General features: G+C 38.8%; 2 protein-coding genes and 1 long non-coding RNA gene across 6 annotated transcripts; 2 read left to right on the forward strand and 1 right to left on the reverse strand.

Moving 5' to 3' along the window:
- Window positions 1-3317: 3317 nt before the first annotated feature.
- Window positions 3318-29787, reverse strand: ugt8 (UDP glycosyltransferase 8). Its single transcript, XM_082164679.1, has 6 exons — window positions 29613-29787; window positions 20432-21258; window positions 12986-13128; window positions 10338-10414; window positions 6767-6986; window positions 3318-6128 (listed from the first exon to the last, which is right to left on the reverse strand). Exons 2-6 carry the CDS (start codon window positions 21254-21256, stop codon window positions 5768-5770), a joined length of 1626 nt encoding a protein of 541 aa, XP_082020805.1. The 5' UTR covers window positions 21257-21258; window positions 29613-29787; the 3' UTR covers window positions 3318-5767.
- A 3875-nt stretch (window positions 29788-33662) lies between these two features.
- LOC309495848 lies at window positions 33663-35561 on the forward strand. 2 transcript variants are annotated; one of them, XR_014204845.1, is made up of 4 exons: window positions 33663-33753; window positions 34482-34576; window positions 34660-34708; window positions 34829-35561. It is a non-coding gene; the product is annotated as an uncharacterized lncRNA (long non-coding RNA). The 2 variants fall into 2 exon arrangements; XR_014204846.1 differs by lacking the exon at window positions 33663-33753 and having other exon boundaries at window positions 34444-34576.
- A 26979-nt stretch (window positions 35562-62540) lies between these two features.
- On the forward strand, window positions 62541-96185 carry spock3 (SPARC (osteonectin), cwcv and kazal like domains proteoglycan 3; the record flags this gene model as incomplete). 3 transcript variants are annotated; one of them, XM_082164684.1, is made up of 12 exons in its annotated part: window positions 62541-62672; window positions 62772-62888; window positions 74151-74190; window positions 74299-74352; window positions 79306-79414; window positions 81682-81787; window positions 81975-82074; window positions 89748-89861; window positions 89988-90209; window positions 90812-90874; window positions 92061-92198; window positions 94705-96185. In XM_082164684.1, the coding sequence occupies 11 exons, from the start codon at window positions 62772-62774 to the stop codon at window positions 94839-94841; spliced, it is 1200 nt and encodes a 399-aa protein (XP_082020810.1). In that variant the 3' UTR covers window positions 94842-96185. The 3 variants fall into 3 exon arrangements, with proteins under 3 accessions (XP_082020810.1, XP_082020809.1, XP_082020811.1); XM_082164683.1 differs by lacking the exon at window positions 62541-62672 and having other exon boundaries at window positions 62766-62888; XM_082164685.1 differs by lacking the exons at window positions 62541-62672; window positions 74299-74352 and having other exon boundaries at window positions 62766-62888.
- Between the last annotated feature and the right edge of the window lie 29630 nt (window positions 96186-125815).

Here is a 125815-nt window from a genome sequence, read left to right on the forward strand (position 1 = left end):
AGGGAACTATGTGCTTATCTTTTGCCCTGCCTGCTGCCTTTTAGGCTTGTCAAGGTCAGTAATGAAGGATTTGGGATTGCATGCTCTTGTTGTGCCATCAGCCAGGCAGTGTTGTCATGATATAATTTCCCCTTGACTCTTAAGTGGTTAGTCTCATGACATTTACTGCCCAGTAACTGGCTCAAAAGCATTCAAGGTGCCCTGCTTTGTGCCTGACCGACTGATCAGGTCAGGTTAGGGTTGGGGCCTCATTAGCCTGTCAGGTTAGAATCGAGGCACTTTTCTACAATGAAGGAGTGTTTCTCAGAACTCTAATTGAAGCTTGTGTCCTTGCTCCCCCTTTTTCGGCCTCTGACCTGTAAATCGATTGAAGTCTGCCACCATGAAGGACATATCAATTCTCTGAACATACTGAGGAGGCAACAAGAGAAAGGAAGCTTCCAAAAGAGCTAAGAGGATCACATCTGAATCTTCTACTCATGCTCCATGTTGCCAGAAGCACACTCCTCTAATTGCATTTTAGACTGTACATTTTTGCAAACCTCCATACAATACACTGCAGTTTCCAGCTGAAATGAACACTAGTGGCCGTAAAACACCAACAAATGTTATCCCTGTTCACATGATCCATTCTGTTTCATTGTGATTATAGGGGCAGATTATTGATTAATAAAAACGTTTCTTGCAAAATAATATATTATGATCTCAAAACTAGGCACAATATAATGGCCACCATATCGGTATTGGCTGATATATATTCATTTTTAATGTTAAGAAGATTTAACTGATACACAGTATTAAAGATGATAAATCATGGATTTTTTCCTTCAGCTAATGCTGGGTACACACCAAAAGATAATCGGGCTGATTATGGGCCGATTTCTCCCCTTCCGACAATCCTAGCTATGTCCCGATTATCTTGATGGTTTAACAGGTTATTTTATCAGATTTTCCCTTGGTGTGAGGTGTGTTAAGAGTGTCCGAACCTGCTCGGAAGAACGTCGGAGCCGCTCCGAACGCGAATCGTAAATATTAAACATGTTTAATATTTACGATCAGAAATCCTGATGTGTGGGGGGAACTCCGAGGACAAACACGCGCACACTCTGGAGATTATCGCGTGAAACGAAACAATATCCAATCAGAAAGCGAGATGATGGAAGACACGGTCATTCTCTCTCACACACACACACACACACACACACACACACTTGCAGGAAGCTTAATGTTAAGATTTAGTATTCATATTGTGTAAATTTCGAGGAAACAAGCCTTTGTTTTTCATTTTAAGAGCAGAACTTTTACAATACCTAAACACAATATTGGGTTTGAAAAATAAGAAAGCTGCAAAGTGTTTTTTCAATCTGTAAACATTTTCAAATTTTTGTTTAACTTTTAAGTTTGTCACTGTTTATGTATATGTCTTTTTATGTTTGTTTATCGGCTTTACTCTTTGTACCCCCCTGACTGTAATTGTATAATTCTTAAAATCAATAAAAAAAAAGATAAAAAAAAAAAAAGCTGAGTGTTAAGGGTTCAGTGAGGTTCTATTGACTAGAGGGATTAAATAACTTTTTCTAAAGAGACAATAAATCCAATAAAGAATAAATAAAGACAATAAAGAATGAATATATTTCTGTATAAAAGGTTATAGCCTATATAATGGTAGGTACAATGTTTTTTTCACGTGAAATTTTCTGTGAAAATCATTCCAAACACTATCGCAATTTCTTCCTGCATATTGTCCGTCATGCTTATTCTGAAGTCTCACGATATTTTGCGAGATTTCCTGTGTTCATAGTCGAGACTCTGGTTGAAAAGCTGTTTGTGTGTGGTGTGCTGTCTTTGTCACATCATGGCACACCACACACTATAGGAGCAAAACGCTTAAATCTAGGATTTTTTGTCCTCATGTTTGTGGTCTGTCACATTTTGAAAATCTTATAAGATGTAAAAAATCTTTTGGTGTGTACCCAGCATTAGACTCTTCAGATTCACACTGTTAGTCATGGTGGTTTTGAATTTGAAACATGATTGGAACCACTTAAAAAAGGAAAATACAGTTAAGTGCAACATGTGCAGTCTGTCATAGAGGCTACAATAAATTATAATGAGAACATTATAATTGTGTGCTTGGGACATGGCTTTTAATGGTGAGACTTTAGTTTTTTTTAATCAGGCTCTTAAAAATTTGAATAAGAATTTGGATTTAGAATTCAAACTAATTAACTAATTCAAATATAAAGAATTATCGGTTATCGGTATCGGCTAAAATGTTCATATCGATGCACCCCTACTCAAAACACTTTTACCGTAGTGCATGGTATGTAAACTAGAACTAACGTGTACATGCACATAACCAGCTCCATATGTATAGCTTTTCTGATGTAGTAAACTTGGGGTAGCTCACCTGTATGAGTCTCGCAAAACACAGGTCACAAAAAAAGAGCTCAAAGACATGTAGAAGCAAGCTAAAATGGCATGTTATCACTAAACGTGATAGCATTTCATTTCTGAAATGCCGAGATTTGTACAACAACCAAAGTAATACACCGTTCACAATAACTTTTAAAATAAAACTGGACATGCTTTTAGCACCACTCATTGGACATTTCACTTTGAAAGTGTTGCGAAATGTGCAAGAAGCAATGTAATATCATTTTGCAGAAATGTCGCCACAGGCAAGTTTTTTCAATGAGAATGTGTTGTCTAATTGTGAAACCAGAAAGACTGTTCAATTAGCACTAAACAGTCTTAATACACAAACATGCACACATTATCTGCTAAACTCTCAGTGAATAATTAAGAGAAAGATGGGATAATGTGTCAGTTTATCTCTTAATCAACACACAAGTATTTTCTGGATACACACCCATCTAGTGTGACAGCGCTGAAAACATAAGGACAACACCTGATACCTGCTGTCCAACAGGCGTGTAGTTTTATACTCCCACCGCAGTCATCTGTTATCTAAGAAATAAGAAAAACATCCTGCTGTCTTTTTTATTGCAAAACGTATTGTAAAAAAAACAATGAAAAAACAACAATGGTTTGATAAATGTTTCTAAGCGCTTTCACAGGATAACAATAGTGATTTAGCAAAGCGTATCAACCTGATAGCACCAAACATTTTGCAGAATAAGGATTAGACAAAACTATCAAAGAGGTCATGGGAAAAAACCGAGACTTCAGGACAGTGGAACTTGACACCACGCATGTGCCCTGTGACTTTCAGACTAGCTCACTGAATTTCCATTGGTGTTACAGGCGGCAACATCTTCTTACACAGTCAAGAGAGAATCATCAGATGACAAGAATAAGCAAACAAAATGTTTAATGTTTATTTAGCATTAGTACTTTTGTTTGTCTTTTTATGTACATGATAACACAGACACACGTGAAATCATTATGAATAAAAAGAAAGAAGAAAAGACTAAACTCCTGCGAGCAGCTTTTAACATACGTCTAAGGACTTGATCAGGAAACAGACTACAAGAGACAAAGAAAGGCATTGATGTACTGTGAACTGGAGCATTGGTTTTAAATCATCAGTATATAAAGTGAAAGCTGGGCACAAGTAGGCTCAAGCAACCCCATTCAAATGTGCACGCATACATTTTCACAATCTATAACCACTCACAAACACACAGCCTTTAATGTCAGAGCCCATCTGCAGCTTTTTTCTTTGTTGTTAACCATCTAATATTAATACTGAAAATCATACAAAACAAACTACAAAAATAATTATAATGTTCAAAGTGTTCACTGTTTCACCAGTCATAGCTCTAATGCATTTGCAGCCAGTGTATTTTCAAGTATGGACAGTCTAAAACAGTGCTTGGCTCAAGAAATGCTTTAAACCTCATGGTAAAAACAGTTTCCAATTTTTATGACTTCAATAATTCTTCAGTTCGGTTATTTTGGTTTTATGTTCTTAGGTGATGGTGTTTTGGTGATATGGGAAAAATATGGTTTACAGTATATGAACAGTGCTAGAACATGACGGTGCTGTATTATACAACACTTTTCAAGAACTGATAACCTTTATAATCTCCACTTAATGCAAATAACTATGCCTACTGGCTTAAATATGTCCACAATTTCATAGTCATTCATAAAAACTTAAATGTAACGTACCACTTTGTATTTTGATAAATCAAGTGCATTTCAAATGTTGTGGTGCAATTGAAACAATTATACACTTCCAAATTGAGACCATTACTGGTAACAGTTCAGTCTGACATTGAGTTGTAAAACCAGCATGTGATTTTAACAGGTTGTCCAGTGGCATTTAAAAAATAAAATAAAAACTCTGAGGGTGAGAATGCACTTTAACGCACAAATAATTTGCAGAAGTTCTGTTTATTGCCACTTCAAAACATATTTTGAAAAGTTGCAGAACTAAATGTTAGATTGAAATGTTACCAAAAATCGCCTTTCACAGAACCTCCGTTGATGAAAATGGCTGAAAGTTAGAAGGAGCAGTAGAGCACCATGGGATATGTTAATTACAGTACAAAAATCCTCCAGGTCACTCTAGGCCTATTGATTTGTGGGAACATGTTAGTAAACAGACTTTTTCTTTGATAGCAACACTAGTCTGATACACGTTATAATAAAAATGTAGTTTGTTTGGGACATTTTGAGACACACAGGCACTCTTCTGTATACCCCTCCCACATTTGAAAAAAAATTACTGTTCCTCCTATGATTTGCTCAATGAAAGAAACCATACAGTAAAGATGAACGGAGGACTTTAAAACCTAAACATCCATGAAGCAACAGAATAGGGTAAATGGCTTAATTCAAATAAAATGTATAATTTTGCTCATTTGAACCCATATCTGCCAACAAGTGGACTGTGTGAAGGGATGTTACACGTGATCTGCACCCTTCTGAAGAGAAACTAAAGTTGTGCTATCAACTCATTAAATGACGCTAGCTGAGAATAGCAAAACAAAAGGGGAAAAGTGGTAAAGATGCTCTAAGAATGTTAGTAGGCCTATACTGGCTCCAGGAATACCAAATTATTGTAAATGGAAGCAAGATTTGAAGTTTAACTGTTCTCAACAAAGGCTCTAGCCTTTTGCATAGATAACTAGCAATATAGCAACTAGCAGCATTAGCTTGTGCAGATTTTTCTCTAAAAGAAATGAAGTTGTAAGTTAGCAAAACATGCTATAGGCCTACATATTTAAAGATTAAGGCAAGGCTGGCAGCATAAACATTAGCAAATATGCTAGTTTGCTAATATCCAAGAATTAATTTTGCTTAAGAAATGAAAATGAAGGGATGGAGTGCGTGAGAAATAAATATAGAACATAAATTAAATTCAGTGCACAACAGTCAACAGGGCTCTGTGCACAAAACAGTCTGAAATTTATATAAATAGATAGAGATCTTTATTGTATTTGGATGTAGTGAAACCTGATGCCCCATGATAACTTCTTGTTAAAACCACTAACTTCTAAACTTCAAAACCGTTGCTTTTTCCACAAGTATAAACTCAACATTCAGGACCATTGAACAACTGAACATTAACTCCACTCAACAAGGGGAAAAACGTCCTCAGGAGTTTTCCATTTATGTTTTCAGGTTTCCTTCCATTCTTCCTTACTTTGGCTTCCTACTTACAGTTCATTGTTTTAATGGTTGGTTTGTTTCTTTATTGACCCATGTATTTATTTCCTGGATAGGCCCTGCTCTGAGTGAAGAGTAGTTAATTCCTCTCTTTAGTAAAGCGTTAGTGTTGATTTCTCCTAGTGCTTTACTTTAGTTTCTTATCTGTACTTCTAACATGGCCATTTCTTTTGTGCTTGCCATTTGGAATTCCATTATGACAGTGTCCATTCACCTTTTCCCCTGGAGATGAACCGCGCCCCACTCGTGATTGAATGCACTTGCCTATTCGGTATAGGCAGTAGCCAACAAGAAGCAGACACACTCCTATCACAATGGCGACGTCCAATAAGAAGTACTGGTAGGTGGGGATCTCGTAGACTGCAGTGCGGAGGTGATCGGCGCCGTGGTGACGGAGTATATAGCTAATCCAGTAAACTGCCCGATTCACTGGATGACCAGGCTGATCTTTATGAATCTGAGACAGCAACTGTGCTCGCTCACGATACCTTAATAGAAAGAGAGATGGAAAGGTTTCAGAACATCCAAGACAGCAAAAGCACATCACCAACATGATGTTGATCTTGGCCACAAGATGGCACTGTACCATAGTTTCTCTTCCTAAACACTAGTTTTCATTTTGGGGTGAACTGTCTCTTTAATATAACTAAAAGCTCTAGAAACTATTTTTTAGACTACGTTGCTCTTTGGCTCCATTGGATTTGTTGAAACACTATGGATCTGCAAATATTGACACCATTACAGGGTCTTCAACAGTTCTTGTTTATCGTTAAACTTGAGTAACCCCAATTCCACAGTCATTAAAATTTAACCTGGCTGTGTGTGTGGGTTTGGATTTGTATTACCTGTTTTTTTTGACAAACATTTTACAATGGCTGCAGTCAGATAGTGTGTGTGTGTGTGTGTGTGTGTGTGTGTGTGTGTGTGTGTGTGTGTGTGTGTGTGTGTGTGTGTGTGTGTGTGTGTGTGTGTGTGTGTGTGTGTGTGTGTGTGTGTGTGTGTGTGTGTGTGTGTGTGTGTGTGTGTGTGTGTGTGTGTGTGTGCGTGTGTGTGTGTGTGTGTGTGTGTGTGCTTAACAATGCACTTTATTCATTTTATACAGGCATTTTATACACATATGATTTACCTTTTGTCTGTAATGACATTAACCATGGCAGTATAAAGGTCTTCCTCACTCATCCTTTTCCACTCAAGCATTATGCCCATGCCTTTGGCCTGAACTCGTGTCATGGTGTCATAGTGATCTCCAAACAGCGGGACACCCACCACGGGCACACCGTGATACATGGCCTCATAGATGCTGTTCAAGCCCCCGTGGCTCAAGAAGGCCCGTGTGTTTGTCTGTCCTGTAGGTGAACAAGAGGTCCAATGTGAGAGAAAAAGTACAATTATATTGAAAAATGTGCAATTTACAAACAAATACCATGAATCCCTGAACATTTACCATAGCTTCTGCATTGTAATCATCATTTAACTGTGGCATTTTGAGTGAGACCATAGTAACTACAGGGTTACTGGATGGATGGCTCCTCTTTACCATGGTAACATTAATAACACATTTTTTTTTGAGTTGTTGTAATGTTCTGGGTGGTTGCCAGGCCATTGCTGTGCAGATGCCAATGTGGTTTTTTTTGTATATATATACTGTGGTTTTCTGGGTAGTTGCAAAGACATTGCTAGGATGTTCTGGCTGGTTGCCAGTGCATTGCTATGTAGCTGCTAAGGTGTTGTTCTAGGTGGTTGCAAATATGTTACTAAGGCCTTGTCCACACTAATGTGTTTTTATTTGAAAACACATATTTTTCTCTCCGTTTTGGCCTTCTGTCTACACTGAGATGATGTTTTTATGAACTTTCTGAAAACGCTCTCCAAAGTGAATACATTTGAAAATGCTGTTTTCGCGTTGTAGTGTGGACTGTGAAAATGGAGGCATTTGAAAATGATGACACGTTTAGTCATGTGATGCATATTGAACCGATGGATATTCATGTTTATACCGGTATTGTGCCTGTTTTGTGCTATTTACTTTCACACAGTTGTTAAAGTATGTTACTTTGCCCACTCTTGATATCACAGTCCTGCAAATATGACAAATAATTAATTCACATTTACGGCAAAACATAAGAGCAGTAGCGTTTTAGATCAAACATATAATGGTGAGTGAGTGCGACCTGGATGCATCAGTGAATGGTGAGATATTGTGCTAAATAAAATGATCCTGACAGAAGAATTGCGTGACAAATTTTTTATTTTGTCTGTTCCATCTATGTAATGAAGGTTTACGCATGTGCAGTTGGGTGAATTTAGCGTTTTCCAACGTTTCAGTGAGGACGAGAAACTTTTGGAAAATGCTTAAAAACGCTAATGTGGATGGAGAGCGTTTTGAAATGAAAATGCATGGTTTCAAATGTATCTGGATTAATGTAGACGTAGCCTAAGGTGTTCTGGATGGTTATTGGCCCTATAATGAGCCCACCCTATAATATTCTGTCTCCTTCATTTTAACTCTCCAAATAAGTGATTTGCCCATTTTATCATCTGTGAGTCTGATTGCTTGGAAAAGTAATGGCACACCTGTCATTGATAAGTGATTAGATGCATAATTCATGTACATGGCATAAACAGTGTCAGATGCGTTACACACCAATGATCAATATTGAGGGTTTTGTATTCAGGAGACAGTAATAGTGATGTGTGCCTCACAAAATTCCAAAAGGAGACAGTAATAGTGATGTGTGCCTCACAAAATTCCAAAAACTATAAAGTAAAACTGCCATAATTCTAATAAAATTTAAGTTGACAACTTGATCAAATAATAAGCAGTTTTTTTTTTATTCAGTTGCTTCTGTCTGTACTCGTTCCTCCCTGTGCCTGCTATCACTTCTTCCTCTGTATGAGTTACAATGAACAAAGAGTTTTATTCAGAATCACTAGTTGTACATTAGCTATCAAGCACTCTCCTATCTCTTTAAAAATACATTTAAAAGACACATAGGAAAATCAAAGGAACATTTGCATACTTTTTTGTAAATTTGCCCGAGGCTTCTCACGGATAGAGTGGAGTGTGTATCACTGTCTCACTGGTACTAACATGAAGCAGGACTGTTTCATTTCATGCATAAAGCTCAGTTGCATTACAGTGTGTTTAAGTGCATTTCAGGCTCCGACTAAAATGGAAGTTAAATCATTGTTGTTTACTGTGACAGTTTTGACCATGGGTCACTGATCTTGAAGTTTAGTCCAGCTGAACCTCAAACAAATAGGTGTTTGTGTTAAACAGCTGAGGGTCCTCAGAGAAGAAATCCCTTGGGTTCACCCTGTCTATCGACTTTGTGTATCAGACTTTTTTCTAGTCGTTACTTATGGTTGAATGAGAAGACCAAACTAATGGAAGACCAAAGCACAGGATGCATCAACTAGGTCATTCAGAGAACAGGAAGTGTGGCGGACAGCAGAAAGACAGTGAGAGAAAGAGAGAAAAGACAGAATGATGGAGACATAAAGGTCCTCTGTGACCTCAAGCCCATGGTGTACAATGAGACAGAAACTCATTCACACAAACAAACACACACGCAGGCTTTGTGTCCTCTAAGACAACAGAGACATTATCCTAAGAGATGCAGAAAAGAGCAGTGAGGAGGATGTGCTCTCTCTCTTCCTTACACTAATACAAATAAAAAGAAAACATCTTTTTCTAAATCGGTTTTCTATCTAAACAGCCTTAAAACAAGGTATAATTTACTTGAGAGGAAAAACTGCCTAAAAGTTAAAGACAAATGTTTGTGTTTTTAAACTTATCATACTGTGAATGCTAAGTAAAAATAGAAAGTAAAAAAAAAAAAGATTAGACAACAGGGTAAGTTTGGAATTGGTAAGATTTGTTTTGTTGTGAATTCCCCATAGCTCATAAAGGTTACATTTATTTGATCATAAAACAGCAATATTGTGAAATATTATTATAATTTGAAATTTGTTAATGAAAAAAATATATATTTATCCCTGCCATGGCAAAGCTAAATTTTCAGCAGCATTTTGCATTACTCTAGTCTTCAGTGTCACATGGTCCTTCAGAAATCAATCTAATGATGATTTGGTGGTCAAGAAACATTTCTTAATTAATATTTTAATACTTAATGTTAAAATGTTTGTGGATATTTTTTGTGGAGGATTCTTTAATGAAGAACACAAATTTCTAAAGCACAGCCTTTATTTGAAATACAATATTTTGTAACAATGAAAAAGTCTTTGTCACTGTTGATCGCTTTAATGTATCCTTGCTGAATTTATTTAAAGTAGTAATTTCTTCTTCTTTTTTTAAATAGTAAGGAGGACTGGAACAAAAATTCAGTCACACTTGAGATTAGGGTCCAATTCTCACTATTAACTAACTTTTAATTAAGACTTTTGCCTCAAATAACTCCTAATTACTGCTTATTAATATAGTTGTTAAGTTTTGGTATTGGGTAGAATTAAGGGATGTAGAATATGGTCATGCAGAACAAGGCATTAATATGTGCTTTATAAGTACTAATAAACAGCCAATATCTGAGTAAAATGCATGCTAATAAGCAATATAGTTAATTGTGAGAATTGGACCCTAAACTAGTGTTGCCAAAAAATCCAGAGGGAACATTCAAACTTCATATGACTTTCTAAAAATGTACTTTTATTTAGTGAGAGATAGGATGTATACTTACCCAACAGGTCGTTCTGAGGCATCCAGTCCACTAGTTTAGTATTGTTGCCAAGATTTGGGGGAGGAACTCCAGAAAACCTACAGAGAGATTGAATTCAGTAAGATACAGGCAGCTCTTTCTATAGGCTCTTTAAAAAAAATTAGGCCATAGGGCTAGTGAATGAGACAATTGTCAGCTGATAAATATGAATAATTTGTAAGTTAGTCAAAGCATCAAAGATACATTGTGAGATCAGAGGAGTGGGGCATACTGGGGAAAAAAGTACATTAGAGTAGAGAGACAGAGACCAATTATTTTGCATGCATAGATTGGTTTAGTAACAAAGCTTACATTCAGAAGGCAAATAAAAAGCAAAAGATGAAAAACAATCCACCAGCATCAATCAAACATGTGGATTCCTTCAGAGCTTATAAAGGCTACAAAGTAGTCATGTATGCCGTATTTAAACATTATTTTTGAAAAATAAAGAGCAATAACCATTATACTTTTCAGCATGTAATTGAAAGGAACATGAAACTATATTCATTTGACTATGTAAAGTGACAGATTTACAAATAAAACAAAAACAATGTAGGATGGGACCTGGAAGTCAAATTACTGTGGTAACTAACTAAAGGCTGCTCTTCCTCCAAAATCCTTCCTCCTCTTTCACCAAAAGCAATGCCAAAATAGCTAATGTATAATGCTATTTGTTAACATTTTGTGCTGACAACATGGCCTAGGCGACATCAGAAGAAAAGGGAATTAATTTTAGATTATGAAGATTTAGAATATGGAAGTATGTTGCACAAATGATCACAATGATTTCTGAAAGATCATGTGACACTGAAGACTGGAGTTATGATGCTAAAAATTGCATGACTTTGCCATCACATTCAAAAGTTACATGATAACATGATAAAAACTGTTATTTTAAAATTGTGATTATATTTTACAATATTACTGTATTTTTGAATAAATAAATGCAGCCTTGGTCAGCATAAGAGACTTCTTTCAAAACCATTTAAAAAACAAACCCCAAATTAACTTCTGAAAAGTACGTATATTGATCAATTAAAGGGTCAACTGTAATTTGATGTTGGCTTTAAGAAATAAATACTGTGAGTCTTTGGATATCTGCTAAATGACTAATTAAACCAACAGCAATAGTTCTTTAGTGGAGATTATATGAAGCCTTTGCTTTGAAGTCTGGCTCAAGACTTAGTAAAGATCCGGGATTAATGTATGTCTTCTCTGTCCCTGGTGGGCAAATGCACACAGCCTACAGGCAAGTATGTGCCAAACCTAATGACAAACATTCAACAGTTACTAAGAAACCTGACAGCAGTCAGTGACTCTAATAACCATTACTAAAATGTATGCTCATGTCAGAAAGAAAGAGTTCAGACCATATGTTCATCACGTAACAACAGTGGTATATTTTGTGGATCACTGGAGTGTGTCTGTCTATCTGTACATTCTATTTATCTGGTATGTGTGTGTTCCCTGGGCATTTCCCCTCCCAACAGTGTCCTCATTAGTAAAGTCTTGCCATGGCACATTTGCATGAACACAAGAAAGCAACTGAGATTATATGGCATGACTACGGGAGTCATGACAATATGAATGCCCATGACAAAAAAAAAGGTGCTGCTATTTATAAGCATTTTTTTTTTTATTATTATTTTTTTTATAAAGAAACAAAATTCCTTCAATGAGAGATTTAAAGTTTACATGCACTTGTGACACATTGTCCATTAACTGATAAGAGCATCACATCTCAAATTCCCTAAATTCTTTTATACATTTTATAAAATATTTTAAAGTAAATAAATAATTCCCTTATGTGGTTCCAGACCTGCTGGTTGATCTTTTCCATGGCATTATTACTCATGGGACTGAGGCTTTCAAGCTTCAAAAAGGAAAATTATCATGATTACAGTATCATTAAAGTGGTTCTATATTAATAGCAGAGTTAAATTTTGGTCTATTTTTCATATAAAGCTCATATGGCTTTAGATGACTTGGAATATAGCACACAATATTAACTACTTTTAGATAGTCCCCATTTATTGTAATTAAAAAAGTAATCTGTAAAAATCTTTAAAAATGTCAAGTCATATGGGTTTATGATGAGTATATAATGACAGAAGTTTAGATTTTTGGGTGAACTACTCCTATTATGCACAATTCCTATATAATTTAATGTGAGGGTTTGAGAGGCAATTTGTATACCATTTTAGAGACCATTTTGTTGTGTATTGTAATGAATTGTAAAGCCCATTGTAATGAATGTGTATTTCTGAAAGTTTTAAACACAACATACCACAGTATTAAATGATGATCAGAGTAATGATTACATAATCTTTTGCAGATTGTCTTTTTAAGAGACCTGTGACCACATCTCATGTATTCATGAAGTTTTGCATTTAGAAACCATTGGAAAGTCTAACAAACCATCAGATCATTTTCAATGAGGGTTTACTGGTTTGGAAAAGGAAAACAAAAAAGTAAGTTGTAGCCACAGGCTTATCAGTGGCCTGCCACCATATCAGTTGCCAATGGATACTTTGTGATAGAAAAAACTTTAACGGAATGATACGCAGGGGACTTGATCTGTTGGTAAAATGGTTCACCGATCACTTGAATGAAGGAATGAATGGCAGTACCTCCAGATGACTCTCTGGGGTAGACGGCTCAAGGCTCCAGCAAGTTTCTGAGCAATGTCATCTGACAGATACTTCACTCCTGCACCAAACGACACCACCACGAAACCATGTTCATCTGTATTCTTCACCCAGGTTTCAAACTCCTGTACACACACAGATCAAATACAACACAGTTCAACAGTCCATCTATGAAATTTGTGATGACTGTATTCACAAGACAAAGCAATTCAACATTACATGGAAATCAAAAGCCAGACCAAACATTTCAAAGGATTGTATATAAATCAAAAAGGTTTATTTAAAGCATCATTTTATATGACTAAATAAACCTAACATTGTTACATCAACAACGTTTTACAGTCTGATGAAGTAGAAATGCAGTATGAGGGATCACCAGCATGTTGCAACCTTGTCCAAAGGGACAATGCTAACTTTCAACTTTCAATTCTAAACAAGTGAAAACATTTTGATCATACTATGAAATTGTTTTAAGGTGTGGACATGTCTTAAGCTACTTTACCTTTGCCACAGAACCCCTCAACCTGAACTATTCATATAAGATTTCTCAAAACCTGTTTCTCATTTTGTCTTTTTTAAGCCATGTAGACTTTAGACCAGGTGTGTCAAACTCATTTTAGCTCAAGGACCAGATTTATTCAACCTTTGCACATCCACAGAGAGCAATCTGGAGAATATAATGTGCAGAATGGTTCTTTTCTGCTTTAATAACCAACACTGGGTAAATCAAAAAGGAAGCATATGAAATTTACTAAAATAACTTAGATTACATTTACATATAGTAAAAGCGTTAGTTTACCCAAAAATGAAAATCCCATAATTTACTCACCCTCAAGCCATCCTAGGTGCATATGACTTCTTTTAGCCAAATACAATCGGAGTAATATTAAAAAATATCCTGGCTCTTCCAAGCTTTATAATGGGAGTGAAGGGTACCTTACATTTTGAAGCCCAAAAAGTGCATCCATCCATCATAAAAGTTATCCATAAGGGTGTTAATAAAGGCCTTCTGAAGTGAAGCGATGCGTTTTTATAAAAAAAAAAATCCATATTTATAACCTAATAAACTATATTCACTGGCTTCCGGTAATGGCCATATGCGAGTCGAGTTCCGGCGGAAGAGTGATGGCTGAAAGAAGAAAGTCATATACACCTAGGATGGCTTGAGGGTGAGTAAATTATGGGAAAATTTTCATTTTTGGATGAACTTACCCTTTAACATACACATAAAAAAGAAATATCACAGAATATTGACCAAACAACACTTCTCTTGTATTAAAGATAACCGTAAAATAAGCCACCTAAACCAGAACACCACAAAGTAAAGCCTAAAACAAAACACTGTATGGCTAATATTCAGCTCCAAAGTGGAAAAATTAACAGGACTTTTTTGTGACAGTTGTGTCACACAAAGATATTTTGTTAAATAAAAATGTGTTCTGTCATAAAAAAAAAAAAACCTTCATATGACTAATGCTTAAGAGATATAACAATGACGATGATGGTGATTTTGGGGTTAACTGTTTTTTATGGAATAATATTTAAATTCATTTCACAAACTGAATGCTTGAATTACTAATGAAAATGTAAATTATATATATATATATACACACACAGTGATAAACATTGAAGCACACACTGTTTTAAAATTATAGCCATAAGACTTTACATGTCATGTGACTAATGTCAAATCAAGTCACCTTTATTTACTAATTTACACAGTGGCGTAACTTTGTTTTAAAAAGTGGGTGAGATGGGGGGGGGGGGGGGGGGGGGCGTTGCTGACACAATGCTAAATCATAAATCAGATGTATGTACAATAACATTACGATTTCCAGCAATTGATTTAAATAGTACATTGGGTTTAATTTGTTGTTTAATGAGGTCTAATGTATGTTGTTAGTGGCGAGAATTTTCACGTGAATAAAAACATAAATCCAACTATTTTAATCGCGGATTTGGTCGGTCCAGTGGCAGAACTTTTGCCAAGTGTGTCTGAGGTTCTGGGTTCTAATCCGCACTCATATAGGTTTTTTTTTATTTTTTTTATCAAAACCGATTATGTTTATCAGTGGTTGTATATCAGGCAGGGACACGTTTGTGTGCATTTTGTTTTATAATTTCACCGGAACGAATAGAGAGCCGCCACAACGGATTGAAGCGCGCGTCCGAGTGAAGACTGTGCGCGAGCCACAAGAGAACACAGTATCCGTTCAAAAACAACACATTTCAGCGCTAGATCGCCTCTTATTTAACAAACGAACGAAATGAATGCTCTGCTAGTTAACTGGAGATGTTTTATTTATTTGTATTGGTACATTCGTGCCGCGAGATGTTTCAAAAGTGGTGGGGACAATATCGACCTTAGCAAAAAGTGGTGGAGTCCCACCCGCCCCACCCGCAAATTACGCCTATGAATTTACAACATTGTCATGTGCTAATGAATATTTACTGAGACTGTTTATGTACAGATGTATTCAATCTTTTAACTTTGTGAACCTGATGACGACATCATGTTAGTAACCTAGTAACTTGGACACAATATGTGCCAGAAGTTACCAGAAAAGGGACAGGGAGTTACTGTCTGTAAAGCACTGTTTACATGGAGCAAACATAACCAGAAGTTCATCCACCTAGAAAAGTATACACATGACTAAGGCGTATTACAATATTAGTAATAGCAACTCAAACTGATTATGCTAAGTAAAAAGTGCATTGTTGGTACTATAGTGCAATTGTAAGCACAAAAAATTATAGTACTAATGAGACTTAGCCTTTTGTGTTAGCAGTTAGCATAGCCTCAGAATGAGCATGTTTTTGTGTAAGAACTGTTTTCTTGCTGTCTGAAGCAGTCCAGCTGCAGCTGAACAGCCTGCATTGGCCTGGCACTAACTGTCCGCCCCTCACACTGGTCTCAGTGTCCTTCATACACACCCGACAATGGGCACATTTACACACACACACTGCACTGACAAACACTATTTGCATTATGGCTCCACAGCATACAATGATGCCATTTGGGCGCTTGGTATTCCAACAGTGCAAGCTTAGGTTCAGAACCCCCACTCCTATTCAATGGACAACTCCACGCAATCACCCGCATTGATAAGAACGACCTTTGTGAGCATAACGCCCTGGTGGCAAAATCAAAACTTTATATAATTACGGGTGAAATGAGACTGAACATAATAATGACTTACATACACTAGATTTATATAAAAAAAAATGTTTATACAGAACTTGCATTTTGCAAATTTTTACCACATCAGGCCTAATGAATTTGAATAAGTGGAAGGTGGACCAAGGTCACTGTTAGAGAGAGTGGGTTGTGGCATTTGTTAGGCTGAAGATCTTAAAATGAAAATGAGGTTCCTGCGTCAGTCGATCCCCATATCATGACGTAATTTTCTTGGCATTCATGAACTCAAGCGCCAAAAGCACTGCATGTGCACATAATGCACTGAAAGAACAAGGAAACTTTGGAATGTATACTAACAGTCGATTGTGGAGCAGACAAACACATGTTGGTATTTAAATTGATCCAAAAATACTGTTTATAAGCCTGCCTATTGTGAACTAGTATAGACAACAAAAAGAGTGATTAGGAACGCACAATATTAAAATGATATACTATTTTGACGAAAATAATAAAAAAATTAAAATAAAACACTAAAATCTAAAATCATTCATTGTAAATGCTGAATTTAGACATCACTTTATAATGTACAGTATGACAATTATTAAATTATTAAAAAAACACTCTCAGTAAAGTGTATCATTCACCAGCTGATATTAAAGTTTGGGGCAGTACCCTAGGCCCGCTCATTTATATGCCTACCCCCTCCCATATTTCTGATTGTTTAAAATAAAATCAGTAGGGATTAAAGGGTTACTTCATCCAAAAATGATCACCCAAATCATTGACTCACCCTCATGTCTTTCCAAACCCATAAGTCTTTCATTCATCTTCGGAACACAAATGGAGATATTTTTAATGAAATCTGACCGATTTCTGTCCCTCCATTGACAGCTACGGAACTAGCCTACACCTTTGACGCTTCAAAAAGAGATTGTAAAACTAATGAGAGACGTATTCTGAAGAGACGTAATGTTTTATATGATGAACAGATTTAATTTAGGCTTTTATTCACATTTTAACATTGATCAGCGAACATACTGTAAATAGAAGCTCAACCGAACCTGCTTGGTGTGCGAGAACAAAACTCATTGCACATCAAGTGAACATGCTTGAACTTCCGTTTACCACCAATGATGTGTGCGTTGATGAATGTTTATGTGAATAAAAGCCTGAATTGAATCTGTTCATCATATAAAGCGATTGTGTCTCTTTAAAAAATTTGGACAAACCACTCAATTCATATGGATTAGTTTTACAATCTCTTTATGAACATGAAGTGGTAGTTGCGTAGGCTGTCACTGGAAGGACAGAAATCGCTTAGATTTCATTAAAAATATCTTCATTTGTGTTCTGAAGATGAAAGACAGTCTTACGGGTTTGGAACGTCATGAGGATGATTTCAATTTTTTTGTGAACTAATCCATTAATGTGTGCATTCACAGCATGTTTACCTGGTGTATTTTCTTTTTCTTTTTTCAAAAGCTGAGCTACTGAGGATGCCATGTGAACACTAGGTTTTTCATTTGAAGAAGCAAGAACAACACATTTTCTTTTTACTTCTGCGTAGGAAAATTGAAGATGGTCACTGTTCTGTCTTTTCCCTCATAGAAGTTTTGGACACCTGGGGCCCTATTTGAACAATCTAGGCGCATGGTCTAAAGCAAGTGCAGTTAGGGCGTGTCCAAATCCTATTTTGCTAGTTTAACGACAGGAAAAATGTTGGCGTGCTCAGCGCGTGGTCTAAAGGGTTATCCCTATTCTCTTAATGAGTAATGGGTGTGTTTTGGGCATAACGTGCAAAAAACCAATCAGAGTGTAATTTCCCATTTCCTTTAAAAGCCAGTTGCGCTCGCGCCATGGCGGATTCGCTATTTACATGGCACAATTTGCAAAAGGAAAGACTGAACGCATCTCCAGAGAGCAAACGGATCTGCTTGTGCGTGAGGTTAAAGAGGTTACACAATATTCATATTTTACATTGTAATCCTTTTATTTTTATTTGACATTTTTGTGTGCTGCTGCGCGTCCCTGTGTGTGTAATAAGCAGAGTGTAAGCACTTTGTGGACCCGCCTATAGGCGCACATTAATAAAACATATATATATATTGCGCCATTGACTTTAGACCAGGTTTCAGTTGCCTCAAACTAGCAACGTGCCAATACATGTGCCTGAACACACCTCGTTTTCAGACCAGAAATGGGCGCAAATGCATTTGCTATTTAAACAACGTGGCACAGGACGTGAAAATGATAACTGCGTCGGACTGAAACTAGCAAAAAACACTTGCGTCGCGCTTGGCGCTGCATTGCACCGGGTGTATAATAGGGCCCCTGATGTCTTCCCAAACATGAGTCTCTACTCTAAACTGTAAAAGATAATGATCACACTGCCTGATTTCTTGATGTGTCGAAAGAATTTTTCTCAAGAATCAAATCAAGTTTGAGATCATTCATAACAACGTTGCATTCAAATAATCTTTCCCTGTTGCCTTTTGAACAGGAATTGGTGGATTCTCTGGACTATGCTTGCATCAACATTTTTAATAATCATCCTCAAAGACTTATGTAAAAGGTATAGTCGCCGAGCTATATGCTGTAGTTTAGGTGTATCATTTGTATTAATTAAATTATTTATTATTAATATTTGTATGTTATTGTTTACAGTGTTTTTGACCCATGTAACTCTAATAAATAAGTTATTCTAATAAATAAGCTTACGACACCAAAATTTTAAATACCAGTGAAATGTCACAAAAACTAGCGGCCTCATATAAAGTTCAACCTTATTAAAGACAAGTGAACATTCAGTAATACAATAAGAACAAATAAACAAATTGCAAGCAATAACAAATAAACAATAGAACAAAAACACAAATTAATTCAACAGGTTTTTCAGGAAGGTCTAGTTCAGGTACAGAAATTGAATTATCCAATATAAACTAACACTGCAAAGTCTTCACTGTATAAATTAAATATAGATTATTAACCATATTAAAGACTTTACAATAGTTATTCAGTTGAGAGCAGTGAGTGATATTTCTTTTTCTTTTGTTGTTTGATTAAAATTAAAAACAGAAAGCAGCAGGAATATTAGCCTGCTTTCACTTTAAGACTAAATGCATAGATCCAATATATATAAGTGAAAATACAATTCTAGCTATGTCACTGCCTTAGAGTAATAATATATACCCTTAAGGTACGACTACAGACCTTTTATGGGTAAACAAGATACATAGATGACCCTTTAAGAGTACAGCCTCAATAACAAGCTGTTGTAGCCCTATAGGTAGAATCTTTGCACCTTTTCTCTGACAGTAAATGCTATGGTGGCTCAGCAGTGCATAACACAATGAAGAAGAAAAAAACAAAGCGAAAATAAGCCACAACATAGCAAAATCAAGCCATGACACAATGGAATCAAGCCATGGCACAACGTTCCTTTCTCAGCCAGGTACTGGTATAGTAAAACCATTTCATTAGATCATTACCTCTAGTATAAAGCCAGAATGTTAGCATTAATGCACCCTCTATGGTGGCCAAGAAATATCACTATGAAATGGGCTGATATCGCAATAGTACACAAGAAGTGCGTGTGAATGTTTCTGTGTGAATTGGCCCATATGGGAAGTTCAGTATTCTGGCTTGGCTCATTCAACTCTAACGCAGAACCTGATTTCACCAAGTGCAACATGTTCCTGAATCAAAATCTTTGTTGATTTTGGAACAACATTCCAATCAACCAATCAGGTTGAGGGACAAGTTTACAGTTTATGTAAAGTTTAGGTTTACAATCAGGGTTTGGTGCTTCTACATCAGTGTTATTCACCTATCATTTGCCTCTGATTTAAGGGATAACTTATGGTTAGGGTTAGGGTTTACCGGATATGGATAAGAATACATTTTCAGACAGGAATGTTGTTCCTGGATCAACAAAATCTGTTGACCCAGGAACATGTCTAACATAGCCATAGATATGGACGACTTAGGGAAGAGCCACGTTAAAAGGGAGGTTCACACATCAATAAATAACTAACAAATAAGTAGCTGAATTTAGCCTTGTGATAGTACACTAGTGCGTCGAAGCATTTTTATTCTGTTGTGACTTAGACTTGGTTCCACTGGATGTTAACTTATGTTTGCTTTTAAATTTTGTTGTGCTGTGCACTGCTGGGCCACCCTATTATGGTACCAATATCTTGTGCATCCCTAAAAGTCATGACACTAAAATAGTCGGAATAACATAGCAATGTTTAGAGAAGGTTTTAAATATAATAGCATTGGTTTCTTACCTGTGGCAAGGGGCTGGGGGGTTTGGTAAGGATGCCCCCAACATAGACAACATGTGGCAAAGTGGGTCGTGGGAACTCCAGTGCCAGGTCAGTACACAGCATCCAGAGTCGACTGTTCTGAACCAGATCATGCATGGATACCGATGGCTGGATGTTGTACTTCCTCATGATGCGATCATACTTGGGTAGAACCAGGAACTGAACACCAAACCTGGAAACCAGGTACACTGCTGTGTTAGCTACCCGTTGAAACAATGACATACGGTCCGTTAGCAGAGAGTTAAATTCTGGGACGTAAGACAGAGGTGCTGGTGCCCCAACTTCCGCAGGGTACCACAATCCTGTGCTGAATACGGCGTACTGGACACCCAGGATGTGAGCAATGACAAATCCACACATCTCATTGGGATCAACGAGCAGGAGATCAAAACGTTCACGTTTTAGCTGCTCCATGACAGAAGCACTCCCAACAGCGGCATCACAGTTTTGAGAATAGTGGTCTAGGATGTCAAACAGCTCCAGTGCTGTGAGACGCCCCGAAAAGATGTTGCGAACTTTTGATTGGAGGAAGTCGTCAGCTGAGGTGCTGTTAAAGATTCCAGGGTAGCGCTGGAGACGATAATGGTTGGAAGGTGGGATCTCCCGACCTTCAGAGACCAGGAAAACTGTTTCATGGCCCTCGGCGTGGAGAGCAGAGGCCAGGGTCTTAAAGATATACAGGTGGCTCTCAAACATAATTGGAGGAACTACCACTATCTTAGCTGCCCAGGATAAATTTGCAGCTAAACACCACAATAATGTGGCAAGCAGGAAAAAAGGCTTCATGTCTGCAGAAAGAAAGAAAGAAAACATTATTAGTGACTCTTTTGTCTATCATTAACCCCTGTACTGAGCAATAACATAAATCAATCATTTGTGTTAGCATCCATGAAAGCATAACTGAGCCTGTTGCAATATTAGCAATGCTAACTAATTCTATTTCCAAACAGAAAGTGCATTATGGTCTTCTGTTAACATTGTAGTGGAATTGTTATCACAAAACAATAAATGGGATTAATTGTACAGTATTTAGAGTTAGTAACTCAATGTTTAATTTTGAAAGAACATGTTTCAATCAAGTAGGTCAAAAATAAATGTAGCTGCTTGTTCAATTTACTTAAATAAAAAAAGTTAATCCAACATAATTCTTTCAAGATGTTCTCACAACTTAATTTCATCAAGTTTAACCACTTCACTTAATCCATTTGAGTTAAGACTACATGAATGACTTTAGTTGTGTCAAAGTACTGTAGCATTATTGAAAATAACAGGATTTCCGCTTCCCATCATGTTTTGCACAGTGCTGGATAGGGAGAGTAAACGATGAAATAAAGTGATATTTATGCATTTTTAATCAAGATAATAAAATGGGGAGACTTGTTTTAAAAGAGTTTCTGTTTTAGGGAGACACCATTGTGGTGAAGTGTAGAACATGTGTGTTGGGACCCGCTAACAAGAATTTAAGTTGTTTTAATAAAATAAGCCACTGCTATGAGAATGCCATGGATGTAACCATGATGCAAAACCCAACAAGGAAATCTATGTTAAGCTTGTTATGTGTTATCTTACTTTAAATTAATCATGGACAGTGGTTCCATGTGATTGAAACATGCTATTTCTACTCAAATACTTTAGGTAGGATGAACTTGATTGAAAAATGTTATTTAGACACATTACTCAGCTCATAAAAAAGAAGTATTTGAGTAGAGAAAACATGCTTCCATTATGTGAAACCACAATCCATAATTGAGTTGAGTTCATTTAAAGTATCATATTTTTAGTGTAGCCTCAGAATGACCAGGATATTGTTTACATAATTAATTGCATCAAAATAGCAACATCTTTATCATTGCATGAGCCAAAGCTGAAGTGCTGTAAAAATAATTATCAACTGTTATTGTTCATGATTGTTGCTAATTTTACTGTGTTTGTAAATTTTATGAGCTCTGACCATTTGTCTGAATCACAGCTTCAAAACAAAGACTTTGCATAGTTGTAAAAGTGCAAATTTTCTAAATTCTAAATCATCAAAGGGATAGCATTTAGAGTCAGTGGCTGATTCAACCAGCACAAACAAGACACACACTGTGTACTCTTTGTCAGAGCAAATGTGCATCATGACTGAGGTTGTATGTGTGGGTGACACTGTAGATTGTTTCCTGTGACCAAAGTTCATTGTGTAATCTGCAAACATACACACACAGAAGTCAATTTACCATCACATACATATTTCACACAAAATAGCCTCCTTGTGCTCCCAACTATATTCAAATTTATGGGTTGTTCACACTGCATTTGTTTTTCAGATTTGATCCTTAGAACTGTTAACAATCAAGGCAAATTTCCCTACACTCTTCTCAAGCAAATTAACACAAGGAAGAATTACATTTCAGAATTTGTATCTACATGCAGAACAATATGCAATAATTAACAACATTATTTACATACATATGGGGTCAATACGATTTTTATTTTTATTTTTTAAGAAATACTCGAAAAAGCTGAAATACTTTTATTCAGTCGTTCACATTAAAGGTAGGGTAGGTAGGATTTTTCAAAAAAAAAAAAAAAAAAAATTGTTTAAACTGTCTTTATATACCAATACATAATTAAAATGTAAGTGCTCTGAAAAAGAGAGTATAAAAATCGAGTGACTGTAGACCTTTTAATCTGCAATAAACACAGCTCATTATTTCCATCCGGGACGAAACAATTGATTGGTTTGGCCGACTGTCACTCACTCTCGCAACCATGGCTACCACCACTGTTGCTACAAGATCTGCCCATATGCGCGCGCACCCGTTTGATTTGAGGAGTGCAAGAGAGGCGCGAAACCTACGAAGAGTAAAATTATGGCAGAGAAAGAGCATTAAAAATTCAAAGCACCTGCATATGCAGTCAGCGAAGGCAAACAAGGCAAAAACTACTTCCTCGGACCCTGGTTGCCCGCACTCTTGAACGACCTCCTCTGCTTCGCCCTCGACCCCGGACCTGTCCTCGAACCGACGATGCGGTAGGCTTGTCTCCGGAGTGTAACGTTAGTCCTCATCAGTCAACAATGTTTTCATCATGGAAACTCTTACATGCAAAACACCGTAGCCTATTATGAATCTTACACGAAATTCACCTTCATCACAGTGTAACTGATGGTAATGGAAAAACGTGTATCAATGCAAACTGTTTTTAGCTTTGCCTTATAAATATAGCTCGTTACCTATAAATATAGCTCGTTACCGAATCAAACAAAATATATTTTAAACTTTACCAGTATCGATATGCTAGCTTGATAGTGAGTAGCCTACTAAAAGCCATCTTATTTGTTTATATTTATAGTGATAAAGTTAGGTATTTTATTACATGTGATTCTGACATGATGTCACTGCATGCACTGCACTCCTTCCTCTCCACTCGTCTCAGGTAAATAAATAAGTAAGTAAATAAATGCGTCTTCCAGCTAAGCCTGAGCGTTTGGCGTCGCGCGTTCATGTGTTTTGGGGGCGTGGCTTTGGAAGGAGCTCAGAAGGGAGGGGTGGAGTGAATGGAAATAATGAGCTGTGTTTATTGCATATTAAGAGGTCTACAGAGACTCGATTTTTATACTCTCTTTTTCAGAGCACTTACATTTTAATTATGTATTGGTATATAAAGACAGTTTAAACAAATTTGGAATGTTTTTTTTTGGAAAATCCTACCTACCCTGCCTTTAAATCGATTGTCCGGGTTGTGTTCAGTATTCCTGTGTTAGGAACATGTTTCCTTTGTTCTAGTTTGTCCCGCCTGTGTTAATTTCTGTGTTTGTTGCCTTGGTTACTGATTCAGTTACACCTGTTGTTTAATTCATTAATTAGTTTGTTCTATTTCAGCCCTATGTTTTGTTCTTGTCCATTATTGTTGCGAAATGCTTGGTTGTTCTGTTAATGTCGAAGAATTTGTTCCTGAGTGTTTTGTTTCTTTTAAGTTATTGTAAATAAAGTTAAGTTGCTGCAATTAGATGCATTCTCCTCATCTTTGCAACCCAGATGTGACATCGATGGTCTCTTGCTGTCCTCTTGACCTTACAATTCATCAAAAAACCCTGAGAAAAATGTATCACAAGCAACACAAGTGTTTTCAACATTGATAATAATAAGAAATATTTCTTGAGCACCAAATCAGCATATTAGTTTTCTGAAGAATCATGTGACACTGAAAACTGGAGTAATGGTGCTGAAAATTCAGCTTTACCATCACAGGAATAGATTCAATTTTAAATATATTAAAATATAAAAGTTATTTTAAATTGTAATATTTCACAATATTACTTTTTATTTTTATTTTTTATTTTTTATTTTTTATTTTTATTTTTTTTATTTTTTTACTGTTTTGATTAAATAAATGCAGCATTGGTGAGCATAAGAGACCTTTCAAAAACATTTTAAAAAATCTGATGCCAAACTTTTGAACAGTAGTGTATTTTTAATATATATATATAAATGTCACACAGGAACATTTTGGAATGATGATAAATTAATAATTGGATCATAAAGAGACAGTTTGAACTGATTCACGGAAGTCACATTGTTTTTGTTATTAAAGTTTAAATCAGAGACATTGAAACATCTCTGCTTTAAAGGAATAGTTCGCCCAAAAATGAAAATCATCCCATAATTTTCTCACCCTCAAGACATTTTAGGTGTATATGACTTTCTTCTTTCAGCCCAACATAATCGGAGTTAAATTAAATAATATCCAGGCTCTTCCCAGCTTTGTAATGGCATTGAATAGAGCCTAGGTTTTCAAAGCTCCAAAAAGCACATCCATTCATCATAAAAGTAATGACTCTAATGGGTCAATAAATGCCTTCTGAAGCGAAGGGTTTTTGTAAGAAAAAAATATAAAATATATATAAAACAAATGTTTAAAATATAATCACTGGCTTCTGGCAACGGCTGTGCGCGCGTTCACAAGACAGTTGAGTTCTGACCACTGATCTATATAAATTTATATATATAATTTATATAGATCAGTGGTTCCGGCGGAAGGGACGTATGACCCGACGTATGACGTAGCTCCTCTTCTATTATACTGATATCCTCCAACATTTTTCTTTAAAACTTCTCGTTTTAGACTTCTAATTCATGACCGCCATTTTGTTTTGCTCTATCCTCTGCGCTTCCGCGAAGTTCAATTCTCACCTAAGCTTACGCTACGCCTAAGTCATACTTCATACGTCAGGTCAGAGGTCACCCTTCCGCCTGGATCTCAACTCTCTCGTGAACGCGAAAGAAGAATGTCATACACCTAGGATGGCTTGAGGGTGAGAAAATATTCATTTTTGGGTGAACTATTCCTTTAAAACTTTCATACCAGTAAGTCATAAGACTATTCTAATTACATGTCAGAATAAAGTCATTTGAGCCTTAGAAATACAATAAATCAATAAAAAATTACCAATTTAGCACATGGTTCTCAGAAAATGTCTGCATGACTTAACGTTAACAGCCCCAGACTTTAATAATAGGTTTAAACATTCCCTAAGGCTTTGATGTTCTCATCTGCATCTTTAGCCTCGCTTTAGTCTCACACCTTAATTAAAGAACAACCTACGGCAGGTCATGAGTCTGGAGATCCAATAAACAAGTGTATGTGATAGTGTGAAGGGAGAAAGACAAAGATGCACACAAAGGTAAATCAAGAGGCAAGAACAAAAAGGTATTGAGAAAGAGGGCTTTTTATTCCGTTAATGAAGTCCACGTTGTTTCTAAGGTGGACATGTCCCTGTGTAATCTGGGCAACTTTCAAACTATAGTACCTTTATTAAGGTGTTCATTCAAATGAGGTTTGCCACATTTCTCTTTCCTCAGATAGCTAAATCAACAGTGTGCTGCACGGAAAAATCCACTCCAAGAACAAGAGCAAGGTCCCTGTCAGTAAAAGTGGAAGCTATGAATATTGCAGTTGTGTTTAAGATTTACAAACCGCTCTGTTCCCAAAAATACAGAAAGATTGTCCTTAAATAATAAAACATGTTCAAGTCAAGTGTGATGAAAGCCCTACCTGTAAGCAACAAACAGGTGTTTAGTGGTGTTCAGACACAGTAAAGCTTCAATTGTGAGAACAAGGAGACTTCAGAAGGTATGTTTCCCCGACCATATAAGCCAGCTGGTGGGGTAAATTTCCCATTTCTCTTGCCTTTAAATGACGGCTGTTGTTTCTACTGTGACCCTTCCACCATTTGGCTCTCTCAGTTTCAGGTGGGCTATCACTATTACAACTTTTTTATACCAGACTGTTTACGGTTGCCATGGCAACCATGCCAGAGTCAAGCTGTACCCTAGCAACGTCATAGCTTGTGTTACTAATGGACGGTTCAGGTTTCCTGCCGATCAGAAAGGAGAATCATTCGCTATTAAACACATGGAAATGTTGAGATGAACGATAAAACCCGATAATGTGATTACATTGTTGTCTATGCTGCCACATAAAAAAGCCTGATGGAAATGTATTCTCTTGATCACTACCACTTATTTCCCATACTATAATTAAGTAATGCATTAAACTGCATTTAAAATCAACGATACGAAGGATACGAATACGATACTGCTTTTTGACATAATAATAACTACATGATCATTAGACTACAACAATAAAAGTATAATATGCACTAATACTTATACTGGTGATTATTGTTGTTATTACATTATAATTATTGTGATTTACATGGTCAAAAAAAGTTAATGAGAATAAAAATGTGTTATCGGTATATCTCAAAACTGCCTTCCAAAGTCCTTAATAACAAGTGAAAAAACACCCAGGTTTTTAAGTCAAAGCCAAAATTTGGACTAATATGAATTTGTTTGTCATGTAGAGCAGGATAACACCTTCATACTTTTATGAAAACATTATTATACTGAAGGGCATTTGTGATTTAGCACAAACCATTACCAACTCTTTCTTCATCTATTCGTTAAACAGAAACAGTAAACATTTTGAGAGAAACACTGCATATTGCATTAAAATAGTGCATGTGTCAGATTAAAGCATTTAAACAAACTTTCTAGGAGTCAGGGAAAGGTTATCTACACAAGCAAGCACAGCTTGATGATATCATCATGCCGTTTTACATGCCTTCAAGACCTGAAGTCACATTAACACACGTGCATTGCAGTCAGGTGACACATTATGATCATGCTATCTGATAAGGGCTAATGAATACCTAGACAATCAATCAAAGAACAAATCCATGGTGTGATCAGAGTGAGTTCTTGTTAGGGGTTATCTGGATTTCTTTAACCACAATGGGGGATTTCCCTGCTCATGCAAAAAGCTTTTTATATTCATCAAACAAGGCTAAATAAAATGTAGACATCATATTTTACGTGCTTTTTATTTTGTTTTATTTTTGATACAATAAGCATGGACAAAAGGTACCATGACAAGGCCATTTTCTGCTAAATTAGGTAACAAATGAGCTTGATCTAAATCTCTAATGTTTCACTAAGGTCACACAACTGACATACCAATCTCATTCCAGGACCTGGAGCTTTGTAAAAAAGACCTTCCAACTTAACAACAAGTTCAGGGCTTAATGTTGACAACAAACCCCCGCCAAAGACCCCACTAAAGGCACTACATGCATACATTGAGAATAAGCGATTGGCTAATGGATGAGTTGCGTGTGGTCGGCGAGTATGTGCAATATGCAAAGAAATGCAAAACCCGCCAGGCCACATCCTTTTCAAGGAAAAGAGGTCCTCTTTTCAAAAGAGGACAAAACAACTGATTGCATCTTACAGTAAATCTTAATGTCTTGGAAAACAGATAAGATTGATTTCATTGAAGTATTAAAATAATATCTTGAAGGATTGAAAAGATTGAAAGAAAAATGATATACACAATACTTTTTTTATTTAAACAGCCACATTAGACTTCTACCATCACACCATTTCTGATCAATACTAGTGGTTTTCACTAGAATGAACAAGATATACACAGGTATCACAACAGAAGGCTGTAAGGTAAAGTCCAAAACACAGGCACTTATGACAACATTAAACTGGCCAAACAGGATCTTCCCTCCCCCCACTGCACACGTGCACATGCTTACTATATGCCCTTTAAATGATACTGCTCTGACAAGATGGAAAAAAATGAATGAAAATGCTGTAGAAGTGGTGAGTTTTTCATATTATTATTTTGAATTACATTACATCATGGGACACTCTTTTACATACATCAAATTGGACACTCACTCAGCACTGAAGTGGGGACTGAAAGATGGAATTCACATATGATATCGGTTTAGAGAGAAACTGTAAACTGTGCAAGGCAGAATATTAACACATTTATGCTTGCATTCACCAAGCTGGCCATGCTGGGGGGTTTATTGGTCTGGATATATCTTAAATATTCTAAAACTGCATTATTTGAATACACACGTTCTATAATGAATCTATGTTGTGTACACTTGTGCTTATCCAGAGTGCAAGGAAAGTGTTTTAGTTCTTTTTATTGTTTGTCCGATTTGTCGTCTTTAGTACGCCTATCAATTATTTTGTGTGTAGGCTATATCTCACCTTGGACATCCTTATATGTCATTGACCCCTGTGTAAATTTAGGCTATCCTTAGTTTCTTTCTCTTTATACCCAGAAAATAGCCTATTTGAACAATTATCCAGAAAGTCTCCCCCTCCAGATTTATCTTATAATAACTGACATTATCTCTTTATTTTAGTTTAGATTATAAAAAAAAAATTTGATCGATGATAAGCAGGAGTTGAATGTCAGTCTTACTGCAAGATGCCCCCTGCTAAACTAACCTATCGCTGGCCAGTTAAATATTAATGAAGTGGGCCGGTAAAAGTGAGCAGGTAAATCTTTAGATCATGTCCCAAACGCTCACTAGTTTCTCAATCCTCATGAAACTATTTTAAAGACATCATGTGACGGGTACTCGATCATATCACGATACAGTATTATTAAAAGAAAATTAAAATAAAAAAAACACAGAGACTTCAAAATGTGTCACATGCAGGAGCAGCGCGAGCACAAAACAACCCGAAGGACACACCTTAGTTTAATCTTCCTGTAAGTAGCGACGGCTAATAACACTGTTTCTAAAAACACCTGTTTCTAAAAGGAAACGCCGCCCTTCGCCGCTTACCTGTACAGGTGAACCCGGTAAACTCGGTGTCCTAATGTATGTGAAATTCACGTCCCCTCAATCTCCTGAGCCTCTGACACTTTTACATAAATCCACAAACGGTGTTGGCCGGTTAAAACTGCGCGTTTGCCACAACAGGCGAGGTGGTTTTCCCAATGGCTATGAGATGAGGCGTTGTGTATTAGAACTCCGGGGAGGGCGGGTTATGCGAAACCTCAATTCACAGTCACTGCAAGGGAGTGGTCGAACCATGGCAGTGTAAACGCTATAACAATAGAGCCCTCGGCCTTCCAGATCCCCTGGGCAGCGTCAGGTGCTCTTTCGACACAGGTATATTTGCGTTTGAGGAGCGTAGGCACAGCGCTTCCGTTTAGGCAGAGCTGTTATATGATAAAGACTCACAGAGTCATTGACCACTCCTGAAGATAACATCTTCATTCTACCTTTGACGTTATAACTCTAATAACATGCTAATACGCCTGTTGACTGCGTAATAGTAAAAAAAAAAAAAAAAAAAAAAACATTTCGAGGATTAATTAAGTGTTCGGTTATAAGGATGAGGTTTACAAGACTTCTTAAAAGTTAATTGGTCACACTTTACAATAAGGACTCATTAGTTAATGCATTAACTAACACGAACTAACAATGAGCAATGCATTTTTACAGCATTTATTATCCTTTTTTAACATTAGTTAATAAAAATGTTTATGTTGTTGTTCACAGTGTATTAACTATTGTTACCAGATATCATTTTTTATCTTAAAATTAAAATTTTGAGATGAACTAAGAATAAATGTTGTAAAAGTAATTTTTTATTGTAAGTTCATGTAAACTAATGTAGTTAACCAATGTAACAAATGAAACCTTATTGTAGCCCATAGTGTTAACAGTTACAATAATTAAATATCACTATAGTTCATAACAACTGAAGTAACTATCTAAATGGAATCTCATAATAACAGTTTATGTGCTTATAACATAAACACATAACGCACAAAAATACAACTTTTGAAGAAAAATTCCACCAAAACTTCACAGTTAGTACAATGTCGTCTTTGTGTTTGCATGTGTAAGTGAGAGAGAAAGAGAGAGAGAGAAATAGAACAGGCATGATGATTGTGTTTGAATCATTGATGATTCTCTTCAGTTGGTGCCGCTCATGTTTCTGTGAGTGCTTCTGTGGGTGTTATACAGCTTAGAACCCCAACCCATCAGACATGCATAAAGTTTAACTGAAAGTAAAAAAAAAAAAAAAAAAAAACGGCAGCCAGGTATTTCAAATTTGCAATAGATTCTTAAGGCACTAGCTGACAAATGTTGTTGTGCAAGGAGTTGTTGATTATTTTGACAGCCTGCTTCTTGAATATTGATTCAATTGGGCAGACAGTAGGCTACCCAATGATTTTCATTTTTCATTAAAAAAATAAATAAATCCTGTTGTTTTTACAAAAAAATCCATGTCAGATGTGAATAATTCTAAAAAAATAAAATAAAATAAAAAAACTGGAAAAAAATGTAAACATATTTACAGAACAGCCTGTAAATTTGTAAATTGAAGTTTACAGTATAAAACTGAAATTTACACACAAAAAAAAAGCCATTTAAACCGGTAAATCCAACAACGCACACAGCTACTAAAATCTGTTAGGTATTAGGTAAAAGAGGAAGCCACATCTCACAATCTCACAGAAGTAGCCTTTACACAAGTTCAGTTTTACAAAAGTTGCACAGTCACAAACACAAAACAGAAGATGTAACATAAATCCCAAATGTGCATAACTGATAAAAACAGTTTTTTTTAAATGAAAAACTTTCAAATGTGAAGTGTCCCACTGGGATTTCTAGGAATGTTAGTTTTTTATTGTAAATTATAATTTGATGAAATCACCAGTTCGATCTTTTACAGTTTTTCCCTGTATATAGTATGGGAACATATTACCAGGGTTTTTTCCATAGCGTTTTTACAATATTGTACAGTTAAAATTACACTCTTTTTTTTTTTTACAGTGCAAGTACAATTTGCTGCAGTCTCATGCTGTGACTAACCCATACCAGACATTTACGTTATTTTACATTGTGCATATCAGTTATGCACAATGAAGACAATATCCTCCCATCTGAGCTTCTGAGAAATGTTGATTCCTAGAAAGCTAAGTGACTCAGCTGTGGTGACAGTTGAGCCCAGAAGTTCTTCTCCTAATTATGGTTGTATGCCTCTGCACTGTAAAAAAAAAAAAAAAAAGTTGAGAAAACATAAACGTTTAAGGCAACCAGCTGCAGGACATTTTTGAGTTTTCTCAACTTACGTGTTTGAGTTATCTCAACTTTTCTCAACTTTTTTCATGTTAAATAGTTGAATAAACTTTAAAAACTGAATTTGTCATACAAAACGTAAGTTGGATTTTTTACAGTGTGTAGATACTGCAATGACCTGTGATATCTCCATTCACTTCCATAAGGCAGTTGTTGTTGAATGTGTAGCTAATATAAAGTTGTTTTTGGTGATACAAATAATTAATAAAGTAATGTAAATTATATTATAATTAAAATAATAATAATTTAGGTATTTGACAGAACTGAAAGCTCCCACCATGCCCCAAATCCAAACATTTGTTCTTCCTTCTCACTTCCTCCCCCCGCCCATGCATATGCAGTGAAATATACATTCCTACAACCTGACATGTGAACAATAATTAACTAAATTTAAAAACTAATAAATACAAAAAATAAATACAAAGATAAATATGCAACAAACGGTTAGACAAATGGCTACAACAATTTATTTTAAATTAACTGAAGCAAAAAGGTTTAAACTGCTTTCCTGGCTGTTACAACCTATTAATACACCCTGACAATTTAGTATTTAACCCAGAACGAACTCCCGTAAAATAGATCCAGACTGGAATTTCCAGTGTTCTTTCTTTGTATTAATTAGAGGGTGTGTAATTCAATGAAATCTATACTACCAAAAGACTGTAAGCATTTCCATTCATTTCAGTGTCATCATAATGTCATGAGTTGAAAAAAATTGCATGGCTATTGAATGCTCAAGTTACCACTAGAATGATTTAGTTACAGCATCTGCCAGCAGGGGCTAACTGGTTAATGCTAACCAGACAAATTCTTTGAGTTCAGCGTCTTTTTCCTAATTGCCTTGCATGCCATTACTCACTCAGTGTCATAATTCATTGATTGGTCCAAACCCTTTGTGCCCTACAGTATTCACAATGTTGTTGTTGTTGTTTTAATCAAAGTTATAGCAAGATGAGTCAGATATATAGTAGGTGTTTAACATTTTTAACTTTTTAGAATTAGACAATAACATTCCCTTGGTTGAAATGTAACTACTAGGAACAGTCTTTCTCAGATAGTTACATTCAGTGTTACTCAAGGTTTCCTGGGATTGTCTAGCCAACACCTTCAAAGCAAAGCATCATAATCTCTACTAGTCGTTCCAAAGATAATTACAGGTTGGCTTAGTCATGCTGATCCACTTTTATCTGCTTGTAAATCTGTCCAAACACAAATTTCCTGAAACAAACATCTTTTCTTTAACACTGCCTATAAGAAAGAAAGAGAAGAAGACAAGACAGAGAGAAATGAACAGAAACCAGCTTGACATACAGAGAGAGTGAGATAGAAAGAGAATGAGAGACAGAAAGACAGACTTTCAGTGCCATGACTGCCAAGTGGGCAGTTGAAGATGAAAATCAAGTGGTATTTAAGATTTAGAATGAGCAAATGAGAACTGAAACAAACAATTTCATATGTATGGTAGAATATGTCATATGTGTATTGTAGTATGCACTCAAAAAACTCAACTAGCCACTTGCTTGATTTACTAAATAAAAATATGTCTGATTAATAAGAATATAACGAGTTTACTTGTGTTAAATGATTCATTCTTGTTAGTTGGAACTAAATTAAGAAATAATTGAATGAATTAGATCTGTACTTGTTGATTCAATGAGATTGAGGCGCTTCATATCAACAATTCTCTCTGGTGAGTCACACTGCGCATGCTCAGTACTGCGGCGGGAAGTTCGGGGACACGCGGCCGGACTCAAATGTACTGTGGAGAAGGCTGAAATTCCTGACGTTTTGTGAGCGGTCTAATCGTTCTGCATCCTTGATATTGAGGGTAAGTACCTGATATATGTACCTATTTGTAATTATTACTGTGTGATAAAACTAAGTTATTAGACACTGTTGCGATGTTTCTAAGCAGGCTTATTTTCCCAGACGTGAAGCACATGTGTTGGGTTCAATTCTGTGTCTTTGTCGATACGAGTTTCACCTTAACGTTAAAGTGGAATATGGCAACTCTAGCAATTTTTTCGCTGATTTTCAGCAAATATAACTCTACCCCAACAATGGGAGGGTAAAACAGGAGATAAATTGAATGCAGACGTCAGAGTCGAAAACATCATACACCCGTTTTTTTCCCGGTTTTTTTCTGTTTGTACGTTAAGTTAATGCAACGTTAGCTAACGTTAACGTTAGCGTAATGTGCCATTTTTATGTTGGCCTGGCCTTCATGTATGTATATCAGCAAAATATTAATTTAAACGTTCTGTATCTAGCCATTTCTGTCTTTTCAAACATGTTACTTAATGCTACCCTGCTTATTGATTACAGTGTGCAAAAATTGTCAAGTAAAATCTATGATGCAGTCGACCATATTTGAAGTGTCCTAATAAATGGCAGTTAAAGTTATGATTGAATAGGTATACATGTTTTATTTATGGAATATACTTATTAATATAAGTAAAACTTTATATTTAGTAACAGCAGCCAGTAGTGGTATTTTCTTTGGCCCATTTTTTTGAAGTCAGTCTTATACACTTTTTTTCTTTACTTTTTTTACAGCGAAAATGATTCTTTTCTTCATACAAAAGATGAAATACATCACAATATAAAGCTGTCCCCATGCTCTTCTGGTGTGAACCTCACCTTAATTACATGTAAGTAGTTTTTCTTAACACTCACATATAATGTATAACTAACTATCCTTGATTACTGACCTTTCCTTTTCTTTCTCTTTCAGTGACGTGTATGTGGCAGTGCAGGCAGTGTGTTACAAAGGAGAGTTGTAGGTACAAATTGCTTAAGCATTATAAACTACACCATTGTTTTGGAAACGACAATCATTATGTTTGTGTATATTTAAATTGTGTATATTTAATAGTCATTCTCAATGCATTTTCTTCCCACAGAAGCTGTGGGAAGCTGTGCCGCCACTGAAGTTTGAGTTAATCTTGTCCCCACCCCACAGAATGACACTATACATACCCGAAGAGCCTGTGTCATCAAGTCTCTGTGCACCTACTTGAATGAAGACCCTGAAAAACTAGTGAAGGCATATTTGGTGAGTTGATAAGAAAATACAGTTTTAAAAGCCCATTGAATCTGTACTTGGGCCGTGTTTTCCCCTATTTGCTACAACAAACATGTGACTTGAGAGAACACATAACTTTGTCAAATAACTGAGCTGGACAAATTGTTTATTTATAGGAAACTGATGGTACACAGTTCTTATGTGAATTGGTTGATGCACGAAAACAAATATTTTTTTATTCAAATCGGTTGAGCTCTCAAGGGGCCTAATTTGCATTTAAAAAAAATGGCATCAGAAACTGTACATGTATGCTTTTGTTTTATTGCAGTGCATTATATTCCAAAGTGGTTCTAATGTTTTAGCCACCTAATTTATTTTAAATATGGTGGCCAAATAAATTATTACAATCTTATAATATAATGCACCACATTATACTCCAGCACCCACTGTGACCTCAATAATAAACAGTAGAATTATCACCTTTCTGACAGTTTCATCTTAAAAACTGAATAATTATAACCTTGTAAATGTAGGATTCACAGCAGAGCTCCTGTATTGGATTGAAGTTTACTTTACAGGTTTACCTAATAAAGTGGCCAGTGAGTGTTTAAGTGTGCATTTCTTGTAATAAATATTTGAGCTAATTTTTGCTTGTGCTCTTATCCCACAGGATTCAGAATTTGAGTCCCATAGTACCATGGAGCAAACTGTGATAGGAGTGTATGTCATACTGAAGGAGGGAGCGCTGCCTAACGATGACCCAGCAGACATTGGTGTCCTTGAAGGTGTGGAAGTGCTCAGTGACTTGAATAGTCAGGCTTGTGCTCTGTTATTTGGACTGATATACTGTTTGAACCTGAGCTACCCACCAGAGCTCAAATGCACTTTTGAAGTCTTGCAGAAGATCTTTCTAAATCTAAATGGACAGATGTTGTCATCCAAGGCACAGTTCCTCAAAAACAAGCTTTTGGAGTAAGTGAGCTTGAAAAAGATGGACTGAGACTACAACAGTGTTTTACCAAAGGGACAACTGACTGGAGCAGTTGTTACACACTTGCTATAAATTCATGTTTGTTCAAATTTTACTTTTTTTGTGTGTGTGTGTCAAGGCCAAGGTTTACACTTACAAATTCCCAAAATGGGTATTATTAAAATGGCTTAATTTTTAAGATGTGAAGGAACATAAGCTACACTGGTAATTTATAATTATCAAAATAATTTTCATGTGATTTCATCACAGCAAGCTGCTGTAAGGTTTTTATTTATTTAAGGTATGTATTTATTTATTTTTATGTTTTATATATACACCAGTATTTCATCAGACAATCTTTTTTTATTATTATTTTACAGCTCAAATTGTTACTCACAATTGTTTGTTAAATTCATGTTTATTTTCAAATGTAACATTTTTCTGTATCAGGCCATGGTTTACCTTACAAATTCCCAAAAAGGAAAGTGTTAAAATTGCTTAATTTTTAGAAGTGTTAAGAAAAAAGGGGCGTTAAAGTCTTGCAAGCGTTGCTTGGGGATCAGTTTTCTCAAGAGCCAAGATTTTGTTAGCTAAATGTTTCTTATATGTCATGTTACAAACACTCAGATGAATGGGATACTTAAAGTGAAGAAAGCAGTTCAGACTTAACTGGTGCATGTTAAAGCCCAATTAAAAAAAATAAAATTTTAAATTGTTTGCATGTTTTCTGTGTGTTTTTTGTACACTCAAAGTAATCTCACTAAATTAACTAAGAATGAACATGTAACTCAAAAAAGATTAAAATTAGTTTAATGGAAATGTTAATATCATGTTTAACCAACACATCTATTTTGTGTTCAAATAATATGATAAAGGTTGGTTGACTTAACTTGGTTTGTTTAGATGGAATATAGGTGGCATGATAAAATCATGTTCATCCAATGAATTTTTTTTTTGAGTGTGGTAGTAATATAGTATGTAGTATGTACAGTATCTAGGCTATGTATACACACACATATATATATACTCACTGGGCACTTTATTAGGTACACCTTGCTAGTAACAAGTTGGACCCCTTTTTGCCTTTTAGAACTGCCTTAATTCTTTGTGGCAGAGATTCAACAAGGTAATGGAAACATTCCTATTTATTATATTTTGGTCCATAGTGAGTTGCTGCAGATTTGTTGGCTGCACATCCATGATGCAAATCTCCTGTTCCACTATGATGCTCTATTGGATTGATATCTGGTCACTATGGAGTGGAGGCCATTTGAGGATAATGAAGTCAGTGTCATGTTCAAGAAACAAATTTTGAGATGATTTGAGCTTTGTGAAATGGTGCATTATCTTGCTGGAAGTAAGTTAGCCATCACTGTACGTTCACACCGCCGCCGACTTGAGCTGCAAAGAAGCTCTGGCCGCCCTGTCAAGGACGCTTGTCAAAAACGTACGGGGAAGCTTGTTGACGCTTTGGCCGCTCTGAAGTCATGTGTCACACCATGAAATGTAAACAGAAAAAAAAAACAAGCAATACATTGACACTAGGAACCTTTTATAATGACAGCATTTTTATAACCATTTTGGTCACATTTGGTCGGGAAAAAAATATTTGATTAATATGCGCGAGGGAGAGAGAGCAAGACATATTGTTTGAAGACGTTGAAGGTGAGTGCGCGCGCGCGGCCGGGGCTCTCTCTCTTTTGTAACTGGTCCCTATATGAAAATAACGTCATATCATAAATGATAGGAAACCCAGCAACAGCGATTATCAGTTTCTCCTCCCTTTTCTCGGAACTAATGTTTTGGTAGGAACGAAAGTTTACATCGTATGTTTCTCCGGAATCAGCCAGCGCGAAGGACGTCTATATTCCGATTGGTTGCTGGCGTTTGCCGCTGAACCGCGTCATAGCTCATTACCATAAAGTTGAGATACTTTCAACTTTCTGATTGACGCTCAAAACGCTCAAAACGCCCAAAACGCCCAAAACGCGACGCCGATGGATTTGACGCTCCTTGCAGCTGAGAGAAGCCAGCTTCCATTGAAAATGAATGACTTCCGGTAACTTTGGAAGCTCAAGTCGGCGGCGGTGTGAACGTACAGTCAGAATATGGGTACACTGTGGTCATAAATGGATGGACATGGTCAGCAACAATACTCAGGGAGGCTGTGGCGTTTAAACCATGCTTACTTAGTAGTAAGGTGCCCAAAGTGTGCCAAGAAAATATCCCTCACACCATTACACCACCAGCATGAACCATTGTTAAAGGCAGGATGGATCCATGCTTTAATGTTGTTTACGCCAAATTCTGACCCTACAATCTGAATGTTGCTTCTGAAATCAAGACTTATCTGACCTGGAACATTTTTCCAATCTTCTATTGTCCAATTTTGGTGAGCCCGTGTGAGCTATAGCCTCAGTTTCCTGTTCTTAGCTGACAGGAGTGGATCCTGCTGTGATCTTCTGCTGCTGTAGCCCATCTGCTTCAAGGTTATATGTGTTCAGAGATGCTCTTCTGCATACTTCAGTTGTAACGAGTGGTTATTTGAGTTACTGTTACTGTTGCTTTTGTATTAGCTCAAACCAGTCTGGCCATTCTCCTCTGACCCTGGCATCAACAAGGCATTTCCGCCCACAGAGCTGCCGCTCACTGGATATTTTTCTCTCTCTGAATTCTCCGTAAACCCAAGAAATGGTTGTACTTGAAAATCCCAGCAGATCAGCAGTTTCTGAGATACTCAGACCTGTCTGGCAACAACAATCATGACACGTTCAAAGTCACTTAAATCATCTTTCTTCCTCATTCTGTTGCTCAGAATGAATTTCAGTGTCAGCAAGGAAATGAAGATGGAAATAAAAGTGCTGGATCTATTTGCAAGCAGTATTCTTTAATCAAATTAAACTCAAAATGTCACTTCTTACAGGTTATCTGGAAACAACAACACAGGAAACCAGAACAACCACTTTTTTAAGACGATCTGGCAAGGAAAGAAACAAACACAGGACTATAAATACACAGGATAACTTATCAAAGGAAACGAGAAGCAGCGGGGAATGAATCAAGCAATTAATCACAATGGTAACAAAAAAAGAACACAGAAATCAGAATGGGAAAACTGCAAAAATCAACTCAAAGCAAACTTAAATACAGAATATACCTGTAACATTCAGCAGATTGTCTTTCTTGACCATGGCTCAATCCGAAATCCATCCCTATACCCTCAAATAGGGCGTTATTTGAAGGGACAGCCATTTGTTGTGGTGTACGAAACCATAGTGGCCGTTATTGAGTGCACTCATTCAATCCCACATTGCACCGCAATAACGAGAGTACAACCGATGTAAGCTCAACGGCTGTTTGAATTTACTCACTCATTTTCATTCATGAATAAAGAGAAAAAAGGCAACTAATCTATCTTATCACTTTCCCACAGTGCCCATATGCCCCTGGTGCTTAGGGGCCTTTGCCAACGCAGTGCCAATTCTCACAGTGCGGCCATAAGGCCAGACACAATCCCGACTCTCTGGGCTGGGATAACACAGAGATAGCCTCACATTAGCCAAGTTAACAGCAGATGTTGGAGGAAAAAGAAAACAGTTCCTCATATGTGACTAAACCATTAATGTCACGGATATTTTTCAGTACAACACACTCACTTATAAAAGATTAATATCTTGACTTGCTTAAACGTTTTCCTGGGTCAACATTGTTTGCTGGTTCGGGAACAGCATTCCTATCTACCAGATTTTTAGGTTATTAGGTTTGGCTTCGGGTTACGGTTAGGCTTCAGGTTACGGTTAGGCATCAGTGCACACCTTCAAGTGAACTGTATTAGTGGACTAACGTAGGGAATAGTAAATGAAGGTTTAAGGGCCGATTTCGGATTCAGCCCATGACTACATGCCTAAATGCATTGAACTGCTGCCATGTGATTGGCTGATTAGATATTTGTGTTAATGAGTTTTAAATTGTAATAATATTTCACAATAATATATAGCCTAGAATATTTAATCTTGGATAGACGCTCTTCCAACCTTAAGCACTTGTAAACGTCTTTTGCAAAATGTTTTACAGGACACTTGTAATTGTTTTAGTTGATTTGCTTTTACCTAGCTTTTGATTGTTGTAAATTGTGGTGTTGTCTTATTGTTATTCTTTTGTGTGAAACTCTATGTGCCGCTATCTGGACCAGGTCTCACTGGAAGAAGAGAAAATAATATCTCAATGTGATTCTCCTGGTTATATAAAGGAAATAATAATAATAATAATATGTTTTTACAGAATTTTTGGTCAAATAAATAAATGCTGCATTGGTGAGCTCCTATCAAAAACATTTTGAATGGTCATGTATATGAAATACTGAAAGAATGCAAATAGAAGGAAAATATATTATAGAATGTCCAAACTGTTCTTTTACATACAATAAAAGTCAGTGTTGACCAAATTGGAATTCACCCCATGTTTCATTATGCTCACCTGTTTTCCATATACTGTTTGTTAGTTTAAATGGTTTCATTGTTCAATTTACATATTTGTGAAGACATTTGTGACATATTTGTGTTATCTTGTCTGGGAGGGAGGAAGGACCCTCATACAGTACATCAACATTTTAATTAACTTAGATTTAGTATTGATACCACTATAGCATTAGTCTTATGTGTCAGTAGCATAATGTATAAAGATTTTAAAAATGTATTTCAGCCTTAATGTGGAATAAAAGGACACAGTTCTGCAAACTTTTAGATATTCAGAAATTAGAGTTGCTTGAAGAAGATTAAAAAGACAGTCTTTTGTATTTTTACATCTTTAATTCATTTTAACAATTTAAAAATGGTTTTGAATTAAGTCTCTTATGCTCATCAATGCTGCATTTATTACATTGAAAATACAGTAAAAATAGTAATAATGTAAAATGTTATTATGTTGAAAATTCAGTAACATTTTTAATAATGTAACATTTTATTATGATTTAAAACATAATGATTACAATATATAGAAAATGTAGCATTGGTGCATGTTGAAGAAGTCCTCGCAGGAGATTGTGTCATCCCTTCACAGGTTGGGTCATCTGAAATCTTCATAAGAGGCTGGATCCAAACTAGAGCTGATGTACTCACCACGGGATGGGCATCCCGAAATAAAGCAAAAAAGCAAATGGAAAATGATTTGCGTCGCTGCTGTTCATAACATTAAGCAATGATAATCATGTGCATTTGATCTGATTTAACTGGAGTAATAAGGTTATGAGATGCATTGTGTGAATGCTTGGCTAAAGAGATCTAGATTTAAATTGGGAGAGTGAGTTTACTGACCCCAAACTTTTGAACGATGGTGTATTGTATGTTATGCTATGCTATACTATGCTATGCATTTTTATTTTATTTGTTTAACATCAGGCATAAAGAAGTGAATGATACACATCCATGTTGTGTAACATGTCTAGTTAAATGAACTACACTTGTAGTGACTCTGCTAGGGCACCTGTGTGAACTTGAAGGCAATTGACTTCACACAGAATTATTTATTGATTACATTTACAAATAGAAATAAGTGTAAAGTAAATCTTATACCTGTATTATCGTGTACTGTATGAAGCAAACAGAAGGATCTCACTCAGAACCTTTACCAGGACTTATTTACATGTCTGTCACTTGATCACAATTCAAAATGTACTTCTAATTTTAGTGTGCGTGTGTGTGTGCGTGTGCGTGTGTGCGTGTGTGTGTGCGTGTGTGTGTGTGTGTGTGTGTGTACTGCCACTTGGCTGATATCATATGAGACACTTGAGACTGATATCAATAGTTAATCACCAACTGATACTGAGAGATAAAGAGAGAGGAGAACTGGCTGGCAGAGTAGAATAGGAAGAGAAAAACAAAGAGAGATAAAATATGATCAGTTCCATGTGTAAATCAAAGTCTAATATAGAAATATAAAACAAAAAGGGTTCCTGTAAAAAGAAAATGGGTTGGAGAGAATATTAGAGAGAGTAAAATAGAGAGAGAGAGTGGTTTACACAAGCTGCTTAATCATTCACAGCCACCATGGAGGATTACGTTTCTCTGTTATCACATTTAGAGGCAGCTTTGTACAAAGTCCAGTTTGAGGTCCATAGAATGTTGAAGAAAGGGAGATAAATTCATGTGTTGCTGGTTTTGGTGTGTTCACGCCATGTTGGAATTACCATAATTACAAGATTCCACTTGCAAAAAGCATAGAGGTCCACCCACAAATAGTAATTAGGCCATATAATTATTGATTAATTGATTGTTGTTAATCTAATTAAAAACAACTATTTAAGATAACTGGAATAACTGAATAATCTTATTTAAATGCTTAAAGAAATGCCATCAAATGTGGTAGGGAGAAGCAAGGGAATGATAATCTGCCAGGGAGTAAAGAATAAAGAACATTAAAAAACTAAATATAAAGTTATACTATACACAAAGACAGTCAAAGGTCTTCGTACAAAAATACAAAAAATATTTTGTTTAATCAGACTGCATTATTATATTATATTATATTATATTATATTATATTATATTATATTATATTATATTCACCCACTGTCTTAACTTGATAAATTCAGAACAATGAGGCTTGACAGAGATTTAATAAGCACAGGAAACATAAGAGATAAACGCCAGCACAAAACAGTAACACAAGGCAAAGAACTGAAAATAATTGAGGCATAAATACACAGGGTGATGAGTATCAGGCAAGACACAGTTAAATGAAACTATGAATAACTATGGCAACTAATAAGATTACAATGAAAACAATTACAATTACAACACCACAGAACACAGACACATTAAGACAGAAGAATATCAAAATAAAAGTCAAGGAACATAGTGGATACGGAATTATGGCCAACCAATTTATATTATATTATATTATATTATTAATTTTCACATGAAAGTAAATCTTTTTTGATATATATTAAATACAATTTCAAGTAAAATAAAAGATAATATATTAGGCTTACACTCTAAGTGACATGAACAAAACAGAATTAAATCATTAATGTATGGCAATTAATCAGCACAAAATTCATGCAATATTATAGTCAAATAAAATGCAATATTAGTCTAACTGATATACAAAAAGGAAGACATACAATACAGTTTAATAGCACCCAGAGTTTGGATGAGTATTGTCTAAAGTCCTGCTAAATAAGATAAACTTATATTAATAAACTTTTAATAAAGAACTAAAGATTATTGATAATGCATTTGCATAACGACTTATTGTATTGAGGTTTTGACGAGTGAAAGATTTATTTATCTGTGAAAGACAGGTTTATTTTGGCATTAATAGTGTTGCCATAGAAACTCAGAGTCCAAGAATGTGAAAAGCTCTAAGTAAAAAGGCTTGGTTTTCATTTAATGTTATGGGACCTTTTATCGGTAACCTGATATACAGTACAACAGAGAAGTCAAGTCAAATTTAGCATTTTTCACAATACACATTGTTTCAAAGCAGCTTTGCAGAAATCATTATATTAAAATGTATACTATCTTAATATCGTCATGACTTAGTCACATTTATCAGATTAGAGCTGGACAATAATATAGGTTATGTTTTGTGAACCTTTTTCCATTATACTTTATACCTTTTGTGTAATAAAGAAGTTCAATGGATGTTAACAGTTCTTTATAGAACCATAAAAGTCAGTAAAGAACCTTTTATTTTTAAGAGTATACTATTTATCCAACTTTATAAAGAGCTGTGCGATATAGATAACAGTTTTCAACTATATAAACAATCATGCAGCTGAGCTTTGCTATACATATATTAGTATAAATTGTTTTGCATGAGTGTGTATGTATGCAGGTAAAGTTGTATTTACTATACTGAATGCATTTATCTTAACTTTTGATATATCGCTGGCCAGTTATGTATAATAATATAAATCGAAATCATTGTATCAATCACTCCACTGTCAGCAGCATTACTGAATATGATAAAATAATAAATAGCCTAAATAAAACAAGAAATGAGCAAGAGAATTGTAAATAGATTATTGTGCTGGACCTGGGACAAATACAGTTGTACCTGTTGGTACAATATTAAATTACTATCAATATTTTAGTAATGTATTATATTTTTTCTCTTAGAGGAAGCTTTAAGATAATAAACAGATAAAAATATGATTTCAAACCAGATTTCATGTCCACATATTTATTTGCTGAGATAGCCATTTCATAAGTGGTACAGTCAGCCAGTTATTATAATTTATTATTAGCTGACTGATTTTAGATTTTTTTTTTTTGCCAGAATATATTTATTAAGTTTTATGCATACACAAACACAAGACAAACAACCACAATGCCTATCAGAAAAACATCTCTTTACAAAGCAACAATCTATAAATATTTATCACTTATCTTTAAAATAAAAATATAAAATAAAATACATGAATTATTCAAATCAGGTGGTACAAATTGTTGTACATAAGTGAACTGCAGTGTCTACACATCTCAATCATTGTCATCTGTTAGATCCAAATCTTTGACATAATCAATAAAAGTATTCCAGATATTCTCAAAAAGTCTCTGTTTGCCTTTTAACACATATGTAATCCTCTCTAGTGGCAGAGCAGACAGCATCTGCCGTAACCATAAAGTGCCTCTTGGTCTACATGTTTTTTTCCAAAATAAAGCTATACATCTTTTGGCGTTAAGCAGACTAAGGTCTATAAATGTTCGTTCATTTTTTGTATAGTTATGCTTCTCTGGATATAAGCCCAATAAAAACAATTTTGGTTCTAATATTATTTGTTTGGAAATAATATTTTGAATAATGTCTCTTACTTCTTCCCAAAAGAGTGTAATTTTTGTACAATGCCACATACAGTGAACCAGTGTTCCTCTACATTGTTCACACTTTGAACACACATCAGGAATGTTTCCATTATATCGACAGAGTTCCACTGGTGTCACATATGTTCGCATTAACCATTTAAATTGAATAACTTTAAGACGAGTATTTATTGATGTTGTGTGGGCTAACGTGCATGCATCCTGCCAGTCTTCCTCTGAAAGTTGCAATGACAAATCATCCTTCCAAGCTCTAAATCTATCATGAGAACTTTCATGAACGTAAGACATAATCAGATTATAAAACTGAGAAATAATGCCTTTCTTTTGACTATCTTTTAACAACAATTCTTCCAAGTCTGAAATGGTGGGTTTCGTTAATATATTGTTTTGACTTGCTCTTATAAAACTCCTGAGTTGGAGATATTTAAAGAAATGTTTTTTATCTAAATGAAATTTATCTTGTAATTCTTGAAAGGTCATAAGTATGTCAGATTCTGGCAAATACACATCCTGAACCATTCTCAGTCCCTTAGTTTTCCATAACTTAAATGTTGCGTCTGCCCTGCCTGGTGTAAAAAATTGGTTGCCCCATAATGGGCTAAATTGAGACAGAAAATGTGAATCTTTCAAAAGTGTCCTCACATCACTCCATACTTTTATCATATTTTTAAGAATTGGATTTTTAATTTCTCTTAATAGTTTTCTTATTGTATTTGAGTATATATAAGAGGGAAGAGGTAAGTTTAATCCTTGTGATTCCATTTCTATCCAATGTGGTGAGTGATTAGTATAATAAAACATAATAGACCTTAGCTGCGCAGCCCAATAGTACAGCTTTAAATTAGGACATTTCAAACCTCCACGTTCATAAGGCAAGTACAGTAAAGACAAACGAAGTCTTGCCCTTTTATTATTCCAGAGAAAACGTATAAACATTTTTTTCATTTGTAAGAAGAAACCAAACGGGGGTGAAAGGGGAATATTCTGAAACAGATATAGTAGCTTTGGAAGAAAGTTCATTTTTAAAATATTAATTCTCCCAATTATAGATATTGGCAGCGGCATCCATCTATCAACTGAATTTTGTATTCCTGTTACTAAAAGATTATAATTTACCTCAACTATTTTTTCTAAACTTGGTAAAATCTGTATCCCCAAGTACTCAAATTGTGTCACAACATTAAACTGTATAACATCTGGGATTGGGTTTGTTCTTTCATGTTCATTTAACAATAAAATAGAAGACTTGGTTTTATTGAGCTTGTAACCTGAAATTTCACTAAATAACTGGATGATTTCCAGAATGATCCGTATTGATGTGTTTAGATTCGAAATAAATAAGATCACATCATCTGCGAACAGAGAAATCCTATGTTCAATAGGTCCTACTGTAATTCCACTAAGTTGGGGATGTGAGCGTATTGCAATTGCAAATGGTTCTATTGCTAACGTGAATAATAAAGGTGAGAGCGGGCAGCCTTGTCGGCACCCGCGTTTTATTGCTATCGTTTGAGAAATATTTCTGTTAGTGATGATTTCAGCAGTGGGGCTATCATATAATATTTTTACCCATTTAATAAAATTGTTTCCACATCCAAATTTTTCTAATACCCGGAAAAGGGTATGGCCATTCAACCCTATCAAAGGCCTTTTCGGCATCCAATGATAGAAGAGCTGTATTTGGCGCATCCTTTTTACAATAAATAATATTCAATAATCTCCGTACATTATGGAAGCCCTGCCTTCCCGTGACGAATCCATTTTGGTCTTGATTTATTACATAAGGGAGAGTTTTTTGTAGTCGTTTTGCTAATAATTTAGAAATGATTTTTAAATCTGAATTCAAAAGACTAATGGGTCTTAGATTCTCACATTTATCTAAAGGTTTTCCTGGCTTAGGCAGGAGAGTAATCAAGGCTGTGTTTAATGAAGGAGGAAGAAAATTCGATAGAAAGATTTCTTCAAGCATGTCCAATATAGGTACCAAAAGTTTATTCTTAAATTTCTTATACAGATCTATAGGAATGCCATCAGGCCCTGCTCTTTTTCCAGATTTCATGCTATCAATGGCTTGTCCAATTTCTTCTAATGTAAATTTTGAATTTAAATTAACTTTATCGTCCTCCGAAATAGTGGGAATATCTATTTTATTTAGAAAGGTGTTCATATTGTCAAGTTTAATTGTTGCTTGTGCTTTATACAATTCTTCATAATAGCCCTTAAACGCATTATTAATTTCTATTGGATCCAACAGTGTCTGCCCATTTGATATTATTGATGTAATTGGCGATTTCGTTTCAAGCTGTTTTATTTGCCATGCCAACAATTTGCCAGCCCTATCACCTTGCTCGTAAAATGTCTGTTTCAAGCGTAGAAGACTTGAGGCAGCTCTAAAAGCAGACTGCTTATCATATTCAGCTCTCAATAATAATAATTCTTTCTCTAATTGTGAATTATTAATGTTTTTAGAATTATTTACTTTCGTTTGAAGGGCTCTTATCCTATTTTCCAACTTTAATCTAGTTTCCTGTGTCTTTTTTGATTTAGAACCTGTATAACTAATGATATGCCCTCTCAGGAAAGCCTTGAAAGCTTCCCATTTAACGCATGCAGTAGTTTGCGTAGTATTAATTTGAAAGTATTCATCTATCTGTTTTCCTAAATATTTTACCAAGTCTTCATCTTGTAACCATTTATGTTGGAAATGCCATCTGGGTGGATCTCTTAATAATTTATCATCCCTATAGGCCAAACAGCATGGTGCATGATCCGAGATCACAATATTATCATAAGAGCAGTCAGAAATTTTAGATTGCAATTCTGAAGAAACAAGAAAGAAATCTATTCTAGAGTACGTCTTAAAGGTACCCGAATGACAAGAATAAGCTCTAATATTCGGGTTTCTCTCTCTCCATATATCTAATAAATTTAAGTCTCTCATAAACCTATGGATTGTAGCCCTACAGTTGTTATGTGAATTATCAACCCCAGTTGATCTGTCTATTTCTGGGTTTAATGTACAATTAAAATCCCCGGCTATCATATGAAGTCCTGAAAGTGTTGAGAGAGTAAGAAATAGGTCATTATAAAAATTGCTATCATCAACATTAGGGCCATAAACATTTGTTATATTTAGCGTTTCTGATAACAAAGATCCTTGAAGTATTAGAAATCTTCCCCTTTTATCTTTAATAATATTTTTTATTTTAAATGGAACCGACTCATGAATTAGTGTCATAACCCCTCTAGCTTGAGATGTAAACGATGCTGCATACATAGTGCCCTTCCACCTCCTTCTCACCCTTATACTATCATCAATGAGATGAGTTTCTTGCAACAGTACAATTTTAGCATTCATTTCTTTCAGTTTATTCATAACCTGTTTTATCTTTTGAAGACGTTGCAAACCTCTGCAGTTCCATGAAATAAAATTAAGATTCACTTCTTGAGACAAAACTTAAAAATTAAATTTACCAGGTTGCTTTGCAATGTAAAACTATCCTTGTTTATAGGCATAACAGATTGGGATGTTAGAACAAACATCCAACACTCTGAACAAACATAACCCCCCTCTCCCCTCCCCCACTCAAGAGGGTATCCCCCCCCTGCTGTTGGTCTCCCGTTATTGCTAAGACCGGTCCACACCAGTGAGGATCAGTCAAACCACTCTCTTGTTCCAACTTACTCCAATTACTACTGCTGCTGCTACACTCTAACAAGTATTAACTTATAACTCTTGCTCACTTCAATTAACACTCGGCTTGTTGTATGACAGTAACATCTTATTTGTCTCCTAATAATGTGACCTCTTATGATCATTGTTGAATAGAAGTTCACGGTCATGCTATATTATACACTTTTGTAAATATATAGCTTCAAACTGTAGTACATAATAATTACGTGTCAGTCATTAAGTGAAATAAGATAATAAAATAAATTGAAAATGGGCTTGTCATGGTTATTTGTGTCCTGCCTTCAACAAATCACATACCACATTAATTGGCTCTATCATCTTGTGTTCCTGTCTCTTCTTCATGCAAGTGTTCTTTGATTCTCCTGAGAAAAACGTGTGCCTCAGTAGGGGTTTTGAAAGAATGAGTCTTGCCCTTGTGAGTCACCAGCAGAGTCGCGGGATGAGACATTCCATGGCGAATACCCAGTTTACGTAGTTCCACGCGAACTGGGTCGAACTTCTTCCTCAGCTGGGCAATTCCCGTAGCCAAATCTGGGTAGAAACGAACCTGTTGGTCTTCGTAATAAACCTCCTTTTTCTCCCGTGCAGCGGTAAATACTGCCTGCTTGTTCTTATAGTTGTGAAACCTCATTATCACGGTCCTCGGGCGCGATGCGTTGTCGTTCTTTGGTCCAATTCTGTGTGCTCTTTCAAAAACAATAGAGGACCGTAGCCCCTCATTTTCCAACGCCTCGGGGATCCATTTCTCTAAAAAGGCACACATGTCCCCGCCCGCGCCTTCAGCGCCCTCTGGCAAATTCACAAGCCGTAGATTGTTTAAACGAGATCTGGCTTCTAAGTCCATAAGTTTATCCTCCATGGTTTTGTTCTTAGCTTGTAGCGTGTTGACTTTAGCTTGCAGGCTAGTTAGCTCGTCTTCCGCGGAGGAAATACGCTCCTCCGCATGGGACATGCGTTCACTGCAGTCACTAATCTCCTTTTTCACATCTTGTAGAGTTGCTGCCAAGCTATCAAGCCTAGAGGTGAACCCTGTTTCCATTGAGCCTAATTTTGCCAGTATTTGATCAGCTTTGGTGCCTGCTGGTTCATTTTCATTGTCAGTTTGTGTAGTCATGGCCTGGTTAGCCTTGGATGCTTCGTCACGAAGATTACAGTCAAACAGGCTCGGCTGTCTGGTTGTCCCACCTTTCCCCTTTTGTGACTTTACCGAGCTAGGCATCACACCTCAAAATCTTCTTCTATTTTTAACTGTAAATGAGCAGGAGAGCTTTTTTGCGAACTTAGCAGCGGAGCAGCAAAAAAACACGTCTTCCTACATGGCCGCCATAACCGGAAGTCCCTGATTTTAGATTTTAGACATATTATGGCCAGTTATTTTGTGTTTTGTCTAACAAAAATAGTTCCAAGTGAAGTCGAAGAATGTCGGCAAGGAACACAAATGCTAACAAATACAAACACAAATACAGACAAGAGTGATATAAATGGCGAAGTGTCCCAGTGCAGTTTTGCTAAATATCACCACACTTAAAATGCCACTTGTCACACTAACTGTTACATTAATGGACTTTTTTTTTTATTTTTTTATTTTTTTATTGTCAGCCTTTTTTTCCTCTCTCTTTTTTCTCTCAACAAGCATACTTTCTCTCCCAAGAAAGGGAAAGGAGGACACACTGACACAGAGAAAAATGGCAGAATAAACCTACTGTTTTCATTTCACACATCACACACTCCTGGACAACTAAACTTAAATCCTCTTAACAGTGTTAATTTTCAGGGTATAAACATAAATTCAGAAAAACAGATACACACGATCTCAGGATCATCGGCGGTTGCTCACCTTTCCACTGTTGTTGGATAAACATCAAACTCGTGATTTTTGATGTAAGGGGGTAAAGCTGTGTGTGATTCAGAGTATCATCAAGGATTAGTATCAAAATACACCCTCTGACTTCACTTATGATGTGCTTGACAACTGTATTATCGGTGTGTAAGTGGACTGAAGGTACAGGAAACTAGACTTTCATGACTCATTAACCACGTCATTTTACACATCTTCCATATATGTTCTGTATGCAAAGCATATATATATAAAATACACACACACACACACACAAAATGTGAGTAATAAATATATTTCAACATTTTTAATAAGAGTCATTATAAAATGTAATTATTGTTACATAAATGACAATCAATATAAAATACGTTTTTAACAATATTTACTATATTTTAGGGTTTTTAAAAGGACTCTCCCTTATATTCTGCAATGTCTAACCTATAACTCTTCCATAATTTATCCCCCAAAATTATTACATTAAAAAATAATGCAAATAATAAAAACATGTTATCATGTTAGCAATTGTGTCAACGTGCAAAGTGACAACATACCTTATCACTTATAGTTGCACATATGTCCCTTAACAGGGTGGATGTTTTTTATGGTCTGAAAAACAAAGGCATTATTAGGATGTAATGACCTGAGCTGTGATGCATGTCCTTTTTTGTAGTAAAGCCTTGATAAAAAAAATATATATATATATACTAATTGTAAGAAATGGGAACTTTTAAACCTTTTAAAAAATAAACTGAAATAATCCCAGACCATACGGCACCAGAGGCCTTGTCTGCAGTTGTCAATTACAGTGCAACATTTAAAAATTACTTTATAATGAACCATTTTAATAGCAGATTTGAGAACAACTAGACAGTTCAAGAGAGACAGACTGAGAAACTCAGTCTAAAAGATTAATTGTCCAGTTGCGTTTGATTTAACATAGGAGGAAGTCCAGACAAATTAATGTATCTGAACGTTTTAAAATTGCATTTGGAAAGTGCAAGACTTGAATGTCCTTCCACTAGTTACCACTCCTACATAAATAATGAGACTACCCAGGGTCCATTTTCACTGAGCATAGTGAGCAGCACCAGGGGCGCCACCATCAATTTTGGGCCCTATGAAAGAATATGAGGTTGGGCCCCCTACCGCACCCATTCCGTTAATAAAATCGATCTCTGGGGCCCCCAAAAGTGCCTGGGCCCTTAGAATCGTCCTAACTTTCCCCCCCTTAGCGGCGCCCCTGAGCAGCACTGACATAAAGTGGAAAAAGTAGATTATTTGAAGAGTATCAGATATATGTATACAGCGTTCTGTTGATAATTAAATATCAAGCATATAAAGCTGAGTCTTGTTTAGTTGGTTGCTAATGCAATACAATACTGTCATCCGGAGGTAAATTTGAAAACTGCACTGCACTGTACTGTCCATGACAAACCAGCAGAGGGAGACATATCCATGAAGATTACCTAGCCGTTTCATTTTCCAAGCTAAATAGTACACCCCATTTCATTGTTAGATCTAATGTTTTAGTTAATATGCTATTTAGTGTATCAAAATCATAATTTCAGCAGCTATTAGCCTACTCCAGTCTTCAGTTGTGCTGCTTCATTTTTTTGTGGAACCAATTATTTTTTTTCTAGGATTCTTTCATAAATAGAAAGTTCAAATGAACATTATTTATTTGGAATAGAAATCTTTTGTAACATTATGCATTTATTTACTGTCTTTTTTAATGTGTTCATGCTGAATACTAGTATTAGAAAGAAAAAAATTCAACTGACCTCAAACTTTGAATGGAAGTGTATCTTACAACAATTACAAATTAAGCTTTGATCTCAAATTAGTAAGCACGTAAATGTGCAATCATGTTACTTTAACACATTTCAGCTACATTTCACACGACTAAAATAATAAGAAACAGCCAAAAGTATCATGTCTGTCTTTCAGCACGATCTTTCCGTGAGAACAACCTTATAGGCTCGTACACAAACACACACACACACACACACACACACACACACACACACACACACTCCCGCACTCACACACACTTAGAGAACAATGAGTGTTGATAATAACTTGTTAACTAAAGTGCAGAGTTGCTAAAATATTCTTTTTTCCTTTCATGTTGTTCACATAATGAGGGACACAGGCACACACATGGGCGTCCTGAGATTTCACTCTCTTTAATCTGAACTCTCACCTTCCTGCTTCCGTACGTACGTATTTGTTTTAGATTGTTTCTAATGGAACCATTTCACTATTTGTGCACTAACACACACACACACACACACACACACACACACACACACACACACACACACACACAGTGTGAAATCGTTACACTTCACCTAATACTCAGTCGTGCCTAAGGCACAACATGTCCACTGAAAACTCGATTTAATTAAAGATTTATTCATTTACTTTCTCTTCTTCTCAGTAGGCAGGTGCACAAGGACAAACTTGTCATGCGTAAAAAGCCCTCTGCGTTGAGATAACCCATCATGCATTTCTCTGCAGGCTCTTAATCTCTCTGTTGAGCCTGGTGGCTAAACTTGCTCTCCGTTTTCTCTGTCTTTCTCATTCTGTCTGTCTTTTGTTCTGTTTTGCCTCTGTGTCCCCTTGTCTTTTTCTTTCTTTGCAATTTTAAAGGAATGGTTGAGCCAAAAATTATTCTGCCATTATTTACTAACATTTGTTCATTTAGTACACAGTTTTCCCCCCGAATGCAACGTTTACATTTTTAGCATGCATTTCCTGGGAAATTAACCCGCAATCTTGATGTTCATGATGCTACTGTTGGATCTATATGAACCCTCGTGTTGTTTACATGCTGTCTTGTAACTCCATACGAGTCATTTTCTCATTCAAATCAAGTCATGCAAATCATTACTGTATGCAGCTCTAAGGTGAAGTGAAGTGAAGTGACACCTAGGCCTATATGGTGCAAGTTTGAAACTGTCTGTTTTTACATCCAACATGAGCCGTACAGCATAATGAGCATCATGAATGATTTTAGATGTTAATTTGACTACCTGATTTAACATAAGAGATGTTATTTAGAGATTAATATTTATTTAGATGTTAATTTCTAATTTAGATTTGTAGAATGCCTTTTATGTGTATTGTCAATTAAATGCAATACTGTTGATACAAATATAGATATTAATGTCCCTGCTGTCCCAGTTTCACAAGGTGTGTCCCAGTGCTCTGTCAATGCACTAAAAAGGTTAATATGTCCCAGTTCCAGCTGTTGGCTTAAATCTTCAAAGCCCTTCTAACTATCATCTAATGACATTTGTGGTTTTCAATAGGATGATAATGAGAAGGAAGCAGTGTGCCACATTTTTTTATTAGTAGTATTATTTACATAAGAGCTTGAATGTCATCTGTTCAATGCGTTTTATAGTTTTGTACTTTAATAATGTGACCATTTTATTTATATACAAGTTATTTATATACCTACAAATTTACATTCCAAAGTCAAAATCTGGTCACTTTAATAACAATACACTGTACAAATTGCAATCCACTGCAAATACTACAAAGAGAAGTTTTGTGGGCCTGTTGTTTTTTGTGGGCTTCCTCTTTTGATTCGTCTGCTGAGCCATCTGTTCACACTATCACATCCCTTTTAATGGAAATTTATAAGGAATGCATACATTTACACATATTTTAGAAAATAAAAAGGCAAATGAAAGAAGTCAAATTTAGCAAAGAACTAGATACGAAATCAGTCACTTCCTCTGAAAACTCCCCTTAAAGGCACACTATGCAAGATTTGTACCTTAATATAACAGCTTCGAAATCATTTTGATGGTAAATGAACTCATAGTAGGGCGAATCACCCCAATAGCAAAGCGGCAAAACCAGCAATGCAGGTTTGAGAGGTGGCGCCCCAACAAATCTCGCGAGAATCACGACTTGCTTTTCGGCACGACGTCACATACATCAACAACATATGAAGCAGCCTCTATGGAAGACACTAGCACGCATTTCAGACGTGAATCATGGCAGAGTCGACGAAGAAAACGAAGAAAGCGCGGTCGGAAGAGTGCAGAGACAGCTCTGCAAACTGCATAGTGTGCCTTTAAAACAAAAAAACAGAAAATGTACCTTCCTTTTCCCACCTGCCCGAATACACATTGTAAAGGTGGTAAGAGAGAGAGAAAGCAGAGGTGTTGTTTGTGTGCGACCAGAAGGAAATTACTCTTTGCTACATTTCAAGCCCAGTACTGCATTTTTAAACATGCTTTAAATAATACAGAACACGCCATGACCAGAACACTTGTCTTTTGTCTAAAGTGTGTGTGTAAAACAGCAATACACTTTAATGTAATTTTTTTTTTTTTCATTGCTTTATGTTTTTTGTGTATGTTGGCACACAAAAGGTAAGTCATTATTGTCACATTTTATCTCTATTAGTCAAAAAATATGTCATTATCTAGAGGAGGTTTTGACTTCTCTCTCAAACGGCAGAGGGCGCAAAACCTGGCCTTTGTTTTGTTTTTTTCCTTCTCTAAGAAAAATAGTTCTGTCACACATTAAAAGCTTGTTCCATGTTACTCTCCCTCATGGATTCAGGTGACCTACAAGCTCTTAAACCATTTTTTTTCCTGCTTTAAATATTTCATTAATATTATGTGCCCCAGACTCGATTTCTTACATGCTGCAGTTCTTTACCATTTTTACTAGCCCAATAAACTCGCCTCAAATCCTGACAACAGAGTCTAAGAAAATACTATGCTCACTTTTTTTCTTCTGTGGAACAAAGAAGAAGACATTTTGAGAAATGCCTCAATGTTTTGTTTTGTTTTGTTTTGTTTTGTTTTGTTTTGTTTTGTTTTCCATACAATGGAAGTCAATGGTCACCAAAACTGGTTACCAAGATTCTTCACAATCTTCTTTTGAGTTCCTCAGAGAAAAGCAAGTCAGATCTGAAATGACAAGAAGATGAGTATCTAATGACAGAATTTTCATTTCTGATTTGCTTTTAAGGCCTGTTTAATAATGCATGCACAAACTATGTGAATGCAAAGTGGTAGTGTAACTGCAACAGCAGCCAAAACAATGATGACATTTGTTGGGCCATTCCAAGTAAAAGTGAACATCTGAATCCCTTTATGAAGGGCATTTCCACATGTCCATTAGAGAAGGGTACAAGTGATGGTCAAGGAAGTCATTTAAATGATTATGGTCATGTGACCCAGGGTGACAAGTCCTCACAATTCATTTTAAAGTTAGATGGCTGGAGATTTTTTGTTATAAACAGGATCATTTAAGTTGTTTTTCTTTAATATATTAAACACATATTTAGTCAAGTATTTAATATGAAGGTTAAATCAGTTTCATGCAATGTTTAATATGCATTAAATGTGACTACCTGCAGTGTCCAAGGAAGAGACAGCAAGTTTTATAAAATTGAGAGCAGAGAGGAAACACATACAGTATACATATATAAAGCCTATTTTTTTAAACTTATGCGGAAGACTATATTGTGTTAAAGGGATAGTTCACTCAAAAATGAAAATTCAGTCAACATTTACTCAAGTTGTTCCAAACCTGTATGAATTTCTTTCTTCTGCTGAACACAAAATAAGATATTTTGAAGAATGCCGGTAACCAAACAGTTGATGGGCCCAATTGGCCACATTGAAAAAATATCATGGACGTCAATGGGGCCCATCAACTGTTTGGTTACAGACATTCTTCAAAATATCTTATTTTTTGTTGAGAAGAAAGAAATTCATACTGGTTTTAAACAACTTGAGGGTGAGTAAATGATGACTGAATTTTCATTTTTGGGTGAACTATCCCTTTAATAGATTTAAAGTGTTTTTTTTTCCTGCTGAGTTCAGTGTGGCAAACAGCAAAAACAGGCACAGCACGAAAGTCTACTTTTTGTGGCGCGCCAGGGAGGCTTCTGAGGCGCAACGCTGCTCACACGTGTAGTGGGAATGCTGAGTAACCTGTTAATATGGGTGCTGAAACAAAAATCCATTGGTCACATTCCACAGATGCTATATGTGTGAAACAGGCCTAGTGAATATAGTGAGAGCAGCGATAGAGAGAAACTGTGTTTGACGCTGTGAAAGTGTATTGTGAATGCATGTTTAGTCAGACTTATAACCCAAGGCTTATTTCGAGGCTAGAACTTGTACAGCTTATTACAAAATGTAAGGATATGCTGCGTAGAGGTCTGCATCAGTTTCTTAACCATTTTTAGACCGATTTAGGATCCATAAGAAGAGCTTCAATGTGATGCCAATCCAGAGTAAATAATATATAAATATATTTTGATCAATTAAAAATTTCGATTTTTTTAAATTATTTGTATTCTTCCAAAGCAGCTTTACAGAAAATAGATAAATAAAGTTATAATGCCTGACAACAACAGTAACAAAAGGAAAGGATACTAAGATACTGTAAGGAATGAACCTTAAACCCACAACTAAGCCAAGACTCTCTTTTTTTCTCCATTTAATGAGATTTTAAGAACACTGACAGATGACTCAATATGCCCATTAATTTGCACAATTAACCACAAACAAGTTCTATTAATAGTAAGGACTAATTGCTGTTCCTTCTTCAGAAAAAAAATCCCACAGTAGGGGATGCTAAAAGGAATTAGAGTTGAAGAAACAATGAAGTAAAGCTTTAACATGCTGCTCCAAAAACAGACCTTGAGGGGCATGAGTGAGAATTTGGTTTTAAGTGCTGAGTGAGACTCTGTCATGGCAGACGGGGCATAGGTGTGGGTGAACAATGGCGAGGTGGATCTGGCCGTAACATACCTCTGGATGGGCATCCTGAGGTATGAGTGGATAAAAAACCATGGAAAGAGATATTTGAGGCTCTAATAATGTTTAGTGGAAACATTTACATATGCATCTGGCACTCACTTTCATCCAAACTGACTGACATTTAATTCAAGGTCTGAATTTTTTCATCAGCTTGTGTGATCCCTGCTACTGTTTGTGGTTGCGGTGCCAATTTATGTTGCAACTTGGAGTTCCATGCCTAAATCCTCAAGCTTGTTGAATGATTGTTTTTACTTAAAAGGAATAGTTCACCCTAAAAATGAAAATTAAGTCATAAATTACTCGCCCTGGTGTTGTTCTAATGCTGTGATCTTTTTTCTTTTATGGACCACAAAGGGAGAATTTGAAAAAAATGTCCCGCTCGAGCCCGTCCATATAATGGCAGTGAATAGTGACCAGCATCAAGCTTTTTTAAAAAGACTCAAAAGTAGAATGATCCCATGCGACAGGTGTAGTATATTCCAAGTGTTCTGGGGGTATACGATATAAAATTTAATGTATTATTTAACGAAAATCATGACCTTGGCCTTTGGTCTTCGGTGCATGGCTACGCGATGTGTGCGTTCGTGTGACTCGATGCACACAAGTCGTGAGAAATCAAGATTAACAAAAACACGACACGACATCAACAGCATTCTGTGGCTTGCTGATGATTCCATATATTAGCTCATCCTCAAAAAAGAGCACAAAGAAAAGGAGAAAAGTGCAGCTTAATTTTTTGTTGTTGTTGTTGTTGTTGAACCACATATTCATTCTTTAATGCTATACAAAGACGTGCTATTTGAGCTGAAAAATCTAGAATTTAAGAAGCTGGCTCAATTTCAGTTCAAAAGTTGGAATTTCAGCAGGCCATATAATGTGTCACTGCTATTATAGATCAATAGACCTGTGCCTAGGCATGACCACAATGCATGATGTAATCAGCCGGATCCGGGCTGTATCCAGATCAGATGGTGGACCTGTGCCTAGGCATGACCACAACGCATGATGTAATCAGCCGGATCCGGGCTGTATCCAGATCAGATGGTGGACCTGGGCCTAGACTCGACCACAATGCATGATGTAGTCAGCCGGATCCGGGCCGTATCCAGATCAGATGGTGGACCTGTGCCTAGGCATGACCACAACGCATGATGTAATCAGCCGGATCCGGGCTGTATCCAGATCAGATGGTGGACCTGGGCCTAGACACGACCACAATGCATGATGTAGTCAGCCGGATCCGGGCCATATCCAGATCAGATGGAGGGCCTGCGACCACAACGCATCCCTGAAGTGTCAGCAGAGATTCAACCCTCCCCTGTGAAGGCCTCATCGACATGACAGCGAGTGGCACTGATCCTCAACAACCCCGTCTCCATACCGGCGTCACGGTGTGATGACTCCCATCTTTAACCAGATGGAACTGGATAAATATTTTGACTGTTCCGATCCAATTTGATTTCTGACCTGTAATGCTGCCTGAATCATAATCATACACTGTTCGTTTGTTGGCTAGAGGAGGATTGGCCCCCCGACTGAGCCTGGTTTCTCCCAAGGTTTTTCTCCATTCTTTCAGCTGATGTAGTTTTTGTTCCTTGCCATTGTCCCCTTTGTCGCCTTTGGCTTTTGGCTTGGTAGTTGGGGACACTTACTGTATATTGGAGTTTAATTTTGGATAATTAATTTTAATACTGGAGTTTAATTTTTTAAACTCCGCTGCTCTGTGCTTCACTGAAACCTGGCTGAGTGAAGCCATACCGGACAACGCACTACATCTGCCGGGCTTTCAGCTGTTCCGAGCGGATCGCATCGCGGAACTAACGGGGAAAACGAGAGGTGGTGGATTGTGTTTCTACATTAACGGAAGTTGGTGTTCAGATGTAACAACACTGAAGAAGATGTGCTCTCCTAATTTAGAGGCACATTTCATAAACTGTAAACCTTTCTACTCGCCGCGGGAGTTTTCCTCATTCATTCTCGCGAATGTTTACATTCCTCCAGACGCGTGTGTGAGCGCGGCGATACAACAGCTGGCTGAACACATAGCTGAAATGGAACAAAGGTACCCAGACTCTCTTTTAATCATTCTTGGGGATTTTAACAAAGCAAATCTCTCCCGTGAACTGCCAAAATACAGACAGCATGTTACATGTCCTACCAGAGACAGTAATATATTGGACCACTGTTACACCACGATAAAGAATGCGTATCACTCCGTCCCACGGGCAGCTTTGGGGCTCTCTGATCATTGTTTGGTTCATCTTATACCGACCTACAGGCAGAAACTGAAATCAGCTAAACCTGTAATAAGGACTGTAAAAAGATGGACCAACGAAGCAGAGCAGGATCTACAGGCCTGCTTCGATTGCACTGATTGGACTGTTTTTGAAGCTGCAGCCACCGATCTGGATGAGCTCACAGATACTGTAACATCATATATCAGTTTCTGTGAGGATACATGCATTCCTACCAGGACATTCTTATCATTCACTAATGATAAACCATGGTTTACTGGGAAACTCAAACAGCTTCGTCATGCCAAAGAGGATGCTTACAGAAGTGGGGATAAAATCTTGTATAACCAGGCCAGAAACAGACTGACAAAGGAGATCAGAGTTGCTAAAAGAAGCTACTCTGAAAAGCTGAAAAACCAGTTTTCAGCCAACGACCCGGCATCAGTCTGGAGAGGCCTGAGGAACATCACCAACTACAAATCACCATCCCCCCGATCTGTGGAGAATCAACAACTGGCTGACACTCTCAATGCATTCTATTGCAGGTTTGAGAAGCCCAGACTCACACCTCACACCCGCTCTGATGTGCACTTCACACATCCACCATCACCTCCTGCAACCCCTCTCCTCCCCCCTTCTGCCATCCAACCTGAGCTTAAGGTCTGTGTGGAGGACGTGAGCCGAGTCTTCAAAAAACAGAAGACTAGGAAAGCTTCAGGCCCAGACGGCATCTCATCTGCTTGTCTAAAAGCCTGCGCTGACCAACTGGCCCCAGTCTTCACGCAGATCTTCAACAGATCATTGGAGCAGTGTGAAGTTCCCTGCTGCTTCAAACGCTCCACTATCATTCCGGTTCCCAAAAAACCTAAAATCACTGGACTTAATGACTACAGACCTGTCGCTCTCACGTCTGTGGTCATGAAGTCGTTTGAAAGACTGGTGTTGGCCTATCTGAAGGACATCACTGGACCCCTTCTGGATCCCTTTCAGTTTGCTTACAGAGCAAACAGGTCTGTGGATGATGCAGTCAACATGGGACTGCACTATATCCTGCAACATCTTGACAGACCTGGGACTTATGCACGGATCTTATTTGTGGACTTCAGTTCGGCCTTCAATACCATCATCCCTGATCTTCTCACAGCCAAACTGACCCAGCTCTCCATGCCATCCTCAATCTGTCAGTGGATCTCCAGCTTCCTGACAGACCGGCAGCAGCGAGTGAGACTGGGGAAGCTCACATCCAGGACCCTCACCATCAGCACTGGCGCACCCCAAGGGTGCGTTCTCTCCCCACTGCTCTTCTCCCTGTACACTAATGACTGCACTTCTAAAGACCCCTCTGTCAAGCTCCTGAAATTTGCAGACGACACCACCGTCATCGGTCTCATCCAAAATGGTGACGAGTCTGCTTACAGACTGGGGGTTGAACAGCTGGCTGTCTGGTGCAGCTATAACAACCTTGAGCTGAACACGCTCAAAACAGTGGAGATGATTGTGGATTTCAGGAGAAAATCCCCAGCACTCCCCCCTCTCACCATCATGAACAGCACTGTGGAAGCAGTGGAGTCATTCAGGTTCCTGGGCTCTACCATCTCTCAGGACCTGAAGTGGGCAAATCACATTGACTCCATTGTGAAAAAGGCCCAGCAGAGACTGTACTTCCTTCGCCAGCTGAAGAAGTTCAATCTGCCACAGGAGCTGCTGATCCAGTTCTACTCAGCCGTCATTGAGTCTGTTTTAAGCACTTCCATCACTGTCTGGTTTGGTTCAGCTACCAAATCGGACATCAGGAGACTACAACGGACAGTCCGGACAGCAGAGAGGATTATTGGTGCCCCCCTGCCAACCCTCCAGGACCTGTACTCTTCCAGAGTGAGGAAGAGAGCAGGTAAAATCATCACAGACTCCACTCACCCTGGACACCCCCTGTTTGAACTGTTACCGTCAGGACGGCGACACAGATCACTGGCCACAAGAACATCCAGGCACAGGAACAGTTTCTTTCCACAGGCCATTTCCCTTCTGAACACTTAACATGCCCCCCAAGGCATATGCCTGCAAGTGCAATACTCCCACTGTCTAGTGCAATATTCTCTTAACTCAGGTGATATTTATATTTATATTATTCATGCTACTCAAAATACTGTAAATATGTTCATAATCTGTAACATGCACGAGACTCCCACTGTCTAGTGTAATATTCTCTAACTCAGGTGATATTTATATTTATATTATTCATACTTCTCAAAATACTGTAAATATGTTCATAATCTGTAAATGTTTATTCAGACTAAACCCAACTGTGACCCCTTTTTTTTACTTTTTATACTATTTTATTTTATTTTATTTTTTTATATATTTTATTCTTAGAATTTGTATTACTATGTTTCTTGTTGTATTTGTATTTGTATATGTGCACTGGAAGCTTCAGTACCAAGAAAAATTCCTTGTGGGTGCAAGCACACTTGGCAATAAAGCTCTTTCTGATTCTGATTTCTGATTCTGATATTCAACAATATTATTGATCTGCCTGCATTGGTACCATTATATGAGAACTGAACTGAGCTGGACAATAACATCAGTTTTCTCCAGAGCGGCTATATAGATAAATGAACTAAATTAATAATGTTTTTACAACAGAAATGAACCATCTCTGAATTTACTTAAGCTGGAATATGACAATATTTCCTTCTAGATCTGTTGTACAGCTGAAACAAACTTAGTTGCATTATTTTCCTATTAGCTATCACTGTAAAGATGCTTTGAAACAATCTGTATTGTAAAAAGCGCTATAAATAATGTGACTTGACTTATAAGGTAGGCTATACATAGGAACAGGGGAATTATATATATATATATATATATATATATATATATATTTATATATATATATATATATATATATATATATATATATATATATATATATATATATATATATTTATATATATTTGACAAATTATATAATATTTTTGAATTTGCTGCATTTACTTTCGTCCCACAATCAAGTTTGATATTTGGACATGAGTTAGTCACCTCTGCACTCAACAACTAGCCCCACAAAACAGAGGAATTGTGTTCAATTAAAGTTTCATGCGCTAACTTAAGTTGAATATTTATTATTTATTTACTTATTTATTAAATACATTTAATATGTAATAGTTATAATTCATATGCAGGCTACGCATACAAAAAATAATAAAAGATAGCGCGCGCCCACGTCCGCCTTCACGAGCATACGCTTGAGAGAGAGAGAGAGAGAGAGAGAGAGAGAGAGAGAGAGATTGGGGAAGATCAGTTGAGTCTCGTCACGGAGATCTTCAGTCAATGACAGCGCACACATTCTCCTCTTGAAGGTGACGCATAAGGGATTATTGCAGCGGTTATTCGGTATTTTTCTGTCGTTGTGTTTATCCGAGTGTAGTGTGTTTATAGCTTTATCTATCTCGATGCAGATGCTTGTGCTGGTCGGTGTGTGCGCGCTGCTGATCGCCGGGGCTTCTGCCCGCAACGACAACGGCAATTTTTTGGACGACAAATGGTTGACCGGGAGATGGGACAAATTCAGAGATGTGAGTGCTGCTCTGCTTCCTAATAGTGGCTCATTTGCTAAGTCTAGTGACCTGCCTACATAGACGGCATTTTTGGATATCATAAGCGCGTTTGAATCCATGCTGACTAGGTAGGCAGCTCACTCGGTTTTGAGACACAGCATGCTATTTGGGACTGTGTTTTGAGTGCGTGTGTAATGTATTTTTACTGAAAGATGCTAAATGTTTTGGAATAAGCCGCATGACATTTCATAATTCGCCTTTCGCAAATCCGTATTTAGTGCTCCGTGTGGTATTAATACTGTATTTTACGGAACACAGCCACCAATCAATTAGACTCAGTGCGTCACTTCTGCGCCGTTAAGTGGGCTTTGGTACGGCTATTTTAACCATCCACTGGCTAATACACTTAAGATGAGATCTGAACTATATTAACTTCGTGTCTATTCGGCTGAGCACTTGTAATACACAGAGCAAAAATGAGAGTATCTTACAAACAATAACAAGTCTTCTTTCACCTGCGGATGTTGCGGTGCTTGATGCGTGTGCGCGTGCGTGCATGTGTTAGTGTAGTGTTTTTTAACCTGGGTACAAGTACCCCAAGGAGAGCTTAACCTGGTTTCAGTGGGTAGTGTACTAGGGAAGATATTGCTTTGTTAAACCTATACAATTATTTCTTATTTAAAATGTTATAAATATTAGGACTGTCAACTCTTTTATTATTATTAAAACTCAGAACCACTCATGATTGTGATACTGATTTTATACAACCACTAAAAAACAAGAAGTTGATATTGAGTAGCCTTCCAGGCAACATTTTTTTTTTTTTAAATAGGATGGTTAGCTTGTATGTTTTTCTCAACAAAAATAGTTCCAAAAGAAGGCAAAAGCATCAAGCTTTTGCAGACTGAAAGCCATATGTGATTTCCGCTCCCCACTCAAAGCGTTCTGTAATCACTTGGCGCCGCTTTTCCTTTTTTTTTTTTTCTCTCTCTCCTTGCACACTTGTTAGAACACCCTAGAACAAGAAAATCTGCTCTTTCTTTAAATGTCGCTTGGCTAATTAAATTAAATGACCGGTCCGGGCCTAACAATTAGTGTAAACAACTAAATGATATTCAGTGTAATAGGATGTAGCCTAGATGGAACTAATTTCTGGTTTAGTGTCGATTAAAACATAAGACAAAACAGACTGGGAAACATTGTGTTAGACCAAGAAAATCTCCTCTGACCTTAGGTAGCCATGGCTGTTGTAGACATTTTTTTCTCCCCGAAGAATCTTCACTAAATCACTGTGATATTGTTAGCACAAAGTCATTAAAACATGAAAAAAAAAACTCAAAAATAGAGACGCATAGAACAATAATTTTTTTTATATATATATTTTAAACCTGTATACAGTTACTGGCAAACCAAAAGTGACAGCTCTTGGAAGCCCTTGTAGCTTGCCTGAATTCACATCAACGTCAAAACAACAATCAAGATGTGTCGAGGTAAATAACAAGGTCCTTTATAAACAGGATGTTAATTGACAGTCTACACTCAGTGTAATGATATCATCTGGACCAGAGGACTTCCATTTCCTCCTGCATGTGTGTCTATTTGTGGTAATGATGTTTATGTAAGGGATGTAGTTAAGAAAGTCACATGGGTGGCATAGGTCTCCCACACAGGGCATGACAACTTAGAACTGTTTCTCTACCTGATAATGCAATCTCTCTCTCTTACACACACTCTCATTTCAGCCAAATATTTAGATGTAGCTACCTAATGGGAACACGAGTAAAACAAACACCTTTAAACTAGCGGAATCAATAACACCAATGAAATTAAGTGCGTGAGTATCTCAATATCAAGAACATCAAGGCCACACAGACACACTTTAACAAAACATCATTAAGAAAAGGAAAACAATGAAGGAAACATGATGCATTTTAATAACTGAGATTCCCATGATACTACTTTCTTTCAAACAATTAAAATCTTATTAACAACAGCATTAAGTCAAGAAACATTTAAAAAATAATCCTATAACAGAAACCATGTAACTAATTCATGCTGCAATGCATGCTGGGCGCTTGCAAACCCTTTACAAATCTGCAGTATTGCTCAATATTAAACTTTTTATTCATGTAACTCTTAAGACAAGTTTACGGGGATTTTTGTGTTATACTGACAAGTCAATTTAATTCACATTTCTTAATCTTCGACACAAAAAGTCACATATGCTGGATAAAACGTAATTCCCTTTTTTATTTTACAGTCCATGCACACTGGCACTCGGTACCCATACTGAAAACTCACTCTCAATCGCCCTCTCTTGCTTCTTTCTTTCCAGCTTCACATCAAAGATTACTTAGACTCTCCATGTGACACTTCAGGCCATCAGTAAAGAGAAAGTGATTTATGCAGATTAGTTGTTCAGCAAACACGGCTTCCACAAGATTTTTTTCCCATAATCAACTGACCCTTACAGCAAAGCAATTACTGAAAGACTCTGAGCCCTAAAATCACAGACCCCCAATCACATTTAAGCTTTGAGACACTGCACATGTACTGGAAGCACAGGCTGTCAAGCTTTTGTTTGGTGAAGTGTGTGTATGTGTGTGGCTTTGTGAGATTGACAGGCTGAAAATGGCCATCAGTGATCCCCCTGCAGTGTCAAACATCTTCTGTCTCTCCCGCGCGCATACACACACACACACTCACTCTTGACTTCACTGTCAGCTCTGCTTTAGTGACATTTTTAACGCTCTATCAACTTCAGGCTAATGCTGCCAGAGGAGGTAAGAAAAGAGTATGGAGAATTTTATGACTTTGTGAGAGGCTTGAATGAGAAACACAGACAATCTACAATTATGTGTTTGACTTCGGTATAAAGGACAGATCTGGGAACTACCATAGAGACAGGAAGGACTGGATCTCACAAAAAGGAAAAGCTGCAGTGTGTAACTGCAGTGTGATAGAAAAATGGCATGTTTCATATGTTTACATGCACTAATTTTCGTCAATCTGAACGTATCCAATCTGATTTCAGATTCTGAAAGTTCTGCTTATATTAACCCTAAATATTTAGCTTGACTTACGTCAGACTTCGTACTTCCACTCAATTTCAGTTCGCTTCTGTACTCAGTCTGAGATAGCGACCTATCTCCCAGTTTTCCTCCGGCCTCAAAACAGCCTGCCAATCAACGAACGGAGGGCGGGCTGAGAGCCGGGACGTAGACGCTGATTGTACCGTGGATGCGTAGATTTACTTCACATAATCTGCAAAAGTCGTTCACAGCCATGTTCACTCTGGTATTTCGCTCGATGGTTTTGTTTTCGCATCATACATGTGTTTACAGTGGACGTTTGATGCGGCTGAGCCAGCGCATAACACACGTCATAACCAAACGTTATGTGATTGGCTTACGGGTAAACAATGATTTTAAACTTCAGACAAGCGCCCCTTTACAACTCCCCCAGAGTTAAACAGTTGAGTCTTACCGTTTTCGAATCCATTCAGCCGAACTCCGGGTCTGGCGGTACCACTTTTAGCATAGCTTAGCATAGATCATTGAATCGGACAGGACCATTAGCATCTCTCTCAAAAAAATGACCAAAGAGTTTCGATATTTTTCCTATTTAAAACTTGACTCTTCTGTAGTTACATTGTGTACTAAGACCGACGGAAAATGAAAAGTTGCGATTTTCTAGGCTGATATGGCTAGGAACTATACTCTCATTCCTGCGTAATAATCAAGAAACTTTGCTGCCGTACCGTGGGTCCAGCAGGCGTAATGATATGACGCAGCGCCTGAAAATAGTCCCCAGCTCGGTACCTTCCAACGTGACCGGGACTAAGTTTGTCTAACCTATTAGACCTATTTTCAGGCGCTGTGTCATATCATTACGCCTGCTGGACCCACGGTACGGCAGCAAAGTTTCTTGATTATTACGCAGGAATGAAAGTATAGTTCCTAGCCATATCAGCCTAGAAAATCGCAACTTTACATTTTCCGTCGGTCTTAGTACACGATGTAACTACAGAAGAGTCAAGTTTTAAATAGGAAAAATATTGAAACTATTTGGTCATTTTTTTGAGAGAGATGCTAATGGTCCTATCCGATTCAATGATCTATTCTAAACTATGCTAAAAGTGGTACCGCCAGACCCGGAGATCGGTTGAATGGATTCGAAAATGGTAAAACTCAACTGTTTAACTCTGGGGGAGTTGTAAAATTAGCCTATATCCAAAAAAAGTGGAGTATCCCTTTAACCCTCAACTTTAAAGTCTGATTGACATATTCATTTACATGTGCATATTGCATAACATGTATTCCGCGTTCAGAAGCGGATAAATCCACCACGATAATGTCAGCAGAGCTACCGTGAGTATAATTGTAATTTTTGATATATATAAAAAGAAAGCTGATACTGTACTTTATGTCAGAAGATACTTTTTTTTTAAAGCAATATTTAGTATATATTCCGTTTTCAACCAGTGGCCTAGCCTGGGTTTCCCCATGCTGCCTTGAGCGCAGCGCGATTTTTTTCATGCTGCTAGGCAGCCTGGATACCATGGACTAGATTTTCCCCTCAAAAAGGGAACCAATCACAGAACGGGGAGGGAGCAGCAAGATGATGACGACGTCTATGCGACACACCGAAGCAGTTTGTTTATATCTATGGATCTAACATGGCATCAAACGCGAAGTTACCTTTCGATGCAGCCTTAGATAGTGTTCTAAGTAGTTTAGAACGCAAGTTTATTTCGTCTTCTTCCTCGTCGAATTTCTGTCACTCTACATACGTCATCTGGTATAATAGAAACGATTGTCTATGAGCTACGTACAGGCGCATTTGATAGACATTTGTAGCGTCCAATAAACGGCTCTGGGCATTCGTAAACCACGCCTCAAATACGAGAAAATGAACATGTGGTTCCCAGACCACGTCTCAATGAGAAAGAGGTCTGATGTTAGCCAGGCTACCACTGGCCAGTTTGTAAGTTGTAAAAAAACAAAACATATGCCCATTTGTAAGACGTAAAACATACACATACGACTCTGCACATGCAAGGTATTTATTCCTAATGATCAGATTATTTCAGGTCTACACCACCCCATCCAATCTGATTGAAATTTCATTCTGATCGAGCTCAGTCAGACCGATTGAGGCGAGCACTAATGGATTTGGTTGCATGTTAACTTAGTTAGAAATACCAAAATAAAAGCCACAGTTACTGATATACCTATACCGACAACGTTTATCAATAACATTTCCAGTAAACCAAGATTTGAACTTGTGACCTCAAACACAGAAAGGAATAATTTACTAAAAAACGATATTTTTATATGTGGAACATAAAATCTTCGAAGAATCTTTACACATTTCCGTACAACACTCATAGTGACCGCATCTGTCAAGCACTACAATTTACCAAAAACATTTTATGTACCATTGGAAAAATATCTTCAAACAAGTTTGAAACAACATAATGGTGAGATGTTATATTTACTAATATATTACAATAATTTAGTAATAATCTCAAACTATTGTTCTTATTGATGAACATACAATTTCTGAAATGTCTCAAATCACAAAAAATGAATCCTGGTTAATGGGTGGGAGTGCTTTGAGTATTGTAGTCAAAAAGGCTGAGAACCACTGCTTTAAAGTAAGAAATACTCCTATTTATTCATTTGCAGGACTGTTGATCAATTTTGAATGGTGCAATAAAAACGTCCCCCTGGGAAATCACTATTAGATCTTCCCCACAAAGACATTACCAATATTATTGCGAAATGACAATACAATATCACAGAGAATGAAAATGTAATTTACAGATATTACAAGGTCAAATGACCGTGTTTGGTTTTTGGACATTTGTTTTTTGTGCATTGTTCATCCATTCGGTGGTGTTCCTAACTCTGAATTCCACTATGGTTTCATAAACTCCTGTACTAACATATGGAGAGATCGTGTCAAAAAATATAGATTAATTGAAGATAACTAATACATGTACTCTGAACTGTATCTCTTTATTTCTCCCTTTCATCCTTGCAGCGTTTTCTGTGCATATCGCTCTGTTCTCTCATTCACCCTCTTTTCTTTGTCCTCTTAATGGAATGGAGGTTGGCACTCTGCTCCAGGCCTTGAGCTAATGGAGAAAGAGAGAGAGGAGGAATTATGCCATGTTTATGAAAATAGCCCTTAGGACAATCAATGTGGACACACAAACACAGGCAAACTTGTGTCTGAGTGATGTTAATACTGTACATTCATTCTCCCTCAACAAAATCTAACACAGCTGATACTAATCATGAAGCTAACTGAACTTAACTTGCTTTGCAAGCTAAAGCTGCTGTGTGGCATGACACAATTACAGCCAGTCAGAAGATATTTGATGTTTAATATAAAGTTATGTGGAGTAATTTTGCACCAATGAGATGTTATGGTGGGCGGGGTTATGCAGCCCAACAAAGCAGGACAAAATTATCAGATTTAAAATGTAATGCTGTTCACACTGATTCAATCTATGACATTGATTGCAGGTATAATAATATATTAGCTAAATTTTTTGTGGCATTAGAGTCATTTTTAAAATAGTAGCTTTGCAGTGACTAACTATAACAAAAGATGCTAGATACATGTTGATAGATAGAGACCTGTAGATAGATAGAAATCATAAAAACATGAATACATGACATTTTTATAGTAATTTTCTATTATTTCTACACAATCAAATATTTTAGTGCTTGAAATAACTAGGAAAAAAAACGTATACTCATTATAGAGTTTTCACACTTTAAAAATGTTAGCATATTTACAGGTTTTTCAAGACCGCGTTAACCTTCATTCTTAAATGAAAAAGGCAGTTTTTGAGGCAACAAATTAAAATAAGAAATATTACATAATTTACATCTTGTTTTTTAGCTGTTTTAGTGTATTTTATATATTTATTAATACATTTAAACCAACTTGCGGCCTCCTTGGAAGTGTGCTAAGACCCCCAGTGGGTCCCGAGTCCCGACCCACTGGTTGAAAACCACAGTAGCTTGTGGTTATACAACTTTTTCAAATGAGGAGCTTAACTATAGTCTAAAATATTACACTAATTAATAGCTGACTAAACATAAAGCTACAATTTCAAATTAGCTTCAACTAAGCAGTGATCACAGTCTGCAGCCCCAATGGGAGTCGCTCAAATCGTTTCTCATTTGCATAAAGCATTGGCAACAGTCGCTGTCACTCATCTTGCCGGAAATCGTCGACTCTCTTTAAACATTAATGACTTCAGGCCGCTTTGTCACTGTAAATTGCTGTCAGCTTGAAAGCCCCTGAAGAGTTTGCTTTTATCGCTCACATCACGCATAGCATCTGGTGTTAGAGTGGCATGGACTGATTCTGTTCTGATTGTATGTAGCTTCTGCTGCCTCTGTATGGTTGCATGTGCCTGTTTGTGGTTCCCTTGTGAATGCGTATGTGGTTAAAGACTGGACAGAGAGCGGGGGGCGGGGGGCCGAGAGTCATAAAGAATGAATGATGTCAGAAGGGTGAGACGCTTCCGGCACTTTCTGCATGAGAGAACAGCCGCCTTGATGTCATGCTGGCCGCCCTCACACACACACACACACACAGCCCTGCTCCTCAATATGCTAAATATTGAAATATGCTCAATATGCGTTGTACGTCTCTTAGTATTAACAGATTAATGTTGTTGTGCTGTTTCTTTATTAGTTATTCATTTAACATATGCTTGAAAGCCTTCTGATAATACCCAAGGAAATCCCTCTGTATGCGGAGAAAGGCCCTTACAGTGATAGTGGAACTAAACATGATTTATTGTGCTCAGACTATGGTGATCTGTTTGTGTATGTGTGTTTGAAGCATTGGAACTGTGTTGGCAGCGAGTATATTTAAATGAACCCAATGATCAGTATTGCACACTATAATTATTCACTATAGATTTAGATGCACTTACAATAAAATATAACGTGACTTTATAAATCCCCGAAAAGCAATTTAGTTTTGGCACAGGGAAGATCCGGCAAACAGACTCTGGGTTACAGGTAAATACAGAAGATTGAATGGGAATTCAATAAGCTGAGATGGGAGTGTTACTTTAAAATCTTCCAGTACCAACTGCTAATTGTTATTTAAAATGTGCTGCTTATATATTTCAGTCATGATAGTATTAGCTTACATTTCTTTCCTTGTGAGAAGAACTACACTTTAGCATACTTTTAAAAAGAGTATTTATTTCGGAAATAATGTACTTAAAAAAAAAAAGTAAATAAAAGAACTGAATGTAATGTTTTCAGACACTTAATTGCATGAAAATGTATTGTTTTAAATTTATATTAAATTAAATTAGCTGAACTTTAGAATGCTTTTTATGCTCTTAACTAGGATTTAAGCACATCTTTATATTTAATTTCATATTTCTTTGAAATATGGTTAATGTGTACTGCTGAATATACTAACAAGCATTTATATGGTAAACTCAGTTATCTTTAACGTCATTTCTATTGACTTGTGTGTCATGCAGTTAAATATATGTGTAATTACACATTTGTAATTATGATGAAGTTGCAGTTTAGGACATTTAAAATATATTAACTTGCAACTGTAATATTGAATAACACACAGTTAAACTGATAATAAAGTACAAGTACATATGTAATATGTCAACACATCAAAATAAGTATTGTACTTTAAAGCACTACAAAAAATTATTAAAACAATGATACAAGTGTTGTACAAAGTGAATGTACAAAATTGTACATTCAGTACAATTAAGGTTATCATTTTTCATAAAGTTATTATTTTAAAATCAGATAATCAGTAAATAATGCCCACTTAAAAAAAAAAACTGTAATGGAATGCAGTTAACATGGTTGTATTGGGATTAAATAACATCCTCAGTCTTCTGAGACTAAATTATAGAAATAAAATATCTTACAAAATATACTGTGTTGTAATGCACAATGAAATGTGATATGGGAAGTATACAATAATGTAAGTGGAATAACAACATATAAATATTCAACAAAATATATTATATGTACAATACAACATAGTATACATAATCTGAATAAAATTTATAAATTGTTATAACTATCACGCTATAAACAGCAGACAGTAATAATATTTGCAGTCTGAATCTTGCCTAAATAGTTAAATTGTTAGCAGCTAAGTAGTAGTCTGGTGGTGTTATAAGGGCATCTATAGTAACCGCTCAAAGCTATCATCTTTAATGGGCCTCTTCTCCTGGTCTGCTCTTCATAGCGTCTAGACTTCGTAAACCCACTCCAGTGATTTCAGAGCAGATGTTTAGTATGGTTTGGAGGCTGTTCCTGCTCTTGATCGTGAGAGATGTGAAGCAGCAGACAATGGAGGAGCACAGATTACTCTCAATATCAGAGCTGTAGAAAGGCTCGATGGCTTAATGGAGCATGCATCGCGCACACACACAAACACACACACACACACACACACAATTCACATACATTCACCAGAAGGGAATGAAACACTTACCCAGGCCAGGAAAAATGTAAACATTAACATGTAAACAGTTGAAATGCTGTTCAATTCAGGATTATATCCGATAAATATTTACTTGGAAGTCAGTATACGGTTTCCTACGGAGCGTTAAGTATACCTTTAAATAAATATATAAAATTTAAATTGTTTGCACTTAAATTCTTGGTGAGTTGAATTCATGTAATTGCCTCATTTAATTGAATTTATTTCATAAAGGCGAGGATTAATTAGAACTGAGCAGGAATCAAACTCTACTTCAACACAGTATCAGAAATATGACCTAATATTTTAGTAATATATTACTTTATTAAAATTACTATATTACTACATATATTTTTGGGGCTTTTTTTTGTGCTTTTTTTTGCTGCCATACAAAATGAAATAATACTTTTTATTTAGTACTGAATTATATAAACAACATGGACAGATGCCATTATTTATTTAAAATACATTTTGAATAATTTCCAATGTCTACATTGAACAAGCAAAAAAAAAAAAAATCTTAGATTGCGTTCTTAAATTTGTACATTTTGCGTCACTTTCCTTTCTGGTGAAAGTATGTGAATGTTCGTGTTTAAAGCATCAGCAGTACAAGCAAGAAAAGAGAGGACTGCAGCTGACCCATTCTTTCACACAGTCATGCTATCACATGACTTTCATATAAAGGATGCTTGCAGCATAATGGAGGCTATTCTATTTCTATCCTGTTCTCCCTCACATTCTCTATGTAGGTCTTAGAAGAATATAATATCTGTATAAAATGAAAGACAGACAGAAAAACAACTGCACAAAATCAAGAGAGATCTAGGTGTAGATTGGGTGACAACTGTATTTAGCTTCTGAAATAGAAGCACAAACAAGAGGAAATAGAAGCACAAACAAGAGGAAAAAGAACAAAAAAGTGTTTACACACAGTGAGGCTGAGATATATAAAGTTCTTTGTGAGCGGGAAAGAAGGGAAAAGATATTATGAATGACCAACGGAGACGCCGTAATGGATTTCATGTGGTGTTGTTTATCCCAAGATGCATTTGCATGCCACACACGCAAACACACACTTAGAGGAAGGAGAGAGATATGGCAGTCATCAAAAATGTTTGATTGCAAAAGGACCAGACAGTTGCCATGTCATATCCATTTCTTTGTGTGTGTGTGTGTAACCATTTGGTGCTATCAGTCTTCAGTGTACCTATGGTGGAAAGTGACATATTAACTTAATTAAGCATGAATACAAGTGCAGACCAATTACTGAATGTGACAGGCAACAAACAGTACAGTATAAACAGGCACAATGCCAAGTCATACATATGCATTTCATTATTATTTCTGTGTTTATGGCATATTCTGTTGTTTATGGCATCCATTTTGTGTTGTTTTGTTGAAGTGATCTGTGTTTAATGTTCTGTCTAATGTTTATTTGTTTTCTCCACAATGCTTCCTCTACAATCAGGAGGTGGAGGTTTGTATGATTGTGCCTTTGTTTTTCCATTGAAACAGAGTCTTGCTAATCTGCCTGTTTGTCTGCAAGGAAATCCTTCCAAGTTTATGTTGTAGTTGCATGATAATATGCAATGTAACTGCTTGTAAGTACATGTTAAGCTGAATGTGTAACTACAAGCAAGGCAATATAAAAATATGTACTTGCATAGTTCAGAGAGAAAAGATTACTTTATGTACAATAACATATAGAATTTCAGAAAAGAAAACAAATGCAGACTGTTCATTAATTCTGTTGATCAACTTCTGTTTTAGGAACCAGGAACATGGAGCCCAGGAAAACCATTCGATCAAGGTAGGACTGTCAACCAAAAATAGCAACATCATTGTGTTTTTCATGTGTTCAGAGTTTAAAATCAAAGAAAACTCTAAAGCTAAAGTGTGTCATTTTTAATTTTTTTAGTAAAATTCTTTCTCCTGACCAGCCAGACTCAGCAACAACTGCTTAACCAATGGCGTGAGTTTAAAGCGTGACTATCTGTTTAAACAGTGAAGGATTAGGGAGTGTTCATTATTAATACATTTTCAAAAATGCAAAAGTCCAAAGTCAGTTATTGCACTTTGTTTATCTCAAGATAAGTTTTTGGTCTTAAAAACGCTTGTGTGCACAACTTCTTTCTAACATCACTGATTAAGCAGCCTAAAATGCAATTACTAATTTGAAAGCATCACCAAAACCCGCGCTATTTCTAAGCAGTTATTGGAGTAACAAGGTTATTTTATTTGTGTGTATGTGTGGTCCAGGTATTCCCTTCGATAGTAAAACCTAAAAAAAAAAAAGTACATTGTGGGGACAAAATTTCGGTCCTCACGTGAGGAAACCAGTTCATAACTATATGTGTACCAAATGTTTTTTTGAAAATGTAAAAAACGCTAAATGCTTTCTGTAAGGGTTAGTTTTAGGGTTAGGAGATAGAATGAAAAGATTGCACAGTATTAAAATCTTAATGGCTGCTGAAAGTTCGGCTTTTCCATTACTGGAATATATGACAACATTGTACATATTAAAATATATTAGAATAGTAAAATTATTTAAAATTGTAATATTAATTCAAAATACAATTTTTTTTATCAAATACACGCGCATAGCCCTGCCCTTGTAAGCATGATAGACTTCTTTCAAAAATATATTTTTTAAATCTTACAGACCCAGAATGGGCATATGTGACTTCTGAAATGAATATGCTTTCCATATATTATTTTCCACAAAAAAAAAAAAGCTAAGGTAGCTTCTTTTTTTTTTGTGCTAAGGTAGACGGCTCTTTAATTAAATATTTTTAAACTTTCATTTCAGAAATAACATAAACGTCTGTCAAATAATCTGTATAAAAGATTCAACTGTCCAGTGGGATAGGGATACTTTATGTATGAGATTTGTGCTTATAGGCAGTAAGAACATAATAAGCCATGAAATCTCAACATCACAACTTTTTCTTTTTTCTTTTTTACAGTTTTTTTATTAGTAGAAATGGCAGAAGAATTGCCTTAATGATGAACATTTTTTATGTTATAAGCTACTCATTTTATTGAGGTCATTGGAAATGGGAAGATCTGTATCTCTTCTCCTTTGAGCCATATGTTGAGTGGATGTTAATCAGGCATATATGTTGTGTGAATTCACAGTCACATGCTGTGGCCTAATACCCATATCATCACGCTACATCCGTCTGAGAAAATGAGAAAACTGCTTTTTAAGACTCTCTATCACATAAAGCTCTCAGTGTGCAGTAAATCTTACGAGATTATGCATATTCGAAAGTCATTAGAAGCCCCTTGAATATTCATCACGAGTTTGATATTTATGCAAATGACTATTGATAGAGCATTGAGCAAAAAGAGCAAGTAGAGCAATTTAAAACTGATTCTGATCATACTCAGACATGATGATGCACAAATCAATCACACATTTTGTCACACACACACACACACACACACACACACACACACACACACAAACTCACACACCCACCCACGGACAATGGACTCAGAGTGTGCTGAGGAGATTGGGATTGGATAAGCCCTAAAGCCTGTGCAGGATTTGACTAAGGCTCTTACCATGTGAGGTCAGAGAGCGTTCGAAGTGTGGTTGTGTGTGTGTGTGTGTGTGTGTTTGTGCTTTGACAAGGGGCAGGTGAAGGATGAGAATGTTTGTGAGATATTGTCTTTCTTCCTCTGTGCATGTGCGCATGCCTCTAAGGACTATAAAGGCACTTAATGGCATTAGTAGTCTTTTTTTCTTTCTCTCTCTCCTTTTCTACTCTTCCTTCTCTCTCTCTCTCTCTCTCTCTTTCTTTCTTTTCATCTCAGGGCATTAGCTTCAGCCCCATTTTAAGGCTATAATAGAAATAGAATCCTTATTTACACACACAGTGAAATCAGACAGATCATACTTAGCCTATATATATATCTGCAACTGTGTGTTTCTTTCATGTATTTTTGTTTTAATGCTGCACCTGAGATACATTTTTGTTAAGAACAACTGATTCTACTGATTTTTGGAGTTAAGTGGTTTTAGTTAAGAAGTTAAGGGCATCTGCTGTTCAGTGGGCAAATCCACTAAAGAGTTACGCCACTTTTGCATGCTGTAATTCAATGCAAAAACCTGCTCATTGTTTACTAACCACCACCAATCCAGCTTAACCAGGTGCTAAATGTGCTAATGTAGCGCTTAAAGTCTAGTTCACCCTTAAAGTCTAGCTGACTCAAAAAAGATAATTGCTCATCCTCGTGTCATTCCGAACCCATAAGTTAATCTTCGAAAAACAAATTAAGACATTTTTAATTAAACCAGAGAGATTTCGGTCCATCTGTTGAAAAATGTTCAAGTGTCAAAAAGACATTGTAAAGGCATTGACATACTGTAGAGTTGAGAATTGACCCCTACTGTTGAGGGTTTTCAAACTGGGGGTCGCAGAGTGGGAAAAGGTGGGTCACGCAAAGTCACTTGGCTGCAGCTAAATTTGCGTTTCAGTGAATGACACACACAAAAACAGTTAGTCTAGGGCTGCACGATATACCAACATCAAATAGAAATCGCAATTTCCTAATGTTTTATAGAATGAGCGACTAGTAAAAACAAAGTTTTCTGCGTCTCAGAGCGGCTCGTATCTTTATTAAGCAGCGTGGTGTGCATTATTAACAAGAAGAAACTTGTTAGAATTCAAATGACACAAAAGGCTGTTTCAGGTTTGTTCATTAATCTCTGTCGTCTGTTCAACTCAGCGCTGTTGTCTTTCAGAGACATGGTCTTAAGAGTTCGTTCTTTGCATTCCCTCATGAGCATTTGGCTACCTACCAACACATAATGAAAATATGTCTGTAAAAAGCATTTTAGATGAACACAGAGAACGAGTATGAGCGCGTGTTCTGCGCTGAACTCTGCGATGAATTAACACGCGAGTACAAACCTCATTGATTCTTGTACCTCAAGCAAGCATGTTTGAGCTTTCATTTACCATATTTGATGTGCTCTATGTATATCAGTGTTTCATTTGTGAATATAAATGAAATCTGCTTTATCAAAAGCGATCATTCATTTTCAGAAGACTTGGATTAAACCGTGATTCATATGGATTACTTTTACAATGTATTTATGAACATTTTGAAGCGTCAAAGTTTAGATGCAAAGGACTCTTAATGAAGGGACAGAAATCTCAGATTTCATTAAAAATATCTTCCGTTGTAGCCTAGAAATCTAGACGCACCCTAGCGGCAGTAAAATTTATTTTGCAGCCAGTGTGGTCTAGCAACTCTCCGTTGACTTTCGAGCTGGAAAAAGCTAACTCAGGTCAGGCCAATCACATCGTGTATAGAGTAGGCGGGGCGGGCTTAAAGCTGCCGTCGGCAACATTTTTTTGATCATATTCAGTGTAATCGACACTATAATCCGACAGAACAACATAAATAAGGTGGTTTTAGAAAAAAACCCGAGCTTCTAACTCCACCTGGAGCGTGTTATTTGTTTTGCAAAAATCCAGCGCTCCCGCTTCATCAGGTCCAATCAGCGCAGGGCTGTGTGAGATCTGACTGTCAATCACAGGTCGTGCACACGCCACAGATCCCCCTCACTCGCGCACGTTAATATCACATGCACACGCCACGCCTGAAGTTCGCCTGGAGATTGCATGAAGCGTGATGGCGGAGAGAAAATCTACTAACAAGCTTCCAATTCCTCGGTTATTGCTATCTATGGATAGATTAGCCAGGGCAGCCTACCTCCGAGTCCATGGTGTTGATAGATGCTGAAGAGACGGACGCGTTCACAGAAAATCAGGTACACACGCACAGTGACGCACTGACGAGCACGACCTCGATGGGAGGGTGCTCGCTGGTAGTGGGGAGGGGCATGAGAGTTGTAAACATTCAAAATTTTGGCTAATCGACCCAATCTGCCAGACTTGCCGACGGCAGCTTTAACATAATGACGACAGAGTTGCGACGGTTCCCTGCTACTTGAAAACAAAGAATGGCTGCTGCTGCTGGCGAACAGCGGTCTTTCGAATCGGCTTTGACCGCGACTCTGGAGGACTTGGATTTAAGCTTTTCTTTGAGAAAAGAGCAAAGAATGGCACTTAAGTAATTTTTTAAAAATGAAGATGTGTTCAGAGTTTTGCCGACTGGATACTGCAAAAGTTTAATATACCAACTAGCCTTCTTCGTTGCTCTGATTGGTTGTAGCGCTATCCTATTGCGTGCAGAGGGATTTTGAGAGACAACCGTTTATCCCGCCCCTCGGATTGAGCCGTGCCAATGGAGTTGCCAGACCTAACATCTTGATGTAGGTCTGGCTTGCCAGGCTACTTCCGTTGTGTTTCAAAGATGAACATGAAGTTTTATAGGTTTGGATTGGAACACCATGAGGGTAAATAAATGATGACAGACTTTTCAATTTCTTTATTCTGCTGAACACAAAAGACGACATTTTGAAGAATGTCAGTAACCAAACAGTTGATGGACCCCATTCACTTCCATAGTATTTCTTTCATACTATTGAAGTCAATTGGGTCTATCAACTGTTTGGTTACCGAAATTCTTCAAAATATCTTATTTTATGTTCAGCAGAAATAAATTAATTCATACTGGTTTAGAACAACTTGAGGGTGAGTAAATGATGACAGAATTTTAATTTTTGGGTGAACTATCTCTTTAAGTCATGTAATTGTTTTTAGTAAAAACACACCTCCTTTATATGTAGATTAGGTTTATTATAGATTTTGCCATGTTCACAAAACACAATTAATTTCTAGTATCTCAGGTACTGAAATAATGCAAATAGCATGTGCATCAATGTGCACAATTTATTCTTAGTTAATTAATTCTTAGCGAAGCATATAGCTAAATATGACAAATATGTTTATCTGTTTGTATACCTATCCATGTATATATATGTTTATTTTTGCATGTGTTTCAGCTCTGGACCCTGCCAAAGATCCGTGCCTCAAGATAAAATGTGGCCGCCATAAAGTGTGTGTGGCAGAAGATTACCAAACACCCACCTGTGTTAGTCAACGCAGGATGAGGTAAACATCTGACAGCAACTGACAGCTCATTACCGAAACAGTAGTAAAAACAGTGTACAGGCGTGGACAAATAGACTGGCACACTTGCTGCCATGCTTGGATCTGTGTATGACATCTTGAATTTTTGGAGCATTTGAAAGCTGCGTCTCGGTTGAAGATCAGCAGTTCACCAAACACCCAGGAAGGCTTGAAAACAAAACACTGAGGGCCCTATCTTACACCTGGCGCAATGCAGTGCAAGTTTTTTTTGCTAGTTTCAGTCCGACACAGTTATCATTTTCACGTCCTGCGCCACGTTGTTTAAATAGCAAATGCATTTGCACCCATTTGTGCGGCCATGGGCTGCTGGTCTGAAAACGAGGTGTGTTCAGGCGCACTGTTGACGCTTTGCTATTTTGAGGCAATTGAAAGAGACTTTTTTTTTTTTATATATATATATAAAAGAGCACGTTAGTAATAATATAATAATATGTGCTAATATTTTAGGTCACAACTGCGATTGATTTTGTTATGACAGTAAGTTAACATTGCGGTAACATTTTGGAATATATACTGTATATATATATTTTATATTGATTTTACATGGTACATTTTCCTGCACGTTTGATGTTAAGTATGTCAAAAAAGCTTTTGAGAGGAAACAAGAGTTGTGCTATGTTCTTACCCAGTCAACCTATCCTGGAACTAACTGGGCAAACTTGCCTGCCAAAGTCTGGGAATTACTTGTGTGTGTGTGTGTGTGTGTGTGTGTGTGTGTGTGTGTGTGTGTGTGTGTGTGTGTGTGTGTGTGTGTGTGTGTGTGTGTGTGTGTGTGTGTGTGTGTGTGTGTGTGTGTGTGTGTGTGTGTGTGTGTGTGTGTGTGTGTGTGTGTGTGTGTCTGTGTGTGTCTGTGTGTGTGTGTGTGTGTGTGTGTGTGTGTCCAATGTGAAAATATGGCACAGACTGACCTGGATTTTTGCAAACAGTGATTGTTGTTATGAAACTAATCATTTAGTGAATTGGGCGTGATAGCATAAAACAAATGTTTTTTTTTTTTTTAAATGGCCCAATGAAACATAGACAAAGAGGGATATTGAAAAGAAGTATCACAGAAATCAACAGAAAGAGAGAAAAATACATAACAGAAGTATGGGAAAAATCAACATTGGATTCTCAACTGGTGGGTAGCAACCCAAAAAGGGGTCACAGGTATCTTTTGTAGGGTTATGGGCAGGTGGGAAAAACAAATCTCACATAATAAAATGCATCTTATCATATAATTGTGTAGAGCTAAACGATTAAAAAAAATGATCAAACTTGTAAAAAGAGAAGAAAGTCTTTCAAATATCTTGTCAAAGGTAACGTTAGGGCAGTGGTTCTCAACATTTTTGATTCCATGGTCCACAAAATGGTCCGAATATTTAGCATGCTAAATATCTCATGGGTATCAGTGATGTATCGGCACTTCTGTCAGATCGCGTCTTTGATAATACACAAAACGCGATTGTCACTCACACGAATGAGCACCAATTTGCCTCTGATTTCCGGCATTTGACTGCGATTTCCACAAAACTGTCGGCGAGTGAAAATCGGGCCTAAAATCGTGCAGTGTGTTCGTGTCCGACAGTAGCGGCCAACAAAACTATTAGACGCAAATTAATTTGTTACTTGGTAGAAGTTAGACAAATCAAAGAATCCTATAAATGCATTTTAATAATAAAAATTTTTTATTAAATCAAATTATTAATCATTCTGATTTGGCATATAAAGTATGGCTCTGGAATCGAATTTCAAATTTAAAAATCAGTTTGCTGTCAACCCAACGATTCCTTTTATTAATTTAGGCAGATTCCAACTTGTAGAGGTTCTTAACACCTCATCTTCAAAACCTATGAACAAAACTATACAAGGGACAATAAATTATGAAAATGTTCACTTAAAGTGAGAATAAATATGATTTGTGTTGACCAGAATGACCATAGTGTGTTTATTTGAAACCATCAAAGAGAATTGTTTTGAAGCAAAATTGTCAGTTTACCAATTCACTCTGTCATATAATGTTGCATTGGTTCTATGTAAATAAATTTCAATTGATTTTAGGTACTTTTTGTTTACTTTTTTGTACTGTATTGGGTCGCTACTGGATTTGCCATGTTAAACTAGGCAAGCAAACCAGTGCAGTAGATGATAGTAGGAAGAAGACAGATGACAAAAGGCTGCATTTCTGCTATATTGTTTGGCTTCTTCATTGTTTGCGTTAGAAGAGCAATCTCTCTTTCTGTCTGCAGTTTAAAGGACATGAATTTGAACTCACCACTGCTGAAATGCAAAAGATGTCCAGTTGTGCACCCTGCACCTGTTTGTGGAACAGATGGGCACACTTACTCCACCAAGGTAACACACGCGCTGCCTGTTTGTGAGAACTGCCATGGTGTGTGTGTTTCTGTATGTGTATACTGTCTGAATTGCTTTTCATAATGCGTTGTCACGGAGGTATTCAACCAAGAGATTAATCCTCGATCAACAATGTACTTATCTAATCTAAGCTTTTTGTGCGTGTCTGTGTTTGTGTGTGTTGTAGTGTAAACTAGAATATCAAGCTTGCATCTCTGGGAAGCAGATTTCTGTGAAGTGTCCAGGACAGTGTCCCTGCCTTTCAGGAAATTCAGGAGAGAAGAGAGGTACATGCACTTTATCGATGCAGTTCATTTCTATTAGGCCTATAAATACTTGCACACAAACACTGCCTTTATAGGAATAGGAATAGAATATGTGCACTGATTATTGCATACACAGACTGACATAAGGCTACTGGCTGGTGAGTTTTTATCAGGGTTGCCGGACAGTGGCCCTTCAGGACCAAAGTTGCCCTTTCCTGCTGTACAGTATTGCATTTAAGATGAATTATGGATATTATAAACTTGCAGATCAATGACTAATAAGAATGTCCACAATAAATGTTTTTAAAATTCTAGTTTAAAACACATGTAAAGTATTTTATATTCATGTTAATTTAGATTTTTTTTTAAAGAAAATGTTTAATTTAATGACACTAAAAAAGTAATGTGGTGTAAACAGCAATAACATTTTACCCTCAAACCTTAAATACATAAGAGTGTACACACCTTATAAAGTTTAAATATACACTTCCCTTCAAAAGATTAATAAGTTTAGTGAGACTTTTTTAAAGAAATGTATACTTTTATTCAGCAAGAATGCATTTAATTGATCAAAAGTGACAGTAAAGACATTTTAAACATTACAAAAGATTTCTATTTCAAATAAATGGTGTTCTTTTGAACATTTATCAGTTTCCTATGTTTTTAGGGAGTTATACCACATGACATTTTACAACCTGAACTAATTGCCTTGTAATTAAAAGGTACAATTTTTAAATATATTTTAAGAGACTTTTGACCTTGACAGACTTTGATATAATTTCCTGCTTTACTGATGAATTAATAATGAAAGATTTGACTAAAATCCTTAGGGTTTCTTTTAATTATTATTTTTTATTATGATATCAGGACAGTTGTGTCACTGTTACATTTTACATTTTATGCCCACCAAAACATATCAAAATTCATTTTAAAGTAGAAATTAAAAACATGCTCATCACAGACAAGGTGTATTCAATTCTTTGTATGCATGAATTACATTTTTGAATAATTGAATAGATCCGGACATTGACATTGACCCATTTGCTACATTATGGTCACATGATCTCATTACGTTGAATGCTTATTTCTGCGAGTGGTGTCAAGTTATCAGCTTGAAAATTCAATGATCTGTAAAAAAAATTATTGCCAGTCTGATGAATAATACAAATTATTATTTCTCCTCACGGAGGAGAGATTACAAAATCACAGCTGATATTACTTCTGGTGCATAATTTTGTCACACTAGAAACAGTATACAGTATTCCATATTTGTTGTATACTGCATATTTGAGCTAATTTAGTAGGTCATCCATGTATTTTATACTTACAATTTGTACACTGCACACAATATACAGTGCATACTACATAGTAAGGTAATAGTATGGCAGTATGCGATTATGCATGTGTTTATCTCCCTTAAGCCCTCTTAAATGGTAATGATAAATATCTCATGTCATTACTAGATTAACCAAATTATTCTATATATAAAACCATTATTTCATCTCTGCAGCTGTGGAAAGGTATGTGTACCACAACCCTCTAGGCTGGGTACTTGGCTTGTTTTCAGCTGCAAGGAGAGCAGCAAAAAGAGATTTCAATACACCAAACTAGTCTTATTTTGTGAAGATTTTCAAAGCTGAATCCCTTAGGATCTTATTAAATGTTTGCTGTTCCAGATTGTTTCTGTCAGTGTGTTTATGCGTGTATGTGTGAGAAGAGACAGCACGGTAATGTTTGCTTTCATCATTATCCCAATGAACACAAGTCCTGTCTTCAGCTGCTCTGCTTCAGGCTATAGAGAAAATTCAATCACCTTCGCCATCAAAAGATTGTCAATGATAACTCACAGCTCAAATCAATGCAAACTAAACTTAAGATCATGAAACTGAAGTCACAAATTATTTTTTGAAGGGGTGAGAAGTATGAATGTTGTTGTTTTTCCTCTTCCTTTTTACACTATCATTCAAAAGTTTGGGGTCAGAAAGAAATGAATGCTTTTATTCAGCTAAGACACATTAAACTGACCAAAAGTAACAAGATTTCTATTTCAAATAAATGCTGTTCTTTAGAAATTTCTGTTCATAAAAGTATCTATCCTTAAAAAAAAAAGATCACAATTTCCACAAAAATGTCAAGCGGCACAACTGTATTCAACATTGATAATAAGAAATGTTTCTTAAGCACCACATCAGCAAATGAAAATTCAGTTTTTCCATCACAGGAATAAATTACATTTTAAAATATATAAAAATATTTTAGTTGTTCTACGTTATTTTAAAGGGGACATTCAAATCTGCCTTTTTCCGTATTTAAGTGCTATAATCGGGTCACCGGTGCATCTACCAACCCAGAAAACGTGAAAAGTGACAACCAAGTAACTTTGTTTTGGTAAGCCTTTCTCTGCAAGCATGTCAAAAAATAAGCCGATCAGATTTCGCTCCCCTTCTGACGTAGGAAGGGGATCTTATTATAATATTACCGGCCCTTAATCTGCAGGTTTCCACCCACGGTGCCGCCATTTGGTTTTCGCAAGCGACAACAGTGTAACCAGAGCAATGGTAAAAATTCGAGCAAAGCATACATACTGTTCTGTCATTGGCTGTGTCTTTTGCCTTTTAGTGTCTAGCTATTCATCTATCATGGGGTTGAATAAACAAGGGTATGGGGTGATGCCATATGGGGTGAGGCAGAGCAGTTGATGCAATTATCGCATGCCAATGTGCTTTGGCTCGTTTTATTACACTCGAAGTAGATTGGTCTCTGAAAGCGATCCCAATCAGTACGGTACGTCCCACTACGTCGAACGTGACCGAACTGAAAGGGAACCAGGGTTATAGTCATAACAGAGATGTTCTACTGTATTTTGGATAAAAAAATTCAGCCTTGGTGGCCATAAGACGTCTCTTAAAGCATAAAAAAAATATATATATATATATATATATATATATATATATATATATATATATATATATATATCTTTTTGTAAAAAATAAACAAAAAAACAATCCCAAACTCTTGAACATTAGTGTAATTTGACACATTTGAGAGGCGTGTGTAGAGCTAAATTTCTCTGATACTTGGTTTGCATAGTAGCTGTTAAAGAACAATTAAAATGTTAAAACGTGTCTAAATTTCAACAATAAAGATTTGTACGTGTGGTTTTAGGGATCAATGCTTTTTGTTTATCAAAATGGAATTGCTTCCATGTCTGGCTTCAGCAGTAGCTGTACTTATTTGACCAATAAGCTTGTGTGTGGTTGGATGCTGCACATTGGTGGTGGTTGAGAAGATTCCCATCTTCCATGTAAAGCACTTTGAGTGCTGAGAATAGCGCTATATATTCTACGATACATTTTTTTTTTTTTTTTTTTTTAGATTTATTTATTTATACTCCATTCTTTCTCAATTACTTCACAGACAAACTGGTCACTGAAGCCATTATCTATATTTACTATGATTACTATGGTCCCCTTCATACTAGTCTTTGTTTGGCCTAATTGAAAAGGTTGACCATATTTGCTGAAATGTGACTTTTATTAGCAGATTAGTCTTTAAAAATCTCATTAGATGACCCTGTGTGATTGCCCTCAGCAGGGATCGAACACTAATGTGCTGTTTACAACATATTGCTAGGCAACTGTAAACAGCCTACAGATTAAGGCTCCTTGCTTTAATCTTTTCTCATGTTAATTGTGTGTCCACAAGGGTTGAGATTTTAATTGTAATCTTGTTTTTTAGCAATTGTGATGTATTTAAAAAATAAGCATTGATTGTTTTTCACACATACTCAAACTCATACTGCACACTTTTGGTATGGGTATTGTGGTTTGGCATGCATGTGTTGTTTTAATCACTACATGTTTGGAACTTCTCTGTGTGTGGAACGTACTGATATACAGTAGAATGGAACAATACCGTTAATGTAGGAATACTTTGTTGTTGTAAATGCATCTGAAAAATAATAGAGGACACAGAGTGAGTTGCTGTAGGAAAAGTACATGATCCAAGTAATACTAAACTTGAGACGTGCATTATATTAAGCGCCAACTTACGGTTACGTCCCTATCGATAAATGCTAGAAAGTCATGCAAGTATTTCCTTTTTGCATAAAGGCTCGTCCTGACAGCAAGCGAGTCTCTGTTGAACTTCGGACAGATGGAGCCCAATAGAATGCGAGCATAATAATTTTGTCAAATTTTTTTAAATTTTTTTATTTGCATGCAAATTTGAGTTTTTCCCCTCATTGTACCAAAAACATACCGAACTGTGACTTTGAAAAAGGACGTTCTGACGCGTCATTTTTGTATACCGTTACATCCCTACTATTTGTCCCAGACATAATTAAAAGCTACACATCTTGTATACACATATATGCAAAATGTCAGAGGAAACATAACACAGCCCGATGTGTGTCTCTGTGGAATTCTAGAAACATTTCATCCAAAATTAGAGAATGTGAATAAAACCCCTGGCAACTGCTTCTGAATGCAAAGCCCAAGCCATTCCTTCCTTCCAGTACTGCATCTTATGAACAATCAACACAGATTTCTGATGCATTAGCTACAAGAATTCAATCAGTTACGCTCATTAATTACTTAAAACAAAACTAGATTTATCAAATGCCCCAAACCATCTCCAAACAATATACACAGACTATTAAATCTAATAAACACATCAAAGCAAAATACATTGGATGCAGAAAATACAATCAAGTAAATTGGAAATTATTTATAAATTGGATAAGTACAAATCTCACAGGCACAATATTGCTGATGTTATCCAATATATTGTGTTTTATAGTCTGCAGTGTCACCAGACAGTATGTACTGGCTACAGGACAGTAATAGCAGGGATTGTTCTCCTCACCTTGAGGGTTAACTGGACTTAAGTACCTTCCTTAGGGGCACAAAGATGAGAGAGCTGTTGGGTCTTTCTCCAGTTAATTTATGAGCTTTAATAACCAGCAATGAATTTGAAAATTGTATCTATTCTTAAAGAAAACACTAATCAAGTTTACCTGTGATATGTAAATCTAAACGTGTATACTTTACAGTTTCTCATCAGACTTGTGTAATTGTCACAACTGTATGCTGGAACATCTGGAACATTCTATTGCATGTCTGCAAAATGTAGTAACTCACACAAAACATTTAAATTCATGCTTCAAAACCTAGTTATTGTGGCATTAAATTGGCCAATGCCTTTCTATACTGTACAAGACTGAATTATTTGATGTATCACACTGAGCTTTTTAGATATATATTTCAACAGTAGGTAACATTTTACAGGGAAAAGTCAATACTGTAGTACACAAAAAAGAAAATAAACATTTTTATTTACACAGCACATTTATTATTGTAGAAATGTGTTGCATGTAAACTGAAAATTCAGTTTTTACATACTCTATTATGTCTTACCACCACCACACATTCTCCTATATTGATCTTGCATGACAAGCAACTGGTAATTTTCAGTTTACACGTAGCACATTTCTACAAAAAAAAATGTTCTGCTTGAATACAAATGTATTTATACAGTACTGCTGCTGCAGTTGTGACATTCCTCTATGTTCAAAAATGGTAGTGATTGTGCTGGGCAAACTCCATATATATGCTTCCAAACTTGACTGTTTGATTGTGATTCCTATTTCATCACAATGGCAGGCCATTTGCCAATCTATCAGACATTACAAACATTCCATGTCATCAGTAAAGAGTTCTAAGCTTTGAATCAAATCAACAAGCTTATAGATAGGTCACATTTGAATCCTTTGATTCAAAGCAAAAGGTGTACACGACTATGTGCTTAAATTCTACTCATGCCATGAAGTATGCAAATTATCTGTTCATCATATAAAGCGATTAGAAAATTTGGACTAAGCTGCCCAATTCATATGGATTTTTACAATCTTTTTATGAACTTTTCGAAGCGCCAAAGTGGTAGTTGTGTGGAGTTTTACTGGAGGGACAGAAATTTTTCAGATTTCATTAAAAATATCTTAATTTGTGTTCTGAAGATGATCGAAAGTTTTACGGGTTTGGAGTGACGGAGTAAATGATGACAGAATTTTTATTTTTGGGTGAACAAACGTAGCAGTACTTCTGAAATAAAATGGGGCATTAATTTGCTGTCAGTGATTTGTCGTGTCGCATTGCACCGCATCCAGTGTAGACAGCGGATGTAGAAAGCTGATTATATTGGATTCTATTTGCTTTTGTTGTATCGCATCGCCCTGCGCACGTCTGGTGTAGACACGGTGTAACGTGCTCACATGTTTATTTAATTTTTTTTACCAGTTAGGGAGGAGTAAAATTAACATATCTGGCTTCAACAACCAGATGCATTTAAACTTGTCCAGTTTTCATGTGAAATGTATCTCAAATCACGTCCTGAAGTGATTTGAGTGATCAAATTTAAATCCGTCTCGAAAGCGTTTTGGGAGGTCAATTTCACCTGGTCTAACAGCAAGTACTCTGATTGGTGGAGTTTTCTTCACGATTATTGTTAGTGTTGTCTTTCACAGGAAATTGCCAGTTAGGGAGGAGTAAAATTAACATATGTGGCTTCAACAACCAGTTGCATTGTTAGCAATTTTTTTTAACTTAAATGAAAACAAATCTGAGTTTATTATTTTCGGCCCCAAGGAAAACTGTGTTTTGGATTTTGATCTTGGCTTTCTCACCCCATATAACTCAAAAGTGTGCCAGGAATCTGGGCTTCCTATTTGACTCCAGTTTAAAGTTTGACAAACAGATTTCAGCTGTTGTCAAGTCATGCTTTTACCAACTTCGCCTTCTTAGTAAAGTGAAGCCCATTTTATCAAGGAGTAATTTGGAAACAGCTATTCATGCATTTGTTACATCTAGGCTTGATTACTGTAATTCTCTGTATAATGGCACTTCTCAGGCTTCCATCTCTCGTCTGCAGTTGGTTCAAAACGCAGCCGCTAGACTACTTGAAGGGAAGCGAAAGTATGACCACATAACACCTATTTTAATGTCTCTGCACTGGCTTCCGGTAAAGTGTAGGATTGAGTTTAAAATTTGCCTACAAAACCCTGAATAATTTGGCACCTCAATACTTAACGGATCTTTTGAATCCGTACGCTCCATCTAGAAACCTGAGATCCTGTGACCTTGGCCTTCTCACAGTTCCTAAAGTAAAACTTGAAAAAACGCGGTGATCGCGCTTTTGCCGCTGCTGGGCCGAAACTGTGGAACAGCCTTCCTCCTTCTTTTAGGCATGCCCCATCTATCTGTGCTTTTAAATCTCATCTTAAGACTTATTTATTCACCTTGGCTTTTAACACTACAGTTTGTCTTCCTGGATTTCTCTTTTATTCTATTGAGTGCTTTTTGGCTTGTCTGGTATTTATGTATGTATATTGGTTTTATTTGTGTGTTTCTTTTATTCCTTGTAAAGCACTTTGGTCAACTTCGGTTGCGTCTCAAACGTGCTCTATAAATAAATTATTGATTGATTGATTGATTGATTGATTTCACAGGAAATTAGGCAACTGAACAGTCATTTAAAAATAAAATCACACTGAAGTTTGACTGCTACAAAAGCACATCATCATTTAACCTCAAATTTCTTTGAATACAATTTATGAGATTTTTATTTATTAAATACTACTGTTGTGCTCAACTGAAGCCGTTTCATTTATGAATGTTCTGTATTTATTTGTTTTGTAGAGTGTGGTAATGCAGAGATGACTGAAGTGGTTAGCAGATTACGAGAGTGGATCACAGTTCTTCATGAGAGTGGCAATCCCAGCAAGAAATATAAGTTCCAGAAGCCAGAGAGGAGTGAGTACACACACACACACACACACACACACACATCAAAACTTCTAATATGACTGCTAACCTAATAACAGTGACAATGAAAAAATGACTATAAAACACCTTTCTACAACCTCTCTGTCTGTTTAGAGGTGGACATGAGTAAGGTGCCCCTCTGTAAGGACTCTCTGGGCTGGATGTTCTCCAGACTGGACACAAACTTTGACCTTCAGCTTGACCAATCAGAAATGTCCAGCTTGAGCTCAGAGAAGAGTGATGTATGCACTAAAGCCTTCCTCAGATCATGTGACCCAGACAGAGACAGGCTCGTTTCCAGCCAGGAGTGGTGTTCTTGCTTTCAGAGATATCAAGGTACAGTAAACTTACTGTAAACAAACTTTTCCAACATGCTTTCAATTTCTAGATAGGAGTACTTTCTCTCAGCCAAAACCAAAAGACTATTCTCATACTGTACCATTAAGAACTTGCACAAGCACACTGCCTGATAGAAAGTTACAGAACAGTTACGTAAGGCATAATAAACCCTGACAGGGAGATCAGGACCTTGACGCAAAAAGACATGAAAGGAGACAAATATAGTTTAGAGGTCACTATACAAAAATATTTCACCAGTCGTAATTTACCAATAAGAATTAAGTATTCCAGAGCATATAGGTAATGTTAAGGTTGTACATGTTGAAATTAGATTATTTGTTCTGAAATAACACTTTTATGAAATTTAACTATTTTAATTTATCTTAAATATAAATGTTAATATATATATATACACTATTGCTTATATTTATGTATAATCCATTAGCTAAATGTTTTAATGGTTAATTTTTTTTTAAATTGACATTAAATAAATTGTTACAAATACTAATTCTACCGTATACAACCTTACTGTAAAGTGTATTAAGCACAATGGTAGTGTTTTTTTTTCTCACTTCTGATCTGAAATCAATGCATTTCAGAAACTCCCTGCCAATCAGAGATCACCATCATCCACAAACAACAAGCTGGGAAGAAATTACTGGGTGAGTCCAATCTCTCGTCTCGTGTGTTTCATTTATATATGTAATTTCGCAAACACAGGAAAAAGGGGTTCATGTTTGTAATGCAGAATCATGTTTAGTGACAGACCAGTATTTTGGCTTCATGTATTTGGCCATTTTGAGATTACAAGCCTTGACTGATAACCATTTTCAATTTGCTGAATAAATGGAAGTTGGAGTAAGAATTTCATGAGTAATTTTATCATCTATATTAGCTAGATTACTGCATCAATCTTATGTTGTAAATTCTTTCTTTTTTTTTTTTTTATGATATAATGAAAAAAAAAAAACTACTGACCTAATAAATTTAGTTACAATTGTCTACAGCATACTTTTTAAAAGTAATTTTACATCATTTGTTTTGAACCGATTCAAACTGAATAGTGGCTAAATGATTCCATGATGCATTACATGATACTTAATAAAAAATTGCATCATTGTCATTTAAACCTTAATAGACAGACTGTCTGACATACCTTATTGAAACACAAAGTGCATTAATAGTACACACTAAAATCTATTCTAGAATCACAGACTTGTGTTCCATAGTTTCAAATCTTTTAAACTTTTTTCCTCAGAATTTTACACCATGTTCATGTATAAAGCACTAACAATAATCTCAATGTCATCACAACCTGAACACAGTTACAGTAAAACCAGGGTGACGAACAGCAAGAGGCAAGCCAACATTAATTCTATTAAAGCTAGAAATCACTCAGAGTTTCTTTCCCTCTCTCTGAAGGTCGCGTGTTTAATTTGAGCAGGGGAATGAGATGAGGGGAAATTGGACATGAAAAAAAGGATATTTTTAACTGCTGTTTCTCCCCTGAGTGGAACGCACAGTGACGGCTCTATGGCTTCTGGCACTGAATTATAAAAAGACAAAAAAAAGAGAGAAAGACAAAAAAAAAAAAGCTTGACTGTGGTGATTCTGTAGCAAGAAGCTGTGAAGTTGAAAAGACATGAATGTGAGCGAGAGACTAAGAGAGAGAGCAAGCTCTCGGAGGGAGGTGACAGTTATGTTCTCTGACATTGAATATATCATCTGCCTATCTGTGTGAGTGTGGCCGTGAGACACTCTCTGTGGCTGTGTATAATCTTGTCGGTGATGTAATGTTTCCTGACATTAGGACTGATGCTAATGTGTGTGTGTGTGTTGTTTGTGTAGGTCCATACATCCCCTCCTGTGATGAGAATGGCTTCTATAGGCCTCACCAGTGTCATGGTAGCAGTGGTCAGTGCTGGTGTGTCGACCGCTATGGAAACGAGGTGGCGGGGTCTCATACCCACGGGCCCGCTGACTGTGGTAAGAGGGGCTCATCATACGTAACCTCACATCTTTAGATTCATTATCTAGTAATGAGAAAAAAGTCAAATAAGCAATCTGTTTAAAGGTAGGGTAGGTAATCCTGTTCAGAAACACTTTTTTTTATACTGGGTGAAATGGTCCTTCCATCCTGATAGTAGTCAATACATTATGTGTTTAGAAAAAGGAATGAAAAAAATCAGACCTCTGTAGCAGCTGCAGGACAGTAAAAACTCTGACCAATCACTGCCATTCGGTGCGAATGTAAAGAACCAATCAGATGCCTTCATGTCTCGTGCCCGAGCCCCACTGCGCGCGCTGCCCTGCGTGCACTCATCACATGTCACCGTTCCCGGAAATATTCAGCTCAAAGCACCTGCATGCAGTCAGCGAAGGCAAACAAGGCAAAAACTACTTCCTCGGACCCTGCCCGCACTCTTGAACGACCTCCTCTGCTTCGCCCTCAACCCCGGACCTGTCCTCGAACCGACGATGCGGTACTTGTCTCCGGACTCGGAGTGTACGTTAACGTTAGTCTTCATTAGAGTCAACAATGTTTTCATCATGGAAACTCTTACATGCAAAACACCGTATATGTTATGAATCTTACACGAAATTCACCTTCATCACAGTGTAACTGATGGTAATGGAAAAACGTGTATCAATGCAACCTGTTTTTAGTTTTGCCTTATAAATATAGCTCGTTACCGAATGAAACTTTACCATTATCGATATGCTAGCTTGATAGTGAGTACTAAAATAAATCTCATTTGTTTATATTCATAGTGATAAAGTTAGGTATTATTTTATTACATGTGATTCTGACATGATGTCACTGTATGTACTGCGCTCCTTCCTCTCCACTCGTCTCAGGTAATAAATGCGTCTTGTTCCAGCCTGAGCGTTTGGCGTCGCGCGTTCATGTGTTTTGGGGGCGTGGCTTTGGAAGGAGCTCAGAAGGGAGGGGGTGGAGTGAATGGAAATAATGAGCTGTGTTTATTGCAGATTAAAAGGTCTACAGTCACTCGATTTTTATATTTTCTTTTTCAGAGTACTTACATTTTAATTATGTATTGGTATATAAAGACAGTTTAAACAAATTTGGAATGTTTTTTTTTTAGAAAAAGGATTACCTACCCTACCTTTAATATGTAAAATATAGGGATGCAATGAACTGCACAGAATTTTTGGCTGATACGATAACCAATCATTTTACATTTCGCATTTTAGTCCTTCCGACTGGAGGGGCTAGTTAATTAGCTAATAAATTAGAAAACAATCAGTTGACAAAATAGATCATAAAAAAAAAACCCCAAAAACGTCCAATCTGGAATTTACAATGCATACAAGTATTCTGACGATCAAACTATAATCAAGAGTATTAGTTATTGTGTTCAATAACAATTACACTAGATGAAACGTGAGTCCTTGGTTTCAAGACTTTAACTTGACACGGTGTCTTAAAAACATGTATGCTACTACAGGGCTGTTGAATGCTTGAATCTGATTGGTTGACGAACGTCGCTTGATCTGCCATTTTCGATGTCTAACTTCACAATCAATGGAAACGTGCAGTTATTTATAAATAAATTGATAGGGTTATTCGTATTATTTCATTATTACTGCAGATAATATGACAAATAAATAATAATGATAGGCCTACTTGTTAAAAGGGCTTTGTGTTTAATTTGTTTGGCTAGCCTACTGTCAATAATAGAAACAATTATTAACGAATGAATTAAAACGAATGAATGAATAAATAAATAAATAATATTGACACACATGCTTTTCTGTCTCATTATTGCAATCTCTCCCCCTCTCTCTCTCTTTAATAACTGCATTAATAACTGCATTAGTCTGCTATCAGTGGCTCAAACCTCCATTACTAGATCTAAAATTATGTTTTGGAATTAGCAAACTATTAAATTAGCAAACTATAAACTCCGCTTCACGTCGTAACCGCATTACCACCTCGGGTGTGCATTATTTTTCTAATAATTCAACGGCCCGTCGTCAATTATTCCTTACGTTGTTCAAGGAGTGAGATGCTTTAAATTAATGTTAATATTACATAAATTAATATTATTAAAACATTTGACATGTTAAATTAATATTAAAACATTTGACGATTAAAGTTTGGGGTTGGTAAGATTTGGTAATATTGAGAAATAATACTATTTAAAATAATGTAATTTTTTCCTGTGATGGCAAAGCTGGATTTTCAGCATCATGACTCCAGTCTTAAGTGTCACATGATCCTTCACAAATCATTATAATATGCTTATTTGCTGCTCAAGAAACATTTCTTATTATTATCAATTTTGAAAACAGTTGTGCTGCTTAAGATTTCTGTGGAAACATAGAAATCTTTATTGTCACTTTTGATCAATTAAATGCATCTTTGCTAAATAAAATAATAATTTTATTTCAAAAACAGCAATGAAATGTGTTCATTTTAAGAGCTAAAGTTCCAAGAAATCAAAAGAGTTACTGTTTTTCCTTTCAGCCGCGGAGTCTTCCGGAGATTTTGGCAGTGGCGACTCACTGCTCTCAGACGATGAAGATGGTGATGTTGTAAATGATGAAGAGGAAATGGGAGATGATGATGATGAATATGATGATGAATATGGGCACCTGTCATAATCAGTTTTTTTTTATTTGTATTATTATTATTATATAAAAACATTTAAAAAGAAGGAACCAAATAAAAAACAGACTTTCATTTGGTCTTAAAGCACGTTTCTAGGTGACCTCGGCAGAGTGCAGTACTAACATTACTAAAGGGTCCATCTACCCCTTGTGCTGTATAACATTTGTACAAAATTATTAATACTCAATAACCACGTTTCATTTTTGTTACATTTATTATATTCATCCAAAGCGAATAAGTGTATTGACAGACCTAGAAGTTCAGGAATTCATAAGCAGGTTTGATGATAAATTAATGAGGGTTAAATGTTTGCACTTATTAACATGCACACAAATACACATACAAAATACATGCGTACACACACCTGAAGGCATGATTCCATGAGCAACTCGCTCCATAACTCTTTACACCTGCTAGGATGTGATTTTACTGTCATGCCATGAGGGCTTAATGTTGATTTTCACACATTTTGTCTCATAACGGTTTGCCATAATCACATGCCTACACTTATTTATCATAATGTTTTTCATTAGAAGAATGAATACTTTAAACTACTGATGAATTATCAAAACGTATCAACATTTGATATTTAAAGGTTGACATTCTAGAGCAAATTGTTTGACGCGGCCTGGATTGACCACACTTCAGACAGAATAAAATAGATGTGACTGCAGCTGATGTTACGAGAGGACAGAGTCATGCTATTTACAGAGGCTTATACGCGCGCGCGCACGCACACACACACACACACACACACACACACACACACACACACACACACACACACACACACATCTTGTGAATAGTTTGGCAGTCCTTGGGCATTTGGTGCCTTTGACGCAACAGAGGAATGGGTGGAAAAGAGGTCTGGGGAAAAGAGAGAAGGAGATATTTAGTGTTAGAATGTAGAACTTGACTGCCATATGAATAAAAAAATGAGAGGTTTTTGCGTCACGTTCTCTGTTGTTTTTGTCTATAGGAGAAAGTGGATATGATTAGTTAGTTTGCATATGTTACTGTAGACAACAAATCATATGATAGATGCTGCTGCTGTCACCTATTCTCCTCGTCCCTCTCAGTGCTTTTGCATTTTCTGTCAGATTTGTTTTCATAATGTGCATATGAAAATATTAATTTCCTTCTATGGACATTGTGGTGTTTCCTGAAAATAAAAACTTATTTGGTTGAATGAGTTTATGATAATCATTTACAGAAGTAAAAGGAACTACCTTTATCAGTATTGTCCAGCTGTTGTCATAGAGATAACACTTTTTGGTTTGTTTGTTTTTTACAGTATACATATAATTTGCTCAAATAAAGTTACACAGACCAAAACAGTTTTTCGTACAGTAATTCTTTGTGTGTGTGTGTGTGTGTGTGTGTGTGTGTGTATGAGAGAGAGAGAGAGAGAGAGAATTCTGGTGTGTCTGTCTGGTTAGTGCTGCATTATGTATAAATGCAATTTTAATATTTTATATGCCACAATTTCTCATCTATACACACACAGCCTCAAACACACACACACGCTTAAACTGGGGCATCTGTGGGGTTGAACACTTGTTTAATCATTTAAACACAATCATGTGCCTGTCAACGTGTGTGTGTGTGTGCGTCTGGATCAAATTTACACTGTAGTTCTGTCTGATCATTTCTCACTGAATTAAAATAATACATATCTAAAATTCTATTAAAATATGATGCAAAAACAAACCAATAACTTGGAAACAGTTGCAGCTCTTTTTGTGTGTATAATGTAATAATAATATGTGTGTAATGTAAGAATGTGTGAGATTGTTTTTGTTTTAACGTGTGTGTATTAGTGTGTCTCTGTCAGCAGCTCTGTACTAGGAACCAACTGGATAAACAGAAAGTGTTTTCATTCAACTTTCCCCTTCCTGTCATAGAAAATCACACTACTGCTGGCTTTGAATTGAAGTCACACACATACTAATCAGCCAAACGAGGAACATTTCAAGCCTGCAACCACTTGAAATACAAAACAACATCCAGATGCACATAAACACATACAGCACTGACCCTAGGTGAATGAACATCTATTTAATTTCTCTGGAAACACACAAGGCAGTGATCTAAATAAATTTTTCATTGCAGTTCAGACTGTTCCGTTAGATGAGGAGCAACCTAAATTCAGACAACAATAATGCCCAAATCAAGCTATTGCAGAACAAATTAAAGACATTTAGATATATTATGTAGTTTAGGGAATATAAATGTACCATGTAGACAGATATGTAATTTTTAGGTCTCAGGATCACGTGAGAATTAGCCGGCCCGAATTCTAGGCACGCTTCATTAACCGAAAATGTCTGCAGGTCCCCTACCCTCTTGATGGAGGCCAATGCAACCAGGAACACTGTCTTCATAGACAGGAACTTAAGCTCAACTGATTGCAAAGGCTCAAAGGGAGCTCTCTGCAGGGCAGATAAGACCACTGCGAGGTCCCAAGAGGGTACGAGGGGAGCGCAAGGAGAGTTTAATCTCCTGGCTCCCCTCAGGAACCTGATGACCAGGTCGTGCTGACCTATTGTTTTCGACTCCAGGAGGTCGTGGTAGGCTGAGATAGTGGCCACGTAAACCTTGAGGGTGGAAGGAGACAGCCTTCATTCCAACCCTTCTTGGAGGAAGGAGAGCACGGACCCGATCAGGCATTTTCTGGGGTCTTCTCGGCGAGAATAGCACCAGGTGACGAAGAGGTTCCACTTCAACGCATAGGCATGACAAGTTGACAAGGCCCTAGAAGAAGAGATGGTAGAGTACTCAAACCTGCCTCGTTCCGTCCAGGAGCAACACATGTAGGTTCCATAGATCGGGACGAGGGTGCCCCGTCTCTGAGAAAGGAGCTCCTTCCTCAGAGGAATTGGCCAGGGAGGTGCTGTCGTGAGGAGTACCTTCGGAGAACCAGGTCCGGGTAGGCCAGTGAGGCGCAACCAAAATGACCTGCTCCTCGTCCTCCCTGATCTTGCACAGTGTCTGTGCGAGAAGGCTCACTGGGGGAAATGCATTCTTGGGTAGAATGAAGTAAGGGCTGTAGAAGCCAGACCTCATTTCGGCTGGAGGGACAGTCTCGATCGCACCCTTCGCCAGTAGAGTGGCAACCTCCGCACGCGTGACAGGGGCATAGCCACCGACCATGATGTAACGGACTCCCCAGAAGTGGGGAGGAGACCGTGCGAACTGATTTGCATAGCCGAGCCTGATGGTTCTCGCGAGCCAGCGGAACAGATTGGGAAGCTCCAAAAACTGAACCAGTGGGGTTATGTGAACCACAGACGTACCCACGATGGGGCAGCGAGGCGGAAGGACCGGCCCAGACCTGGGAGGCGGAGCATCCCGGTGTGGGGGCACGGTAGGGTGACCACCATCAAACAAACCAAATGTGGGACGATTATAAGTTTGGGTGGGACATGTTACCAACACTAAAACATAACCTGAAATAATGTCTATTTAACTTAATAAAAACATTTGTATTCTGCCTTTCAGCTGATAAAAGTTCTTTGTTCTTTAGTCCCTTCCAGAAAACCCCATTATATCACAATGTAACATAATATGTCTTTATTTTACGTCATTTAAATTCAACATCACTGAGCCCAAAGGCAGCAGGCATCATGCAGTCCAACTAAAATCCAACAAAATAAACAATGAACAAATAAAATATAAAACAACATGAAATTAGATCATTGACAGTCTTACAGTATATATTAAGAATATATTAAACCAAAAACTCATATTTTTAGAAAGGATGTGAATGAAAACAACCACTGCAGGCAACAAGTTGATAAATTCTGTTAAATGAACATTTTAATTGACCGTATTATCCATTTGTTTTCTGACAGGGAACACATGGAACGAATCACCAGTCTACATTTTGATTGACAGCCGTCACAGCCACAACCTGCTTGTGACCGTGTTTACTCCTTTCTTTTCAACCATTGTATAGGATTTTAAAAAACGGCTGTTGTATTTGTACGAAGTGCTGTTATATATAGGTGAAAAACTATGTCGCAAAAAGAATAAATAAAATGCTTTCTTAAAAAAGGCAAAAGAACGCATGCACGTTTTCTTAATATGATAATTAAAGGAGCCATATGTAAGATTGTGGCCAAAACTGGTACTGCAATCACTTTCAAATTACTGTAGAGCGGTGTATCCCCTCCCCCTCCCCCCTGACTCGAGGTTGCCAGATAGGCTGCAGGATCCAGCACGAACGTTTGTAGCTGCAGCTGTGGTAACTAGAGCTGAGCTGGCAACCCGGATGCCGAAACACTACTGACTTCGTGATTGGTAGATAGCCGGAGGGTGGCGCATCAGGCCAAAACACAAGATGACAACATCAACATCAGTTGAGGGCTGCAACTTCACTTTTTAAATGACAATATCCTGGCCGGACTACTGTTGTCAGTGAAAAAAGTATTTGAAATGAACATGATTTCTTAATGTCTAGTGACATATCAGGGCCATTTTATGATTAAATGAAATACATTTCTTACATACAGCTCCTTTAAAAACCAATAGACTGATGAAAATGCGGGACATTTTCTCAATATGCGACGTGCGGGACAAGGGGTGAAAATGCTGTGCGGTACAGCGCAAAGCGGGACAGGTGGTCACCTTAGGGCACGGTTATATAGCGTTCGGGGGGGCCTGCTCTGACAGGGGTCTGGCAACAGAGGGGGACGAGAGTGGTGAGGCAGAGCGTCGCACACTGCCATCCGCAGCCTCTGGGGGCTCAGAGATGGGAATGTCAGTTCTTTGGAAGAAGAGGTTCTCCCTCGGCCCTCCACCGGGGGAAGGAGTGGCCCTGCAACCACTCCCTGGAAAGAACTGCAACCCATCTCTGAGCTTCCCGTAACGGGAGCGCCGCATCGCCTGGTGTTCGGCAGGCTGCGGGGCTGGTAAGAGCTGGGGCGCCTTCCTGCGACTACCTCCACGGCGCGGCCCGAGTGAAGGCTGCTGCTGTGGCCGGACGGGAGGGGCGGAAGTCGCAGGAGGGCGCCCTTGGTGGCGAGCGGACTGAGGCGTCTGAGCTGGCGGCTGGGTGGCAGCAGCTGGCCAGAACATGTTTGATCGCCTCAGTCTGCTTCTGGGCGACTGAGAACTGTTGGGCAGAGTCCTCGACCGCGCCACTGAAGAGGCCAGCCTGGGATATGGGGGAGTTGAGGAAGCAGGTTTGCTCAGCCTTGCGCATATCAACCAGGTTAAGTCAGAGGTGTCTTTCCAGGACCATGCATGTGGACATAACCTGACCCAGGGAGCGTGCAGTCACCTTCGTCGCCCGTAAAGCGAGGTCGGTGGCGGCACGCAAATCTTCCATGAGCCCTGGATCAGCCCTACCCTCGTGCATGTCAGTGAGCACCCTGGCCTGGTAGACCTGAAGGATGGCCATAGCACGCAGTGAGGCGGCAGCCTGCCCCGCAGCTCTATAGGTCTCTGCCACCAGAGTAGACAAAAACCTACAGGCTTTGGAGGGGTGCTTAGGGTCACCACACCAGGTGGAGGCGCTGTGTGGACACAGTTGTGTTGCAATGTGGAAGAGGGGGGTGTGGCCCGAGGAGAATTCGTCGGGTTGTTCCACACCAGCAGCCTCAAATCACCCTGGCCACCAGCCAAAGTATCCCCTCTCATGGAGAGGATAGATTGGGGTGTGGCAGAGGGGACTCTCCCTTTAAGGAGGTCATTGAGTCTCGATCGCAACATTGCGATAGTCATGTTCCCGCAATGAAACATGACGCGTTCGTGCCCATCAGCAGAATTAATTAATCAGGAGATTGTCTACCGCACCCAGAAATACACAGGCGAGACATCTTTAAAAAGACGACCCGTGTGCAGCTCTTTTAGAGAGGATAAAACTCAACAGCAGTGCTGAAGCGATCTTGCTGAGATCTGAGATCTTGCTGGAACACGCCGTCACACCAACACTGCTGAGGAGTCGCTTGTCTCGTATATAGAACTCGTAGACAGCTTGCAGTGGAGAGGACTGAAGAGAACACTCGACTCCGAAGCAAAAACATAATGCGAGATTGCCGCGCTTCTTCCTTTATACCCACACGGTGGGGCGGAGTTGCGCTATGCAAATTCCGCAGCCCCATGGCACTGTTTTGCCATTTGCTCGTTTTGTAAGAACTCGAAGGTGATAGGCTTCTAAGCGAAACCCCCATTCGTCAGTCACTGACGTAACTCGGAGTGACTGAACGAAAGGGAACTAATTGTTCTACTAGTTTCTTTTTGGGGGGTGGGTAATGCGTAACGTTACTTTTGAGTTACTTTTTCTCAGCTGGTCTGGGCTTGCTTGTTTGTTTTTAATAATAAAAAAAGTTATATTTTTAGCAAATGTAAAGTTCCTTTCACACCAAAAGTGGAAATGGAAGTGGAAATTGCAATGGAAATGCAAATTCACTCCTGTACAGTAGAGGGCACAGCTCAACTAAACATTTCAACTGTGCTGCTATTTTCGATAGCAGAAGAAGAGGATGTACTGTAGAAGAAGAAAGTTCAAAACTCTTAAGCCGTTTCTCAATATGCGTTCTTGTCTGTACTTGTGTTCTTGTGGACTTGTGAAACGTCATCAGTCGCTGCCCAAGTACTGTTCCAATTCAAAGTTCACATCTAGCCAAGTCCAGTTCAAATCCCCGGATGTGTTCTTGATCCACCCCTTTTACCGAGGATGCATCGAGAGGTGACTTGTGCGGACTTGAGACAGCCAGGTATCCCAGAATGCATCTCACACCAACGAGCAAGCGTCAATAGCAGAGGAGAAACCCCGCGTAATTTAAAAATACTGGTGTAATTGTGTCACGAAATGTAGTTTTAAGAGTATTTCAGGCGAGAATGTAGTTGTTTAAAGCTCAAATCTTTGGTTTATTTATAAAGATAGCGCCTATTTGAAAATTTGATCTGATGTTTTCGGAGTTGTGAGAACCAGGCAATCGGACGCTCGGTGCTCATGTACCCCGCCGAGAACAGCCTTTCCTCGGCTAGTGCTGCTGACGTTTGCCGCTGGCTCGGCAATTATGTTTGACTGAATCGTTTGCTTTATTATTGTATAGCTTCTTATACCTTTTAGGCTACTTATACTTTTATAATGGCTATTATTTATCATTAAAACTGACATTTCACAAAAAAAGGTTATGTCATTTTATTTTATATATTTAAAACATATAAAATATTTTATTATACATGTTGCCTACATTCTCTTCACTGTATGTACATGTTAGTGTTAGTACATACTAAATGTTAGTTTTAATGATCAATATTATAATGTTTTTTTTTTTTATGTATCATATTTTTAAAATGAAAACAAAAATATTCAGGGTTGTGTTTTATATTTCGCGTTGTTATATTATGCAGTGAAGATAATCCAACGCATTCTCGATCGGGCTGGATAATCAACTGCGTTGCCTGAACCACATTTGTGTGGCCATTATGTTTAAGATTTTTTTTAATGAAAATGAAAAGAGGCAGAGTGGTGGATTATAACATATTTTGTTTTATTTGTAGCCTAGATATAAACATAAAGAGATAACCGGGTCCGGAGTAGCCAGAGCGAGCTGAGTGACGCTATCAAGTACGCCGCTGTTCCATTTGCAGATCGGACTTGCGTCCTCCCGTCCTCGGCAGTTCGTTCTCCTGAGTCGAACTTGTCAAGTCCGAAGTTTGCGTACTTGGTATTGAGAAACGGCTTTACTTCAGCAATAAAAAACAACAAAAATATTAAACACAAATGTGATGTTTAACTAAAGTAATTTTTGCATTAGATAAACCACTTTTTACTCTACATTCACATCAATACCAATGTAAAGTATTTGGTTCTCTTACGAGAGGTCTCTCGTACTGCGTAAGATATCTTACGCTAGGGGAAAATCCTTTTCCGCGAGATATTGAAGCCAAAAATTATCCTTAATTTTGTAATAATGCAAAACGCGTTGCAGCAGCAATGCAGACATAGGCGAGACAGCTCGCGCGCCTATTGGCTGCTCTGCGGCAACTGCAGCAGCCTATCGAGCGAGGCCTGGCGTGACGTCAGACCCAATCAGGGCACTTCGCGCCCGCTGCGTCACGTCCCGCCGAAATGGGCGTGGTCTAGGCCTATAAATATCGCTCGCAGGCAGCTATTATCTGATTTTTCATCCTTCAAGCGAAGCACACGCATCGCTGGAGCTGGATAAGAAGCCGCGCCGTCTGAAAGAGAGCACCTTCAGCGGGACGAGTCACTGAAGTCGCTGGCCGCGCCGCCTTCCTTGCCTTCCTGCTGCGCTTTCCGGCATTATATCCTTTCTCTGCTACTGTGTTTATGTATGTGTGTGTGCTCGCCGCCGCGACACACACTCCCATTGCACTAAAAGAGCTGGGCGTCTTTTTCAAGACGCCCCTTTTCCTGATCACGCAGCTCTCGCACTCGCTCTGCCTATGGTGACTCTGAGGACTCACCTGGCATCCTTCTCCGAGACTGCTCCTCCGCCCCCGGTTTTTCTCACGAGAGACCGGAGTTCGAATCCCGGTCTAGCGGCAGTTAAAATTATGCCGCCAATGCTTCGCTCTGTCAGTTCCCTGAAAAGCGACTGCAGACGTGCATTTTGCAGCCAACGAGCGTGTTGCACAACCCGCTCGCCTGCACCCAAACACCGTTTCTATGGTTTCCGTGCGTCACTGGCGAAAGGAGAAAAGAGCGTTTTCTGGTCCCCCCGCGGACGGACCGACCTCCTCTTTCTCGTACATTTCTCATTCCCCTCTGAAGTTCGGGCGACTGGAAATGTCAGTATTGCAGTGAGCAAGCCTGTTGTAATACACGCATGCCTGCAAACAAACGCCAGCACGTTGACGCTCTCTTATGCCGTCAATGCTCGCTCTGTCAGTTCCCTGAAAAGGCGACTGCAGATGTGTATTTTGCAGCCAACGAGCGCGTTGTACAACCCGCTCGCCTGCACCCAAACACCGTTTCTATGGTGTTCCGTGCGTCACTGGCGTAAGGAAAAAAAAAAAAAGGGGAGTTTTTCTGGTCCCGCTGCGGACGGACCAACCTCCTTTTTCCTATACATTTCCCATTCCCCTCTGGAATTCAGGCGACTGGAAATGTCAATATTGCAGTGAACAAGCCTGTTGTAATGCACGCAGGCCTGCAATAAATGCCAGCATGTTGACGCTCTCTGTTTCTATGGCAACTTCTCGCTCGTTCAGTTCCAGTAAATGTGACTGTTCCAGTGTATCCTGCAGTAAACAAGTCGGTTCTGTCACCCGCTTGCCTGCACACAAACGCCGTTTTTACGGCTACCCAGATAAATCCCATAAGTGTGAATTTTTCTGGTGTCCCGGCCACGGCCGATGGTGCTTTATGTGTAAGAAGAATGCCCACTGCCCAGTGCCCATCTCTACACACAAGCACAGCCCGTCACACAGGGCTCGCGCACATGAATCGACTCAGACCGATTGCGCTTCAAACATGGTGAATGTGCCCACTAACACCACGTTATGCATGTCTCACGGTTTCTGTAAAAACGAAACCAACGTGCACTCGCTTCACGCAAGCAAACGATGCTTTCGGTGTGATAAATGTGCCCGCTGTCCCGCGCCCACATCCACACATAGACATGACAGTTCCCACGGGAACCGCCCAGCCCTCCCCCTCGCGGTTAACCACCGCAGAGGAGTCGAGCGCGGGCAATCTGCCCGCTGTCATCAGCGCGCCCCATGCCTCAAATGTCACGAGCGCCACGCTTGTGTTACAGCACACCGAAGCTTCTCCATCGCTGAGCGAGCGGAGCGCGCTTCGTATTCAACCCCTAGCGATCCATGCAGACGCATGGGCAAAGCTACCCGGGGTTTCGAAGTGGGTGCTGAACATTATAGAAAGAGGCTATTCGCTGCAGTTTCGCCGACGCCCTCGCCGCTATGTGGCGCGCGTCGAGACCACGGTAAAAACAGAAGTAGCACATCTACTTCGAGCCGAAGTGACGAAACTATTGAGCAAAGGGGCCATAGAGCCTCTCTCTCAAGTTCAGAGCGAAGGAGGGCTATACAGCAGATACTTCCTGGTACCGAAAAAAGACGGGGGTCTCAGACCCATACTAGATCTAAGGCAACTGAACAAAGTGCTTGTGAAGCGACAGTTCAGGATGCTCACGACCAGGCAAATCCTTGTGCAGATTCGCCAAGGAGATTGGTTTGTGTCAATAGATCTGAAAGACGCGTATTTTCAAATGCGTCACGTCACAGGCGATATTTGAGATTCGCCTTCGAGGGCCAGGCATATCAGTACACAGTCCTGCCGTTCGGTTTGTCCCTAGCACCCCGTACATTTACGAAGTGCATGGATGCGGCGCTCGCACCCCTCAGAATGAGAGGCATGCGAGTGCTGAACTATTTGGACGATTGGCTGATTCTAGCGCAATCTCGCGCAGTGCTCATAGAACTCACGACCATTTTACTCGATCACCTCGAGGATTTGGGTCTGAGTGTCAATTGGGCGAAGAGCTCCCTGTCACCCAGTCAGAAAATATCTTTCCTGGGCACAGAACTGGACTCACTATCCATGATAACGCGACTATCACAACAGCGCGCGGTAGACATTCGACGCACAGCGAACTCTTTTCGCTGCGGCGCGTCTGTCCCGCTCAAGAGATTTCAGAAGATGCTAGGTCTCATGGCCTCAGCATCGTCAGTGCTCCAGCTGGGTCTGCTCCGCATGCGCCCGCTGCAGTTTTGGCTGAAAGCGCGAGTCCCACGCGAAGCGTGGGCACCCGGTTTGCTTCGCCTCAGGGTCAATCAGAAGTGCGTTACAGCTCTGAAACCCTGGAAAGCGAACGACTGGTACCAATCAGGTGTAAGCCTGGGGACTTCCTCGAGGGTGAAAGTGGTGTCCACGGACGCGTCCACCTCGGGATGGGGAGCGCTGCTCGAGGGCAGACCGTTCTTCGGCCAGTGGTCAGAACGGGAGAAGCTCCTGCACATAAACTGCCTCGAAATGCTGGCAGTAGACAACGCGCTGACGCGTTTTTGTCCCCAAATAAAAGGTCACCACGTCTTGGTCCGTTCGGACAACATGTCTGTGGTGTCCTACATAAATCGCCAGGGCGGCATCAGATCCGAGAAACTGTACAGGCTGGCAGAACGCCTCCTGGTATGGGCTCAGTGCAACCTGCGCTCGCTCAGAGCAGCGCACGTGCCAGGGATCTTGAATATAGGACCGGACAGACTGTCCAGGAACAATGTTCCGGCAGGCGAGTGGTCTCTACACCCACAGACAGTCCATCTGCTGTGGAAGAAATTTGGCAGAGCGGAAGTGGACCTGTTTGCGTCTCAAGAAAACGCTCACTGTCAAGAATTTTTCTCCAAGAGCAGGAGCGCGCTGGCCCATGTGTGGCCCCGCCGCCCGCTCTATGCTTTTCCCCCGTCTCTCTCCTGCCTCAGGTGATGGAACGGATCAGGGAAGAAGGATGCTCAGTACTGCTGGTAGCACCGTTCTGGAAAAAACCAACCTTGGTTCCCAGTCGTGATGCAGTTAGCAAGTACTGCCCCGTGGCCAGTACCAATGGGGAGAGATCTCCTCTCACAGGCCCGCGGCTCGATCTGGCATCCTCACCCGGAACTATGGTCCCTTCATGTCTGGGCCATCAACAGGTACATGTTGGACTCCCTAAAGGAGTATTAAACACGATCACGCAGGCTAGAGCTCCGTCTACAAGACGACTCTATTCTTCGAAATGGTCGGTGTTTTCGGGCTGGTGCACAGCCCGTGGTGTGTCACCCACAAACTGTGGTGTGACGGAGGTGCTTTCCTTCCTACAAGAGCTGTTGGATGGGGGCAGGGCCCCCTCCACGCTCAAAGTTTATGTGGCGGCTATAGCAGCGTTCTCAGAAACAACGCTTGGTCAGTCAATAGGAAGGAACGATTTAGTCATCCGCTTCCTTAGAGGAGCTAAGAGACTGAATCCTCCCAGACCTCCCTCAGTCCCCATATGGGACCTTTCTACGGTTCTGGAAGCCATGAAAGGTGCGCCATTTGAGCCTTTACAGTCAATCGATTTGAAACACCTGTCTTTCAAGACGGTGTTTTTGCTGGCTCTCGCTTCAGTGAAGCGCATAGGGGATCTGCACGCGCTCTCTGTGAGCGCGGCGTGCATGGAGTTTGGGCCCAATGACTCAAAAGTTATACTCAAACCTAAGCACGGTTATGTTCCAAAATCCCTCAACACACCGTTTAGGGCGCAGGTTATCTCCCTGTCAGCCCTACCGGTCCCTGATGAGGAAAGAGACGCGAGCCTCCTTTTGCCCAGTCAGGGCATTACGAGCTTATGTGTCTCGCTCGTCTGTTTTCAGACAGACGGAGCAGCTTTTTGTTTCGTTTAGCGGACGTTCTAAGGGACTAGCCGCGTCGAAACAGAGCCTATCCAGATGGATAGTTGATGCTATAGCGCTGGCATACGCCTCCAAGGGCATGCAGTGCCCATTGGGTGTCAGAGCGCACTCCACGAGAGGCATGGCCTCTTCGTGGGCCTGGTCAAGTGGGATTGCCTTGCAAGATATTTGTATGGCGGCAGGCTGGGCCTCCCCGTCTACATTTATAAGGTTTTATAACCTAGAGGTTCCCGCCCTGCAGGCCAGGCTGCTGTCGGTCTAAATTTACCAGTATTATCTGACCTGATGCGATCAGCTCAGAATGCTGCGTCTGCTGAGCACAGCTCAATGTTCGACAGTATAAAGCTGGGCAAACTGTGTAAGACCCACATTTTCCCCATCAGTTCAGGCCGTACCCCGCCCTGTCTGTATGATGAAATTCGCGTCCCATCGACGCTACTATATGTGGAAAAGTGAGGCTGCACCCCTCCCTCTTCCCGGACTCCCTGTGAGTTCCCTGAGTGATTTTGCACTATATGTACCCCGGGTTTTCGCCCTTGGGTCTTTGGTGTCAGATCTCAGCATGCACGGCGTTTTACATTGGGTCCCCTAGCGTAAGATATCTTACGCAGTACGAGAGACCTCTCGTAAGAGAACGTACTCGGTTACTAACGTAACCTCGGTTCTCTCTAGAAGAGGGAACGAGTACTGCGTATCTTGCCGTGCATGCACACGCTCTGGTTGCTTCGATGATGAAAAACCAGATAATAGCTGCCTGCGAGCGATATTTATAGGCCTAGACCACGCCCATTTCGGCGGGACGTGACGCAGCGGGCGCGAAGTGCCCTGATTGGGTCTGACGTCACGCCAGGCCTCGCTCGATAGGCTGCTGCAGTTGCCGCAGAGCAGCCAATAGGCGCGCGAGCTGTCTCGCCTATGTCTGCATTGCTGCTGCAACGCGTTTTGCATTATTACAAAATTAAGGATAATTTTTGGCTTCAATATCTCGCGGAAAAGGATTTTCCCCTAGCGTAAGATATCTTACGCAGTACTCGTTCCCTCTTCTAGAGAGAACCGAGGTTACGTTAGTAACCGAGTACGTTTTACTAGGCCTGCGTTGTTAGCTAACACTCTGCAGCTGGTTTCATCTTCCCTTGTCATTTCCACTGCAGGATTAGAAAAGGAAGAAACATGTCCCCCTCCCACCACCATTCTCGCTCTCTCTGACTCTTTGTCTCTGTCCTTTCCTCCAATTTAATGTGAAAATCATTAGCTTCGATCAATGACTGTTCCAACTCCCTTATCTTGTGTGGAGCAAGCTAGCGGATTTTTTCTGCCCATATCAGCGTTTAAAAAGCCCATTAAAAATGAAGAAGTCACATGGCAAACACAACTCTTTGCCGCTGCTCATCGATTAATAGTTTCTGTTAGTGCCCTGTGTAGTTTTTATCAGAATGTTTTTAAAAAGGGTTTAAAAGATTTTACTGTAAATGCAAAATACTATCTCTAACCTCCCTCTAGGGGTCATATTGATCTATTTGGGTGTATGTGTGTGTCTACAGTTCCCAGTAGAAAACTGATGGAAGTGGAATTGCATTGTGTGATAAACTATTTCCAGCATCGCGTAGCAACCAGAGCAAACAGAAGACCGGGGAGAGTTATAGTTTGTAACTACTTGATGGCACACTTCAAGTAGATGCCATTTTGTCCAATTCTGAGTCTCTAAAGAGACAGACACTCTGTGTCTGAAAGAGACTGATACTTCCTGAATTTCAAAAATTAAATGGACTATAACCATTTTATTTTACAAAAACATCCCACAAAGACTATGTGAGCCACTGGATGAAAGGAACTATTTGCATATACAATTGATTTATGTTCATTGGGCACATTATACACATTTGCCAGTCCATCACAGCTGTGCACCATTCGTAATTGAATTGAGAGTGTCTTTAAAATTCCATTTAAATTGAATTTAAAGAAGTAGAATAAAAATCTAATCAAATTCAAGGATAAGTGTAGTTTTAGTAATAGGCATGCATTTAATTTTTCAGAATGAATTACCCATAAACATTTTAAACACAACATGAGGTATCTCTATAAACTAGATTATATAAAAATGATGGAGGAACACATCATTTTCAAAACATCCTCTGGTTTATGAAATTAATATTTATTATTATAACTGCATCCGTTTATTAAAAAAGTATTCCATATATCTGGCCTTAATTAAGTATACATAATTACTTTTACAATGTTACAAATTTAATAAGTATTTGTATTTCATTTGTATATATTCCATGATATTTAATATATATATCTTTAATATAACTTCTTATTGGCAACAATGTAAGAACACACCCATTTTTTATAAACACGTGTTTAAATATTTTTTCAGGTTTTAGTCAAAACTAATAATTCATTAACAATTATTTTCCCCCATTTCTCTAATGCAAATCATCTGTAGTGTGAATTTCTTTTAAATTGCATTTCAGTAAATTTTCTTTTCCTGTCATTTTGATTCAAATTCCAATCCAACATCCTGTGTTGTAGTAAATTCAATTCAAATTCAAAGACATGAAATCAAAGTTAATTGTTAAATTTAAAATTGTGCCCAACAAATGTGCAGCCACAATCATTATCTGTAATTATCTGAAATAATATCACTTTTGACAAAAGGCACAGGAAATTTGTTCTAATTTGTTTAACCTCTGAAATAAAACGACTGGTTTTCAATGTTTTTTTTAGGGTCAGTTAAAAAAGAATTAGGTATGCGGCTTGGCAAAAGAAGAACTAAACCTATGACAGGTGTGTGCAGAGAATCAGTGTGTTTCCTGGAATTACTGCATGTGTGATTGTGTGAGAATAATGGGACTTTCCAGTTATCTGAGAGGTGGGTGATAAAAGGCTTTTACTGGCAGACAAAAAGAGTGTAATCATCATCATGATTAAAAGAGGAAAGTGTTCAGAAAGGGATGGGAGGGGGGAGGAGAAGAGAGGAGAGATGGGAAAGCAGAGAGGTTATTTTCCTCTGAAACTTGTTTATGGTGTGTGTGAGTGTGAGTGTGAGTGTGAGTGTGTGTGTGTGTGTGTGTGTGTGTGTGTGTGTGTGTGTGTGTGTGTGTGTGTGTGTGTGTGTGTGTGTGTGTGTGTGTGTGTGTGTGTGTGTGTGTGTGTGTGTGTGTGTGTGTGTGTGTGTGTGTGTGTGTGTTGCACAGATCAATGCAACTCATCCACTTAAATCTCCTGATCCATTCATCAATACAAACTAATGAAACAACCAGACACATACAGACACAAATAGAGAGATGGGGAGAAAAGCAAAGCAAAAAAGACAGAATGAAAAAAGGAACTATTGTTACAATTATACATATACAACATAGCATGAGAACAATTATCAATAGTATTTTAATCACAATACATCTAATCATGTTAAATCTCATGCATTGAAGGTTATAAAGACAAATGTAATTATTATATAGCAATATCACGAGTGTTGTTGTAATGCGGGTATATACACAGTCCTTATGATATTCAGACCAAGAACACGGATGTAAGTGTGATATTTATACAACTCTTCAAAAAACAGTCAAATATTGAGTCACTTACATTTTAAGCCAATTATTTTGTCTATTTTTGCTCCCACAACAAAAATAGTTCCAAACAAAGCCAAACCATATTCAACTGCTACGTCTCCAGCAATATACAGCAGTGGTGATTCGTTCCTGAATGACTCAGTTTAATTAAGCAAATGGTTGAGTCAATGATTCAATGGTATTCAACACCACCTAGGCCTACTCCTGCAATGAGATAACCTGTACAAAGAGTCACTGGAAAATACCCACAATTCACAGTCTGTCTGGAATGCACACACACACTGGCAGCACCTGCTGGTCAAAATGATGTAAATGCAACCACAAATTCCAAACATGCACAAAACACACCTTTTACGAACCAATTTCAAATGTTTTCTTGAAAGTTATCTATTCAATGAAATCTACAAATCATCACATACCATTAAACATGAAGTGTCTGTACAATAGGTTTCTTAATTTGTAGGGCTTGTTTCGTGTCTTTTATGGAGGGCTTGGTTAAAGGGATAGTTCACTGTGAGAAAACGAACAGTATTTATATCGTTTTTACCTCTACACAACCACGTCCAAGTGATCTGAGGGCGTGCGCGCTTCCTGGTGTGTGACGTGTGCGCGCGTTCTGGCTTAGTCTGCGCAAGCGCCTGGTTGTGTACAAGAGGTAAAAACGATATAAATACTGTTCGTTTTCTCACACAAACCGCTCGTTTCGTTTCTTAGGCCATCAATGTGTACTTACGATGGGGAATTGTTTAATTTGGACTTCTCTGTGCATGCTCTTTGAGGTGGTGACCATAGACCTGCATTAAATGACTGACAGACAAGAACGGTTTGACCTAAAAATATCAAAATTTAAACTACTACGGAAACAAAGACACCTACATCTTGGATGCCCTTGAGGTAAGCTAAAACATACCAACATTTTTTTTCAAAGTGAACTATCCCTTTAAGCAGCCTGCAGGCCAATAAGAGTAACTGCTATGAATCATGATCATAATAGAGACAATGGTTCATGGTCTAACTGAGATTGCAGTGACAGTTTTGTTCGCAAGTTAAAGGGATAGTTGGATCACCCAAAAATTTTAATTACCCCATGATTAAGTCACCCTCAAGCCATTGTGTATATGACATTCTTCTTTCAGACGAATAAAATCGAAGTTATATTCAAAACGGTCATTCACTGCCATTATAAAGCTTGGAAGAGCCAGGACATTTTTTAATATAACTCCGATTGTATTAATCTGAAAGAAGAATGTCATATACACCTAGGATGACTTGAGGGTGAGTAACCCTCATGGGGTAATTTTCATTTTTGGTTTAACAATCCCTTTAATCTAGATAATCTATATAATGAGTAAGACATTAACAGAGTTCCAATAACTCCATTCCAGAGTCCATTTTAGCCACGTGTTAATGGTAAAAGAGCGTGCTGCCATCTAGTGGTAGTTTTCTGATATTACTACCAGCAGACATTTTTTTGACTGAGTGCATGCTTCATCGATTGTTATAATTTGCAGGGCAATACTGTCACTGTGATAAAGCATTTAATAAAATAAAATAATAAATAAAATGTATGTTATTTAGAAAATTCTAAAGTAAAATGAAATGACAATAGTTTTACAATGATTTATCAAGCCTATTACTAATTGTTCACCATTGGATTTGTGTAATTCTTATGTAGCCTAAAGCCCTGCATTTCAGCCCGAGCCCGACGGGCCCCGACTTTTTTACGCCCCTAGGGCCGGGCTTCGGGCCAATTTTCACGTCATAGTTCACATGCGGGCCGGGCCTCGGGCCTTTTTTGGGTTATCCTTCTTTTTATATTTTTAGACATTAATTAAAAAAATATGAGAAGTTGACGTCGACGATAGAAAAACAAACATAGAAAGACATTTAATAACCTCATAACTTTCATAATCGTGACTTATGATTGATGACAGTCTCACGCACGCACGCACGCACGCACACACACACACACACAGAAGGTTTCCCATCAGCGCAACCAACGATTCACCTCATGTGCAAATAATGGAGAATATTAAGAGAAAAATCGCAGAGTGATTGAAGAGAAGAGGACTGGGTTAAAATCTTCCACTGTGGATGCTATTCTTTTTCTCCACGATGCTCTGTAGAGACTGTTCTAACTTTTCGTTTGATTGGACTTTATTTCCGTTTAACTGTTGGAAACTACTGGAAAAAAGAATGGCCATGTTCTGTGGTGCATTTTTTAGGTAAGATAACCTGCAAGTTTGTTTTTGATTTATTTAAATTAATTTGTTTAGATTGGCTATTGCTCATTTCGTTTGCGAGCGCTGTTGCGAGCAGCCTGAGCCTGCCTCAGTATTTCAAAAAAAAATTTACTCACTGTGGTTTAATAAATAAACATTAAACTAACTGTCTGTGTGATATGCTTGAAGTGTTTTATATCTATGGATTTTATTGTAGCCAAGTAAAGTAGCGTTGATTTGAGAGGCTAAATTGATCAAATATGTTTTACTCGCTGTTGGCTCGGCTTGCTTGGTCGTCATTTATTTTTTTATTTTTTTAATGCTCCAAACATTTGTCTAAATTAACTTAATAAAGAAATGAAAAGAAAAGAAACAACGAACAAAACGGACATATTTTAATGGCTGCAAATAGGGCAGGCTGCCGCTGTAAAAAAAAAAAAAAAAACGGCCTCGGGCTGATAATTGTGATGAGCTGTCGGACACGGGTCGGGCTAGGGCCTGAGCGTCTCGGGCCAGGGCCGGGCTCGGGCCTAGATTTGAGGCCCGTGCAGGGCTCTAATGTAGCCTACATCTGTGCTTGTATGTGTGTGTGTGTGTGTCTGTTACAGGCCGTTTGAAGCAGAAGGAAAGGTGTTTGTTTGTCTACATGACATTACTCTCACCATATGGTTCACGTGAGGCTCCACAGAGTAATCCACTTTAGCTCCTCGAAATACGCACTTGTTGTTCTTTCATGGTGGGAACTTTCCATTGAAGTTGTTTTAAACTGGGTATGTACCCCTTCCCCTAAACCTCACAGAAACATTTCTGATTTTTAGTGACATACATTAGAATGTTTATATATAATTTGATTTTGATTTCCACAATCTGTGACGTGGTAAACCCTATACATATATGCGACAAAATGTCAAAACAAAGATGGCAATATCCAAAATCGTTATCCTTGTGGGGAATTATTTTTTTTGGTCCCCATGATGAAAACAGCTTATAAATCATACTAAGTGATATTTTTTGAAAATGTAAAAATGCAGAAAAGTTGTCTGTGGTGGGTAGGTTTAGGGGTATGGTTATTGTAAAGGGATAGAATATACAGTTTATACAGAATCAAAATCATGTCTATGGAAAGTCTCCATAAAACATGAAAACACAAGAAAAAAATGTGTGTGTGCATTAGGTCTCATAGTCAGATATTAATATATTGGCATGTTATTTTGCTATTTATTTTTAAATATAAAAATGAATAACTCAATATTAACTCTTTCCCCGCCATTGACAGAATTTTCTGGCAAACCTTATTTTCACTAGTTATAGGGTAGGGAGCGCTATTATGCATCTTCTGAAAGAGTAGGCTACACAATCTGCAGATCAAAACACAGGCGAATATTCTTTTGATATATTTATATGTTCAGATATTCATATAACAGTGGGCCGTGACATTTTTTGCTTAAATATGACGATTTTATGCTTTATACATCACAGAACTTGATGACAATATCTGTATAGTCTAATTTAGCCACGTGTTAACAAACCGCATTTTTCAAGACACATAAAAAGTGTAAAAAAAAAATAATTTGTGGTTTATTACTGATGTATTGTATGGGTCACAGAACAGAAGAATGTAAACACTGGTAAAATCCAAACAGAGTTCTATTGCAGGAAACTAATGACATGAACAGGTGAGTTCTGAATTGAAAGATCAATGCTGAGATGCTAACGGTGAATGACGGCTCTTATCTGTTTGTAGGTGAAGATGACAGATTACTGGATCACTGGAGAAGACTGAAGAAAGGATCACACAGGTAAGTATCTCAAAGGTAGGTATTCAGGTTGGTAGGAACAATGAGACCAAACAAAGGTGAACTGATATGTAACTGCTTTTATAGTGCACGGGTGATGAGTGACTGCAGGTGCTGCTGATCAAAACTCTGGTGATTGAGAACGAGTGGGTGGAGTGTAGAGATCTGGTGCTGAAGGTGTGGCTGACTCTGTGACAGTACCAAACCCCCTCCGCCCAGCATCTCGTTCCTGCTTTTTCAGGGAACAGGGTTACAGTTGAGTAACCCGAGACATTCCCTATCACAAGCTACACTTGATGCTGTGTTTCATTAACGCTAATGGGAATGAGAATACCAATGCTGCCACACTGGAAAGTGTCTGGAGAGGTCTCAGATGTGACCTTTGGATGATGACTCAAGGACATGCAAGCCAGGAGTAGCATGAACATCCAAACTATAAAATCTGATAAATGTGTGCAGAGAGGACCAGCCTGCCGCATCACATATTTGTTGCAAGGTGGCACCCCCTGCCAAAGCCTTGGAGGATGCAACTCCCCAAGTAGAATGGGCCATATCTCCTATGGTTGCGGCCCCCATAGCAAATGAAAAGTTGCACTAACTTACACCACTTGCAGATGAAGTGAACGTAAGTCTGAAGAGCACGGACTGGACACAGTAAGTGGAGCCTTTCCTGCTCCGCCATGAGTGGCGGAGGATAAAAGGCTTCGAGAATGACTGGATGCATGGTCAAGAATAGAACTTTAGGAAGATAGTCAGGGAGAGGGGTGAGGGTGCAAAATAGTTTTGACCAATCCGGGGGCAACGTCTAAGCAAGATGGCGAGACCGACAGGACTTGCAAGTCCCCAATTCTCTTTAGAGAAGTAATAGCCATGAAAAAAAAAACATCTTTGGAGCCAGAAGCTTGACTCCAGTGGCTCAAAAGGGGCTCCAACCAGACCCTCAAGCACAATGGCTAAGTCCTGTGAAGGGACTTTCACTCTGCCTTAGCCACCTGGCTCCATGAATGAAGCAGGCGACCAGAGGGTTTTTTCCCACAGGATCCCCGTCAGTCATACCATAGCAAGCCGAAAGTGACCACATAAACTTTAAGGGGCTGTTTACACCTGGCCACTTCATGTGTTTTCTCAGATCGGATAGCTATCTGATTTATCAAAACGATTCCATTTACACCTGGTCACATAAATGTGTTTTTGCGAAACGGATTTAAATCCGATTTTCAATTCCCGTGCTATATGCAGATTTAATGGAGTGTACGTCACCGAAAGCAAAAGATATGAGCTGCATTTTATTGATCATCAGCTAAAATTTCAAAGACCGCAATAAAAGAGAGCGGCAACAGCCCTGTGAAGATCATTTCGTTTCTTAAGAATTTACTTTTAATGATGATGATTGTGTGTTAAGCGTCTACGACTTACTTTCACTTTGATTTGCGATAGTTTGCACGTTGGCTTAATGAATCGATGCTCAGCTTCTCATCTGAGGTGATGCGTGTTCCAGTAGCGTCGTCATATCTGGCTATAACATTACATATAACACGCTCTCACACGTTTATTTATTTTTTTAGCATTTTGGGAGGAGTACAATTTACATATGTGGTTTCAACAACCAGATGCATTTACACTTGTCCAGTTTCGTCAGGAATGCGGCCCAGACCACCTCCTGAAGTGGTTTGAGCGATCGGATTCAAATCCGTCTCGAATGCGTTTCGGAGGGCATTTACACCTGGTCTTTTCACGATCGGATAGCTATCCGATCTGAGAAAACGCATGAAGTGGCCAGGTGTAAACAGCCCCTAAGAGTAGCAGGACATGTGCCTACGGACAGTTTTTCCTGCAAGTACTGAAACAAGCAATAAACAAGCAATAAACTGGGTCTGCATGACGTGTAGTACACAATCTTTCAAAAGCATGCCATCCAAGGGCATAACTTCTTCTAGTGGAGGGAGCCCTAGCACTTTGGATAGTTTCCACTACATAAGATGGAAGCCCAGCATCTCTTAGTTGGTCCCCTTCAGTCCCCTACACCTGAGATGTACTGTAGCTCTCTCCTGATCGGAATTGCCCACAGCGAGCCGTCGAGGAAGGATATCAGATCTGAAAACCAAACTCTGGTCGGCCAGCGAGGCACTATCAGCAAGAGGCACGAACCTTGTTGACGGACCTTGGCCAGGACTCCCGGGAGCAGAGCGATCGGATGAAATTCGATCGGATGAAAAGTTTCAATCGGAGTTTCCATTCCTCGTGTGTCACAGCCTGTCTGGACATTAAGTCTGCTCCCACATTCATATGCCCTGAAATCTAAATCACCCTGATGGGACAAGAACTTGTCCTTGAACGCAGTCAGCCTTGGCAATTCATGTATGTTCCTCCTTTAACTGCTGGAGGAAGTACTTCAGGGCCAGAAATACAGTCATCAATTTGAATTCAAACAAATTGATGCCGCAGGTGTGAAGACATGGGAGGAGTATGGTTTATTCCATGAATGAGATTACTTATCATGGAGATCAGGGGAAAAGGGAAGAGACTGATGCTGAAGTCCCTCCCCTTGGCCACCCGACAGATATCTGTCGTCTAACTTGGAGCGTCTAGGGGTCTCTTGCTACGAGTCACCGCCTCGATTAACTCTTCATACGCTCTGTCGTCTAGAGAGGAACACTCAGAGGCAGCACTCTCAAACTGCATGTCAGCAGAAGAAAGAGAACCAACTTAGCCAGATCTGAAGAAGCACCAGAGAGAGCTCCAGAAGCGGGCACGAGGACATCCTGATCTGGCGAGAGGACAAGGTAAAGGAAAGGACCCACCTCCTGTCCCTCAGCCAGATCGACGTGCAAGCCCCATTATCTTAACCAGGACACACAGGCTCACCCCTCCTGAAAGAAAGCTAGCCCAGAGCGGAGCACTATGATGGGAAACACCGTGAAACATGTGGATCATCCTCAGAGATGGGCCTGAGGCATGCATCTCGTAATGGATTCTCTCTGCATATTTTTTTCTTTTGAAAAAAGAGAGAAGGCTGAATCCTTCCTTACAATTCTAACTCATGCTCACATTCCGATGACGTCATCGTCAGAGGTTATTTAAGCCAAATTCTTTGCGTGTTTGCCATACATGCTTCACAACCGGTTGAACAAAGAACACTTAAATGTTCTATTAGACTGCTGATTTCCTGTATCAACTAGTTCAGGCATTCCCCACAACCCCAACTTTCTTGCACATGAGCTGCAGCTTTAGGACTTTAGATTGAGTGAGTGAATTTACTGCATTCCTGCAAGGAAATAAGGAATAGGGTGTCATGGTCAATTATCCTTTTGAATTAAGATTAAAATAGGACAACATTCAGTTTTTCCTTCAGTTAACATGAAGGAATAAAAGAACACTGACAAGGGTAAAAAATATCATGAGCACTTACACTGAACATTAGTGCTAAACAGTTAGGTGATGATATAAAGTGAATCGATTGAACTTTTTCTATAATCGTTTTTATATTGCGGAATGCAAATATATCCGTGCAGCTTTTAGTGGGCTTTAAGGTTATTAACACGTTAGAGTAATAAAGATACAGATGGGTCGTGCTTGATATTCAAAAAGAGTTATTAAAAGTGCAATATGCCATGAAAGAGAACTCAAATTCAGTACTCGCAGACTGACAGGCAACTTTATGTGCACGCACTCCGAGTCGAGAAGGGTCTGCATCCTGCAGTTCTACGAACCACACCCCTGCAAACACCTACAAGCCTACTATAAGTTATGCTTTGTCAATGACTGAAGCAATCTTTTCAATCTTTTATATTGCTTTCGAGTCTTATGAAGTATGAAATAACAGTGATTAGTAAAAAAAAAAATATATATATATATAGCCTATATACAATCAAGTACAGACCTATGGTAATTATAGCTAAAAACCTAACCCCAACCCCAAACCTTTCCCTAACCCTACACATTCAATCAAATTAAAATATACTGTAGAGTTTCATAATTAAAGTACTTTAAAAACGTAATAAAACAAGAAGGGTGACTTGTGGCATCTGGTGATCTCTATGCTTTATTACTAGGTGGCGATAGTTAAAGGTAAAATGATGACATTCCTTAAATGGCTGTTTCATTCATTCATAATTTTTGGGAGGTGTGGTGTGTAGTACTGCAGGTTGCAATCGGACACTTGGAGTCCAAGATGGAGGGAAATAACGTTGTATACTTATATATACTTATATGTATAATGTGTATACTTTTGGATTAACTCAGGTGCATGGCTAAACAGTCAAAAAATGACGAATGAGACCAGATAGATTTCAGCCTAAAAGAGATACTTCACTGAAAGGCCAGTTTCACATGTATTTTGTCTATAAAAAAAACGCCTCGGTTACGACTGTAACCTCGGTTCCCTGAAGAGGGAACGAGCGTTGCGTCGAAACTGACGCTATGGGAACGCTTTGCGTGATGACGTCTTGAAGCACATGTAAAATCAGTCCAATGGTGTGGCGGAACGTCAGAGGCGGGTGACGTCACGTACCAGGAAACTATAAAAGCCGGCCCGAAACAGAAAACGAAAGCTTCGTAAAAGTCTGAAGTCGAGCTGACAGGCATGAAGGAGATATGGTAAGGCGACGCAACGCTCGTTCCCTCTTCAGGGAACCGAGGTTACAGTCGTAACCAAGGCGTTCCCTTTCAAGGGAACTCCCGTTGCGTCGAAACTGACGCTATGGGAACGTCTATACCAACGCCTCCATAGCTACAAATGTCTGTCCTGTGTGAAATCCGTAGAGCAGCACTAGGAAGACAAAACATGAGACCCTGGAGCAGAGTCTAGATCCAGAGAGTAAAACCTGACGAAAGTGTGCGGTGAGGACCAGCCTGCCGCATCACAGACGTCCTGTAATGAAACTCCTGAAATAAGGGCCTTAGAGGCCGCCATACTCCTCGTCGAGTGCGACCGGACAGCCAAAGGAGAAGGCTGCCCAGCCGCCTCATAAGCAAGTGAGATAGCCTCGACCACCCACTTGCTCATCCTTTGCTTAGACACCGGGCCCCCTTTGTTAGGGGACCCAAAGCACACAAATAATTGATCACTTTTACGCCACAGGGCAGCTCTGTGGACGTAAGCGTCTAACGCCCGCACAGGGCAAAGCAAATTATTAGCCTCCTGGTCAGCATTTTGAAAGGGAGGAGGACAGAAGGCCTGCAGAACAACAGGTCTGACCACATTAGTGGGGACCTTGGGGATATAACCCGGTCTCGGATGAAGGAACGCTTTAACCATACCCGGAGCAAACTCTAAGCATGACGGAGCAACCGACAATGCTTGAAGATCCCCTATTCTCTTGAGAGAAGAAATAGCCAGAAGGAAAAGAGCTTTCAGAGTAAGAAACTTCTCAGGAACCTCCTCAATGGGCTCAAAGGGGGCCCGGGATAAGCCTTGTAGCACAAAGAACAAATCCCAAGGTGTCACCCTAGAGCGAACTGCAGGCCTCAGCCTCCAAGTGCCACGAAGGAAACGAGATACCAAAGGGTCTTTCCCCACAGACATTCCACCCAAAGGAATGTGGTAAGCACCTATGGCCGCCACATAGACCTTTAAAGTGGACGGGGTCAGACCTGCAGTGAACCGTTCCTGCAGGAACTCCAGCACTGTACCAATTGGGCAGTGGACTGGGTCCAACCGACGGTCACTACACCAAGAAGTGAATACTCTCCACTTCAGGGCATAAAGTTTCCTCGTGGAGGGAGCTCTGGACTGTAGAATGGTCTCAACAACCTCGGTTGAGAGACCTGACTCTATGAGCTGGGCCCCCTCAGAGGCCAAGCCCACAGGTTCCACAGTTCTGGCCGAGGGTGAAATATCGAGCCCTCTGCCTGGGACAGAAGGTCCCTCCTGACGGGTAACTCCAGAGGATGCCCGTCGAGGAGGGACACAAGATCGGGAAACCATACTCTGCCCGGCCAGCGCGGGGCTATAAGAAGTAGATGGACCCGGTCCCTGCGAACTCTTTCCAGAACTCCCGGGAGCAGAGCCACTGGGGGAAAGGCGTACAGACGTAGCCTCGGCCACGTCTGTACCATAGCATCCAGTCCCAGAGGAGCTGGATGCGTGAGGGAGAACCAAAGTGGACAGTGAGACGTCTCTCGAGACGCAAACAGATCCACTTGTGCTTGGCCAAACTCCCTCCATATCAGCTCCACCACCTCGGGGTGGAGCCTCCATTCCCCGGGCCTCGGCCCCTGCCTCGACAGAGTGTCTGCTCCTATATTCTGGACCCCGGGGATGTAAGCTGCCCTGAGTGACAGTAACTTCCCCTGGGACCACAAGAGGATATGGCGTGCCAAGTTGGATAACGGGCGCGAGCGCAAACCCCCTTGTGGTCCCAGGGGAAGTTACTGTCACTCAGGGCAGCTTACATCCCCGGGGTCCAGAATATAGGAGCAGACACTCTGTCGAGGCAGGGGCCGAGGCCCGGGGAATGGAGGCTCCACCCCGAGGTGGTGGAGCTGATATGGAGGGAGTTTGGCCAAGCACAAGTGGATCTGTTTGCGTCTCGAGAGACGTCTCACTGTCCACTTTGGTTCTCCCTCACGCATCCAGCTCCTCTGGGACTGGATGCTATGGTACAGACGTGGCCGAGGCTACGTCTGTACGCCTTTCCCCCAGTGGCTCTGCTCCCGGGAGTTCTGGAAAGAGTTCGCAGGGACCGGGTCCATCTACTTCTTATAGCCCCGCGCTGGCTGGGCAGAGTATGGTTTCCCGATCTTGCTCCCGGGAGTTCTGGAAAGAGTTCGCAGGGACCGGGTCCATCTACTTCTTATAGCCCCGCGCTGGCCGGGCAGAGTATGGTTTCCCGATCTTGTGTCCCTGGGACCACAAGAGGATATGGCGTGCCAAGTTGGATAACGGGCGCGAGCGCAAACCCCCTTGGTGGTTGATATAGGCGACTACCGATGTGTTGTCCGTATGTACTAGCACATGGTGCCCCCTGAGATCTGTGATAAAGCTCCTCAGAGCCCGGAAGACAGCTAACATCTCTAGGCGATTGATATGCCAGGAACGATGATGGTCTTCCCACAGACCTTGAGACGAGCGACCCTCCAGGATCGCTCCCCAGCCCGTGAGGGAAGCATCCGTCGTTAGCAATTTGCGACGACAAGGAGCTCCCAACACTGGGCCCTGGGACAGGAACCAAGGCTTCTTCCACATAACCAAGGCACGTAGGCATCGCCCCGTGACCTTGATTGTGCGAAATGGGTTGCCCCTCGGGGAAAACCCCCTGGTCCTGAGCCACCACTGCAGGGGCCTCATGTGTAGCAGTCCAAAAGGTATCACGTTGGAAGCTGCTGCCATGAGACCCAAAAGTCTCTGGAACTGTTTGACAGTGAGTAGCTGGCCTAGCTTTACACTTTTCACAGCTGCAAGGATGGAATCTATCCGTGGCGGTGACAGGCGCGCCTGCATCGACACAGAATCCCAAACCACGCCTAAAAAAGTGGTCCTCTGAAGTGGAGAAAGCACACTCTTCTTGGCGTTCAGCCGTAACCCCAACTCTTTCATGTGGGCGAGAACAACATCTCGATGTTGAACCGCCATCTGATGCGAATGAGCTAAAATCAACCAATCGTCGATGTAGTTCATAATGCGAATACCCTGGAGGCGCAGTGGCGCCAGAGCTGCATCCATGCATTTGGTGAAAGTGCGGGGTGATAAAGCTAGGCCGAATGGAAGAACTCGATATTGGTATGCTTTGCCCCCGAAAGCAAACCTCAGGAACTTCCAATGACACGGACGGATGGATATATGGAAATATGCGTCCTTGAGGTCTATCGTGACAAACCAGTCCTCGGACCTGATCTGTGGCACGATCTGCCTCAATGTTAACATTTTGAACTTGAGCTGCATGACTGACTCGTTCAGAACTCGAAGATCTAAAATGGGACGCAATCCCCCGTCCTTTTTTGGAACTATGAAGTACCGGCTGTAAAACCCGGTTTCCCTGCTGGAGGGAGGTACATATTCTATGGCCCCTTTCTCTAACAGAGTGTTCACTTCCTGTTCCATAACCAGAACCTGCTCGGGGCCCACCACTGTGGGCAGGACCCCCATAAACCGCGTTTCTTGGGTGGGCGTTTCTTGAATTGTATCTGATACCCTTTTTCCACGGTCTGCAGGACCCAACGAGAAACATTTGACAGTAGCTTCCACGCTGTCAAAGATTCTACTAGAGGTACCAGCCTCTCGAGACTGGTTTCTGGATTTTGTTGCTGTTGAGTAGTCGGTTCGACGCCCTGTAACGGCGTACCGGCAGGGAACGACCGAACAGACTGCTCTAGCACCCTCCTCAGAGGGGGCGGGCATCCCGAGGCCACTACGTTTCCGGGTGGACCTTGAGATATGTGCTCGCCCGAGACCGCTGCGCCCTGTAACACCAGAGGTGGCAGGGTTGGCAGAACGGTCCCCTGAGGGCACCGAAGAGAGACGGGCACCGTAAAAAGAGGTGTTAACCGCTCTGCTTCGGGGGGAACTACCCTCATTTGTCCTGGGTCCTCGGACGTCAGGACTTCTTCCCAGCAGCCTTCTTGGCAGTAATAACGGTCCGCAGATCCGTTTTACCCCTCGAAGACTGCTGGGTTTGAGCGCGCCCTCCGTGTCCCCGAGGTTTTTGTGGGGGAGCACGGGAGGAAACGCTCGGTTTCTGAGTGGCACGGTGCTCAGCGCTCTTTTTAGAGGAGTGAGGCTGCTCCCGCTCAGCAGCCTCATAGAAAGAACGGCGGGGGAGAAGTTTTTGGAGAGCAGCTGCTTGTTTGGCAGCTTCTTGTGATTTTGCTACTGCACTATTAACTGCATCGCCAAATAAACCAACCGTGGAGACCGGAGCATCTAAGAGAACATTTTTTTCTTTGTCTTTAATGTCGCTCAGATTGAGCCACAGATGCCTCTCAGTGGCCACCAGGGCTGCCATAGACCGCCCAATTGATCTGGCGGTCTCCTTGGTGGCCCTGAGAGACAGATCTGTGGCTCTGCGTAGTTCAGCCACAGTGTCAGGACCAATACCCCCGCCCTCCTCTAAATCACCCAGCAGTTCAGCCTGATAGGCTTGCATAATAGACATCGTATGCAGACACGCTGCAGCTTGACCAGCGGCTGCATACGACTTATGAACCAGGGAAGATGTTGTTTTAACTGGTTTAGATGGAAGTGTAGGAGTCTTCAGGGAAGATGCCGTTGCTGGAGAGAGATAGCTAGCCAGCGTCTCTTCCACCTTCGGCATCTCCCCATAACCATGCTCTTTATATTTATGAATGGAAGAGTAGAGGGATGTGTGTGGTGAAAATACTCTATATGACACTGGTTTCCCCCACGATCTCGACACCTCGGTGTGGAGATCGGGGAAAAACGGAAGACTCCTGCGCTGGGGCTGCGCACGAGATGGCAGGAAGCGTTCGTCAAGCTTGCTTTTTGAGCGAACGTCCTGCCTATCCTCTGGCCACTCAATAGAAAGTCTGTCAACTGCTCTAGTGATAACATCGAGCAGTTCCTCAAACGCGTGAGACTGAGGTGGCGAATCCTCAGACTCAGCTTCAATACTCACAACATCCAACTCCTCAGAGCTGGACAATTGCAGTATTGGTGCCTCTATCAGGGGGGAAGAAACCGCAACGCGTGCTTCCACACCCTGATGAGAGGCACTGGATCTGTCAGATTGAGGCTGAGATAAGGCAGAGCCCGTCTCAACATCCACTGACAGATCCATTTGCGAACCCCAGGTCTGAGATCGCCGCCGAGCCTCAGCCGCGGCGGGACCCGAGCCCTGGGGAACGTGGTCGGGATTGAACCGAGCCAAACGGGATCGGAGCGTACGCAATGGAAGCGCCTCGCAATGCACACAGTCACCACCCTCGAGTGCTGACTGGGCATGCTCCTCTCCCAAACAAACAACACAAAGAGTGTGTGTGTCACCTCCCGTTAAATAACGCGGGCAGGGATGGACACACACTCGATACTGCTGCTTGCTCGCCATAACTGAATCAATATATATATATATATATAGAGACAGACAACACCAAATAACAAGGACAGATTTCAACACAGAGCGCAACTGAAGACTCAGAAAGCTTTCGTTTTCTGTTTCGGGCCGGCTTTTATAGTTTCCTGGTACGTGACGTCACCCGCCTCTGACGTTCCGCCACACCATTGGACTGATTTTACATGTGCTTCAAGACGTCATCACGCAAAGCGTTCCCATAGCGTCAGTTTCGACGCAACGGGAGTTCCCTTGAAAGGGAACTGTATTTGTATTTTTTTTTTAAACATTTCCACACAGTATTTGGCATTTTATGAGGAAGCTCAAATATAAGAGAGTTTTGACTTTTCTGTCTACATACTGTCATGATTCTGCCTTGTCTCTGATTTTCCCTGGTCTTGAGGCAGGATCATGACAGGCCCATGTTTTGTGTGTAAGCACATGGCCATTTGTTTGGCTGTGTGCTTGCGTTGTCTCGTCATGTAACCCCGCCCCCTTGTTATCTCATCTTGTTATCATTATTGTATCATCGCCGTCACCTGTTTCCCTCATTAGTTTCTCCCTATTTAATCCCCTTGTGTTTGCTGTCCTGTGCCGGTTCATTGCCAATCTTTATGTGAAGATTCATTTGTGAGTAACCTGTTGAGAAGTCTTGTGAAGTGTTTTGATCCTGTCTTAGCTGTTAGTTAGTCTAGTCTTGTTTGTCAATCCTGTCTTGTTTTGCCCCCTCGTGGGTTTTGTTTTTCCTGTTATTTGTACAATAAACTGTGTTGCTGGCAAAAAAACAAAAAAAACAAAAAAAAAACAGGGAAAACAAAACCCACGAGGGGGCAAAACAAGACAGGATTGACAAACAAGACTAGACTAAGACTGACAGAAAACTGAACAATAAACTAACAGCTAAGACAGGATCAAAACACTTCACAAGACTTCTCAACAGGTTACTCACAAATGAATCTTCACATAAAGATTGGCAATGAACCGGCACAGGACAGCAAACA

Source organism: Leuciscus leuciscus (assembly GCF_965113295.1).
Source record: "Leuciscus leuciscus genome assembly, chromosome: 3".
Lineage (NCBI taxonomy): Eukaryota > Metazoa > Chordata > Actinopteri > Cypriniformes > Leuciscidae > Leuciscus > Leuciscus leuciscus.

Bases quoted from the DNA above. Each gene is read 5' to 3' on its own strand.
- ugt8 (XM_082164679.1), bottom strand. From the start codon at position 21,256: ATGAAGCCTTTTTTCCTGCTTGCCACATTATTGTGGTGTTTAGCTGCA. The intron at 10,415-12,985 runs GTACTGCCATTC...ATCTCTCTGTAG, and splicing joins CCCCAGAGAGTCATCTGGAG to GTTTTCTGGAGTTCCTCCCC. The intron at 6,987-10,337 runs GTAAGTATACAT...GTTCACCTACAG, and splicing joins GCCTCAGAACGACCTGTTGG to GACAGACAAACACACGGGCC.